The 144,179-nt window shown below is 47.9% G+C and overlaps 1 protein-coding gene and 1 pseudogene across 1 annotated transcript; both read left to right on the top strand.

Annotated features, from left to right (window-relative positions):
- Positions 1-35,005: 35,005 nt before the first annotated feature.
- Positions 35,006-42,375, top strand: LOC140719467 (perforin-1 pseudogene; annotated as a pseudogene).
- A 27,153-nt stretch (positions 42,376-69,528) lies between these two features.
- LOC140719443 (perforin-1-like) lies at positions 69,529-112,503 on the top strand. The gene is made up of 2 exons (XM_073034116.1): positions 69,529-69,631; positions 109,809-112,503. Exon 2 carries the CDS (start codon positions 109,854-109,856, stop codon positions 111,576-111,578), a length of 1,725 nt encoding a protein of 574 aa, XP_072890217.1. The 5' UTR covers positions 69,529-69,631; positions 109,809-109,853; the 3' UTR covers positions 111,579-112,503.
- The last annotated feature ends 31,676 nt before the right edge of the window (positions 112,504-144,179 follow it).

The following is a 144,179-nucleotide window of genomic DNA, read 5'->3' as shown; positions in this document are numbered from 1 at the left end:
AGAGGATTGGGAAGCTGTTCAAACCAACAGGAAACAACTGAAAAGTAATAAGGAGAGAAAAGGCGAATTATAAAGAAAAGTCAGAAAATAATAGACACTATGAGGATTACAAACATTTTGTTCAGATACGTAGAGAGTAAAAGAGAGGCAAGAGTGGACATTGGACCACTGGAGAGGGAGAGGTAGCAATGAGGGAGAAAGAAATGGTGAATATACTTAAGTAATCTGCGTCTCTCTGCACTGTGGAAGACACCAGTAGTATGTCAAAAAGGCCACAGGACTGTTTCTAAGGAGAAGGTGCCTCAGAAGCTGAAAGATCTAAATATAGACAAGTCACCTGGACCAGATGGACTACACTCCAGGCTTCTGAAAGAGGTGGCTGAGGAGATTGTGGGGGCATTAGCAGCGATCTTCCAAGAATCACTGGACTCTGGAGTGGTTCTGCAGGACTGGAAAATCACAAATGTCACTCCACTCTTTGAGACCTGGCAAGAGCTTTGTAAATTTTCTCTGTTCTCTTTCAACCTTATTTACATCTTCTCCATAGACAGGTGACCAAAACTGTACACAATACTCCAAATTAGGCCTCACCAACATCTTATGCAACTTTAACATAACATCCCATCTCCTGTCCTCAAAACATTGATTTATGAAGGCCAATCTGCCAAAAGCTTTCTTTATGACCCTATCTTCCTGTGATGCCACGGTGACTCAACATGTTCAGATTCATTGTATAACTTAAAAGGGAAGTTAATTTCCACAGTGAAATAAAACTTTCACACTGAACAAGGGTCAAAGGTCAAAAGCAGGTAAAGCCTCCACAACTCATCCTGCCCTCATGAGTTTCGGTTGATTTATGAAGCCACTTTCTGGATTTTATTGTGTTTCACACATTGACACGGTGTCCTCGTCTGGATATTGAATGAGAGAGACGGCCACTGGTACCTGGCCAGACACTAACAATCCGGCGATCTCTTGCAGATACAAATTAAAAACTCAACGTACTGAGCTGTGGGTTGGGTCGTCTGAAGTTTTAGGGTTGTGAGAGTGAAAAAATAGAGCCCGAGGAGAAACAAGACACTACAGATGCTGGAATTTGAACCAACTGGCCCCGATGGAGGGTTTCAACTCCAAACCTCTACGCAGGTGAGCCACGAGTTCCTCCAGCACATTGTCGGTGTAATTTACGTGACTCCTTCCCTTGTCCCTAGTCCTGACGAAGGGTCACGGCCCGAAGCGTTGACTGCTCGTTTCCACGGATGCTGCCCGACCTGCTGAGTTCTTCCAGCGTGTTCTGCGTACTGCTTTGACCCCAGCATCTGCAGTGTACTTTGTGTTCCTTCCCTTGTCCAGTTCCTGCAGTAGCAGCCGGCCAACAGCAGGGGGCGGAAGGAAACACGGCCGGTGTGGCCGCAGCTCTGGGATTTGTGGACAATACTCCCACCCGGTGGTGTCCTGCCGCAATGACAGGGTCGATGATTTCTTCCCCTATCGGTGGATGTTGCCTGGCTTGCTGAGTTTCTCCAGCAGGGTGTGTGTGTGTGTGTGTGTGTGTGTGTGTGTGTGTGTGTGTGTGTGTGTGTGTGTGTGTGTGTGTGTGTGTGTGTGTGTGTGTGTGTGTGTGTGTGTGTGTGTGTGTGTGTGTGTGTGTGTGTGTGTTGCTCAAGATTTCGAGCATCTGAGGCCTCCCTCGGTCAGATTTGATCACGGATATGGCGTCCTACCTGTCTAGATACGCAAGCCTGTGCAGGAGGATATGGAGAGCAAGCTGTTGTCCATGTAGTAAGCTCCCCCTCTCCACTCATCTGATGAACCCAAAGGAACGGCAGAGACCGATGCAGTTTGGAATCAGCAGTGTCACAGGAGTTGCCAGTCAGCGTTCAACTCAATGTAGGACTGCCTTAGGGACACCCCTTCGGATTTTTCCCTCCGGGTTTACTCCCAGAACCTTCCCCATTAGTGGGTACAGCCAGAAGGCAGCAGAGATTTAAGATCAGAGTTTTCCCTCTGCTAGATGAGCTGCCAACCACAGCTGACGAGCCGCATTTGCCCGAAGCGACTGGTTTTAGGGTGCCAGTAACCCGCCTTTGCCCCTTCTGTCAGTAGAAACGGTTCCTCCAGGATTAGTAGCTAAGCCACACATGAAGGCCAGGAACTGAATTTGGTTGTCAGAGGCAATTTGAGGCGCACGCAATTGGGAGGATTTAATAGGTAGTGGGAGCTTATCCCCGTTACCACCCCTGGCTATTTCCAGATATTTTATTTTGAGGATAAAACTCCCACTCTGTGGTCATTTGCCACAAGAAAAGGGTCTTCGCAAACACGAGGAAATCTGCAGATGCTGGAAATGCAAGCAACACACACAAAATGCTGGTGGAACGCAGTCCTGACGAAGGGTCTCGGCCCGAAACGTCGACTGAGCTTCTTCCTGGCCTGCTGCGTTCCACCAGCATTTTGTGTGTGTTGCAAGAAAAGGGTCTGAGTGTTTCTTTTTGTGGAAATACTCCCACCTACTGGTGTATTTCTGCAATGACAGGTCCCTCTAATTTTGTGGACAACCCTGTCACCTGCTGGTCACTTGCTGGATGACAGATCATTTTGATGTCGTACTCAGAATATTCCGCTTTTCATACCTCGTGAGAAATAAAATGTTTTAAAAGACGGCAGTCTCTGGGGGAAAACCTCATGCCCCAACAGCCTTGTATACAAATTAGATGAAATGGTGTACATTTTAAATTAGGATCATAGTGGGCCGACGATTTCTCTCACTCTCCTGCGCGCACTCTCAAGACAATTCCCCGACCTTGAACTTCTCACACCACCTTGATCTTGCCTCTCTCTCTCTCCCTCTCTCTCTCTCCCTCTCCCTCTCTCCCGCTCCCTCTCCCTCTCCCTCTCCCTCTCTCTCTTTCTCCCTCTCCCTCTCTCTTTCTCTCTTTCTCCCTCTCCCTCCCTCTTCCTCTTTCTCTCTCTCTCTCACTCTGTCTCTCCACCCCTCCCCTCCCTCCCTGTGGTGAACTACATATACCTGTCTGGACACGCCCCCCCGCTGACTGCTCCTGTTGCTCCTCCCACAGACCCTGGTATAAAGGCGATTGAGGCCTGAGCCCTGCCCTCAGTCTCCAGGATGTAGCATGGTGGTCAATTACTGCTTGTTCTTTCTTCCAGTCAATAAAAGCCAATATCTCGCCTCACGTCTTGGAGAGTTATTGATGGTGCATCACTCCCCAACCCACAGACCTTGAACCTTCTCAGTTCCATCACCCTTGCCTGTTGGAGTAATGTGGGGACTCACAGAATTCCCGGTGGGAATGGGCGTGAGGAACAGATGCCAAAACCAGACTGGACGGTTGGGGTGTGGGGGAGGAGAGGAGTTATTTGGGGCCTAGGAGACACACCCTTCTCTAGAACCTTGTAATTGTCACGTCACCCTCTGTCCAATCCAGGGGCCCAGGGGCCACCCTTGTCCCAACCATGACCCCTATCTAAGGGGAAATTGCCAAACTATCCTCAGACTTCAGTGCTGGCTGACAACACCAGATTGGACCTGGGTGAGGTAGTAGCCGTCAAAGGCCTAAAACTCATCCTGAAGTCTACGATGAAGATAATGTCAGGAACAAGCTGCTGGAGACCTGTGCGATGCCCCTGAACTCCAGCTCCACGGATCACAACTGCTTCTGCCAGCCTCTCACTGAAGACTTATGGAAGCTGTTGCTGTGGTTCAGGGATGAGGCTTTCTTCTTGCACCAGTTGTACCAGCCGGAGGCCACCACGACTCCACACTCAGCCTTTCACATCCTCGGCAGTGACACCTCCTGAGGCAGCCTGGCCAGTGCCGATGGCCGCCACGTCTTTGACGGAGCCGCCCAGCCCCAGTTCCGAAAGTCTGTACAAGTCAGCGGTAGTGGTCATCCGGTCCAAATGGGCAGAGAACAGGGGAGCCGGGGGTGGGGGAGAATCCTTCAGATGGCAGCGAAACCCGTGGCCGATGACGGTCTGTGGGTGGCGAAGGTCACGACCTTGGATCCAAATGTGAACTCTGCTGACTGCATGGGAGCCTTAGGGCCAACACTCCGGCTGTTATCCACACTGGAGCTGACCGACCTGCTGAACTCGGAGACGGCCCAGCCAGTCCACCATGGCCAGGGGGAGGCTCTTTCATGCACCCCTATCAGTGAGTTCCTGCAGAGAGAGCAGTTCCCAAACGGACACTCCCAACGTTCCACGTCCACCACCTTGCATGCCAACATCCTTTAAGATGGTGTATGGAGTACTGGCCTTCATCAATCGTGAAATTGAATTTAGGAGCCGAGAGGTAATGTTGCATCTGTATAGGACCCTGGTCAGACACCACTTGGAGTACTGTGCTCAGTTGTGGTCACCTCACTACAGGAAGGATGTGGAAGCCATAGAAAGGGTGCAGAGGAGATTTACAAGGATGTTGCCTGGATTGGGGAGCATGCCTTATGAGAACAGGCTGAGTGAACTCGGCCGTTTCTCCTTGGAGCGACGGAGCATGAGAGGTGACCTGATAGAGGTGTATTAGATACTGAGAGGCATTGATCGTGTGGATAGTCAGAGGCTTTTTCCCAGGGCTGAAATGGTTGCCACAAGAGGACACAGGTTAAGGTGCTGGGGAGTAGGTACAGAGGAGATGTCAGGGGTAAGTTTTTTACTCAGAGAGTGGTGAGTGCGTGGAATGGGCTGCTAGCGATGGTGGTGGAGGCAGATACGATAGGGTCTTTTAAGAGACTCCTGGACAGGTACATGGAGCTTAGAAAAATAGAGGGCTATGGGTAAGCCCAGTAATTTCTAAAGTAGGGACATGTTCGGCACAACTTTGTGGGCCGAAGGGCCTGTATTGTGCTGTAGGTTTTCTATGTTTCTAACACCCCATCAAAACTCCAGCCAAACTGCTCCCTGGTCCTTGGCGCTCACTAGCACTGCCTGACTGGGTGCTGGCCGGGAACAACATTCCCACTTTCCATCCCATCCCGGCTCTACCACAGTGGCAACAGGACCCCCCTTGGTCACACGGTGTTGAGTCTGTGTGTAAGGAGAATTATATGGAGGTAGACCCTCTGAATGTGGAGCCTCTACCTGGCTGACCTCCTCAGCTCAGTATCACAAGCCCTTCACACTCACCACCATCACCGTCTCCTTGTCACCACACCCTCCACCGCCTTCCACATCACCCTCCTCTTCACAAGGGTCTCCGTCACCCTCCGCGTCACCGTGTTCCCCATGGGGGTACCCCATTTACGGGTCATGCTAACTGGCCTATAATTTTCTGTCTTCTGCCTCTCTCCATTTTTAAGGAGTGGAGTGACATTTGCAATTTTCCTGTCCTGCAGAACCATTCCAGAATCCAGTGGTTTCTGAAAGATTAATGCCACCTCAATCCTTTCAGGCCCTGGGATGTAACCAGTCTGGACCAGGTGACTTGTCTACCCTCAGATTTTTCAGCTTCCCAAGCACCTTCTCCTCAGTAATAGCAATGACACTCACGTCTGTCCCCGATGCTCATGCATTTCTTGCATACTATGGGTGTCTTCCACAGTGAAAACTGATGCCAAATACTTAACTACGTCCACCATTTATTTGTCCCCATTATTACCTCTCCAGCATTATTTTCCAGCGGTCTGATAGCCAATCTCATCTCTCTTCTACCCTTTGTATATTTGAAAAAAACTTTTGGTGTCCTCTTTGATATTACTGGCTATGTTAACGTTCATCATTCATCTTTTCGCTCCTTATTACTTTTTTAGTTGTTTTCTGTTGGTTTTAAAAGCTTCCCAATCCTCTAACTTTCCACTTCTTTTGTTATATTGTATGCCCTCTCTTTGATACCCCTTGTCAACCACAGTTGCCTCATTCTCCCTTTGGAACGTTTCTATCTGGTGCCTTCTGAATTGGTCCCAGAAACACCACCCATTGCTGCTTTGCCTCCATCCGTGCTATTGTCCCTTCCAATCAACTTTGGCCAGATCCTGTCTCATGCCTCTGTAATTCCCTTTACTCCACCATAATGCTGATGCACAAGACTTTATCTCTTCCCTCTTAAACTGCAGGGTGAATTCTATTATATTATGATCACTGACTCCTCAGGGTTCCTTTACCTTAAACTCCCTAATCAAATCTAGGCCATTGCCCAATAGCCAATCTAGATTCTCTTTTTCCTAGTGGGCTCAACCATAAAAAGCCATCTTGTAGGCATTCTACAAATTCCTTCTTTGTGATACAACACCAAACTGATTTTCCAAATCTATCTGCACATTGAAACTTTGACTGTGTGGCTAGGCATAGCTCAAATTCCATCTATAAATTTGCTGATGATACAACCATTGTTGGTAGAATCTAGATGGAGACAAGTGGGCATACAGGAGCAAGATATACCAACTAGTGGAGTGGTGTTGCAGCAACAATCTTGCACTCAGCATCAGTAAGACGAAAGAGCTGATTGCAGGTTTCAAGAAGGGTAAGATGAAGGAACACATACCAATCCTCATAGAGGGATCAGAAGTGGAGAGAGTGAGCAACTTCAAGTTTCTGGGTGTCAAGATCTCTGAAGACCTAAGCAGGTCCCGACATATCGATGCAGCTGTAAAGAAGGCAAGACAACAAATACACTCAAAAACTTCTATAGATGTACCATGGAGAGCATTCTGACAGGCTGCATCACTGTCTGGTTTGGAGCGGCTACTGCACAAGACTGAAAGAAGCTGCAGAGGGTTGTAAATTTATCCATTCCATCTTGGATACTAGCCTACAAAGTACCCAGGACATCTTCAGGGAGCAGTGTCTCAGAAAGGCAGCGTCCATTACTAAGGACCTCCAACACCCAGGGCATGCCCTTTTCTCACTGTTACCATCAGGTAGGAGGTACAGAAGCCTGAAGGCACACACTCAGCGATTCAGGAACAGCTTCTTCCTCTCTGCCATTCGATTCTAAGTGGACATTGAACCCATGAACACTTTTACAATACAGTATATATTATTTCTGTTTCTGCACTATGTTTAATCTATTCAAATATGTATACTATAATTGGTTTATTTATTTGTTCATTTATTTATTTTCTCGCTGCTAGATCGTGTATTGCATTGAACTGCTGCTGCTAAGTTAAAAAATTTCACGTCACATGCCGGTGATAATAAACCTGATTCTGATTCTGAAAAGTCCCCGATGACCATTGTAACATTGCCCTTTTGACACGCCTTTTCTTTCTCCCGTTATAATTTGTAGCCCACACCCTGGCTACTGTTCAGAGACCTGCATAAGGGTCAGTTTCGTAACTCCACACTGATCCCAGAATCAGACAGCTCAGAGTTGAGTCCTTTAACCCAGTGAGACTGTACAGCCCAGCAAGCAACCATCTACCCCAGGGGTTCCCGACCCTTTCTGTGCCACAGACCCCCACCATTATCTGAGAAGTCTGGGAATCTACACTGACTCAACCCATTCCCATCAGCTTCCCCTCCCCCACCCCAAGGGGTCTACCCTCACTGACTTAACCAATGGGCTGGGTTTCGTGGGGGTGGGAGGAAACCGATTCATTGCTGTTTAATTTCTCTCCACCCTTCACCGGGTGCCAATGCTCCCTCACTTTCCCATCATGTCTCACCTCCGGAAACACCCTGTGAGACTGGAGATACAGCTTGGGGGTGGGAAATTACCTTGGCCCAGAACCAGCCATAACCCATTACCTAGGCCCAGAACCAGCCATCACCCATTACCTTGGCCCAGAACCAGCCATAACCCGTTAACTAGGCCAGAACCAGCCATTACCCATTACCTAGGCCCAGAATCAGCCTGGCACTGGTGTTCGACTTAAAACGAAGCTCAAATTAGAACTGACTTGTGCAGCCTCAAATTAAATTCTACCAGTATCCGTGGCCATTGGGACACGACTGAAGCCTCAGTGTGAGATTGTCTGGTAATAGCTCAGAGGTGGTGGTCAGCAAGACTGGAGTCACAACAATGCAAAGTGACACCAGGAGGGTGATAAATACCACAGGCTGTGAAGGGAGCAGAAGGTGCGAGGCAAAGAATCCCTGACTACAACACTCCTTACTGCACAAAAAGGTCAAAATGACCGACGGCAGAGAAACACAAACACCAGTGAGTGTTCAGATCTGCCCCGACTCAGAGAGACGGGGAGGCACCGGTCTGTGTACAGATCTCCCCCGAGTCAGAGAGACGGGGAGACACCGGTCAGTGTACAGATCTCCCCTGAGAGACAGGGACTGAGAGACACCGGTCAGTGTACAGATTTCCCCTGTGAGAGAGGGACTGAGAGACACCGATCAGTGTACAGATCTCCCCTGAGAGAGAGGGACTGAGAGACACTGGTCAGTGTACAGGTCTCACCAGAGAGAGAGGGAATGGGAGACACCGGTCAGTGTACAGATCTGTCCCTCAGAGAGAGGGACTGAGAGACACCGGTCAGTGTACAGATCTCCCCCTCACAGAGAGGGACTGAGAGACACCGGTCAGTGTACAGATCTCCCCCTGACAGAGAGGGACTGAGAGACACCGGTCAGTGTACAGATCTCCCCCTGACAGAGAGGGACTGAGAGACACCGGTCAGTGTACAGATATCCCCCTGACAGAGAGGGACTGAGAGACACCAGTCAGTGTACAGATCTCCCCCTGAGAGAGAGGGACTGAGAGACACCGGTCAATGTACAAATCTCCCATGAAACTCAGGGACTTGGAGACACCGGTCAGTGTACAGATCTCCCCTGAGAGAGAGGGACTGAGAGACACCGGTCAGTGTGTAAATCTGTCCCTGAGAGAGAGGGACTGAGAGACACTGGTCAGTGTACAGATCTCACCCTGAGAGAGAGGGACTGAGAGACACCGGTCAGTGTACAGATCTGTCCCTCAGAGAGAGAGACTGAGTACATTGATGTGTGTGTTTTTTGTTTTTGAGAAACCAGACAGTTTTGGGTCCAGGCATGTGTGATATCTCATCACAATCTCCATCACACTCTGCCTGTAGATCGACACTGTTCTTGGAACCAGGAGCACACTTATTACCTACAATGGTTTCTAAAAGTGAGCGGTCCAATGGGAGGAGGGGCTGCACTGGGCCTGGTGTTGGGTAATCAGCCTGGCCGGACGACTGACCTTTCAGTGGGTGGTCAGTTAGGGAACAGTGACCACAACTCCTTCACTTTCAGGATAGCTACAAATAAGGATAAGTATGGTTCTTGTGGGAGAATCTTAAATTGGAGTTGGGCAAATTACGAGGGCATTTGGCAGAAACTATACGTGTTAATTGGGAACACCTTTTATCTGGCAAGTCCACTTCATACAAGTGGAGGGTGTTTAAAGATCAATTGCACAGAGTACAGGAAAGGAATGTTCCTGTTAGAAGGAAGGATGGGAATGGTAAGATTAGAGAACCTTGTTCATCCAGAGGGGTGATGAATTCTGTCAAGAAGAAAAAGGAAAATACGTAAAGCTTCGGAAGTTTGGATCAAATCGAGCACATGAGGGTTACAAAGAAGCCAGAAAAGAACTCGAGAAGGGAACTGGAAAAGCCAGGAGGAAACATGGGAAGTCCTTGGCAAGTAGGATTAAGGTGAATCGGAAGGCATTCTATACAAACATCAAGAGCAAGAGGATAACTAGGGAGAGGGTAGGACCACGCAAGGATAAAGGGAGGAACATTTGTTTGGATGCAGACAATGTGAGTGAGGTATTAATGAGTTCTTTGCTTTAGTTTTTACCAAGGAAAAGGACATGGAGGACCAGGAGATCAGTGCTGAGTGTATAAATACGTTAGGGTGTTTAGAGGTCAAGGAGGAGGAAAGGTTGGGCCTCCTAATGAGTATTAAGGTGGATAAGAGCCCTGATGAGATTTACCCCAGTTATTGAAGGAGGCAAGTGCTGAGATTGTTGGGACCTTGGCTGATATCTTTGTGTCACAGGCAAGGTCTGGAGGGCAGGCGAGGGGCAAACGTCCTGCTTCTATTTAAGAAGGTGTTCTAATTGTACAAGACGTTGATTAGGTTGCACTTGGAGAATTGAGTATAGTTCCAGTCTCCACACTACTGCAAGGAAAGATTCACAAGAACACAGTAGGGCCTTACCATTTACTGTGTGAGTCCTGCTCTGGTTTAACTCATCAGAGTGCAACACCTCACACGTGTGAACTCACCAGCCCATCTCCCTTTTATTCAAAATTGTTTCTATATATTTCAAACATCTGCAGATATCCCTGTGGAAAACCATCGATCACAGACCAACAGCCAGAATAAACACTTTCCAATTGTATCATTTACCTTCTAGGGGCAAGCTAATGCTGAATCCAAATGACCAAGTTTACTGTGGAGTCTTTACAACTTCATTTCATGGATCTGCCCATCTTGAGGGATCTTGAGAAATACTGAAGTCAATTTTGACAACATCCACTGTCCCAGCCTCAACAATCATCGTTGCAACCACCTCAAAAATCTCAGTCAATTGACCATTTCTCGTGACTTTTTGAAAACTTAAGAGCTGTGATCACTGTTCCCAAAATCCTCTCCCACTGAAACTCCAGTCACCTGGCCGGGCTCAGCTCCCAGTACAAGATCGAGTCTGGTCTGAACTCCAGCTCGAACATTCACACACTGTTTCAACAAACTTTCTGAGTGAACAGAGAGAAATTCATGTAAGTTCCTCTTTGATACTTTTCATGCTCCATTAGAGCATCTCCTGTTTCTCAGTTTTTCAAACCTACTGTCCAGCCCTCGATATCACTGACATCCAGTGATTTTTGCTCCACTGACTGGTGTCTCACGCCTCGCTTCCCTGCAGTTGATGTTTTGATCTTGCTGTGCACTGACGTGTTGGTGGCCGGCACGGTCAGTTTATGTTCTCCTGCTCAACTCTCTTTGCAAAGGCTGGGGCTCATGATTCATCGAACTGTGTTCAGACTCTCACCAGCAATCTCACCCCCAGTGTGGAATCTGTCCGTGATTTGTCCAGACGTTGATGAACTTACTGTGTATCCCTCTGAGTGACTGACATTGACTTGTGGACCCCTGGGTAACAGGGGTCCTGTCCCTGTTGAAGAAGATCAAGCCTACCTGGGTAGGCCTTAGCCTATTTTTGCCATTTCAGCAGGATGTCTGCTCTGTCTCCTGGCCAAGCTCAGCTGGTTTAGTGGTCACCATCCACCAGGACGGTGTGAGTCAGGGTGTGAGATTCTCAGTGGGAGAGTGTCAAGGTTGGTTTCTGATGATGATAGTTCTCTGACCCGAGGTTGTTGTGTCTCACGTAAACAAGCTGTTTCTGACTTTGAGACATGATGGAGGGGGACAGATGACCGGTGAGAGATGGACTGAAAGAGAAGGGTCACTGTAAAGATCTCCCCTGAGAAGAGGGACTGAGAGACTCCAGTCAGTGTAGAGATCTCCCCAGAGAGAGAGGGACTGAGAGACACCAGTCAGTGTACAGATCTCCCCTGAGAGAGAGGAACTGGGAGACACCGGTCAGTGTACAGATCTCCCCCTGACAGAGAGGGACTGAGAGACACCGGTCAGTGTACAGATATCCCCCTGACAGAGAGGGACTGAGAGACACCAGTCAGTGTACAGATCTCCCATGAAACTCAGGGACTGAGAGACACCGGTCAGTGTACAGATCTCCCATGAAACTCAGGGACTTGGAGACACCGGTCAGTGTACAGATCTCCCCTGAGAGAGAGGGACTGAGAGACACCGGTCAGTGTGTAAATCTGTATCTGAGAGAGAGGGACTGAGAGACACCGGTCAGTGTGTAAATCTGTCCCTGAGAGAGAGGGACTGAGAGACACCGGTCAGTGTACAGATCTCCCCCTGAGAGAGAGGGACTGAGAGACACCGGTCAGTGTACAGATCTCCCCCTGAGAGAGAGGGACTGAGAGACACCGGTCAGTGTACAGCTCTCCCCCTGAGAGAGAGGGACTGAGAGACACTGGTCAGTGTACAGATCTCACCCTGAGAGAGAGGGACTGAGAGACACCGGTCAGTGTACAGATCTGTCCCTCAGAGAGAGAGACTGAGTACATTGATGTGTGTGTTTTTTGTTTTTGAGAAACCAGACAGTTTTGGGTCCAGGCATGTGTGATATCTCATCACAATCTCCATCACACTCTGCCTGTAGATCGACACTGTTCTTGGAACCAGGAGCACACTTATTACCTACAATGGTTTCTAGAAGTGAGCAGTCCAATGGGAGGAGGGGCTGCACTGGGCCTGGTTTTGGGTAATCAGCCTGGCCGGACGACTGACCTTTCAGTGGGTGGTCAGTTAGGGAACAGTGACCACAACTCCTTCACTTTCAGGATAGCTACAGATAAGGATAAGTATGGTTCTTGTGGGAGAATCTTAAATTGGAGTAGGGCAAATTACGAGGGCATTTGGCTGAAACTATACGTGTTAATTGGGAACACCTTTTATCTGGCAAGTCCACTTCATACAAGTGGAGGGTGTTTAAAGATCAATTGCACAGAGTACAGGAAAGGAATGTTCCTGTTAGAAGGAAGGATGGGAATGGAAAGATTAGAGAACCTTGTTCATCCAGAGGGGTGATGAATTCAGTCAAGAAGAAAAAGGAAAATACGTAAAGCTTCGGAAGTTTGGATCAAATGGAGCACATGAGGATTACAAAGAAGCCAGAAAAGAACTCGAGAAGGGAATTGGGAAAGCCAGGAGGAAACATGGGAAGTCCTTGGCAAGTAGGATTAAGGTGAATCGGAAGGCATTCTATACAAACATCAAGAGCAAGAGGATAACTAGGGAGAGGGTAGGACCATGCAAGGATAAAGGGAGGAACATTTGTTTGGATGCAGACAATATGAGTGAGGTATTAATGAGTTCTTTGCTTTAGTTTTTACCAAGGAAAAGGACATGGAGGACCAGGAGATCAGTGCTGAGTGTATAAATACGTTAGGGTGTTTAGAGGTCAAGGAGGAGGAAAGGTTGGGCCTCCTAATGAGTATTAAGGTGGATAAGAGCCCTGATGAGACTTACCCCAGTTATTGAAGGAGGCAAGTTCTGAGATTGTTGGGACCTTGGCTGATATCTTTGTGTCACAGGCAAGGTCTGGAGGGCAGGCGAGGGGCAATCATTCTGCCTCTATTTAAGAAGGTGTTCTAATTGTACAAGACGTTGATTAGGTTGCACTTGGAGAATTGAGTATAGTTCCAGTCTCCACACTACTGCAAGGAAAGATTCACAAGAACACAGTAGGGCCTTACCATTTACTGTGTGAGTCCTGCTCTGGTTTAACTCATCAGAGTGCAACACCTCACACGTGTAAATTCACCAGCCCATCTCCCTTTTATTCAGAATCGTTTCTATATATTTCAAACATCTGCAGATATCCCTGTGGAAAACCATCGATCACAGACCAACAGCCAGAATAAACACTTTCCAATTGTATCATTTACCTTCTAGGGGCAAGCTAATCCTGAATCCAAATGACCAAGTTTACTGTGGAGTCTTTACAACTTCATTTCATGGATCTGCCCATCTTGAGGGATCTTGAGAAATACTGAAGTCAATTTTGACAACATCCACTGTCCCAGCCTCAACAATCATCGGTGCAACCACCTCAAAAATCTCAGTCAATTGACCATTTCTCGTGACTTTTTGAAAACCTAAGAGCTGTGATCACTGTTCCCAAAATCCTCTCCCACTGAAACTCCAGTCACCTGGCCGGGCTCAGCTCCCAGTACAAGATCCAGTCTGGTCTGAACTCCAGCTCGAACATTCACACACTGTTTCTTTCTTTCTTTTTTTTTCTTTTTTTTTAAATAAATTATTTTTATTAGTTTTTCTATACATTTTACAAATTAAAAACCCCAAATCGCAATGTGGAACATTAATACAGTGCAAAATTAAGCATACAATGACAATATGCTACAAAGGAAGAGAATTTGACAAAAAAGCACCTAAATTGAAGACAAGTAAACTTAGTATCCTCCCCAAGCCCCACAACACAAAAAAAAACAACTCCAGACCAACCACAACACAATATAGAGAGTATAAATCAGGACAATCAAACTCCCAGACTGTGAATACACTTAGCAACAGAGGATAATAATGCCTACTACCAGAAAAAAAAAGGGAGCTGAAAGCAAGGGACCGAAAAGAAAAAAAAACCTAGTCAAGAGGAAGGTTATGAAAGTACTCGATAAAAGGTCCCCAGACCTTATGGAACTTTAGATCCGAATTGAGAACTGAATAATGAATTTTTTCGAGGTTCAAGCAGGCCATGATGTCGTTAAGCCATTGAGCATGAGTGGGCGGGGTGACATCGCTCCATCTAAGGAGGATCAAGCGTCTAGCCAGGAGAGAGGCAAAGGATAATATTCGGCATTTGGTTGGACTCAGACGTAGATCTGTCTTGCCCCAGAAACCGAATAAAGCAATTAAGGGGTTTGGTTCTAGGTGCTGATTCAGAATACACGATAACGTAGTGAAGACATCTTTCCAAAATTTCTCCAAGCTAGGACAGAACCAGTACATATGGATGAGAGAGGCCACGCCCCTCTTGCATTTATCACAGAGTGGACTAATGTTAGGGTAGAATCGAGATAGTTTAGATTTAGACATATGGGCTCTATGAACAATCTTAAACTGTAAAAGGCAATGGTGAGCACAAATAGAGGTTGAGTTAACCGATTTGAGAATCGAGTCCCAGCTCTCATCGGATAAGGAGGTATTTAAATCCTGCTCCCAGGCCATTTTAATTTTATCCACAGGGGCCTGTCGTAAGGCTGCTAATTTATCTCGAATAATTGATATTAAACCTTTACCTAGTGGATTAATGGAAAGAAATAAGTCCATAGCATTTTTCGCAGGCATTTCAGGGAAGTTAGGAATTAAAGGAGCAATAAAGTGTCTAATTTGGAGATATCTAAAAAAATGAGCATTGGGCAGATTGAACTTAACAGAGAGCTGCTGAAAAGAAGCGAAGCGATTATCAATGAAAAGATCTTCAAAATGTCTAATGCCCTTGCTATACCAAACATGGAATGCTGAATCGTACGTAGAAGGTAAAAAAAGGTGATTATGTATGACAGGGCTGGAAACGGAAAAACCATGGAAACCATAGCATTTCCTAAACTGAGCCCATATACGCAAAGTGTGTCTAACAAGAGGATTAGCTATTAATCTGAACAGACTACTAGGGAGTGCAGAGCCAAGAAGTGCAGAGATAGATAATTCTTTAGTGGAGCTCAACTCCATTGCCACCCAATTAGGGCACACGGGTTGGCCGTGGAAGAAAGACCAAAAGGTAGCACAACGTATATTAGCTGCCCAATAATATAAACGAAAGTTAGGTAAAGCCATGCCACCCTCTTTTTTAGATTTTTGGAGATGGATTTTATTAATTCTAGAGCGCTTATTCTTCCACAGATATGACAAAATAATAGAGTCTAAGGAATCAAAAAAAGATTTAGGAATAAAAATTGGGATAGATTGAAATAAGTATAAAAATTTGGGGAGAACATACATTTTAACAACATTAATACGACCTACCAAAGACATAGATAGAGGTGACCATTGTACCAGACTCTGTTTTATAGTATATGAAAGATTGGCAAAGTTTTCACGAAAGAGATCTTTAAACTTCCTTGTGACTGTAATTCCAAGATAAGTAAATTGATTATGGACTACTTTAAAAGGGAGATCACAAAATGTTAGTTCTTGTGCTTCTTTATTAATTGGGAAAAGTTCACTCTTATGTAAATTAAGTTTATAGCCAGAGATCTGGCTAAACTGGTCAAGAAGTGAAAACATTAGAGGTAAGGATGTAGACGGATTTGAGAGAAAGAGTAATAAGTCATCAGCATAAAGAGAAACTTTATGCTCAACACCCCCTCTCCAAATCCCGGTCAATTCAGGACAATTTCGAAATGCTATCGCCAAAGGTTCTATAGCCAAATCAAAGAGAAAGGGACTTAAGGGGCATCCCTGACGGGTGCCACGTTTGAGATTAAATACCTGGGATTTCTGAAAATTAGTTAAAACAGAAGCAGTAGGACACAGGTACAGCAATTTGATCCAAGAGATGAAACTTTGACCGAGGTCAAATTTTTCTAAGGCTGCAAAAAGGTAGTTCCACTCTATACGATCAAATGCTTTCTCCACATCGAGGGAAATAAAACATTCAGGAATCCCAGTTGGAGGTGAGTATAAGATATTGAATAAATGCCGAATGTTAAAAAAAGGGAGACGGTTTTTAATAAAACCTGATTGGTCATCAGAGATAACGGAGGGAATAACGGTTTCTAATCTATGAGCCAAAACTTTAGCTAAGATCTTTACATCAACATTGAGCAAAGAAATCGGCCTATACGAGAAACACTCTGTTGGGTCTTTGCCCTTTTTTAAAAGAAGAATAATAGATGCCTCATTGAAAGAGGGTGGCAATTTGCCGTAATTAAACGAGTCAGATAATACTGAAAGTAACTGAGGAGAAAGAAGTGAAGAGAATGATTTATAAAATTCTACAGGGAACCCATCAGGTCCAGGAGATTTCCCTGAGGACAGTGCAGAAATTGCAAAAGATATTTCTTCTGATGATATAGGTGCGTTAAGTTTGGCTTTAAAATCAGATGAAAGTGAGGGAATGCTCAGATTCTTTAAAAATTGATCAACAGAGATATTGTCATTCAAAGATTCAGAGGAATAAAGCCGAGAATAAAAAATTTTAAATGCGTCATTAATTTCTAAATGATCCGATGTAAGGTCTCCGTTCTCCTTCCGGATCTTTGTAATATGTTGTTTGGCTTTGGAACACCTCAGCTGATTGGCTAGAAATTTACCAGACTTATCCCCATGAATGTAAAAGCGACTCTTGCTTTCGAGAAGTTGGCGTTCGACAGGTTGAGTAGACAGAAGATTAAATTTAGTTTGGAGTTCAACGCGCTTCTTGTATAGTTCAGGGTTCTTAGTTTGAGCATATAGTTGATCCAATTCTTTAATCTGGTTAATGAGGTCTAATCGATCTGCACAGGATCTTCTGTTGAGATTTGCTGTGTAAGAGATTATTTGACCCCTCAGATATGCTTTCATGGCGTCCCAGACAATCTGGGATGGCACTTCAGGTGATGTATTAGTGTTAAAATAAAAGGTTATCTGATCCTTAATAAATTTTTAAAAATCATCATCCGATAATAAAGTTGAATCAAACCGGCAGTGTTTATTCCTCTGAGGGAGACCAGGAAAGTTCAGAGAGAGAGTAATTGGGGCATGGTCAGAAATCAGTATACTCTGATAGTCACAAGAGTGGGCAAATGGAATAAGTTGGTTATCAAGTAAGAAATAGTCAATTCTAGTGAAGGTATGGTGAACATGTGAGAAAAAAGAATAATCTCTCTCAGTTGGATGAAGGAAACGCCATATATCAGAGATACCAAAATTAGAGAGAAACGATTGGATAGCTAAGGCAGATTTAGTAGGTGATCTGGTAACAGAGGACGATCGATCCAGTTTTGGATCTAACCAACAGTTGAAGTCACCACCCAGTATAACAGAGTATGAGTTTAAGTCTGGTAGTGAGGAAAAAAAACGTTCAAAAAAGTTAACATCATCAAAGTTGGGGACATACAGGTTTGCTAGTGCAACTTTAGTGTTATATAGTTTACCAGAAACAATAATAAAACGGCCATTTGTATCAGATATTTTATTATGGAGTTCAAAAGGAATATTTGAGTTAATAAGAATGGAGACTCCCCTAGCTTTAGCGGCAAAGGATGAATGAAAATGCTGACCCGCCCACTTTGACAGAAGCCGGGAGTTATCAAAACAACAAATATGAGTTTCTTGAAGGAAAGCAATGTCAGCTTTGAGTTGTTTAATATGTGAGAATACCTTCCTCCTTTTAACAGGGTGATTCAATCCCTTTACATTCCAGCTCACGAATTTAAGTGCACTAGCCATTATCAATTACTAATGCATAAAAGGCAGCAGGCATATAAAAAGTCAAGCAATACAATAGCAGTCTGGGAGCAGGAATGTAAACATAGATTTGTAAAATCAAAACATAAACATGTCCTGAGCAATAAAGAAAAACAATAAATACAGTGAGTGATGTTGGAACTGGAAACTGCACCCCACCCACACAACCCAAAACTAGACGGCTACCAAAAAAAGCAGCTAGCTCTACCAAAAAAATTAACCCAAATACAACTTCCAGATCTGTGTCATTAACAGCAGTTCCGTATAAATACTATAGCAAATAGTAACTAGTTTATGCACTAGAAAACATAACTACAAATTGGAACATCTTCTGCAGAAATATAAGACTTAATACAGAAAAAATCGGAAGAAAACCAAAACTAACCTACCCACAAAAAATTATAGAATAATAAAGTAAGAGAAAGGGAAAAAAAGGGGGAGGAAGGGGAAAACTATAAATTCAAGAAGAGTACTTATCAACCATTTACAGAGAGGAGAAAAAAAAATCAGAGACTAAAAAAAAGTGAAGGGGAAAAAATAAATAAATAAATAAATAAATAAATAAATAAATAAATAAATAAATAAATAAAAGAAAAAATAAATCAGCAATTAAACTGTGAACCAACAAACAGGGAGGCCTTCACTAAAGACTTCAAACCTCCAAAACAAGTTAGAGTCAGTTGTAGAACTCTATAGATAAAGTCATACAAGAATAAAATAGATTACACAAGTACTATTTAAACGTCCATAGGGAAACATTAAGCACAGAATGTCTATTTAAAAAAGACACACCAAATCCAGGGAGAGATTGTCAACAACCCTTAGAGTTTCAATGAATAATGTCTGAGTGATTCAAGTAAAGTCTGGGTCCAGAAAAAGTAATTTTACTACGAGAAGTACTTATCCACCATTTTAGGAGGTCCGATCGGGTTCCAAAGATGACTGGATATCCGGGAGACTTGCCACAAATGCTTCAGCCTCCTTCACTGACTTAAACCACTTATATTTTCCAGTATTAAGCTTGATTCGTAAATCGGCAGGAGTGCGGAGAGAGTGTTTAAAACCACGATCAAAAATCACTTTCATTACGCCTTTAAGCTCAGCGCGCATCTTTAAGGTCTGGGGTGCAAAATCTTCCACAAAGCGAATGATTGTATTTTGGAAAATAAAAGTACCTCTGCGACATGCCTCCATAATCAGATGGTGTTTTACCTGGTATTGATGAAAGCACAAAATTACCGGTCGCGGGCGGGAGCCCAGAATTCCGGGGGGAACGTAGACCGTGTGCCCTTTCGAGCTCAGGCGGGTTCAGAAGCAAATCTTTCCCGAATATCTCACAGAGAAACTCGGCGAAAAACTTCACGGTTGATCCCTGTTCGGTGGCCTCTGGCAACCCAAGAATTCAAAGATTACAGCGTCTGCTGCGATTTTCGAGATCCACCATTTTGGAAAGGAGTTTGTTACATTTTTCCTCTAGGCTGGAACAGAGAGTCTCCAAGTATCGAACACGACTTTCTAAATCTTCAGAAGTCGAATCGATGCGAGATACGTGTTCAGCATGTTCGTCCACTCTATCGTTGATCCGATCCAGTTTGGCTTCCAGCTGTTTGAAAGCGGTTCTAAATTCCTTTAAAATTTCGTCTCGGAGCTGTTCGAGCGCAGCCAGGGTCTCAGCCGAGAGAGCCCGAACTTCCTTTCTCCCGGATTTAGAACTCTTGCTAGACATTGTAAGGTAGATGTGCTCACAGGCAAGTAAAAGAAACTGAAAAAGTTCCTAACTAAGGTTTAAAAAATGGAGACATTTAGTGCAAAGATAGCGACAGTAACGGAACAAAAGTTCGGAGCAGCTAAGCAATCGCCATCTTACCGGAAGTCCTCCATTCACACACTGTTTCAAGAAACTCTCTGAGCGAACAGAGAGAAATTCATGTGAGTTCCTCTTTGATACTTTTCATGCTCCATTAGAGCATCTCCTGTTTCTCAGTTTTTCAAACCTACTGTCCAGCCCTCGATATCACTGACATCCAGTGATTTTCGCTCCACTGACTGGTGTCTCACGCCTCGCTTCCTTGCAGTTGATGTTTTGATCTTGCTGTGCACTGACGTGTTGGTGGCCGGCACGGTCAGTTTATGTTCTCCTGCTCAACTCTCTTTGCAAAGGCTGGGGCTCATGATTCATCGAACTGTGTTCAGACTCTCACCCCCAGTGTGGAATCTGTCCGTGATTTGTCCAGACGTTGATGAACTTACTGTGTATCCCTCTGAGTGACTGACATTGACTTGTGGACCCCTGGGTAACAGGGGTCCTGTCCCTGTTGAAGAAGATCAAGCCTACCTGGGTAGGCCTTAGCCTATTTTTGCCATTTCAGCAGGATGTCTGCTCTGTCTCCTGGCCAAGCTCAGCTGGTTTAGTGGTCACCGTCCACCAGGACGGTGTGAGTCAGGGTGTGAGATTCTCAGTGGGAGAGTGTCAAGGTTGGTTTCTGATGATGATAGTTCTCTGACCCGAGGTTTTTGTGTCTCACGTAAACAAGCTGTTTCTGACTTTGAGACATGATGGAGGGGACAGATGACCGGTGAGAGATGGACTGAAAGAGAACGGTCACTGTAAAGATCTCCCCTGAGAAGAGGGACTGAGAGACTCCAATCAGTGTAGAGATCTCCCCTGAGAGGCAGGGACTGAGAGACACTGGTCAGTGTACAGATCTCCCTCCCCCTGAGAGAGAAGGACTGAGAGACACCGGTCAGTGTACAGATCTCCCCTGAGATAGAGGGACTGAGAGACACTGGTCAGTGTACAGATCTCCCCCTGAGAGAGAGGGACTGAGAGACACTGGTCAGTGTACAGATCTCCCCCTGAGAGAGAGGGACTGAGAGACACTGGTCAGTGTACAGATCTCACCCTGAGAGAGAGGGACTGAGAGACACTGGTCAGTGTACAGATCTGTCCCTCAGAGAGAGAGACTGAGTACATTGATGTGTGTTTTTTGTTTTTGAGAAACCAGACAGTTTTGGGTCCAGGCATGTGTGATATCTCATCACAATCTCCATCACACTCTGCCTGTAGATCGACACTCTTCTTGGAACCAGTAGCACACTTATTACCTACAATGGTTTCTAGAAGTGAGCGGTCCAATGGGAGGAGGAGCTGCACTGGGCCTGGTGTTGGGTAATCAGCCTGGCCGGACGACTGACCTTTCAGTGGGTGGTCAGTTAGGGAACAGTGACCACAACTCCTTCACTTTCAGGATAGCTACAGATAAGGATAAGTATGGTTCTTGTGGGAGAATCTTAAATTGGAGTTGGGCAAATTACGAGGGCATTTAGCAGAAACTATACGTGTTAATTGGGAACAACTTTTATCTGGCAAGTCCACTTCATAAAAGCAGAGGGTGTTCAAAAATCAATTGCACAGAGTACAGGAAAGGAATGTTCCTGTTAGAAGGAAGGATGGGAATGGAAAGATTAGAGAACCTTGTTCATCCAGAGGGGTGATGAATTCAGTCAAGAAGAAAAAGGAAAATACGTAAAGCTTCGGAAGTTTGGATCAAATGGAGCACATGAGGGTTACAAAGAAGCCAGAAAAGAACTCGAGAAGGGAACTGGAAAAGCCAGGAGGAAACATGGGAAGTCCTTGGCAAGTAGGATTAAGGTGAATAGGAAGGCATTCTATACAAACATCAAGAGCAAGAGGATAACTAGGGAGAGGGTAGGACCACGCAAGGATAAAGGGAGGAACACTTGTTTGGATGCAGACAATATGAGTGAGGTATTAATGAGTTCTTTGCTTTAGTTTTTACCAAGGAAAAGGACATGGAGGACCAGGAGATCAGTGCTGAGTGTATAAATACGTTAGGGTGTTTAGAGGTCAAGGAGGAGGAAAGGTTGGGCCTCCTAATGAGTATTAAGGTGGATAAGAGCCCTGATGAGATTTACTCCAGTTATTGAAGGAGGCAAGAGCTGAGATTGTTGGGACCTTAGCTCGTATCTTTGTGTCACAGGCAAGGTCTGGAGGGCAGGCGAGGGGCAATCATTCTGCCTCTATTTAAGAAGGTGTTCTAATTGTACAAGACGTTGATTCGGTTGCACTTGGAGAATTGAGTATAGTTCCAGTCTCCACACTACTGCAAGGAAAGATTCACAAGAACACAGTAGGGCCTTACCATTTACTGTGTGAGTCCTGCTCTGGTTTAACTCATCAGAGTGCAACACCTCACACGTGTAAATTCACCAGCCCATCTCCCTTTTATTCAAAATTGTTTCTATATATTTCAAACATCTGCAGATATCCCTGTGGAAAACCATCGATCACAGACCAACAGCCAGAATAAACACTTTCCAATTGTATCATTTACCTTCTAGGGGCAAGCTAATGCTGAATCCAAATGACCAAGTTTACTGTGGAGTCTTTGCAACTTCATTTCATGGATCTGCCCGTCTTGAGGGATCTTGAGAAATACTGAAGTCAATTTTGACAACATCCACTGTCCCAGCCTCAACAATCATCGTTGCAACCACCTCAAAAATCTCAGTCAATTGACCATTTCTCGTGACTTTTTGAAAACTTAAGAGCTGTGATCACTGTTCCCAAAATCCTCTCCCACTGAAACTCCAGTCACCTGGCCGGGCTCAGCTCCCAGTACAAGATCGAGTCTGGTCTGAACTCCAGCTCGAACATTCACACACTGTTTCAACAAACTTTCTGAGCGAACAGAGAGAAATTCATGTAAGTTCCTCTTTGATACTTTTCATGCTCCATTAGAGCATCTCCTGTTTCTCAGTTTTTCAAACCTACTGTCCAGCCCTCGATATCACTGACATCCAGTGATTTTCGCTCCACTGACTGGTGTCTCACGCCTCGCTTCCTTGCAGTTGATGTTTTGATCTTGCTGTGCACTGACGTGTTGGTGGCCGGCACGGTCAGTTTATGTTCTCCTGCTCAACTCTCTTTGCAAAGGCTGGGGCTCATGATTCATCGAACTGTGTTCAGACTCTCACCAGCAATCTCACCCCCAGTGTGGAATCTGTCCGTGATTTGTCCAGACGTTGATGAACTTACTGTGTATCCCTCTGAGTGACTGATATTGACTTGTGGACCCCTGGGTAACAGGGGTCCTGTCCCTGTTGAAGAAGATCAAGCCTACCTGGGTAGGCCATAGCCTATTTTTGCCATTTCAGCAGGATGTCTGCTCTGTCTCCTAGCCAAGCTCAGCTGGTTTAGTGGTCACCGTCCACCAGGACGGTGTGAGTCAGGGTGTGAGATTCTCAGTGGGAGTGATGATGATAGTTCTCTGACCCGAGGTTGTTGTGTCTCACGTAAACAAGCTGTTTCTGACTTTGAGACATGATGGAGGGGGACAGATGACCGGTGAGAGATGGACTGAAAGAGAAGGGTCACTGTAAAGATCTCCCCTGAGAAGAGGGACTGAGAGACTCCAGTCAGTGTAGAGATCTCCCCTGAGAGGCAGGGACTGAGAAACACTGGTCAGTGTACAGATCTCCCCCTGAGAGAGAGGGACTGAGAGACACTGGTCAGTGTACAGATCTCACCCTGAGAGAGAGGGACTGAGAGACACCGGTCAGTGTACAGATCTCCCCCTGAGAGAGAGGGACTGAGAGACACTGGTCAGTGTACAGATCTCCCCCTGAGAGAGAGGGACTGAGAGACACTGGTCAGTGTACAGATCTCCCCCTGAGAGAGAGGGACTGAGAGACACCGGTCAGTGTACAGATCTCACCCTGAGAGAGAGGGACTGAGAGACACCGGTCAGTGTACAGATCTGTCCCTCAGAGAGAGAGACTGAGTACATTGATGTGTGTGTTTTTTGTTTTTGAGAAACCAGACAGTTTTGGGTCCAGGCATGTGTGATATCTCATCACAATCTCCATCACACTCTGCCTGTAGATCGACACTGTTCTTGGAACCAGTAGCACACTTATTACCTACAATGGTTTCTAGAAGTGAGCGGTCCAATGGGAGGAGGGGCTGCACTGGGCCTGGTGTTGGGTAATCAGCCTGGCCGGACGACTGACCTTTCAGTGGGTGGTCAGTTAGGGAACAGTGACCACAACTCCTTCACTTTCAGGATAGCTACAGATAAGGATAAGTATGGTTCTTGTGGGAGAATCTTAAATTGGAGTAGGGCAAATTACGAGGGCATTTGGCAGAAACTATACGTGTTAATTGGGAACACCTTTTATCTGGCAAGTCCACTTCATAAAAGCAGAGGGTGTTCAAAAATCAATTGCACAGAGTACAGGAAAGGAATGTTCCTGTTAGAAGGAAGGATGGGAATGGAAAGATTAGAGAACCTTGTTCATCCAGAGGGGTGATGAATTCAGTCAAGAAGAAAAAGGAAAATACGTAAAGCTTCGGAAGTTTGGATCAAATGGAGCACATGAGGGTTACAAAGAAGCCAGAAAAGAACTCGAGAAGGGAACTGGAAAAGCCAGGAGGAAACATGGGAAGTCCTTGGCAAGTAGGATTAAGGTGAATAGGAAGGCATTCTATACAAACATCAAGAGCAAGAGGATAACTAGGGAGAGGGTAGGACCACGCAAGGATAAAGGGAGGAACACTTGTTTGGATGCAGACAATATGAGTGAGGTATTAATGAGTTCTTTGCTTTAGTTTTTACCAAGGAAAAGGACATGGAGGACCAGGAGATCAGTGCTGAGTGTATAAATACGTTAGGGTGTTTAGAGGTCAAGGAGGAGGAAAGGTTGGGCCTCCTAATGAGTATTAAGGTGGATAAGAGCCCTGATGAGATTTACTCCAGTTATTGAAGGAGGCAAGAGCTGAGATTGTTGGGACCTTAGCTCGTATCTTTGTGTCACAGGCAAGGTCTGGAGGGCAGGCGAGGGGCAATCATTCTGCCTCTATTTAAGAAGGTGTTCTAATTGTACAAGACGTTGATTCGGTTGCACTTGGAGAATTGAGTATAGTTCCAGTCTCCACACTACTGCAAGGAAAGATTCACAAGAACACAGTAGGGCCTTACCATTTACTGTGTGAGTCCTGCTCTGGTTTAACTCATCAGAGTGCAACACCTCACACGTGTAAATTCACCAGCCCATCTCCCTTTTATTCAAAATTGTTTCTATATATTTCAAACATCTGCAGATATCCCTGTGGAAAACCATCGATCACAGACCAACAGCCAGAATAAACACTTTCCAATTGTATCATTTACCTTCTAGGGGCAAGCTAATGCTGAATCCAAATGACCAAGTTTACTGTGGAGTCTTTGCAACTTCATTTCATGGATCTGCCCGTCTTGAGGGATCTTGAGAAATACTGAAGTCAATTTTGACAACATCCACTGTCCCAGCCTCAACAATCATCGTTGCAACCACCTCAAAAATCTCAGTCAATTGACCATTTCTCGTGACTTTTTGAAAACTTAAGAGCTGTGATCACTGTTCCCAAAATCCTCTCCCACTGAAACTCCAGTCACCTGGCCGGGCTCAGCTCCCAGTACAAGATCGAGTCTGGTCTGAACTCCAGCTCGAACATTCACACACTGTTTCAACAAACTTTCTGAGCGAACAGAGAGAAATTCATGTAAGTTCCTCTTTGATACTTTTCATGCTCCATTAGAGCATCTCCTGTTTCTCAGTTTTTCAAACCTACTGTCCAGCCCTCGATATCACTGACATCCAGTGATTTTCGCTCCACTGTCTGGTGTCTCACGCCTCGCTTCCTTGCAGTTGATGTTTTGATCTTGCTGTGCACTGACGTGTGGGTGGCCGGCACGGTCTGTTTCTGTTCTCCTGCTCAACTCTCTTTGCAAAGGCTGGGGCTCATGATTCATCGAACTGTGTTCAGACTCTCACCAGCAATCTCACCCCCAGTGTGGAATCTGTCCGTGATTTGTCCAGACGTTGATGAACTTACTGTGTATCCCTCTGAGTGACTGACATTGACTTGTGGACCCCTGGGTAACAGGGGTCCTGTCCCTGTTGAAGAAGATCAAGCCTACCTGGGTAGGCCTTAGCCTATTTTTGCCATTTCAGCAGGATGTCTGCTCTGTCTCCTGGCCAAGCTCAGCTGGTTTAGTGGTCACCGTCCACCAGGACGGTGTGAGTCAGGGTGTGAGATTCTCAGTGGGAGTGATGATGATAGTTCTCTGACCCGAGGTTGTTGTGTCTCACGTAAACAAGCTGTTTCTGACTTTGAGACATGATGGAGGGGGACAGATGACCGGTGAGAGATGGACTGAAAGAGAAGGGTCACTGTAAAGATCTCCCCTGAGAAGAGGGACTGAGAGACTCCAGTCAGTGTAGAGATCTCCCCTGAGAGGCAGGGACTGAGAAACACTGGTCAGTGTACAGATCTCCCCTGAGAGAGAGGGACAGAGAGACACTGGTCAGTGTACAGATCTCCCCCTGAGAGAGAGGGACTGAGAGACACTGGTCAGTGTACAGATCTCCCCCTGAGAGAGAGGGACTGAGAGACACTGGTCAGTGTACAGATCTCCCCCTGAGAGAGAGGGACTGAGAGACACTGGTCAGTGTACAGATCTCACCCTGAGAGAGAGGGACTGAGAGACACCGGTCAGTGTACAGATCTGTCCCTCAGAGAGAGAGACTGAGTACATTGATGTGTGTGTTTTTTGTTTTTGAGAAACCAGACAGTTTTGGGTCCAGGCATGTGTGATATCTCATCACAATCTCCATCACACTCTGCCTGTAGATCGACACTGTTCTTGGAACCAGTAGCACACTTATTACCTACAATGGTTTCTAGAAGTGAGCGGTCCAATGGGAGGAGGGGCTGCACTGGGCCTGGTGTTGGGTAATCAGCCTGGCCGGACGACTGACCTTTCAGTGGGTGGTCAGTTAGGGAACAGTGACCACAACTCCTTCACTTTCAGGATAGCTACAGATAAGGATAAGTATGGTTCTTGTGGGAGAATCTTAAATTGGAGTAGGGCAAATTACGAGGGCATTTGGCAGAAACTATACGTGTTAATTGGGAACACCTTTTATCTGGCAAGTCCACTTCATAAAAGCAGAGGGTGTTCAAAAATCAATTGCACAGAGTACAGGAAAGGAATGTTCCTGTTAGAAGGAAGGATGGGAATGGAAAGATTAGAGAACCTTGTTCATCCAGAGGGGTGATGAATTCAGTCAAGAAGAAAAAGGAAAATACGTAAAGCTTCGGAAGTTTGGATCAAATGGAGCACATGAGGGTTACAAAGAAGCCAGAAAAGAACTCGAGAAGGGAACTGGAAAAGCCAGGAGGAAACATGGGAAGTCCTTGGCAAGTAGGATTAAGGTGAATAGGAAGGCATTCTATACAAACATCAAGAGCAAGAGGATAACTAGGGAGAGGGTAGGACCACGCAAGGATAAAGGGAGGAACACTTGTTTGGATGCAGACAATATGAGTGAGGTATTAATGAGTTCTTTGCTTTAGTTTTTACCAAGGAAAAGGACATGGAGGACCAGGAGATCAGTGCTGAGTGTATAAATACGTTAGGGTGTTTAGAGGTCAAGGAGGAGGAAAGGTTGGGCCTCCTAATGAGTATTAAGGTGGATAAGAGCCCTGATGAGATTTACTCCAGTTATTGAAGGAGGCAAGAGCTGAGATTGTTGGGACCTTAGCTCGTATCTTTGTGTCACAGGCAAGGTCTGGAGGGCAGGCGAGGGGCAATCATTCTGCCTCTATTTAAGAAGGTGTTCTAATTGTACAAGACGTTGATTCGGTTGCACTTGGAGAATTGAGTATAGTTCCAGTCTCCACACTACTGCAAGGAAAGATTCACAAGAACACAGTAGGGCCTTACCATTTACTGTGTGAGTCCTGCTCTGGTTTAACTCATCAGAGTGCAACACCTCACACGTGTAAATTCACCAGCCCATCTCCCTTTTATTCAAAATTGTTTCTATATATTTCAAACATCTGCAGATATCCCTGTGGAAAACCATCGATCACAGACCAACAGCCAGAATAAACACTTTCCAATTGTATCATTTACCTTCTAGGGGCAAGCTAATGCTGAATCCAAATGACCAAGTTTACTGTGGAGTCTTTGCAACTTCATTTCATGGATCTGCCCGTCTTGAGGGATCTTGAGAAATACTGAAGTCAATTTTGACAACATCCACTGTCCCAGCCTCAACAATCATCGTTGCAACCACCTCAAAAATCTCAGTCAATTGACCATTTCTCGTGACTTTTTGAAAACTTAAGAGCTGTGATCACTGTTCCCAAAATCCTCTCCCACTGAAACTCCAGTCACCTGGCCGGGCTCAGCTCCCAGTACAAGATCGAGTCTGGTCTGAACTCCAGCTCGAACATTCACACACAGTTTCAACAAACTTTCTGAGCGAACAGAGAGAAATTCATGTAAGTTCCTCTTTGATACTTTTCATGCTCCATTAGAGCATCTCCTGTTTCTCAGTTTTTCAAACCTACTGTCCAGCCCTCGATATAACTGACATCCAGTGATTTTCGCTCCACTGACTGGTGTCTCACGCCTCGCTTCCTTGCAGTTGATGTTTTGATCTTGCTGTGCACTGACGTGTGGGTGGCCGGCACGGTCTGTTTCTGTTCTCCTGCTCAACTCTCTTTGCAAAGGCTGGGGCTCATGATTCATCGAACTGTGTTCAGACTCTCACCAGCAATCTCACCCCCAGTGTGGAATCTGTCCGTGATTTGTCCAGACGTTGATGAACTTACTGTGTATCCCTCTGAGTGACTGACATTGACTTGTGGACCCCTGGGTAACAGGGGTCCTGTCCCTGTTGAAGAAGATCAAGCCTACCTGGGTAGGCCTTAGCCTATTTTTGCCATTTCAGCAGGATGTCTGCTCTGTCTCCTGGCCAAGCTCAGCTGGTTTAGTGGTCACCGTCCACCAGGACGGTGTGAGTCAGGGTGTGAGATTCTCAGTGGGAGTGATGATGATAGTTCTCTGACCCGAGGTTGTTGTGTCTCACGTAAACAAGCTGTTTCTGACTTTGAGACATGATGGAAGGGGACAGATGACCGGTGAGAGATGGACTGAAAGAGAAGGGTCACTGTAAAGATCTCCCCTGAGAAGAGGGACTGAGAGACTCCAGTCAGTGTAGAGATCTCCCCTGAGAGGCAGGGACTGAGAAACACTGGTCAGTGTACAGATCTCCCCTGAGAGAGAGGGACAGAGAGACACTGGTCAGTGTACAGATCTCCCCCTGAGAGAGAGGGACTGAGAGACACTGGTCAGTGTACAGATCTCCCCCTGAGAGAGAGGGACTGAGAGACACTGGTCAGTGTACAGATCTCCCCCTGAGAGAGAGGAACTGAGAGACACTGGTCAGTGTACAGATCTCCCCCTGAGAGAGAGGGACTGAGAGACACCGGTCAGTGTACAGATCTGTCCCTCAGAGAGAGAGACTGAGTACATTGATGTGTGTGTTTTTTGTTTTTGAGAAACCAGACAGTTTTGGGTCCAGGCATGTGTGATATCTCATCACAATCTCCATCACACTCTGCCTGTAGATCGACACTGTTCTTGGAACCAGTAGCACACTTATTACCTACAATGGTTTCTAGAAGTGAGCGGTCCAATGGGAGGAGGGGCTGCACTGGGCCTGGTGTTGGGTAATCAGCCTGGCCGGACGACTGACCTTTCAGTGGGTGGTCAGTTAGGGAACAGTGACCACAACTCCTTCACTTTCAGGATAGCTACAGATAAGGATAAGTATGGTTCTTGTGGGAGAATCTTAAATTGGAGTAGGGCAAATTACGAGGGCATTTGGCAGAAACTATACGTGTTAATTGGGAACACCTTTTATCTGGCAAGTCCACTTCATAAAAGCAGAGGGTGTTCAAAAATCAATTGCACAGAGTACAGGAAAGGAATGTTCCTGTTAGAAGGAAGGATGGGAATGGAAAGATTAGAGAACCTTGTTCATCCAGAGGGGTGATGAATTCAGTCAAGAAGAAAAAGGAAAATACGTAAAGCTTCGGAAGTTTGGATCAAATGGAGCACATGAGGGTTACAAAGAAGCCAGAAAAGAACTCGAGAAGGGAACTGGAAAAGCCAGGAGGAAACATGGGAAGTCCTTGGCAAGTAGGATTAAGGTGAATAGGAAGGCATTCTATACAAACATCAAGAGCAAGAGGATAACTAGGGAGAGGGTAGGACCACGCAAGGATAAAGGGAGGAACACTTGTTTGGATGCAGACAATATGAGTGAGGTATTATTGAGTTCTTTGCTTTAGTTTTTACCAAGGAAAAGGACATGGAGGACAAGGAGATCAGTGCTGAGTGTATAAATACGTTAGGGTGTTTAGAGGTCAAGGAGGAGGAAAGGTTGGGCCTCCTAATGAGTATTAAGGTGGATAAGAGCCCTGTTGAGATTTACTCCAGTTATTGAAGAAGGCAAGAGCTGAGATTGTTGGGACCTTAGCTCGTATCTTTGTGTCACAGGCAAGGTCTGGAGGGCAGGCGAGGGGCAATCATTCTGCCTCTATTTAAGAAGGTGTTCTAATTGTACAAGACGTTGATTCGGTTGCACTTGGAGAATTGAGTATAGTTCCAGTCTCCACACTACTGCAAGGAAAGATTCACAAGAACACAGTAGGGCCTTACCATTTACTGTGTGAGTCCTGCTCTGGTTTAACTCATCAGAGTGCAACACCTCACACGTGTAAATTCACCAGCCCATCTCCCTTTTATTCAAAATTGTTTCTATATATTTCAAACATCTGCAGATATCCCTGTGGAAAACCATCGATCACAGACCAACAGCCAGAATAAACACTTTCCAATTGTATCATTTACCTTCTAGGGGCAAGCTAATGCTGAATCCAAATGACCAAGTTTACTGTGGAGTCTTTGCAACTTCATTTCATGGATCTGCCCGTCTTGAGGGATCTTGAGAAATACTGAAGTCAATTTTGACAACATCCACTGTCCCAGCCGCAACAATCATCGTTGCAACCACCTCAAAAATCTCAGTCAATTGACCATTTCTCGTGACTTTTTGAAAACTTAAGAGCTGTGATCACTGTTCCCAAAATCCTCTCCCACTAAAACTCCAGTCACCTGGCCGGGCTAGGCTCCCAGTACAAGATCGAGTCTGGTCTGAACTCCAGCTCGAACATTCACACACAGTTTCAACAAACTTTCTGAGCGAACAGAGAGAAATTCATGTAAGTTCCTCTTTGATACTTTTCATGCTCCATTAGAGCATCTCCTGTTTCTCAGTTTTTCAAACCTACTGTCCAGCCCTCGATATCACTGACATCCAGTGATTTTCGCTCCACTGACTGGTGTCTCACGCCTCGCTTCCTTGCAGTTGATGTTTTGATCTTGCTGTGCACTGACGTGTGGGTGGCCGGCACGGTCTGTTTCTGTTCTCCTGCTCAACTCTCTTTGCAAAGGCTGGGGCTCATGATTCATCGAACTGTGTTCAAACTCTCACCAGCAATCTCACCCCCAGTGTGGAATCTGTCCGTGATTTGTCCAGACGTTGATGAACTTACTGTGTATCCCTCTGAGTGACTGACATTGACTTGTGGACCCCTGGGTAACAGGGGTCCTGTCCCTGTTGAAGAAGATCAAGCCTACCTGGGTAGGCCTTAGCCTATTTTTGCCATTTCAGCAGGATGTCTGCTCTGTCTCCTGGCCAAGCTCAGCTGGTTTAGTGGTCACCGTCCACCAGGACGGTGTGAGTCAGGGTGTGAGATTCTCAGTGGGAGTGATGATGATAGTTCTCTGACCCGAGGTTGTTGTGTCTCACGTAAACAAGCTGTTTCTGACTTTGAGACATGATGGAGGGGGACAGATGACCGGTGAGAGATGGACTGAAAGAGAAGGGTCACTGTAAAGATCTCCCCTGAGAAGAGGGACTGAGAGACTCCAGTCAGTGCAGAGATCTCCCCAGAGAGAGAGGGACTGAGAGACACCGGTCAGTGTACAGATCTCCCCTGAGAGAGAGGGACTGAGAGACACCAGTCAGTGTACAGATCTCCCCTGAGAGAGAGGGACTGAGAGACACTGGTCAGTGTACAGATTTCCCCTGAGAGAGAGGGACTGAGAGACACCGGTCAGTGTACAGATCTCACCCTGAGAGAGAGGGACTGAGAGACACTGGTCAGTGTACAGATCTCCCCTGAGAGAGAGGGACTGAGAGACACTGGTCAGTGTACAGATCTCACCCTGAGAGAGAGGGACTGAGAGACACTGGTCAGTGTACAGATCTCACCCTGAGAGAGAGGGACTGAGAGACACTGGTCAGTGTACAGATCTCACCCTGAGAGAGAGGGACTGAGAGACACTGGTCAGTGTACAGATCTCACCCTGAGAGAGAGGGACTGAGAGACACTGGTCAGTGTACAGATCTCACCCTGAGAGAGAGGGACTGAGAGACACTGGTCAGTGTACAGATCTCACCCTGAGAGAGAGGGACTGAGAAACACTGGTCAGTGTACAGATCTCACCCTGAGAGAGAGGGACTGAGAGACACTGGTCAGTGTACAGATCTCACCCTGAGAGAGAGGGACTGAGAGACACTGGTCAGTGTACAGATCTGTCCCTCAGAGAGAGAGACTGAGTACATTGATGTGTGTGTTTTTTGTTTTTGAGAAACCAGACAGTTTTGGGTCCAGGCATGTGTGATATCTCATCACAATCTCCATCACACTCTGCCTGTAGATCGACACTGTTCTTGGAACCAGTAGCACACTTATTACCTACAATGGTTTCTAGAAGTGAGCGGTCCAATGGGAGGAGGAGCTGCACTGGGCCTGGTGTTGGGTAATCAGCCTGGCCGGACGACTGACCTTTCAGTGGGTGGTCAGTTAGGGAACAGTGACCACAACTCCTTCACTTTCAGGCTAGCTACAGATAAGGATAAGTATGGTTCTTGTGGGAGAATCTTAAATTGGAGTAGGGCAAATTACGAGGGCATTTGGCAGAAACTATACGTGTTAATTGGGAACAACTTTTATCTGGTAAGTCCACTTCATAAAAGCAGAGGGTGTTCAAAAATCAATTGCACAGAGTACAGGAAAGGAATGTTCCTGTTAGAAGGAAGGATGGGAATGGAAAGATTAGAGAACCTTGTTCATCCAGAGGGGTGATGAATTCAGTCAAGAAGAAAAAGGAAAATACGTAAAGCTTCGGAGGTTTGGATCAAATGGAGCACATGAGGGTTACAAAGAAGCCAGAAAAGAACTCGAGAAGGGAACTGGAAAAGCCAGGAGGAAACATGGGAAGTCCTTGGCAAGTAGGATTAAGGTGAATAGGAAGGCATTCTATACAAACATCAAGAGCAAGAGGATAACTAGGGAGAGGGTAGGACCACGCAAGGATAAAGGGAGGAACATTTGTTTGGATGCAGACAATGTGAGTGAGGTATTAATGAGTTCTTTGCTTTAGTTTTTACCAAGGAAAAGGACGTGGAGGACCAGGAGATCAGTGCTGAGAGTATAAATATGTTAGCGTGTTTAGAGGTCAAGGAGGAGGAAAGGTTGGGCCTCCTAATGAGTAATAAGGTGGATAAGAGCCCTGATGAGATTTACCCCAGTTATTGAAGGAGGCAAGAGCTGAGATTGTTGGGATCTTGGCTGGTATCTTTGTGTCACAGGCAAGGTCTGGAGGGCAGGTGAGGGGCAAACGTCCTGCCTCTATTTAAGAAGGTGTTCTAATTGTACAAGACGTTGATTAGGTTGCACTTGGAGAATTGAGTATAGTTCCAGTCTCCACACTACTGCAGGGAAAGATTCACAAGAACACAGTAGGGCCTTACCGTTTACTGTGTGAGTCCTGCTCTGGTTTAACTCATCAGAGTGCAATACCTCACACGTGTAAATTCACCAGCCCATCTCCCTTTTATTCAAAATCATTTCTATATATTTCAAACAACTGCAGATATCCCTGTGGAAAACCATTGATCACAAACCGACGGCCAGAATAAACACTTTGCAATTGTATCATTTACCTTCTAGGGGCAAGCTAATCCTGAATCCAAATTTACTGGTAGGCCTCGGCCTACTCTTGCCTTTTCAACAGGATGTCTGCACTGTTTCCTGTCCATGCTCAGCTGGTTTAGTGGCCACGGTCCCACAGGATGGTGTGAGTCAGGGTGTGAGATTCTCAGTGGGAGAGTGTCACGGTTGGTTTTTGATGGTGATAATTCTCTGAACCCAGGTTTTTGTGTCTCACGTATACAAGCTGTTTCTGGATTTGTGACACGATGGAGGAGAGGGTCAGAGAGGTTTGTCACCAGGTAGTGATGTAGCATTCAAGATTTTTGCAGTTCATGGAGTGATGGGTGTCTGGTGAGAAACTAAGGCACCGTTCCCCTCTCAGAATCCAGGCGAATATCGGTCTCTGTATTGGGCCCCGATGTGTAGGCAATCTGTCCATTATCCCTCCCCTCCCTCTCCATCCACCACCCTCCACTCCTCAACTTACCACCAACACCATCCATTCCTTGTGCCACCCTCCGATCTTCAACCCCTCCCTCCTACTCAACATCCAGATACTCCTCACTCCCCCTCACATATGTGATCTCTGTCTCTCTCTCCCTCCTCCCTCATTGACTGCCCCTCAACATCTAGACACTCCTCCCTCCCCCTCATTGTGTGATCTCTCTCTCTCTCTATTTCTCTCCCTCCTCCCTCTCTGACTGTTTCGTTCTCCCTTGTCTCTTCTTCTCTTTCTCTAGCTCTTTCAATCTACTTCATTTCTTTGTCTATCCATCACTCTCCCTCCCTCTCTCTCACTATCTCTATCTATCTTTCCATCTCTTCCACCCCGTATTCCATCCATTTGATAAAATGGCTGTTTGTAACCAACAACTCTGATCCGACAAACTCCCTCATCTCACCTCCCCCATAATCTGTTTCCCTCCCCTCCAAACCCTTTCCTATCCACAGTAGGAGGGAGGGAAGAGTCTCCATAAGGGCAGGCCTCATCTTGAAGCCTCCCATTGTTACTTCTCGTTTCCATAACTGAGGCAGCCCACAAGTGTGAGTTCCTCAAGACAGCCCCTCCCCTCCTGACGACATGTTCTGAACCTTAATATGGTCCGTGACTCTCTCAGTAGCTCAGAACCTGGAGTCAGGGCTGAGACAGACCTCAGCCACAAAGGGGCAGTGGGAGGCGCGAAGACAGGCCCCTGCTGGAGCAGATCTGGGAGAAGCTCAAAGTTCCTGGAAGAACAGTGACAGGTAGGCTCACTTCTCTATCTCAGGGGTAGGAGGGTGTCTATTTGGCAATGCTACCCCTTCTTGTGTGGTCCAATCCTCTTTCTTCCTTTCTCTCCATCTCTCAACATCTCTCTCCCCTTCTCTCCATCTCTCAACCTCTCTCTCCCCTTCTCTCAATCTCTCAACCTCTCTCTCCCCGTCTCTCCATCTCTCAACCTCTCTCCCCTTTTCTCCATCTCTCAACCTCTCTCCCCTTCTCTCCCTCAACCTCTCTCTCCCCTTCTCTCCATCTCTCAACCTCTCTCTCCCCTTCTCTCCATCTCTCAACCTCTCTCCCCTTCTCTCCATCTCTCAACCTCTCTCTCCACTCTCTGATAATTTCCCTTCAACATCTTCCTCAACTCTGCCCAGAGTCCATCCTATAAATTCTGGCATCCGGTGAGTGAGGTTCTAGAAATTTCTATTGCCTCACTGACTCCCACCCAACTCTCCCTCTCTTGTGATCAATATGTTTTCCATTCTCTCCCTCACTCTCCCTTTCTCTCATTCTCTGCTTCCCCCTTTCTCTCTCTGCCTCCCTTTCCCTCACTACCAAAGTATCCCTCCCTCTCTCCCACTACCAATACCTCCCTTCTCTCTCCCTCTGCACCTTTCACTCATATTCTCCCTTTGTCCATCTCTATCTGATTATACATTCTCTCTCTCTGTTATTCTCTCTCCCCATTGCTCACACTCTCTGACTTGCTTTCTCTGTCTCCCAGACACAACCCTTGCATTCATTTCTTTCTCAATCTCGTACTCTCTCTCCATCTCTCCAGTGCTGTTTTTCATCTTTCTTCTTTTCACTCTCCCCCCCTTCTCAACTATTCTCTCTCATTGGCACTATCACCCCATCTTATTTTCTCCCCCTCTCTTCATTTCTGTATGAATTGCTCGCTAGTTCCCAACCTCTCCTTCTCCTCATCCCTCTCATTCTATCTCTCCCCCCCTCACTCTCCCTCTCCCTTCCTCATTATTTGCATTCCAATCCGTCCTTCAGCCTTTACCATTTCCTCTGTGTGATGGGGTCAGTGAGAGAACTGCCGTTAGGCAATTGTGCATTCACAGAGATGTCCCACACTGAAACAAGGCCTTCCACACAACTCATCCAAACCGACCAATCTCCCTTGTTGAGCTGATTCTGTTTGCTTGCGTTAGCTCCCATATCCCTGTAAACACTATCTATCCATCACGGTCTAAATGCCTCCTAAACATCGTAATTGTAGCTGCCTCGACCACTTGTTCTGTCCTGCCGTGATTTAACTTTCTAAATTCACCTCAAACTTGTCTGACTTAAATTTCATCTGCCATTCCTTTGACAGACAGTCTGAAATAAGGATTCACCAGTAGAGCCATTACATCTTTGCTCCATCCTGTTATAACCTTACACCAACCTTCTTTACTGCCCACCACAACACCAATTTTTGTGTCATCCACTAATTTATTAATCATGCACCTCCATTCTCAACCAAGCTGATTGTACAAATGACAAGCAACACTGACCCCTGACCCCCGGAGCACACCACTGACCACAGGCCTCTGATCCTTCCATCTCCCATTTTAGATCCAAGTAGCTCGCTCACCCTAGTTCCCATGTGATCACACCTTCCCAAGCATACAATGAACCATTGCCCTCTGCGAATATGTGGTTCCTCTGCAGACAGAGTTAAGTGCACTAGGTTCCTGGGAGTTCACATCACAGGTGACCTCACCTGGTTCCTTCATATCACCTCCCTGAACAAGAAGGCTCTCCAGCGCCTCCACTTCCTAAGAAAACTGAGGCAAGAAAGGCTCCCTCTCCCCTCCACCTCCCCATCTTAACTGAATTTTACAGGAGCACCATCCTGACAAGCTGCCTCTCCATCTGGTATGGGAACAGCAGAGCATCGGACCGGAAGTTCCTACAAAGGGCTATGAGAACGGCCGGGAGGATCATAGAGGTCTCCCGAACACTCAACGGGGACATTTATCAGGACAGCTGTGTACGCAGGGCCCTTAGTATTATCAATGATCCCACCCATCCATCCAGCATCCTCTTTGACTTTCTACCATCAGGCAGGAGACTCCGATGCATAAAGACAACAACGGTCGGGATGCGAAACAGTTTCTTCTCTCAGGCCATTAGGCTTCTGAACTCCTGAATTCTGAACAGAATACAACTGTTGCATTGTATTCGAAGTGTCACTGGTTAATCTGTTTCACACCTTACAATATTTGATATTAATGCACTTCAGCTTGTTATTATGTGTGATTCATCTGTAGATTTTATTCTTACCTTCATAAGTTACCGTGTTATGTGTACTACTGTGTTTCACTTTCTGGTTCAAGGAAACATCTCATTTCTATATACATTATATGGTTACATATCTTATATACATGTATATAGTTAACTGACAATAAATTTGACTTGACTGGGACTGCGCAGGACTTGGTAAACCCGTCCACCACTCTGCCATCATCAGTTCCCTTGGCCATCTCTTTTAAACACTAAGACTAATTGATGAGACCTGTGCAAAGCCATGCTGACTTTCCCAAATCAGTCCTTTCCTTTCCAAATGCAGGTAGACTCCTGTCTCTCAACCCCTGATGCCAGGCTCACCCACCTATCCCTGCAGACTTTCTCAAACAAAATCACAACATTAGCCCCTTTCAGTCTGTCCTTCCCTCAACTGGGACGAAGGAAAATACAATTTCCTCCCTTGCTTCCTACAGTCTCTTAGGATGCACTTGGTCCGATCCCAGGTATTGATTCACCTTTATATGTTTCAACACACCCAACATCTCCCCCTCCCTTCCTAATATCAATATCGTTTCAGCACTGTTCTCTTCCCTGAACTCACTGCCTTCCAGGAGTATCCCCACAGTAAACACTGACAAGAGAATTCACATCAGACCTCAAGTATTTATGAAGTGTCCATTAAGATCACTTGATAACAGACTTATTTGCAGTTCATGGAATGACTCATTTTCTTGTAGACATACTCAGCAGATCTTTAGAATAGTAACTCTAAGAAGATCAATGAAAGATCAACCAGAGTGCAAAAGACAACAAACTGTGCAAATGCAAATATAAATAAATAGCAATAAATAACGAGAACATGAGATAATGAGTTAAAGAGACCTTAAAGTGAGATCATTGGTTGTGGCAACATCTCAATGGATGGGCAAGTAAGGGTAGTCATCCCCTTTTGTTCAAGAGCCTGATGGTTGAGGGGTAGTAACTGTTCTTAAAGCTGGTGGTGTGAGTCCTGAGGCTCTTGTTCCTTCTACATGTCCTTTCTTTGTTTCGTGACTATCTGGAGAATACTAATTTCAGAGTTGTATATGGATACATGCTTTGATAATAAATGAACCTTTGAGAGGAGCAGCGAGAGACAGCGAGCCTGTGGGATGTCGAACTGATGGGATGGACTGTAGTTTTTGATGAGTTCTCGATCTTGGTCTCTTTGGGGGCTTGCATGGTGGGCAATGGAGGGCAGGCCCTCTCTGCTGGAACAAGTGGGAGGAGGTGGGAGGCTGGAGGGTCGATCCTTTTGCTGCTGCAGTGCATGGGAGGGGAACGGGGGCTTTGGGGTTCTAACATTTCCCTGTCCGTAATTCTTTGGGGTTTTTCTTCTGTTTCATGGGTGTCTGTGCAGAGTAAGAATTTCAGGTTGTATACATTCTCAGATATTAAATCAAACCTTTCGATGAAGAACCTTTGAAAGCGAGATCATTCGTTGTGGGAACATTTCAAAGTTGTGACAAGTGAAGCTGAATGAAGTTATCCCCTTTTATTCAAGAGCCTGATGGCTGAGGGGTAGCAACTGTTCTTGAACCTGGTGGTGTGAGTCCTAAGGCTCTTCTCTGTATTATTACCAGTTTAATGACATTTTTCCTAAAACAGGGCAAATAAAACTGTTTAATGCTGAGTAATGTGAAGAATGGTGGGAAGAATGAGATTAGGAAATCAAAAGAATAGAAGGACAAGAGAAGCAAGGACAGAGCAATCTGGGGGTACAGGTCAGAAGTTCCACCCAACATGGTGGAAAAGTGATCTGAAATCTTGGACCACCAGACAAGGAGGGAGGTTTGGCTTTGTAGAGGGTCCGGGAGAGATGTACCTGAGTCACTCCAGTCAACAGGGAGAGACAGTGGAGGAGCTGGGGGAGTCTACAAGCAGATCCTACACAGGTTGACCCATCAGTAGAAAGGTCTCACGTGGGGCTTTATTGTGTCTTCTTTTACCTGATTTGACCAAAACCATCCCTGAGCAAGACCAGATCACAAAATGTCGTTTGTGGGACATTCACAAAATGGTTGCCACCATTCCTCCCATCACATAGCAAGGGCAAAGACAGTGTTCTTGACTCATTCTAGTTCAAATACTTTTCTTATTTTAATTCCTTCAGATCCAACAGAGGGACCCTCTATGAAGGGGTAGGTCATGGGAGGGTCCCTTTCTGATGGCACGGATGGTGGGGAGGGGTGAATGTGTGATGCTATCCATTGTTGACCCCATCTCCCATTCTCATTACAGATTGACCGCCCTCCGTTGATCGAGGGAAGACCAGTCAACATTGCGATGGATGCTGGGAAGGGATGGAAAATGGGAACGTTGCTCTGGGCTCTCCTGTTCCTGGGGGGTGTGGGGGCTATCTGCCAGATAGGCAGGTCCAGACAATGCCGCCGTGCGTCCCCAGTACCAGGGAGCAGTCTGGCTGGGAAGGGTTTTGATGTGGTAACGTTGGACCGCAAGGGGGCGTACGTGGTGGACGTGGAGAGCTGGAGACGTCCAGATGGGGCCTGCAAGCTCTGCAGGAATACTCTGATGGGGGGTAGATGGCAGCGTCTCCCCCTGGCCGTGGTGGATTGGCGACCCCAACGTAGATGCCACCGGGCTGTAAAAAGCAGGCTCTTCCACTCAGCCTCTGACTTCAGCAGTTCGGTCAGCTCCAGTGTGGATAAAAGCTGGAGTGTTGGCCTGGGGATATCCAAATACTCAGTGTCATCTGGTGTAACAGTGGCTGGCTCCAAATCTCGGGCCATGTCCTTTGCCAACCGTAAAGCCCAATCAGACAACTACAGCTTTTCCAGCCAGAAGTTCCATTGCCGCCTTTACCGTTACCGTCTGAGGAACCCACCCCCTCTGGCATCTGAGTTCTCCAACCAGCTCAAACAAATCACCAGCAGCTCCTATGCGGGAGCCCGGAACCAGTATCGCCAACTAGTGCAGACTTTTGGGACACATTACATCCGGTCAGTGGAGGTGGGTGGTTCCTACAAGGACGTGACAGCCATCCGCACCGGTAAGGCCATTTCTCAGGGCCTCACTGCTACTCAGGTGAAGAACTGCCTCAATGTGGAGGCCAGTGTTAGCGTGTTAGGATTTGGCCGTACATCAGCTCAAGCAGATTACTGCAAGAAGCAGGCCTCGTCCCATAGCCATGCCCACAGCTTCCACCAGGCCTTCAGCGAGAGGCTGACAGAAGTCTCAGGAGGCCATAGTAATGGGCACACAGACATCCTCTTCTCCAATCCTCGGGCCTTCACCAGCTGGATGAACAGTCTGACAGCCTCACCAGGCATCATACACTACCGGCTGGCCCCCCTCCATTTCCTGCTGCCCAGAACCAACATTCGCCGGGCACATCTGAGGCGCTACCTCAGAGAGTACATTTTGGCCAACGCCATGAAACGGGACTGCTCCAGAACCACCTGCCCCGCTCCTGGGAGGAAAAGCCGCTTCGATCGCTGTTCCTGCCGATATCCGGAGAACTCCTTGATGGTCCGTCATCTCTGTGCCAAGCAGAACGGTGTGGGGCACCTGGTTGTCACTGTATATAATGGCTCCGGTCTCTGGGGTGACCATCTCTCTGGCACTGATGGTTTTGTGGTGGTCTCTTATGGTAGCATCAAAAATCAGACCCAGGTAGTGGACAACAACAACAACCCTACCTGGAACGCCACACTGGACCTGGGGGATGTGGTTGCCCACAACTACATGAAACTCACCCTGAAGGTCTATGATAAAGATGTCTGGTCGAATGACCATCTGGGGACCTGCCAGGTGCCTCTGATCTCTGGTGTCACCGATCACATCTGCCACCTTAATCATGGCAAGATCACCTACCAAATGTCCTTCAACTGTAGCCTCCACTTGCAGGGTCGCACCTACCGCCAGTATGCCCCGAGTCCAGGGGCCCATGAGTTCACCGGGCTTCTGTGGACCAACCAGTCCTTCCTCTCGTCTGACTCCCCCACCGCCCTTCCTTCAGGGAATTCCCTCCTCAAAGTTATCTACCCCTGACCTTTGACCTCTCACCAACCTCACTCCCAGGCCCAACGCTGCTTCCTATTGCCACACTACTGCTATCATACCACCCCTCCCCTCTTTCCCTCTCCCCCATTCATCATTCTCATTGCCCAGATATTTGCCCTCTATTCTCCATGACCCTGTACCCATCATCCTCGGTGTCTCATCAGTCCCATTGCCCTGAACTTTCCCCTCTCACCCCCTCTGGCCCCAAGGAACAATTCTCTCCAGGACTCCTTCCTCACATCCATGCCCATGATCCTCCATTACCGAGGTCACATTGTCTTCAGTCCAATCTCCCGACCTTTGCACTATCACCCTTAATAGTCCAGGTCACAATATCTCACACTCCCACCAGTATCAGCCTCTGAGAGAGAGACCCCACATATCACTCACACCTCACCAATTCCTCAGATTATCTAGGCACTAGGAATTCCCAGTGGGAATGGGATCCCGGCTTGCCTGACTGCACCAAGCTTTCAGGCACTGGTGTTTGAGGGTACAGGATGGGAAGGCCATTGAGGATACAACCTCTCTGTATCTGCCATATTGCCACTGTATCACCCCAGCAGAAACCCCTCACCCCAACAAAGACCTGTATTGGAGGGAAGGTGCCCCAATAGGCTTGCCAAACTGCAGGCAGCTTAATGGCTTGAGCGTAACGTCATTTACAGATCCGCTAGACCCGTGCAGGAGGTGACTGAGAGCAGGCTCCATTTCCCATAATCCTGTTGCTGACAGGGGACCAACTGGAGAGTCTCCGGCTGACCTGTGTCCCAGGACGGGTGGCATGTCGGAGCAGGACCATCATCACAGGAACGTCGTACACCTCCCTGTGCACGAGAAGCTTTGCAAAGAGATGCTTTGGAGACAGAAGAGATTGTCTGATTGCCTCTTGCCTTCTTTGTACAACTTGTGTTTTTGCAATAAACATCACTGAGCATCATTTAGCGTTTGGGTGTGAATGGTTACCATGGTGATGTGGGATGTGGAGTTCCGGGGTGGTGAGGACAGGAACGTGGGATAGGGAGGGGGAGGTGAGGAAGGGTATTGTCCCCAGTGGGGTTTGATGGGAGGAACACGGGAGATTGGAGAAGCCAGAATCGGCAGGGACAGAGATCAGCATCACAACACGCACCACGGAGACCGTCCAGGAGAGACACCGTCTTTATCAGGGGTCTGTGAATGGGAGAGATTTACTCTTTAAAAGCGATCTGAGATGATAAAGAGAATCCCTCTCTGATGGGAGACGGTCACTTTCCACCAACCATTCCTGCTCTTCACCTCAGATCTCCACCTTTACAAGTTCACATTTTCCTCTCTCTCTCTCTCCCTCTTTCTCTCCCTTTCCTTCTCCCTCACTCTCTCCCTCTCCTCCCCCCTGTCCCTGCCCTTTCCTCCTCTCTCTCACCCCCTCTCCCTCTCCGCCTACCTCTCCCCCACACCCTCTCTTCTCCATCTCCGCATCTTCCACTCACTGTTCTTCCCTCTCTCCCTCTCCCCTCCCTCTCCCTCCCCCTCCCTCCCATTCTCCCCTCCCCCTCTCCATATCCCCCTCTCCCTCACCTCCCCTCTCCCCTCTCTCTCCCCCTCCCTCTCCCCATCTCCCTCTCCCCTCCCTCACCCTCCCCCTCCCTCCCATTCTCCCCTCCCCCTCTCCGTATCCCCCTCTCCCTCACCTCCCCCTCTCCCCTCTCTCTCCCCCTCCCTCTCCCCATCTCTCTCTCCCCTCCCCCCCTCTCCCTCTTCCCCTCTCTTGTTCCTCTCCCTCTCCCTGGTCACAAACAGATCATAACGATACACAAGTCACAATTCCTATGCAGGCCTGTCATTCCTGTCACCACCTGTACAACCACACTGAAAGGCCACACAGAGTTGGTGTTTGAGATAACGGGTGATTTATTCAAAAGCTGATGTGCACCAGGAGACCAGACAAAGCTCATCTACTGAGCATGAATTTGGTATGGCTTTTACACTCCTGAAAAACTACATTTTGATAACAGAACGGTGGCTACAGAGAGACTAAGTGTCTAAGTCCTGATTACAGAATAAATTACAGGCATAGAGTCATAGAAAAGTACAGCACAGATTCAGGCCCTTCAGCCCATCTTGTCCGTTCCAAAAACATTTAAACTGCCATCACCCAACAACCTACACCGGGACCAGAGCCCTCCATACCCCTCCCATTCACGTACCTATCCAAACCTCCCTTAAACGTTGAAATCATTCTCACATGCACCACTTGCGCTGGCAGCTCGTTCCACACTCTCACGTCCCTCTGAGTGAAGAAGTTTCCCCTCATGTTTTCCTTAAACTTTTCATCTTTCAACATTAACCTATGATCCCCTATTTTGGTGTTATAAATTGGAGAAGTGGGCTGAGTAACTTTTGGTACCGAGGAAACAGTAGAATCCATGTTTTAAATTGTTGGCCTGTGATCAACATAGTTCCGTTAATGTTTGTGCAGGGACGATAAAGTGTGAGCTTCAACTCATTGAGAGTTGTGTCATGAATTGCCAAACCTAGACCAGTTTATGATTGGTCAACAAACTCTTGCTCTGTTCCTTCCCTCCACTGTTTGTTGCAGCTACCTTCTCCCTATCTTTCCATCCCGATGAAGGCTCTCTGCCTAAAACGTCTACTGTCCAATTCCTTCCACAGATGCTGCCTGACCCATTGAGTTCTTCCAGCTTTTTCACTTGCACCCTGTGGGGTTTTGCCACAATGACAAGCCGTTTCATTTTGCAGGCAACACTGCCACTCAGTGGTGACATGCTTGAATGGCAGGTCCCTTTCCGAGTGAGATGGGACTGCCTCCAGTTCGGCTACTCCCTTCCGCTGGGGAAAAAGCCCTCAGGCTGCCCAATGACCAGAGGGAGAAACAGATGGAACCACAACATGGAAGGACAAAATAAAGACTGAGGGGAGATTTTAAATGGATTTTTGCATCTGTATTTACTCAAGAGGTGGACACAGAGTTTACAGAACTGAGACAAAACACTAGTGGGGTCACGGACCACATATAGGATACAGAGGAGGAGGTGCTTATTGTTTTGAGGTAAATGAGGGTGGATAAATCTCCAGGACCTGGCCAGGTTTCCCTCGGACCATGTGGGAGGCAAGTGCAGAAATTACGGAGGACTTAGAAGAGGTTTTTAAAGCATCATTAGTTAGGGGTGAGATACCAGAGGCTTAGAGGATAGATAATGGTGATTCACTGATTAAGAAAGGTTGTGAGAATAAGACACAAAGTTGTAAGTGTTACATCAGCAGTGCACAAGTTATTGGAAGGTATTCTGATACCAGTGCAGTACAGTAGCATAGTGGTTAGCACAGCAGTTTGCTCTACCAGAGAAGGTTCAATTCCTGCTGCCGTCTGTAAGGAGATCTGCCCATGACTGTGTGGGTCCCTCTGGGTGCTCCAGTTTCCTCTCACAGTCCAAAGACTTACCGGTAAGTAGGCTAATTGGGTGTAATTGGGCAGTGCGGATTCAATGGGCTGGCCATTAGCAAACAACACACACGTAATGCTGGTGGAACACAGCAGGCCAGGCAGCATCTATAAGGAGAAGCACTGTCGATGTTTCGGGCCGAGACCCTTCGTCAGGACTAACTGAAAGGAAAGATACTAAGAGATTTGAAAGTAGGAGGATAGGAGAAGACCGGAAGGGGTGGGATGAATTTAAGAGCTGGAAAGGTGATTGGCAAAAGTGATACAGAGCTGGCGAAGGGAAAGGATCATGGGACGGGAGGCCTAGGGAGAAAGAAAGGAGGAGGGGAGCATCAGAGGGAGATGGAGAACAGGCAGAGTGATGGACAGAGAGAGAGAAAAAAAGAAACAACTAAATATGTCAGGGATGGGGTAAGAAGGGGAGGAGGGGCATTAACAGAAGTTAGAGAAGTCAATATTCATGCCATCAGGTTGGAGGCTACCCAGCCGGTATATAAGGTGTTGTTCCTCCAACCTGAATGTGGCTTCATCTTGACAGTAGAGGAGGGTCTCGGCCCGAAACGTCGACAGTTCTTCTTCCTATAGATGCTGCCTGGCCTGCTGTGTTCCACCAGCATTTTGTGGGTGTTGTTTGAATTTCCAGCATCTGCAGATTTCCTCGTGTTTCCTCCTTATCACTGTTGTAAAGAGATGTCCATCAATTCTGCTGCTGTGCCCTCTGATCCTAGACTCTCCCACTGGAGAAAACATCTTCTCCACATCCACTCTGTCTAAGCCTTTCAATATTCAATAGGTTTCAATGAGATCTCCTCTCATTATTCTAAACTCCAACAAGTACAAACCCAGAGGCAACAAACGTTCCTCATACATTAACCCTTTCATTCCCAGAAACATTCTCAACAACCTCTTTCAGACTCTCTGCAATGCATTTTCTCAAATAAGGAGCCCAAAAAATGCTCACAATACTCCAAGTATGATCTGACCAATGTCTTATAAAGGCTCAGCACTACATCCTGCTTTTATATACTAATTCTCTTGAAATGACAGACAGACATACTTTATTGATCCTGAGGGAAATTGGGTTTCATTACAGCCGCACCAAGAATAGTGAAGAAATATAGCAATATAAAACCATAAATAATTAAATAATAATAAGTTAATCATCCCAAGTGGAAATAAGTCCAGGACCAGCCTATTGGCTCAGGGTGTCTGACACTCCAAGGGAGGAGTTGTAAAGTTTGATGGCCACAGGCAGGAGTAACTTCCTATGCCGCTCAGTGTTACATCTCAGTGGAATGAGTCTCTGGCTGAATGTACTCCTGTACCTGCCTAACCAGTACATTATGGAGTGGATGGGAGACATTGTCCAAGATGGCATGCAACTTGGACAGCATCTTCTTTTCAGACACCACTGTCAGAGAGTCCAGTTCCACCCCCACAACATCACTGACCGTACGAATGAGTTTGTTGATTCTGTTGGTGTCAGCTACCCTCAGCCCGCTGCCCCAGCACACAGCAGCAAACATGATAGCACTGGCCACCACAGCCTCGTAGAACATCCTCAGCATCATCCGGCAGATGTTAAAGGACCTGAGTCTCCTCAGGAAATAGAGACGGCTCTGACCCATTCTTGTAGACAGCCTCAGTGTTCATTAACCAGTCCAGTTTATTGTCAATTCTTATCCCCAAGTATTTGTAATCCTCCACCATGTCCACACTGACCCCCTTGGATGGAAACAGGGGTCACCGGTGCCTTAACCCTCCTCAGGTCCACCACCAGCTCCTTAGTCTTTTTCACATTAAGCTGCAGATGATTCTGCTCGGACCATGCGACAAAGTTGCCCACCGTAGCCCTGTACTCAGCCTCATCTCCCTTGCTGATGCATCCAACTATGGCAGAGTCATCAGAAAACTTCTGAAGAAGGCATCTTCTGAAATGCTAACATCGCATTTGCCTTCCTTACTACAGACTCAATCTGCAAGTTCACCTTTAGGGGATTCTACGTGAGAACTCCCAAATCCCTTTGCACCTCAGATTTACAAACACATCCCCTGTTTAGAAAAAATGCCTTTACTCCTTCCAGCTCTTTCTAACTCTCCTTCAACCTCTTGACTTTCTTTCTATCGCTCGCTCTTTCTTTCTTACTGTTTTTCCCTCTCTCATTCTTTTTATCTGTCACCTTCTGTCTCTTCCTCTCTCTTTCTGTCCCTTTCTGTCACCCTCTCTTTCTTTCGAGTTTGCTCTCTCAGATTCTCTTCCTCTCTCCCTCCCTCTCTCTCTCTCTCTCTCACTCACTTTCTCACTCACACTTTCTGGCTGACTCCCATTTCCCTTCAGTTTTTCTCTCCCTTTCTTTCTTTCAGCCTCTCTATGTTTCTGTCACTCTCCCTTTCTCTCTCTCTCTCTCTCTTTCCCTTTGCCTCTCTATTTCTATTCTTCTATCTCTCTCTTTTTGTGTACCTCACTCTTTTATTGGCTCTCTGTCTCTGTCCCTCCATCTAACATTTCTTTCTCGTTCTCTCTTTCTGTTTCTCTCTTCCTAGCTGTTGGTCTCTCTCTCTCTGTCTCTCACTCCCTTTACCTTTTCTTCCTCTCTCTCTCTCTCTCTCTCTCTCTCTCTCTCTCTCTCTCTCTCTCTCTCTCTCTCTCTCTCTCTATGTCTCTCACTGACTTTCTCCACTTCACATTTTATGTCTTTCTCACTCTCTCTTTTTGGCCCTCTCTCTTTATGTATATCTCTTTCTTTCTGTCTCTTCATCTCCCTCTTTATGTCTCTCTCTTTCCCTCTCTCATTCTCTCACTCTTTCTGGCTCTCTCTCTCTCCAGCTCTTTCTGTCCCTCTGATTAAACGTAGAGCATAGAACACAGCTACTACAGCACAGAAACAGGCCACTTGGCCCGCATTTGTGCACAACCAGCCTAAAGGTAATTTAAAACAAACTCCAAAATGAATCCCTCCTATCTACACTGTCTATATCCACCCATCTTCCTCACATCCATGTGCCTCTCGAAACGCCTCTTAAAAGCCTCTAAAATGTATTTGCCTCTACCACCATACCAGGCATCCACCACTCTCTGAGTAAAAAACTTACCCCTCACATCCCTTTTGAACCTATCCCAAGACCATAAGACATAGGAGTGGATTTAGGCCATTCAGCCCAATGGTAACTATTCTGTAGATTTGCTGAGTATGCCCGCAGGAAAATGAAACTCAGGGTTGTATGTGCTGACCTGTATATACTCTGACAATAAAATTCACTTTCAACTTTGACGATAACAAGAAATATTGCTAGATGGGATACCCGGCACCTTTTCCACAGTGGTAACAGCAAGTATAAGACTCACTTTTAGTGTGATTGAAGGAAAGTATAGGGGGTTGTCAGAGATAAATTTTTGACACAAAGAATGTTAAGTGCCTGGGACCCACTGTGGGTGTGGTTGGAGAGACAGATTCATTTGAAGGGTTGTAATGCGCCGTGTCGCATGACGTGAGCAATCATGGCCTTCCCACCATCATGATTATTCCGCATAAATTTTACTGCAGAAGCGGTTTGCCATTGCCTTCTTCTGGGCAGTGTCTGTACAAAACGGGTGACCCCAGTCGTTATCAATACTCTTCAGAGATTGTTTGCCTGGAGTCAGTGGTCGCATAACCAGGACTTGTGATATGCACCGGCTATTCATTCGGCCATGGGTTCTTGTGACAAATATCTTCGAAATCCTGAAAGAAATAATGGAAGTCCAGAAAGATATAAAGCAGCAGCTCCGTGGTATTAAGTCAGAGCTCGCCAGCGACAATCAAAAAATAGCGATGGCAGACTCGAATTGAGAAGGTGGAAGATCGCGTTCAAAACATGGAATGGATACTAAGTAAGACAATAAAAATAATACATCACCAAGAAGGTAAACTGCTTGACCTGGAGGGAAGATCATGGCAGAAAAATATCAGAATCTACAACGTTCCCGAAGGAGCGGAGGGCTCGTCTATGACAGAGTTTGTCGGAAAGTTACTGCGGGACGCGCTGGATCTCCCCCCGGCTATGGAGCTGGAAGTCAAAAGAGCCCACCACGCATAAGTCCCAAAACCTACTCAGGATAGAAAGCCACACTGAATAATAATTAAATTCCTTCGGTACCAAGGCGGAGATTCTACAAAGGGCCTGGGGTAAGAAGAGCGTGTTTTTAGAGGATAAATTAATATATTTCGACCAAGATTACCCCCCCCCCCCGCGGTCCTCCAGAAATGCAAAGAATACTCCGAAGTAAAGTGAGTACTAAAGCAAAATAAGATTAGATTTCAAACTCTGTACCCTGCTAAACTTCGAGTGTTCTATGACAACAGGAGGCAGTTGTACCAGACAGTGGAAGAGGCGACTACAGATATGAAGGCCAGAGGGTTGCCCGTCAGCACGACCAAAATGAAGGAAAGCCTGGCTGAGGAATTACCTCGCTCCGCTTGGGAAATAGTGCGAGAATCGAGAAGGCAGGAGACGGGAGGAGGCTGAGAGAAATATATCATGAAGATACCGGGAGTTTCCCAAAAACAGTCCTCACCCCCTTCAGAAGAGCCATAAGGTTTGGCTAACATTAAAAATGTTGAGAAGCTAAACGGAAGAAAAAGTACACGGTGATATACATATCTCGAGAAATACTTATTATAATGTGGATTTTATATTACTTAGTTGTTATTCTTTATTCGCTCACTTACTCCTTTTCCCCACCAAAATGAGAATATATATATGTGTGCATATAGGTGTATGTATGTAGTGTGTGTGTGTGTGTGTGTGTGTGTGTGTGTGTGTGTGTGTGTATATAGAGGAGTACACAGGGAAATCTTTTCTGACTTTTATGAATACTGAAATGGGGGCCCTCAACTCACAAGTAGGAGGGGTTATCCCCCACAGCTAGACATTTCCTCTAGCTCAACGCAGGGTCATCTACTAGAGACCTCAGCCTTGGAATCACACGTTTGTTGCTATTTTTGTTACCATTTCATTTCTCGGCTCTTATTTGTTCAGGGAGTAGATTGATTAAGTTTTATTCTAATTTCAATGATACATTGACAAATAAATACAGATGGCTAAGGACAAGGTAAAATTCATTTCTTTTAATGTCAACGGGCTATTAAATCCAATCAAACGTAAGAGAATTTTATCCAAAATGAAAAAAGAACAAGCCCATGTAGTATATTTACAGGAAACTCATTTAGGTGATAATGAGCATAAAAAACTAAAGAGAATGGGCTTCACTAATCTGTTTTTCTCCTCATATAAATCAGGACATAGGAGAGGAGTTACTATTCTTATCTCAAGTAAGCTAAATTTTGAAAAAAATATTTAAAATGGGAGATAAAGAAGGCAGATATATTCTGGTAAGGGGGAATATAGATGGCAATTCAGTTACTCTATTGAATATATACGCACCTCCAGGAAGTGATATTGGTTTCTTTCAGAAAATTACTGATATTGTGGTAACTGAAACAGAAGGTTTCCTGATATGTGGGGGAGACTTAAATTTACAATTACAACCAAACTTAGACTCTTCCAATAGAAAAACCTATGAAACAAAATCTTTACATAAGAAAGTTAATACACTTTTTGAGGATTTTGGTTTAATTGATATATGGAGGGACCTTTTCCCTGACAGAAGGGATTACACTCATTATTCTGCTCCACATTCTGCATATACAAGAATAGACTATTTCATAACATTTGGAAAAGACAAAGACAAAATAAACACCTGTGGAATTGGGACAATAGATGTAAGTGACCATGCACATATATATCTATCTGTTGATTTTGACCTACAACCAAAGAATACTATTTGGAAACTAAATTCAAGTCTACTCAACGATCCGTTCTTTAAGGAACAAATTAAAAAAGAAATTGGTCTCTACTTAGAATTTAATGATAATGGAGAGGTTTCACCTCCCATCTTATGGGATACTCTGAAGGCGGTCTTAAGAGGGAAAATTATAGCGATCTCTTCATATAAGAAAAAAATAAGTAATAAAACATTAAAGGAATTACAAAATAGGCTGAAGGAACTAGAGAAAAAACACAAATTGAATTTAGCACAGGATACATTAGGGGAAATTAAAAGAATTAGGAATGAAGTAAATAGTTTGGCTACGCAAGAAATCAGGAAAAACTTTATGTTGCTGAAACAGAGACATTATGAAAGTGGATCAAAATCTATGAAAATACTGGCGTGGAAACTGAAAAAAAAATATAGCAGAAAATACAATTCATAGAATTAGGGACCCAAGAACAAAAATGATAAAAAATAAGCTAAGTGAAATTCAAGAAGCTTTTGAAGTGTTTTACAAAACTCTATATTCCACAGTTCCGGGGTGAAGCATAACCCAAATTGACACTTTCTTGAATTCTCCAGAGTTACCCACTTTAAGCGAAGAACAAAATAGAACGATGACTGCTGACATAACTGAAGTTGAATTAAAAGCTGCAATAAGTAGGCTTAAATTAAGCAAGTCACCATGATCAGATGGGTATACGACAGAGTGGTACAAAGAATTTTAAAATGAGTTAATTTCTGTTTTACTCCCCACACTGAACTGGGCTCTAACAAAGGCACAAATGCCACCCAGTTGGAAGGAAACGATAATCTCAGCTATACCGAAAGAAGGCAAGGATAAAATGGAATGCAGGTCATTTAGACCAATATCTGTTCTTAATGTAGATTATAGGTTATTTACCTCCATCATGGCCAAACAATTAGAGGAGTTTCTATCCATACTGATATGTAACGATCAGACAGGTTTTATATGACAACGCCAGACACAAGACAATATACGAAGGACACTTCACATTATGGATCATATACAAAAAAATAAAATCGAAGCAACAGTGATAAGCGTGGACGCTGAAGAAGCATTTGATTTGGTTAATTGGAATTTTCTTTACAGAGTTTTACATAGATTTGGTTCCAAGACACAATTATTAAAACTATACAGACACTATATGACAATCCTACTGCTAGGATTAAAATCAATGGATATTTATCAAATAGTCTTACCCTAGAAAGGGGCATGAGACCGGGTTGTGCATGGTCACCGCTACTCTTCGCGTTATATCTGGAACCATTAGCTCAATACATCGGACAAAATGAAGATATCAGGGGAATTACTATAAAAGGGACAGAGCATAAATTGGCTTGTTATGCGGATGACATTTTGATCTAACTAGGGCAACCAACATACTCTTTACCTAAATTGATGCAATCCTTTGAACAATACGGTCAATTATCAGGATACAAGATCAATATAGATAAAACCCAATTACTTTCATATTACTATAGCCCACCAAGAGAAATTGAAAGTAGATACCCCTGGGCATGGCACACAGAGTCTTTCAAATATTTGGGCATCATTATGCCAAAAGATTTGGCAAAATCATCAGAATGTAATTATCATCCTTTATATAAAAAAATTAAGGAAGATGTGGCAAGATGGAACCTGATTCCTTTTTTCAGTCTCAGTTCAAGGATTGAGTCTATTAAAATGAATATACTGCCCAGGCTGTTATATCTCTTTCAGACCCTATCAATAGAGATTAATCAAAATCAATTCAATGAATGGAACAAGATGTTATCAAGGTATATTTGGCAGGGTAAAAGTACTAGAGTTCATCTCAAAACTTTGCAATTAGCAAAGGAAAAGGGGGGTGGGGCCTACCTTCTCTTAGAGATTATTATTTTGCAGCACAGTTGAGAGCTGTGATATGTTGGTGCAACCCATCATAAGACGCTCAATGGAAAAACATTGAGGAGTGGGTACTTCCCATCCCCATGCAAGCAATTTTGGCTGATAACAACCTGCAAAGGTACATAAATACAATTTTGGGTGAAATTGACTCTTAAAATATGGAAAACTACTATAAAAGAATATAATCTAGAGGGAGATATTGCAATTCTTAAATGGTGTGCATATGACTCGGATTTTACACCAAATAAATTGGATGCTAGATTTAAGGACTGGACAGCTAAAGGAACAACAGTTCTTTGCAACATAATGAAAGAAGGAACATTGTTCAGTTTTGAAATGCTTAAAGAGAAACACATATTAGAAAAACAAGATTTTATCGGTATTTACAGATGCAACAATATGTTAATAAGACGTTTAAAAATGTAACCAAGGCAAGTACATGCTTGATAGAGCTATTTAGAAAAGCATATAATTCAGATAATGGTAGTAGAATCATTTCAAGCATGTATAAGGGGTTGTCAAATCTTAAAACACATTCGACTTCATACATTAAAACAAAATGGGAGAAGGAAGGAGGGATAATTATATCTGAGGAAGAATGGACAACAATATGCAGGTATCAATGGAAGTGTACCAGTTCACAGAAATGGAGGGAGTTTGGATGGAAAAACTTGATAAGATATTTTATTACACCCTCTCAGAAATCCCATTATGATAGCAACCCCCTGTTTGCTGGAGAAATTGTGGAAATCAAAATGCAAATCATTATCATATTTTTTGGGACTGCCCTGTTATCAAAAACTATTGGAGGGGGATACACAATGCCCTACAAGACATCTTTGAATGTGAAATACCCTTAGAAAGTAAGACCATATATTTTGGATACATACCTCAAGAATGGTTGAAAAGAGATAAATATTTAATGAATATACTTTTGGTGGCTGGTAAAAAGACTCTTACTAGGAAATAGTTATCACAGGAGAGACCAACTTTAAATACATGGATGGAAATTACAATGGACATTTACAAAATGGAGAAGATAACAGCATCTGTTAATCATAAGCTGGAAGAATTTGATTCACACTGGGAAAAATAGTTTAATTACATAATTCCTCATGGGCCTGATTTTATTCTCACAAATCAAAGAATATGTTGTAAAAAAAAAAGATCACTCCCTACTTGTACATAGTTCTTTCCTTTTGCTTGTTTTTTTCTTTCCACTCTTTTCTATAAGTTTATACCTCAGATAAATACTTTGTGGAGATTTGTGATATATATGATCATATGATATAAATGTACAATGTCTGAAATACATCTTATGAAAATGTTTGTTTGATGAACTTCAATAAAAAAATAAATTACCAAAAAAAAGTAAGTTAATACGAATCAGGAAACTGTTGGTAACAAGAGGCGGGATCCGGGTTTGGGGGGTTTTTACTCCCGTCATGCATTGTATACAGTTCATCCACCCATGCCGCACGAGGTACCTGAAAGCCTCTCTATTGTAAATATCATTTGCCGTCCCAGATAAAGATGTTCTTTTGGCCATAAAATTGTCACGTGGTCTTTTGTAAAGTAGAAGTTACCACAATGATTGTTCTTCGTAAATTTTACTGCCCTTCTTCTGGGCAGTGTCTTTACAAGACGGGTGACCCCAGCCATTATCAATACTCTTCAGAGATCGTTTGCCTGGAGTCAGTGGTCGCATAACCAGGATTTGTGATGTGCACCAACTGCTCATTCGACCATGGGTTCTTGTGACCCTGATCGGAGAGGGTGAGCAGATGCCGCACCTGCGTGCTAGCGGAGGGAAAGGGCGCCTTACACCTCCTTTGGTAGAAGCAAATCTTCACCCTGCCACCAGTAATATATTAGTGACACTGAAGAGACTCTTGGATATGCCCGTGGATGAAAGAGAAACGAAGAGCGATATGGGCGGGAGGGGTTAGATTGATCTTAGAGCTCGTTAAGAGGTCTGCACAACATCGTGGGCCGAAGGGCCTGTACAGGGCTGCACTGTTTTGTGTTCTGAAAGAACACTGAAGCATTGCAGGAGAGATAAACATCGAGACTGTTGTTGAAAGAAGGGGGCTTTGTGGTCCTAAAGTTTTCTATCATTCATGCTTTGGAGTTTTTTTCTGTTTCGTGGATTCTGTGAAGAGTAAGAATTTCGGGTTGTGTACCCTATACATTCTCTGTTAATAAACTGAACCATTGACACAATGAAAATTTAAAAACAGATCTGCAGATGCTGGACCTCTGAAATAAAAATGGAAAATACAGCAACTGTGTGTGTGGGCATGTAAGAGAGGCAGAACAGGGGACAGCAGGACAGAGAAGGAATAACTTATACTTTTCATCAGTCAAGGCAATGAGCAGAAATGTTGGCTGCAGAAGACCATAAGACAGTAAGATATAGGAGACGAATTAGGCCATTCAGCCCATCGAGTCTGCTCTGCCAATTCATCATGGCTGATCCATTTTCCCACTCAGCCCCAATCTGCCACCATCTCCCCATATCCATCACTCCCTGAATAATCAAGAATCTATCGATGTCTGCCTTAAATTTCCCCAATGCTTTAGCCTCTCGACTGGGAAGTGTCACTGGAGAGTGAAACAGAGGTAATGTTTCAAGCCAGGTACTGCAAAGCCTTCAACTGGGAATATTGCCTCTGTCTCTCTGAGGAGCAGCTGGACATGAGAAATTCAGTCTAGATTGCAGAATAAATGTGATGCACGAAGTGTTTGTGAGTGAAGCTCCAGCGGCCGTCTCCTGAGGTGACAGTTTCTGATGAGCTGCCTCACACGTTTCTCTGCCGGCGTCTGAGTGTGTACATCAAGGTCTCTGTGGAGTTGACAGTGTGTGAGTGGCTGTCCTTCTGGGATTGAGGGAAAATCAATTAAATTTGAACATTCAGTTCAAAGAGAATTCTAGAGAGAGATGTGCTCCAGGTCTCCAGAACAGTATCGGAACACAGCGAGTGAGCAAAGGAAATCGCAATGAGATATTACCCTTGCCTGCACTCTGTACTGACTGGGTTCACGTGACACACATCAATGTCCTCAGACCCTCTCTCGGGGGAGATCTGTACACTGACCGGTGTCTCTCAGTCCCTCTCTCTCTGGGGGAGATCTGTACACTGACCGGTGTCTCTCAGTCCCTCTCTCTCAGGGGGAGATCTGTACACTGACCGGTGTCTCTCAGTCCCTCTCTCTCAGGGGGAGATCTGTACACTGACCAGTGTCTCTCAGTCCCTCTCTCTCAGGGGAGATCTGTACACTGACCGGTGTCTCTCAGACCCTCTCTCTCAGGGGGAGATATGTACACTGACCGATGCCTCTCAGTCCCTCTCTCTCAGGGACAAATCTGTATAATGACCTGTGTCTCTCAGTCCCTGTCTCTCAGGGGAGATCTGTACACTGACTGGTGTCTCTCAATCCCTCTCTCTCAGGGGAGATCTGTACACTGACTGGTGTCTCTCAATCCCTCTCTCTCAGGGGAGATCTGTACACTGACCTGTGGCTCTCAGTCCCTCTCTGCCTCAGGGGGAGATCTGTACACTGACCGGTGTCTCACAGTCCCTCTCTCGCAGGGGGAGATCTGTACACTGACCGGTGTCTCTCAGTCCCTCTCTCTCAGGGTGAGATCTGTACACTGACCGGTGTCTCTCAGTCCCTCTCGCTCAGTGGGAGATCTGTACACTGACCGGTGTCTCTCAGTCCCTCTCTCTCAGGGCAGATCTGTCCACTGACCGGTGTCTCACAGTCCCTCTCTCTCTCAGGGAGATCTGTACACTGACCTGTGGCTCTCAGTCCCTCTCTGCCTCAGGGGGAGATCTGTACACTGACCAGTGTCTCACAGTCCCTCTCTCGCAGGGGGAGATCTGTACACTGACCGGTGTCTCTCAGTCCCTCTCTCTCAGGGTGAGATCTGTACACTGACCGGTGTCTCTCAGTCCCTCTCGCTCAGTGGGAGATCTGTACACTGACCGGTGTCTCTCAGTCCCTCTCTCTCAGGGCAGATCTGTACACTGACCGGTGTCTCACAGTCCCTCTCTCTCAGGGAGATCTGTACACTGACCGGTGTCTCTCAGTCCCTCTCTCTCAGGGGGAGATCTGTACACTGACCAGTGTCTCTCAGTCCCTCTCTCTCAGGGGAGATCTGTACACTGACCGGTGTCTCTCAGTCCCTCTTTCTCAGAGGAGATCTGTACACTGACCGGTGTCTCTCAGTCCCTCTCTCTCAGGGGGAGATCTGTACACTGACCGGTGTCTCTCAGTCCCTCTCTCTCAGGGGGAGATCTGTACACTGGCCGGTGTCTCTCAGTCCCTCTCTCTCAGGGGGAGATCTGTACACTGACCGGTGTCTCTCAGTCCCTCTCTCTCAGGGGGAGATCTGTACACTGACCGGTGTCTCTCAGTCCCTCTCTCTCAGGGGGAGATCTGTACACTGACCGGTGTCTCTCAGTCCCTCTCTCTCAGGGGAGATCTGTACACTGGCCGGTGTCTCTCAGTCCCTCTCTCTCAGGGGGAGATCTGTACACTGACCGCTGTCTCTCAGTCCGTCTCTCTCAGGGGGAGATCTGTACACTGACCGGTGTCTCTCAGTCCCTCTCTCTGGGGGAGATCTGTACACTGACCGGTGTCTCTCAGTCCCTCTCTCTCAGGGTGAGATCTGTACACTGACCGGTGTCTCTCAGTCCCTCTCGCTCAGTGGGAGATCTGTACACTGACCGGTGTCTCTCAGTCCCTCTCTCTCAGGGGAGATCTGTACACTGACTGGTGTCTCTCAATCCCTCTCTCTCAGGGGAGATCTGTACACTGACTGGTGTCTCTCAATCCCTCTCTCTCAGGGGAGATCTGTACACTGACCTGTGGCTCTCAGTCCCTCTCTGCCTCAGGGGGAGATCTGTACACTGACCGGTGTCTCACAGTCCCTCTCTCGCAGGGGGAGATCTGTACACTGACCGGTGTCTCTCAGTCCCTCTCTCTCAGGGTGAGATCTGTACACTGACCGGTGTCTCTCAGTCCCTCTCGCTCAGTGGGAGATCTGTACACTGACCGGTGTCTCTCAGTCCCTCTCTCTCAGGGCAGATCTGTACACTGACCGGTGTCTCACAGTCCCTCTCTCTCAGGGAGATCTGTACACTGACCGGTGTCTCTCAGTCCCTCTCTCTCAGGGGGAGATCTGTACACTGACCAGTGTCTCTCAGTCCCTCTCTCTCAGGGGAGATCTGTACACTGACCGGTGTCTCTCAGTCCCTCTTTCTCAGAGGAGATCTGTACACTGACCGGTGTCTCTCAGTCCCTCTCTCTCAGGGGGAGATCTGTACACTGACCGGTGTCTCTCAGTCCCTCTCTCTCAGGGGGAGATCTGTACACTGGCCGGTGTCTCTCAGTCCCTCTCTCTCAGGGGGAGATCTGTACACTGACCGGTGTCTCTCAGTCCCTCTCTCTCAGGGGGAGATCTGTACACTGACCGGTGTCTCTCAGTCCCTCTCTCTCAGGGGGAGATCTGTACACTGACCGGTGTCTCTCAGTCCCTCTCTCTCAGGGGAGATCTGTACACTGGCCGGTGTCTCTCAGTCCCTCTCTCTCAGGGGGAGATCTGTACACTGACCGCTGTCTCTCAGCCCGTCTCTCTCAGGGGGAGATCTGTACACTGACCGGTGTCTCTCAGTTCCTCTCCTGTGCCCTCAGTGCTGTCAGTTCTGCTCAGGCGTCATGTCCTCAGTGAGGGAGTGTGGGGTGGGGTCTGGGCTGTCCATTCATGCTGCTAATTTCCCACCCCCAGGCCGTTTCCCCACACTCACAGGCTGTTTCTGGAGGTGAGACACATTGGGAAAGTCAGAGTCCTCTGGCACCCAGTGGGCAATGGGTGGGGGTGGGGTTGCTCTGTTGGTAGAAAGTGAAATCAAAGCCTTAGAAAGAGGTGACATAAGTTTGGAAATTGTAGAATTGTTGTGGATAGAGTTAAGAAACTGCAACGGTGAAAAGACCCTGATGGGATTTATACAAACAGGCCTCGAACAATAGCCGGGGTGTGGTCTACAAATTACAATGGGAGATGGAATAGGCGTGTCAGTAGGGCAACATTGCGAAAGGCATGGGGGAATTCAATATGCAGGTAGACTGGGAAAATCAGGGGGGTTTGTAGAATGCCTACGAGATGACTTTTTAGAGCAGCTCATGGTTGAGCACACAGGGGAAAAGGCAATTGTTGTTATGTAATGGACCGGATTTGAGTAGGGAGCTTCAGGTAAAGAAACCCTGGGAGGCGGTGATCATAATATGAGAGAATTTACCCTGCAGCTTGAGAAGGAGAAGTTAAAATCAGATGTAACAGTACTACAGTGGAGTAAAGGGAGCTACTAGGCATGAGAGAGGAGTGGCCAAAGTTGATTGGAAGGGAACACTAGCAGGGATTTCGGCAGAACAGCAATGGCTGGAGTTTCTGGGAGCATTTTGAAAGGCTCAGGAAGATACACCTCAGGGGAGACGTATTCTAAAGGGAGGACGAAGCAATTGTGGCTGACAAGGAAAATTAAAGACAGCATAAAAGCAAAAGAAAAGGCATATAATATAGAAAAAGTAGTGGGAAGTTAGAGGATTGGGAACCTGTTCAAACCAACAGGAAACAACTGAAAAGTAATAAGGAGAGAAAAGGTGAATTATAAAGAAAAGTCAGAAAATAATAGACACTATGAGGATTGCAAACATTTTGTTCAGATACGTAGAGAGTAAAAGAGAGGCAAGAGTGGACATTGGACCACTGGAGAGGGAGATGGTAGCAATGAGGGAGAAAGAAATGGTGAATATACTTAAGTAATCTGCGTCTCTCTTCACTGTGGAAGACACCAGTAGTATGTCAAAAAGGCCACAGGACTGTTTCTAAGGAGAAGGTGCCTCAGAAGCTGAAAAGATCTAAATATAGACAAGTCACCTGGACCAGATGGACTACACTCCAGGCTTCTGAAAGAGGTGGCTGAGGAGATCGTGGGGGCATTAGCAGCGATCTTCCAAGAATCACTGGACTCTGGAGTGGTTCTGCAGGACTGGAAAATCACAAATGTCACTCCACTCTTTGAGACCTGGCAAGAGCTTTGTAATTTTCTCTGTTCTCTTTCAACCTTATTTACATCTTCTCTGTAGACAGGTGACCAAAGCTGTACACAATACTCCAGATTAGGCCTCACCAACATCTTATGCAACTTTAACATAACATCCCATCTCCTGTCCTCAAAACATTGATTTATGAAGGCCAATCTGCCAAACCTTTCTTTATGACCCTATCTTCCTGTGACGCCACGGTGACTCAACATGTTCAGATTCATTGTATAACTTAAAAGGGAAGTTAATTTTCCACAGTGAAATAAAACTTTCACACTGAACAAGGGTCAAAGGTCAAAAGCAGGTAAAGCCTCCACAACTCATCCTGCCCTCATGAGTTTCGGTTGATTTATGAAGCCACTTTCTGGATTTTATTGTGTTTCACACATTGACACGGTGTCCTCGTCTGGATATTGAATGAGAGAGACGGCCACTGGTACCTGGCCAGACACTAACAATCCGGCGATCTCACGCAGATACAAATTAAAAACTCAACGTACTGAGCTGTGGGTTGGGTCGTCTGAAGTTTTAGGGTTGTGAGAGTGAAAAAATAGAGCCCGAGGAGAAACAAGAGACTACAGATGCTGGAATTTGAAGCAACTGGCCCCGATGGAGGGTTTCAACTCCAAACCTCTACGCAGGTGAGCCACGAGTTCCTCCAGCACATTGTCAGTGTAATGTATGTGACTCCTTCCCTTGTCCCTAGTCCTGATGAAGGGTCACGGCCTGAAACGATGACTGCTCGTTTCACGGATGCTGCCCGACCTGCTGAGTTCCTCCAGCGTGTTCTGCGTGTTGCTTTGACCCCAGCATCTGCAGTGTACTTTGTGTTCCTTCCCTTGTCCAGTTCCTGCAGTAGCAGCCGGCCAACAGCAGGGGGCAGAAGGAAACTCGGCCGGTGTGGCCGCAGCTCTGGGATTTGTGGACAATACCCCCACCCGGTGGTGTCCTGCCGCAATGACAGGGTCGATGATTTCTTCCCCTATCGGTGGATGTTGCCTGGCTTGCTGAGTTTCTCCAGCAGGGGGGGGGGGGGGGGGGGGGGGGGGGGTGTGTGTGTGTGTGTGTGTGTTGCTCAAGATTTCGAGCATCTGAGGCCTCCCTCGGTCAGATTTGATCACGGATATGGCGTCCTACCTGTCTAGATACGCAAGCCTGTGCAGGAGGATATGGAGAGCAAGCTGTTTGTCCATGTAGTAAGCTCCCCCTCTCCACTCATCTGATGAACCCAAAGGAACGGCAGAGACCGATGCAGTTTGGAATCAGCAGTGTCACAGGAGTTGCCAGTCAGCGTTCAACTCAATGTAGGACTGCCTTAGGGACACCCCTTCGGATTTTTTCCCTCCGGGTTTACTCCCAGAACCTTCCCCATTGGTGGGTACAGCCAGAAGGCAGCAGAGATTTAAGATCAGAGTTTTTCCCTCTGCTAGATGAGCTGCCAACCACAGCTGATGAACCGCATTTGCCCGAAGCGACTGGTTTTAAGGTGCCAGTAACCCACCTTTGCCCCTTCTGTCAGTAGAAACGGTTCCTCCAGGATTAGTAGCTAAGCCACACATGAAGGCCAGGAACTGGATTTGGTTGTCAGAGGCAATTTGAGGCGCACGCAATTGGGAGCATTTAATAGGTAATGGGAGCTTATCCCCGTTACCACCCCTGGCTATTTCCAGATATTTTATTTTGAGGATAACACACCCACTCTGTGGTCATTTGCCACAAGAAAAGGGTCTTCGCAAACACGAGGAAATCTGCAGGTGCTGGAAATGCAAGCAACACACACAAAATGCTGGTGGAACGCAGTCCTGACGAAGGGTCTCGGCCCCGCAGTCCTGACGAAGGGTCTCGGCCCGAAACGTCGACTGAGCTTCTTCCTGGCCTGCTGGGTTCCACCAGCATTTTGTGTGTGTTGCAAGAAAAGGGGTCTGAGTGTTTCTTTTTGTGGAAATACCCCCACCTACTGGTGTATTCCTGCAATGACAGGTCCCTCTAATTTTGTGGACAACCCTGTCACCTGCTGGTCACTTGCTGGATGACAGATCATTTTGATGTCGCGCTCAGAATATTCCGCTTTTCATACCTCGTGAGAAATAAAATGTTTTAAAAGACGGCAGTCTCTGGGGGAAAACCTCATGCCCCACCAGCCTTGTGTACAAATTAGATGAAATGGTGTACATTTTAAATTAGGATCATTGTGGGCCGACGATTTCTCTCTCTGTCCTGCGCACACTCTCAAGACAATTCCCCGACCTTGAACTTCTCCTCTCTCTGTGTCTCTCTCTCCCTCCCTCCCTCGCCCTCTCCCTTTTCCTCTCTCTCTCTCTCTCTCTCTCTCTCTCTCTCTCTCTCTCTCTCTCTCCTCTGTCTCTCCACCCCTCCCCTCCCTCCCTGTGGTGAACTACATATACCTGTCTGGACATGCCCCCCCCTGCTGACTGCTCCTGTGGCTCCTCCCACTGACCATGGCTCCTCCCACAGACCCTGGTATAAAGGCGATTGAGGCCTGAGCCCTGCCCTCAGTCTCCAGGATGTAGCATGGTGGTCAATTACTGCTTGTTCTTTCTTCCAGTCAATAAAAGCCAATATCTCGCCTCACGTCTCGGAGAGTTATTGATGGTGCATCACTCCCCAACCCACAGACCTTGAACCTTCTCAGTTCCATCACCCTTGCCTGTTGGAGTAATGTGGGGACTCACAGAATTCCCGGTGGGAATGGGCGTGAGGAACAGATGCCAAAACCAGACTGGACGGTTGGGGTGTGGGGGAGGAGAGGAGTTATTTGGGGCCTAGGAGACACACCCTTCTCTAGAACCTTGTAATTGTCACATCACCCTCTGTCCAATCCAGGGGTCCAGGGACCCACCCTTGTGTCCCAACCATGACCCCTATCTAAGGGGAAATTGCCAAACTATCCTCAGACTTCAGTGCTGGCTGACAACACCAGATTGGACCTGGGTGAGGTAGTAGCCGTCAAAGGCCCTAAAACTCATCCTGAAGTCTACGATGAAGATAATGTCAGGAACAAACTGCTGGAGACCTGTGCGATGCCCCTGAACTCCAGCTCCACGGATCACAACTGCTTCTGCAGCCTCTCACTGAAGACTTATGGAAGCTGTTGCGGTGGTTCAGGGTTGAGGCTTTCTTCTTGCACCAGTTGTACCAGCCGGAGGCCACCACGACTCCACACTCAGCCTTTCACATCCTCGGCAGTGACACCTCCTGAGGCAGCCTGGCCAGTGCCGATGGCCGCCACGTCTTTGACGGAGCCGCCCAGCCCCAGTTCCGAAAGTCTGTACAAGTCAGCGGTAGTGGTCATCCGGTCCAAATGGGCAGAGAACAGGGGAGCCGGGGGTGGGGGAGGAATCCTTCAGATGGCAGCGGAACCCGTGGCCGATGACGGTCTGTGGGTGGCGAAGGTCACGACCTTGGATTTTGAGCCTGCAAATGTGAACTCCGCTGACTGCTTGGGAGCCTTAGGGCCAACACTCCGGCTTGTTATCCACACTGGAGCTGACCGACCTGCTGAACTCGGAGGACGGCTCAGCCAGTCCACCATGGCCAGGGGGAGGCTCTTTCATGCACCCCTATCAGTGAGTTCCTGCAGAGAGAGCAGTTCCCAAACGGACACATTCCCAACGTTCCACGTCCACCACCTTGCACGCCAACATCCTTTAAGATGGTGTATGGAGTACTGGCCTTCATCAATAGTGAAATTGAATTTAGGAGCCGAGAGGTAATGTTGCATCTGTATAGGACCCTGGTCAGACCCCACTTGGAGTACTGTGCTCAGTTGTGGTCACCTCACTACAGGAAGGATGTGGAAGCCATAGAAAGGGTGCAGAGATTTACAAGGAAGTTGCCTGGATTGTGGAGCATGCCTTATGAGAATAGGTTGAGTGAACTCGGCCTTTTCTCCTTGGAGCGACGGAGGATGAGAGGTGACCTGATAGAGGTGTATAAGATAATGAGAGGTATTGATCATGTGGAATGGGCTGCTAGCAACGGTGGTGGAGGCAGATACAATAGGGTTTTTTAAGAGACTCCTGGACAGGTACATGGAGATTAGAAAAATAGAGGGCTATGGGTAAGCCCAGTAATTTCTAAGGTAGGGACATGTTCCGGCACAACTTTGTGGGCCGAAGGGCCTGTATTGTGCTGTAGGTTTTCTATGTTTCTAACACCCCATCGAAACTCCAGCCAAACTGCTCCCTGGTACCTGGCGCTCACTGGCACTGCCTGACTGGGTGCTGGCCGGGAGCCAACATTCCCACTTTCCGTCCCATCCCGGCTCCACCACAGTGGCAACAGGACCCCCCTCGGTCACACGGCGTTGAGTCTGTGTGTAAGGAGAATTATATGAGGTAGAACCCTCTGAATGTGGAGCCTCTACCTGGCTGACCTCCTCAGCTCAGTGTCACAAGCCCTTCACACTCACCACCATCACCGTCTCCTTGTCACCACACCCTCCACCGCCTTCCACATCACCCTCCTCTTCACAAGGGTCTCCCTGTCACCCTCCGCGTCACCGTGTTCCCCATGGGGGCACCCCATTTACGGGTCATGCTAACTGGCCTATAATTTTCTGTCTTCTGCCTCTCTCCATTTTTAAGGAGTGGAGTGACATTTGCAATTTTCCTGTCCTGCAGAACCATTCCAGAATCCAGTGGTTTCTGAAGATTAATGCCACCTCAATCCTTTCAGGCCCTGGGATGTAACCAGTCTGGACCAGGTGACTTGTCTACCCTCAGATTTTTCAGCTTCCCAAGCACCTTCTCCTCAGTAATAGCAACGACACTCACGTCTGTCCCGATGCTCATGCATTTCCTGCATACTATGGGTGTCTTCCACAGTGAAAACTGATGCCAAATACTTAACTACGTCCACCATTTATTTGTCCCCATTATTACCTCTCCAGCATTATTTTCCAGCGGTCTGATAGCCAATCTCATCTCTCTTCTACTCTTTGTATATTTGAAAAAAACTTTTGGTGTCCTCTTTGATATGACTGGCTATGTTAACGTTCATCATTCATCTTTTCGCTCCTTATTACTTTTTTAGTTGTTTTCTGGTGGTTTTAAAAGCTTCCCAATCCTCTAACTTTCCACTTCTTTTGTTATATTGTATGCCCTCTCTTTGATACCCCTTGTCAACCACAGTTGCCTCATTCTCCCTTTGGAACGTTTCTATCTGGTGCCTTCTGAATTGGTCCCAGAAACACCACCCATTGTGCTTTGCCTCCATCCGTGCTATTGTCCCTTCCAATCAACTTCGGCCAGATCCTGTCTCATGCCTCTGTAATTCCCTTTACTCCACCATAATGCTGATGCACAAGACTTTATCTCTTCCCTCTTAAACTGCAGGGTGCATATTATGATCACTGACTCCTCAGGGTTCCTTTACCTTAAACTTCCTAATCAAATCTCGAGAGTGAGCAATTTCAAGTTTCTGGCTGTCAAGATCTCTGAAGACCTAAGCAGGTCCCAACATATCGATGCAGCTATAAAGAAGGCAAGACAGCGACTGTACTTCATTAGGAGTTTAAAGAGATTTGGTATGTCAACAAATACACTCAAAAATTTCTATAGATGTACCATGGAGAGCATTCTGACAGGCTGCATCACTGTCTGGTACGGAGGGGCGACTGCAGAGGACTGAAAGAAGCTGCAGAGGGTTGTAAATTTAGTCAGCTCCGTCTTGGATACTAGCCTACAAAGTACCCAGGACATCTTTAGGGAGCGGTGTCTCAGAAAGGCAGCGTCCATTACTAAGGACCTCCAACACTCAGGGCATACCTTTTCTCACTGTTACCATCAGGTAGGAGGTACAGAAGCCTGAAGGCACACAGCCAGCGATTCAGGAACAGCTTCTTCCTCTCTGCCATTCGATTCTAAATGGACATTGAACCCATAAACACTTTTACAATACAGTATATATTATTTCTGTTTTTTGCATGATGTTTAATCTATTCAATATATGTATACTGTAATTGGTTTATTTATTTGTTCATTTATTTATTTTCTCTCTGCTAGATTATGAAGCATTGTACTGCTGCTGCTAAGTTAACAGATTTCAGGACACATGCCGGTGATAATTAACCTGATTCTGATTCTGAAAAGTCCCCGATGACCATTGTAACATTGCCCTTTTGACACGCCTTTTCTTTCTCCCGTTATAATTTGTAGCCCACACCCTGGCTACTGTTCAGAGACCTGCATAAGGGTCAGTTTCGTAACTCCACACTGATCCCAGAATCAGACAGCTCAGAGTTGAGTCCTTTAACCCAGTGAGACTGTACGGCCCAGCAAGCAACCATCTACCCCAGAGGTTCCCGACCCTTTCTGTGCCACAGACCCCCACCATTATCTGAGGGGTCTGGGAATCTACACTGACTCAACCCATTTCCATCAGCTTCCCCTCCCCCACCCCAAGGGTTCTACCCTCACTGACTTAACCAATGGCCTGGGTTTCGTGGGGGTGGGAGGAAACCGATTCATTGCTGGGGAGTCCCACAGTCACAGGGTCAACATACAAACTCCACACAGAGAAGGCTGGAGGTGGGAGGGGGAGGTGTGAAGGGGCTGATCCACTGACTGTGCCTCCCCCAACCCTGCTACTGGTTGCTGTGATCTAAGGATGGGAGACACGAGTTAACACCTCTGGGACAGACAGTCTCCTGGATCCTGATGGAGGGGGCAGGTGTCTGGGCCCCAATTGCCCACAAATCTGAAGACAACACAGCCCATTTTCTCTCCACCCTTCACCGGGTGCCAAAGCTCCCTCACTTTCCCATCATGTCTCACTTCCGGAAACAGCCTGTGAGACTGGAGAAACGGCCTGTGGGTGGGAAATTACCTTGGCCCAAAACCAGCCATCACCTGTTACCTAGGCCCAGAACCAGCCATCACCCATTACCTAGGCCCAGAACCAGCCATTGCCTGTTACCTAGGCCAGAACCAGCCATCACCCGTTACCTAGGCCCAGAACCAGCCATCACCTGTTACCTAGGCCGAGAACCAGCCATCACCCGTTACCTAGGCCCTGAACCAGCCATCACCCGTTACCTAGGCCCAGAACCAGCCATCACCTGCTACCGAGGCCCTGAACAAGCCATCACCCATTACCTAGGCCCAGAACCAGCCATTGCCCGTTACCTAGGCCCAGAACCAGCCATCACCTGCTACCTAGGCCCAGAACCAGCCATCACCCATTACCTAGACCCAGAAATAGCCATTACCCGTTACCTAGGCCCAGAACCAGCCATCACCTGCTACCTAGGCCCAGAATCAGCATGGCATTGGTGTTTGACTTAAAACGAAGCTCAAATTAGAACTGACTTGTGCAGCCTCAAATTAAACTCTACCAGTATCCGTGGCCATTGGGACAGGACTGAAGCCTCAGTATGAGATTGTCTGGTGATAAATCAGAGATTGTCTGTGTGGAGGTGGTGGTCAGCAAGACTGGAGTCACAACAATGCAAAGTGACACCAGGAGGGTGATAAATACCATAGGCTGCGGAGGGAGCGGAAGGTGCAAGAAAAAGAAACCCTGACCACAACACTCCTTGCTGAACAAAAAGGTCAAAATGACAGATGGCAGAGAAACACAATCACCAGTAAATGTTCAGTTCTCCCCCGAGTCAGAGAGTCGGGGAGACACCGGTCAGTGTACAGATCTCCCCTGAGAGAGAGGGACTGAGACACCAGTCAGTGTACAGATCTCCCTGAGAGAGAGGGACTGAGAGACACCGGTCAGTGTACAGATCTCCCCCTGAGAGAGAGGGACTGAGAGACACTGGTCAGTGTACAGATCTGTCCCTCAGAGAGAGAGACTGAGTACATTGATGTGTTTTTGTTTTTGAGAAACCAGACAGTTTTGGGTCCAGGCATGTGTGATATCTCATCACAATCTCCATCACACTCTGCCTGTAGATCGACACTGTTCTTGGAACCAGGAGCACACTTATTACCTACAATGGTTTCTAGAAGTGAGCGGTCCAATGGGAGGAGGAGCTGCACTGGGCCTGGTGTTGGGTAATCAGCCTGGCCGGACGACTGACCTTTCAGTGGGTGGTCAGTTAGGGAACAGTGACCACAACTCCTTCACTTTCAGGATAGCTACAGATAAGGATAAGTATGGTTCTTGTGGGAGAATCTTAAATTGAAGTAGGGCAAATTACGAGGGCATTTGGCAGAAACTATACGTGTTAATTGGGAACAACTTTTATTTGGCAAGTCTACTTCATACAAGCGGAGGGTGTTCAAAGATCAATTGCACAGAGTACAGGAAAGGTATGTTCCTGTTAGAAGGAAGGATGGGAATGGAAAGATTAGAGAATCTTGGACATCCAGAGGGGTGAAGAATTCAGTCAAGAAGAAAAAGGAAAATACGTAAAGCTTCTGAAGTTTGGATCAAATGGAGCACATGAGGATTACAAAGAAGCCAGAAAAGAACTCGAGAAGGGAATTGGGAAAGCCAGGAGGAAACAGGGGAAGTCCTTGGCAAGTAGGATTAAGGAGAATCAGAAGGCATTCTATGCAAACATCAAGAGCAAGAGGATAACTAGGGAGAGGGTAGCACCACGCAAGGATAAAGGGAGGAACATTTGTTTGGATGCAGACAACATGAATGAGGTATTAATGAGTTCTTTGCCTTAGTTTTTACGAAGAAAAAGGACATGGACGACCAGGAGATCAGTGCTGAGTGTATAAATACGTTAGGGTGTTTAGAGGTCAAGGAGGAGGAAAGGTTGGGCCTCCTAATGAGTATTAAGGTGGATAAGAGCACTGATGAGATTTACCCCAGTTATTGAAGGAGGCAAGAGATGAGATTGTTGGGACCTTAGCTCGTATCTTTGTGTCACAGGCAAGGTCTGGAGGGCAGGCGAGGGGCAATCATTCTGCCTCTATTTAAGAAGGTGTTCTAATTGTACAAGACGTTGATTAGGTTGCACTTGGAGAATTGAGATTAGTTCCAGTCTCCACACTACTGCAAGGAAAGATTCACAAGAACACAGTAGGGCCTTACTGTTTACTGTGTGAGTCCTGCTCTGGTTTAACTCATCACAGTGCAACACCTCACATGTGTGAACTCACCAGCCCATCTCCCTTTTATTCAAAATTGTTTCTATATATTTCAAACAACTGCAGATATCCCTGTGGAAAACCATCGATCACAGACCAACAGCCAGAATAAACACTTTCCAATTGTATCGTTTACCTTCTAGGGGCAAGCTAATCCTGAATCCAAATTTACCGGCCTACTCTTGCCTTTCCAACAGTCTCTCCCTCCTCCTTCCTTGACTGCCCCTCAACATCTAGACACTCCTCCCTCCCCCTCATTATGTGATCTCTCCCGCTCTATTTCTCTCCCTCCTCCCTCTTTCTCTCTTGTCTCTTCTTCTTTCTCTAGCTCTTTCAATCTACTTCATTTATTTGTCTATCCATCATTCTCCCTCACTCTCTCTCTCTCTCACTATCTCTATCCATCTTTCCATCTCATCTCCCAGTAATCCATCCATTTGATAAAATGTTGCTTGTAACCAACAACTCTGATGCGACAAACTGCCTCATCTCACCTCCCCCATACTCTATGTTTCCCTCCCCGCTAAGCCCTTTCCTACCCAGAGCAGGAGGGAAGGAAGGAGTCACCAGAGAAACAAGTCCTGCGTTTAAGCCTCCCATTGTTACTTCTCGTTTCCATGACTGAGGCAGCCCATGAGTGTGTGTTCCTCAAGACAGCCCCTCCCCTCCTGACGACATGTTCTGAAACTTAATAAGGTCCGTGACTCTCTCAGTAGCTCAGAACCTGGAGTCAGGGCTGAGACAGACCTCAGCCACAAAGGGGCAGTGGGAGGCGAGAAGACAGGTCCCTGCTGGAGCAGATCTGGGAGAAGCTCAAAGTTCCTGGAAGAACAGCGACAGGTAGGCCCACTTCTCTTTGTCAGGGGTAGGAGGGTGTCCATTCGGCAAATGCTACCCCACCTTGTGTGGTCCAATCCTCCTTCTGCCCTTCTCTCCATCTCTCAAACTCTCCCTCCCCTTCTCTCCGTCTCTCAACCTCTCTCTCCCCTCCTCTCCATCTCTTCAACCTCTCTCTCCCCTCCTCTCCATCTCTCAAACTCTCTCCCCTTCTCTCCATCTCTCAACCTCTCTCTCCCCTCCTCTCCATCTCTAAAACTCTCTCTCCCCTCCTCTCCATCTCTAAAACTCTCTCTCCCCTTCTCTCCATCTCTCAAACACTCTCTCCCCTTCTCTCCATCTCTCAACCTGTCTCTCCCCTGCTCTCCATCTCACAACCTCTCTCTCCCCTTCTCTCTATCTTTCAACCTCTCTCTCCCCTTCACTCCATCTCTCAAATTCTCTCTCCCCTTCTCTCCATCTCTCAAATTCTCTCTCCTCTTCACTCCATCTCTCAACCTCAATCTCCCCTTCTCTCCATCTCTCAACCTCTCTCTCCTTCTCTCAGCGTCTCTCTCCCCTTCTCTATCTCAGAATCTGTCTCTCCCCTTCTCTCTATTTCTCAACCTCTCTCTCTCTTACTCCATCCCTTAACCTCTCTCTCCCCTTCTCTCCATCTCTCAACCTCTCTTTCCCCTTCTCTCCATCTCTCAACCTCTCTCCCCTTCTAACCACCCCTCAACCTCTCTTTCCCTTTCATCTCTTAACCTCTCTCTCCCCTCCTCTCCATCTCTCAAACTCTCTCCCCTCCTCTCCATCTCTCAACCTCTCTCTCCCCTGCTCTCAATCTTTCAACCTCTCTCTCCCCTTCACTCCATCTCTCAAATTCTCTCCGCTTCTCTCCATCTCTCAACCACTCTCCCCTTCTCCCCATCTCACAACCTCTCTCTCCCCTTCTCTCCATCTCTCAACCTCTCTCTCCCCTTCTCTACATCTCTCAAACTCCCTCTCCCTTTCATCTCTCAACCTCTCTCTACCCTTCACTCCATCTCTCAAACTCTCTCTCCCCTTCTCTCCATCTCTCAACATCTCTTTCCCATCCTCTCCATCTCTCAACCTCTCTCTCCCCTTCTCTCCATCTCTCAAACTCTCTCTCCCTCACCATCTTTCAACCTCTCTCCCCTTCTCTCCATCTCTCAACATTTCTCCCCTTCTCTCCATCTCTCAACCTCTCTCTCCATCTCTCAAACTGCCTCTCCACTTCTTTCCATCTATCAAACTCTCTCTCCCATTCATCTCTCTACCTCTCTCTCCCCTTCTCTCCATCTCTCAACCTTTCTCTCCCCTTCACCACATCTCTCAACCTCTCTCTCCCCTTCTCTCCATCTCTCAACCACTCTCACCCCTTCACTCCATCTCTCAACCTCTCTCTCGCCTTCTCTCCATCTCTCAAACTGTCTCTCCCCTCTCCATCTCTCAAACTCTCTCTCCCCTTCTCTCCATCTCTCAACCTCTATTCCCCTTCGCCGCATCTCTCAACATCTCTCTCCCCTTCTCTCCATCTCTCAAACTCTCTCTCCCCTTCTCTCCATCTCTCAAACTCTCTCTCCCTTCTCTCCATCTCTCAAACTCTCTCCCCTTCACTCCATCTCTCAACCTCTCTCTCCCCTTCGCCGCATCTCTCAACCTTCCTCTCCCCTTCGCCGCATCTCTCAACATCTCTCTCCCCTTCTCTCCATCTCTCAAACTCTCTCTCCCCTTCTCTCCATCTCTCAACCTCTATTCCCCTTCTCTCCCTCTCAAACTCTCTGTCCCCTTCTCTCCGTCTCTCAACCTCTCTCCCCTTCACTCCATCTCTCAACCTCTCTCTCCACTTATCTCCATCTCTCAACCTCTCTCTCCCCTTCGCCGCATCTCTCAACCTTCCTCTCCCCTTCGCCGCATCTCTCAACATCTCTCTCCCCTTCTCTCCATCTCTCAAACTCTCTCTCCCCTTCTCTCCATCTCTCAAACTCTCTCTCCCTTCTCTCCATCTCTCAAACTCTCTCTCCCTCACCATCTTTCAACCTCTCTCCCCTTCTCTCCATCTCTCAACATTTCTCCCCTTCTCTCCATCTCTCAACCTCTCTCTCCATCTCTCAAACTGCCTCTCCACTTCTTTCCATCTATCAAACTCTCTCTCCCATTCATCTCTCAACCTCTCTCTCCCCTTCTCTACATCTCTCAAACTCCCTCTCCATTTCATCTCTCAACCTCTCTCTACCCTTCACTCCATCTCTCAAACTCTCTCTCCCCTTCTCTCCATCTCTCAACATCTCTTTCCCATCCTCTCAATCTCTCAACCTCTCTCTCCCCTTCTCTCCATCTCTCGAACTCTCTCTCCCTCACCATCTTTCAACCTCTCTCCCCTTCTCTCCATCTCTCAACATTTCTCCCCTTCTCTCCATCTCTCAACCTCTCTCTCCATCTCTCAAACTGCCTCTCCACTTCTTTCCATCTATCAAACTCTCTCTCCCATTCATCTCTCTACCTCTCTCTCCCCTTCTCTCCATCTCTCAAACTTTCTCTCCCCTTCGCCACATCTCTCAACCTCTCTCTCCCCTTCTCTCCATCTCTCAACCACTCTCTCCCCTTCACTCCATCTCTCAACCTCTCTCTCCCCTTCTCCCTCTCTCAACCTCTATTCCCCTTCTCTCCATCTCTCAAACTCTCTGTCCCCTTCTCTCCGTCTCTCAACCTCTCTCCCCTTCTCTCCATCTCTCAAACTCTCTCTCCCTCACCATCTTTCAACCTCTCTCCCCTTCTCTCCATCTCTCAACCACTCTCTCCCCTTCTCTCCATCTCTCAAACTCTCTCTCCCCTTCTCTCCGTCTCTCAACCTCTCTCTCCCCTCCTCTCCATCTCTTCAACCTCTCTCTCCCCTCCTCTCCATCTCTCACTCTCTCCCCTTCTCTCCATCTCTCAACCTCTCTCTCCCCTCCTCTCCATCTCTAAAACTCTCTCTCCCCTCCTCTCCATCTCTAAAACTCTCTCTCCCCTTCTCTCCATCTCTCAAACACGCTCTCCCCTTCTCTCCATCTCACAACCTGTCTCTCCCCTGCTCTCCATCTCACAACCTCTCTCTCCCCTTCTCTCTATCTTTCAACCTCTCTCTCCCCTTCACTCCATCTCTCAAATTCTCTCTCCCCTTCTCTCCATCTCTCAAATTCTCTCTCCTCTTCACTCCATCTCTCAACCTCAATCTCCCCTTCTCTCCATCTCTCAACCTCTCTCTCCTTCTCTCAGCGTCTCTCTCCACTTCTCTATCTCAGAATCTGTCTCTCCCCTTCTCTCTATTTCTCAACCTCTCTCTCTCTTACTCCATCCCTTAACCTCTCTCTCCCCTTCTCTCCATCTCTCAACCTCTCTTTCCCCTTCTCTCCATCTCTCAACCTCTCTCCCCTTCTAACCACCTCTCAACCTCTCTTTCCCTTTCATCTCTTAACCTCTCTCTCCCCTCCTCTCCATCTCTCAAACTCTCTCCCCTCCTCTCCATCTCTCAACCTCTCTCTCCCCTGCTCTCAATCTCTCAAACTCTCTCCTCTCTCCATCCTTCAACCTCTCTCCGCTTCTCTCCATCTCTCAACCTCTCTCTCCCCTTCTCTCCATCTCTCAACCACTCTCCCCTTCTCCCCATCTCACAACCTCTCTCTCCCCTTCTCTCCATCTCTCAAACTCTCTCTCCCCTTCTCTCCATCTCTCAAACTCTCTCTCCCTTCTCTCCATCTCTCAAACTCTCTCTCCCTCACCATCTTTCAACCTCTCTCCCCTTCTCTCCATCTCTCAACATTTCTCCCCTTCTCTCCATCTCTCAACCTCTCTCTCCATCTCTCAAACTGCCTCTCCACTTCTTTCCATCTATCAAACTCTCTCTCCCATTCATCTCTCAACCTCTCTCTCCCCTTCTCTACATCTCTCAAACTCCCTCTCCATTTCATCTCTCAACCTCTCTCTACCCTTCACTCCATCTCTCAAACTCTCTCTCCCCTTCTCTCCATCTCTCAACATCTCTTTCCCATCCTCTCAATCTCTCAACCTCTCTCTCCCCTTCTCTCCATCTCTCGAACTCTCTCTCCCTCACCATCTTTCAACCTCTCTCCCCTTCTCTCCATCTCTCAACATTTCTCCCCTTCTCTCCATCTCTCAACCTCTCTCTCCATCTCTCAAACTGCCTCTCCACTTCTTTCCATCTATCAAACTCTCTCTCCCATTCATCTCTCTACCTCTCTCTCCCCTTCTCTCCATCTCTCAAACTTTCTCTCCCCTTCGCCACATCTCTCAACCTCTCTCTCCCCTTCTCTCCATCTCTCAACCACTCTCTCCCCTTCACTCCATCTCTCAACCTCTCTCTCCCCTTCTCCCTCTCTCAACCTCTATTCCCCTTCTCTCCATCTCTCAAACTCTCTGTCCCCTTCTCTCCGTCTCTCAACCTCTCTCCCCTTCTCTCCATCTCTCAAACTCTCTCTCCCTCACCATCTTTCAACCTCTCTCCCCTTCTCTCCATCTCTCAACCACTCTCTCCCCTTCTCTCCATCTCTCAAACTCTCTCTCCCCTTCTCTCCGTCTCTCAACCTCTCTCTCCCCTCCTCTCCATCTCTTCAACCTCTCTCTCCCCTCCTCTCCATCTCTCACTCTCTCCCCTTCTCTCCATCTCTCAACCTCTCTCTCCCCTCCTCTCCATCTCTAAAACTCTCTCTCCCCTCCTCTCCATCTCTAAAACTCTCTCTCCCCTTCTCTCCATCTCTCAAACACGCTCTCCCCTTCTCTCCATCTCACAACCTGTCTCTCCCCTGCTCTCCATCTCACAACCTCTCTCTCCCCTTCTCTCTATCTTTCAACCTCTCTCTCCCCTTCTCTCCATCTCTCAACCTCTCTCTCCATCTCTCAAACTGCCTCTCCACTTCTTTCCATCTATCAAACTCTCTCTCCCATTCATCTCTCAACCTCTCTCTCCCCTTCTCTACATCTCTCAAACTCCCTCTCCATTTCATCTCTCAACCTCTCTCTACCCTTCACTCCATCTCTCAAACTCTCTCTCCCCTTCTCTCCATCTCTCAACATCTCTTTCCCATCCTCTCAATCTCTCAACCTCTCTCTCCCCTTCTCTCCATCTCTCGAACTCTCTCTCCCTCACCATCTTTCAACCTCTCTCCCCTTCTCTCCATCTCTCAACATTTCTCCCCTTCTCTCCATCTCTCAACCTCTCTCTCCATCTCTCAAACTGCCTCTCCACTTCTTTCCATCTATCAAACTCTCTCTCCCATTCATCTCTCTACCTCTCTCTCCCCTTCTCTCCATCTCTCAAACTTTCTCTCCCCTTCGCCACATCTCTCAACCTCTCTCTCCCCTTCTCTCCATCTCTCAACCACTCTCTCCCCTTCACTCCATCTCTCAACCTCTCTCTCCCCTTCTCCCTCTCTCAACCTCTATTCCCCTTCTCTCCATCTCTCAAACTCTCTGTCCCCTTCTCTCCGTCTCTCAACCTCTCTCCCCTTCTCTCCATCTCTCAAACTCTCTCTCCCTCACCATCTTTCAACCTCTCTCCCCTTCTCTCCATCTCTCAACCACTCTCTCCCCTTCTCTCCATCTCTCAAACTCTCTCTCCCCTTCTCTCCGTCTCTCAACCTCTCTCTCCCCTCCTCTCCATCTCTTCAACCTCTCTCTCCCCTCCTCTCCATCTCTCACTCTCTCCCCTTCTCTCCATCTCTCAACCTCTCTCTCCCCTCCTCTCCATCTCTAAAACTCTCTCTCCCCTCCTCTCCATCTCTAAAACTCTCTCTCCCCTTCTCTCCATCTCTCAAACACGCTCTCCCCTTCTCTCCATCTCACAACCTGTCTCTCCCCTGCTCTCCATCTCACAACCTCTCTCTCCCCTTCTCTCTATCTTTCAACCTCTCTCTCCCCTTCACTCCATCTCTCAAATTCTCTCTCCCCTTCTCTCCATCTCTCAAATTCTCTCTCCTCTTCACTCCATCTCTCAACCTCAATCTCCCCTTCTCTCCATCTCTCAACCTCTCTCTCCTTCTCTCAGCGTCTCTCTCCACTTCTCTATCTCAGAATCTGTCTCTCCCCTTCTCTCTATTTCTCAACCTCTCTCTCTCTTACTCCATCCCTTAACCTCTCTCTCCCCTTCTCTCCATCTCTCAACCTCTCTTTCCCCTTCTCTCCATCTCTCAACCTCTCTCCCCTTCTAACCACCTCTCAACCTCTCTTTCCCTTTCATCTCTTAACCTCTCTCTCCCCTCCTCTCCATCTCTCAAACTCTCTCCCCTCCTCTCCATCTCTCAACCTCTCTCTCCCCTGCTCTCAATCTCTCAAACTCTCTCCTCTCTCCATCCTTCAACCTCTCTCCGCTTCTCTCCATCTCTCAACCTCTCTCTCCCCTTCTCTCCATCTCTCAACCACTCTCCCCTTCTCCCCATCTCACAACCTCTCTCTCCCCTTCTCTCCATCTCTCAAACTCTCTCTCCCCTTCTCTCCATCTCTCAAACTCTCTCTCCCTTCTCTCCATCTCTCAAACTCTCTCTCCCTCACCATCTTTCAACCTCTCTCCCCTTCTCTCCATCTCTCAACATTTCTCCCCTTCTCTCCATCTCTCAACCTCTCTCTCCATCTCTCAAACTGCCTCTCCACTTCTTTCCATCTATCAAACTCTCTCTCCCATTCATCTCTCAACCTCTCTCTCCCCTTCTCTACATCTCTCAAACTCCCTCTCCATTTCATCTCTCAACCTCTCTCTACCCTTCACTCCATCTCTCAAACTCTCTCTCCCCTTCTCTCCATCTCTCAACATCTCTTTCCCATCCTCTCAATCTCTCAACCTCTCTCTCCCCTTCTCTCCATCTCTCGAACTCTCTCTCCCTCACCATCTTTCAACCTCTCTCCCCTTCTCTCCATCTCTCAACATTTCTCCCCTTCTCTCCATCTCTCAACCTCTCTCTCCATCTCTCAAACTGCCTCTCCACTTCTTTCCATCTATCAAACTCTCTCTCCCATTCATCTCTCTACCTCTCTCTCCCCTTCTCTCCATCTCTCAAACTTTCTCTCCCCTTCGCCACATCTCTCAACCTCTCTCTCCCCTTCTCTCCATCTCTCAACCACTCTCTCCCCTTCACTCCATCTCTCAACCTCTCTCTCCCCTTCTCCCTCTCTCAACCTCTATTCCCCTTCTCTCCATCTCTCAAACTCTCTGTCCCCTTCTCTCCGTCTCTCAACCTCTCTCCCCTTCTCTCCATCTCTCAAACTCTCTCTCCCTCACCATCTTTCAACCTCTCTCCCCTTCTCTCCATCTCTCAACCACTCTCTCCCCTTCTCTCCATCTCTCAAACTCTCTCTCCCCTTCTCTCCGTCTCTCAACCTCTCTCTCCCCTCCTCTCCATCTCTTCAACCTCTCTCTCCCCTCCTCTCCATCTCTCACTCTCTCCCCTTCTCTCCATCTCTCAACCTCTCTCTCCCCTCCTCTCCATCTCTAAAACTCTCTCTCCCCTCCTCTCCATCTCTAAAACTCTCTCTCCCCTTCTCTCCATCTCTCAAACACGCTCTCCCCTTCTCTCCATCTCACAACCTGTCTCTCCCCTGCTCTCCATCTCACAACCTCTCTCTCCCCTTCTCTCTATCTTTCAACCTCTCTCTCCCCTTCTCTCCATCTCTCAACCTCTCTCTCCATCTCTCAAACTGCCTCTCCACTTCTTTCCATCTATCAAACTCTCTCTCCCATTCATCTCTCAACCTCTCTCTCCCCTTCTCTACATCTCTCAAACTCCCTCTCCATTTCATCTCTCAACCTCTCTCTACCCTTCACTCCATCTCTCAAACTCTCTCTCCCCTTCTCTCCATCTCTCAACATCTCTTTCCCATCCTCTCAATCTCTCAACCTCTCTCTCCCCTTCTCTCCATCTCTCGAACTCTCTCTCCCTCACCATCTTTCAACCTCTCTCCCCTTCTCTCCATCTCTCAACATTTCTCCCCTTCTCTCCATCTCTCAACCTCTCTCTCCATCTCTCAAACTGCCTCTCCACTTCTTTCCATCTATCAAACTCTCTCTCCCATTCATCTCTCTACCTCTCTCTCCCCTTCTCTCCATCTCTCAAACTTTCTCTCCCCTTCGCCACATCTCTCAACCTCTCTCTCCCCTTCTCTCCATCTCTCAACCACTCTCTCCCCTTCACTCCATCTCTCAACCTCTCTCTCCCCTTCTCCCTCTCTCAACCTCTATTCCCCTTCTCTCCATCTCTCAAACTCTCTGTCCCCTTCTCTCCGTCTCTCAACCTCTCTCCCCTTCTCTCCATCTCTCAAACTCTCTCTCCCTCACCATCTTTCAACCTCTCTCCCCTTCTCTCCATCTCTCAACCACTCTCTCCCCTTCTCTCCATCTCTCAAACTCTCTCTCCCCTTCTCTCCGTCTCTCAACCTCTCTCTCCCCTCCTCTCCATCTCTTCAACCTCTCTCTCCCCTCCTCTCCATCTCTCACTCTCTCCCCTTCTCTCCATCTCTCAACCTCTCTCTCCCCTCCTCTCCATCTCTAAAACTCTCTCTCCCCTCCTCTCCATCTCTAAAACTCTCTCTCCCCTTCTCTCCATCTCTCAAACACGCTCTCCCCTTCTCTCCATCTCACAACCTGTCTCTCCCCTGCTCTCCATCTCACAACCTCTCTCTCCCCTTCTCTCTATCTTTCAACCTCTCTCTCCCCTTCACTCCATCTCTCAAATTCTCTCTCCCCTTCTCTCCATCTCTCAAATTCTCTCTCCTCTTCACTCCATCTCTCAACCTCAATCTCCCCTTCTCTCCATCTCTCAACCTCTCTCTCCTTCTCTCAGCGTCTCTCTCCACTTCTCTATCTCAGAATCTGTCTCTCCCCTTCTCTCTATTTCTCAACCTCTCTCTCTCTTACTCCATCCCTTAACCTCTCTCTCCCCTTCTCTCCATCTCTCAACCTCTCTTTCCCCTTCTCTCCATCTCTCAACCTCTCTCCCCTTCTAACCACCTCTCAACCTCTCTTTCCCTTTCATCTCTTAACCTCTCTCTCCCCTCCTCTCCATCTCTCAAACTCTCTCCCCTCCTCTCCATCTCTCAACCTCTCTCTCCCCTGCTCTCAATCTCTCAAACTCTCTCCTCTCTCCATCCTTCAACCTCTCTCCGCTTCTCTCCATCTCTCAACCTCTCTCTCCCCTTCTCTCCATCTCTCAACCACTCTCCCCTTCTCCCCATCTCACAACCTCTCTCTCCCCTTCTCTCCATCTCTCAAACTCTCTCTCCCCTTCTCTCCATCTCTCAAACTCTCTCTCCCTTCTCTCCATCTCTCAAACTCTCTCTCCCTCACCATCTTTCAACCTCTCTCCCCTTCTCTCCATCTCTCAACATTTCTCCCCTTCTCTCCATCTCTCAACCTCTCTCTCCATCTCTCAAACTGCCTCTCCACTTCTTTCCATCTATCAAACTCTCTCTCCCATTCATCTCTCAACCTCTCTCTCCCCTTCTCTACATCTCTCAAACTCCCTCTCCATTTCATCTCTCAACCTCTCTCTACCCTTCACTCCATCTCTCAAACTCTCTCTCCCCTTCTCTCCATCTCTCAACATCTCTTTCCCATCCTCTCAATCTCTCAACCTCTCTCTCCCCTTCTCTCCATCTCTCGAACTCTCTCTCCCTCACCATCTTTCAACCTCTCTCCCCTTCTCTCCATCTCTCAACATTTCTCCCCTTCTCTCCATCTCTCAACCTCTCTCTCCATCTCTCAAACTGCCTCTCCACTTCTTTCCATCTATCAAACTCTCTCTCCCATTCATCTCTCTACCTCTCTCTCCCCTTCTCTCCATCTCTCAAACTTTCTCTCCCCTTCGCCACATCTCTCAACCTCTCTCTCCCCTTCTCTCCATCTCTCAACCACTCTCTCCCCTTCACTCCATCTCTCAACCTCTCTCTCCCCTTCTCCCTCTCTCAACCTCTATTCCCCTTCTCTCCATCTCTCAAACTCTCTGTCCCCTTCTCTCCGTCTCTCAACCTCTCTCCCCTTCTCTCCATCTCTCAAACTCTCTCTCCCTCACCATCTTTCAACCTCTCTCCCCTTCTCTCCATCTCTCAACCACTCTCTCCCCTTCTCTCCATCTCTCAAACTCTCTCTCCCCTTCTCTCCGTCTCTCAACCTCTCTCTCCCCTCCTCTCCATCTCTTCAACCTCTCTCTCCCCTCCTCTCCATCTCTCACTCTCTCCCCTTCTCTCCATCTCTCAACCTCTCTCTCCCCTCCTCTCCATCTCTAAAACTCTCTCTCCCCTCCTCTCCATCTCTAAAACTCTCTCTCCCCTTCTCTCCATCTCTCAAACACGCTCTCCCCTTCTCTCCATCTCACAACCTGTCTCTCCCCTGCTCTCCATCTCACAACCTCTCTCTCCCCTTCTCTCTATCTTTCAACCTCTCTCTCCCCTTCACTCCATCTCTCAAATTCTCTCTCCCCTTCTCTCCATCTCTCAAATTCTCTCTCCTCTTCACTCCATCTCTCAACCTCAATCTCCCCTTCTCTCCATCTCTCAACCTCTCTCTCCTTCTCTCAGCGTCTCTCTCCACTTCTCTATCTCAGAATCTGTCTCTCCCCTTCTCTCTATTTCTCAACCTCTCTCTCTCTTACTCCATCCCTTAACCTCTCTCTCCCCTTCTCTCCATCTCTCAACCTCTCTTTCCCCTTCTCTCCATCTCTCAACCTCTCTCCCCTTCTAACCACCTCTCAACCTCTCTTTCCCTTTCATCTCTTAACCTCTCTCTCCCCTCCTCTCCATCTCTCAAACTCTCTCCCCTCCTCTCCATCTCTCAACCTCTCTCTCCCCTGCTCTCAATCTCTCAAACTCTCTCCTCTCTCCATCCTTCAACCTCTCTCCGCTTCTCTCCATCTCTCAACCTCTCTCTCCCCTTCTCTCCATCTCTCAACCACTCTCCCCTTCTCCCCATCTCACAACCTCTCTCTCCCCTTCTCTCCATCTCTCAAACTCTCTCTCCCCTTCTCTCCATCTCTCAAACTCTCTCTCCCTTCTCTCCATCTCTCAAACTCTCTCTCCCTCACCATCTTTCAACCTCTCTCCCCTTCTCTCCATCTCTCAACATTTCTCCCCTTCTCTCCATCTCTCAACCTCTCTCTCCATCTCTCAAACTGCCTCTCCACTTCTTTCCATCTATCAAACTCTCTCTCCCATTCATCTCTCAACCTCTCTCTCCCCTTCTCTACATCTCTCAAACTCCCTCTCCATTTCATCTCTCAACCTCTCTCTACCCTTCACTCCATCTCTCAAACTCTCTCTCCCCTTCTCTCCATCTCTCAACATCTCTTTCCCATCCTCTCAATCTCTCAACCTCTCTCTCCCCTTCTCTCCATCTCTCGAACTCTCTCTCCCTCACCATCTTTCAACCTCTCTCCCCTTCTCTCCATCTCTCAACATTTCTCCCCTTCTCTCCATCTCTCAACCTCTCTCTCCATCTCTCAAACTGCCTCTCCACTTCTTTCCATCTATCAAACTCTCTCTCCCATTCATCTCTCTACCTCTCTCTCCCCTTCTCTCCATCTCTCAAACTTTCTCTCCCCTTCGCCACATCTCTCAACCTCTCTCTCCCCTTCTCTCCATCTCTCAACCACTCTCTCCCCTTCACTCCATCTCTCAACCTCTCTCTCCCCTTCTCCCTCTCTCAACCTCTATTCCCCTTCTCTCCATCTCTCAAACTCTCTGTCCCCTTCTCTCCGTCTCTCAACCTCTCTCCCCTTCTCTCCATCTCTCAAACTCTCTCTCCCTCACCATCTTTCAACCTCTCTCCCCTTCTCTCCATCTCTCAACCACTCTCTCCCCTTCTCTCCATCTCTCAAACTCTCTCTCCCCTTCTCTCCGTCTCTCAACCTCTCTCTCCCCTCCTCTCCATCTCTTCAACCTCTCTCTCCCCTCCTCTCCATCTCTCACTCTCTCCCCTTCTCTCCATCTCTCAACCTCTCTCTCCCCTCCTCTCCATCTCTAAAACTCTCTCTCCCCTCCTCTCCATCTCTAAAACTCTCTCTCCCCTTCTCTCCATCTCTCAAACACGCTCTCCCCTTCTCTCCATCTCACAACCTGTCTCTCCCCTGCTCTCCATCTCACAACCTCTCTCTCCCCTTCTCTCTATCTTTCAACCTCTCTCTCCCCTTCACTCCATCTCTCAAATTCTCTCTCCCCTTCTCTCCATCTCTCAAATTCTCTCTCCTCTTCACTCCATCTCTCAACCTCAATCTCCCCTTCTCTCCATCTCTCAACCTCTCTCTCCTTCTCTCAGCGTCTCTCTCCACTTCTCTATCTCAGAATCTGTCTCTCCCCTTCTCTCTATTTCTCAACCTCTCTCTCTCTTACTCCATCCCTTAACCTCTCTCTCCCCTTCTCTCCATCTCTCAACCTCTCTTTCCCCTTCTCTCCATCTCTCAACCTCTCTCCCCTTCTAACCACCTCTCAACCTCTCTTTCCCTTTCATCTCTTAACCTCTCTCTCCCCTCCTCTCCATCTCTCAAACTCTCTCCCCTCCTCTCCATCTCTCAACCTCTCTCTCCCCTGCTCTCAATCTCTCAAACTCTCTCCTCTCTCCATCCTTCAACCTCTCTCCGCTTCTCTCCATCTCTCAACCTCTCTCTCCCCTTCTCTCCATCTCTCAACCACTCTCCCCTTCTCCCCATCTCACAACCTCTCTCTCCCCTTCTCTCCATCTCTCAACCTCTCTCTCCCCTTCTCTACATCTCTCAAACTCCCTCTCCCTTTCATCTCTCAACCTCTCTCTACCCTTCACTCCATCTCTCAAACTCTCTCTCCCCTTCTCTCCATCTCTCAACATCTCTTTCCCATCCTCTCCATCTCTCAACCTCTCTCTCCCCTTCTCTCCATCTCTCAAACACTCTCTCCCTCACCATCTTTCAACCTCTCTCCCCTTCTCTCCATCTCTCAACATTTCTCCCCTTCTCTCCATCTCTCAACCTCTCTCTCCATTTCTCAAACTGCCTCTCCACTTCTTTCCATCTATCAAACTCTCTCTCCCATTCATCTCTCTACCTCTCTCTCCCCTTCTCTCCATCTCTCAACCTTTCTCTCCCCTTCGCCACATCTCTCAACCTCTCTCTCCCCTTCTCTCCATCTCTCAACCACTCTCACCCCTTCACTCCATCTCTCAACCTCTCTCTCGCCTTCTCTCCATCTCTCAAACTGTCTCTCCCCTCTCCATCTCTCAAACTCTCTCTCCCCTTCTCTCCATCTCTCAACCTCTATTCCCCTTCTCTCCCTCTCAAACTCTCTGTCCCCTTCTCTCCGTCTCTCAACCTCTCTCCCCTTCACTCCATCTCTCAACCTCTCTCTCCACTTATCTCCATCTCTCAACCTCTCTCTCCCCTTCGCCGCATCTCTCAACCTTCCTCTCCCCTTCGCCGCATCTCTCAACATCTCTCTCCCCTTCTCTCCATCTCTCAAACTCTCTCTCCCTTCTCTCCATCTCTCAAACTCTCTCTCCCTCACCATCTTTCAACATCTCTCCCCTTCTCTCCATCTCTCAACATTTCTCCCCTTCTCTCCATCTCTCAACCTCTCTCTCCATCTCTCAAACTGCCTCTCCACTTCTTTCCATCTATCAAACTCTCTCTCCCATTCATCTCTCAACCTCTCTCTACCCTTCACTCCATCTCTCAAACTCTCTCTCCCCTTCTCTCCATCTCTCAACATCTCTTTCCCATCCTCTCAATCTCTCAACCTCTCTCTCCCCTTCTCTCCATCTCTCAACCACTCTCTCCCCTTCACTCCATCTCTCAACCTCTCTCTCCCCTTCTCCCTCTCTCAACCTCTATTCCCCTTCTCTCCATCTCTCAAACTCTCTGTCCCCTTCTCTCCGTCTCTCAACCTCTCTCCCCTTCTCTCCATCTCTCAAACTCTCTCTCCCTCACCATCTTTCAACCTCTCTCCCCTTCTCTCCATCTCTCAACCACTCTCTCCCCTTCTCTCCATCTCTCAAACTCTCTCTCCCTCACCATCTTTCAACCTCTCTCCCCTTCTCTCCATCTCTCAACCACTCTCTCCCCTTCACTCCATCTCTCAACCTCTCTCTCCCCTTCTCTCCATCTCTCAACCTCTCTCTCCCCTTCTCTACATCTCTCAAACTCCCTCTCCCTTTCATCTCTCAACCTCTCTCTACCCTTCACTCCATCTCTCAACCTCTCTCTCCCCTTCTCTCCATCTCTCAAACTCTCTCTCCCTCACCATCTTTCAACATTTCCCCCTTCTCTCCATCTCTCAACCTCTATCTCCATCTCTCAAACTGCCTCTCCACTTCTTTCCATCTATCAAACTCTCTCTCCCATTCATCTCTCAACCTCTCTCTCCCCTTCTCTCCGTCTCTCAACCTCTCTCTCCCCTCCTCTCCATCTCTTCAACCTCTCTCTCCCCTCCTCTCCATCTCTCACTCTCTCCCCTTCTCTCCATCTCTCAACCTCTCTCTCCCCTCCTCTCCATCTCTAAAACTCTCTCTCCCCTCCTCTCCATCTCTAAAACTCTCTCTCCCCTTCTCTCCATCTCTCAAACACGCTCTCCCCTTCTCTCCATCTCACAACCTGTCTCTCCCCTGCTCTCCATCTCACAACCTCTCTCTCCCCTTCTCTCTATCTTTCAACCTCTCTCTCCCCTTCACTCCATCTCTCAAATTCTCTCTCCCCTTCTCTCCATCTCTCAAATTCTCTCTCCTCTTCACTCCATCTCTCAACCTCAATCTCCCCTTCTCTCCATCTCTCAACCTCTCTCTCCTTCTCTCAGCGTCTCTCTCCACTTCTCTATCTCAGAATCTGTCTCTCCCCTTCTCTCTATTTCTCAACCTCTCTCTCTCTTACTCCATCCCTTAACCTCTCTCTCCCCTTCTCTCCATCTCTCAACCTCTCTTTCCCCTTCTCTCCATCTCTCAACCTCTCTCCCCTTCTAACCACCTCTCAACCTCTCTTTCCCTTTCATCTCTTAACCTCTCTCTCCCCTCCTCTCCATCTCTCAAACTCTCTCCCCTCCTCTCCATCTCTCAACCTCTCTCTCCCCTGCTCTCAATCTCTCAAACTCTCTCCTCTCTCCATCCTTCAACCTCTCTCCGCTTCTCTCCATCTCTCAACCTCTCTCTCCCCTTCTCTCCATCTCTCAACCACTCTCCCCTTCTCCCCATCTCACAACCTCTCTCTCCCCTTCTCTCCATCTCTCAAACTCTCTCTCCCCTTCTCTCCATCTCTCAAACTCTCTCTCCCTTCTCTCCATCTCTCAAACTCTCTCTCCCTCACCATCTTTCAACCTCTCTCCCCTTCTCTCCATCTCTCAACATTTCTCCCCTTCTCTCCATCTCTCAACCTCTCTCTCCATCTCTCAAACTGCCTCTCCACTTCTTTCCATCTATCAAACTCTCTCTCCCATTCATCTCTCAACCTCTCTCTCCCCTTCTCTACATCTCTCAAACTCCCTCTCCATTTCATCTCTCAACCTCTCTCTACCCTTCACTCCATCTCTCAAACTCTCTCTCCCCTTCTCTCCATCTCTCAACATCTCTTTCCCATCCTCTCAATCTCTCAACCTCTCTCTCCCCTTCTCTCCATCTCTCGAACTCTCTCTCCCTCACCATCTTTCAACCTCTCTCCCCTTCTCTCCATCTCTCAACATTTCTCCCCTTCTCTCCATCTCTCAACCTCTCTCTCCATCTCTCAAACTGCCTCTCCACTTCTTTCCATCTATCAAACTCTCTCTCCCATTCATCTCTCTACCTCTCTCTCCCCTTCTCTCCATCTCTCAAACTTTCTCTCCCCTTCGCCACATCTCTCAACCTCTCTCTCCCCTTCTCTCCATCTCTCAACCACTCTCTCCCCTTCACTCCATCTCTCAACCTCTCTCTCCCCTTCTCCCTCTCTCAACCTCTATTCCCCTTCTCTCCATCTCTCAAACTCTCTGTCCCCTTCTCTCCGTCTCTCAACCTCTCTCCCCTTCTCTCCATCTCTCAAACTCTCTCTCCCTCACCATCTTTCAACCTCTCTCCCCTTCTCTCCATCTCTCAACCACTCTCTCCCCTTCTCTCCATCTCTCAAACTCTCTCTCCCCTTCTCTCCGTCTCTCAACCTCTCTCTCCCCTCCTCTCCATCTCTTCAACCTCTCTCTCCCCTCCTCTCCATCTCTCACTCTCTCCCCTTCTCTCCATCTCTCAACCTCTCTCTCCCCTCCTCTCCATCTCTAAAACTCTCTCTCCCCTCCTCTCCATCTCTAAAACTCTCTCTCCCCTTCTCTCCATCTCTCAAACACGCTCTCCCCTTCTCTCCATCTCACAACCTGTCTCTCCCCTGCTCTCCATCTCACAACCTCTCTCTCCCCTTCTCTCTATCTTTCAACCTCTCTCTCCCCTTCACTCCATCTCTCAAATTCTCTCTCCCCTTCTCTCCATCTCTCAAATTCTCTCTCCTCTTCACTCCATCTCTCAACCTCAATCTCCCCTTCTCTCCATCTCTCAACCTCTCTCTCCTTCTCTCAGCGTCTCTCTCCACTTCTCTATCTCAGAATCTGTCTCTCCCCTTCTCTCTATTTCTCAACCTCTCTCTCTCTTACTCCATCCCTTAACCTCTCTCTCCCCTTCTCTCCATCTCTCAACCTCTCTTTCCCCTTCTCTCCATCTCTCAACCTCTCTCCCCTTCTAACCACCTCTCAACCTCTCTTTCCCTTTCATCTCTTAACCTCTCTCTCCCCTCCTCTCCATCTCTCAAACTCTCTCCCCTCCTCTCCATCTCTCAACCTCTCTCTCCCCTGCTCTCAATCTCTCAAACTCTCTCCTCTCTCCATCCTTCAACCTCTCTCCGCTTCTCTCCATCTCTCAACCTCTCTCTCCCCTTCTCTCCATCTCTCAACCACTCTCCCCTTCTCCCCATCTCACAACCTCTCTCTCCCCTTCTCTCCATCTCTCAACCTCTCTCTCCCCTTCTCTACATCTCTCAAACTCCCTCTCCCTTTCATCTCTCAACCTCTCTCTACCCTTCACTCCATCTCTCAAACTCTCTCTCCCCTTCTCTCCATCTCTCAACATCTCTTTCCCATCCTCTCCATCTCTCAACCTCTCTCTCCCCTTCTCTCCATCTCTCAAACACTCTCTCCCTCACCATCTTTCAACCTCTCTCCCCTTCTCTCCATCTCTCAACATTTCTCCCCTTCTCTCCATCTCTCAACCTCTCTCTCCATTTCTCAAACTGCCTCTCCACTTCTTTCCATCTATCAAACTCTCTCTCCCATTCATCTCTCTACCTCTCTCTCCCCTTCTCTCCATCTCTCAACCTTTCTCTCCCCTTCGCCACATCTCTCAACCTCTCTCTCCCCTTCTCTCCATCTCTCAACCACTCTCACCCCTTCACTCCATCTCTCAACCTCTCTCTCGCCTTCTCTCCATCTCTCAAACTGTCTCTCCCCTCTCCATCTCTCAAACTCTCTCTCCCCTTCTCTCCATCTCTCAACCTCTATTCCCCTTCTCTCCCTCTCAAACTCTCTGTCCCCTTCTCTCCCTCTCCCCTTCACTCCATCTCTCAACCTCTCTCTCCACTTATCTCCATCTCTCAACCTCTCTCTCCCCTTCGCCGCATCTCTCAACCTTCCTCTCCCCTTCGCCGCATCTCTCAACATCTCTCTCCCCTTCTCTCCATCTCTCAAACTCTCTCTCCCTTCTCTCCATCTCTCAAACTCTCTCTCCCTCACCATCTTTCAACATCTCTCCCCTTCTCTCCATCTCTCAACATTTCTCCCCTTCTCTCCATCTCTCAACCTCTCTCTCCATCTCTCAAACTGCCTCTCCACTTCTTTCCATCTATCAAACTCTCTCTCCCATTCATCTCTCAACCTCTCTCTACCCTTCACTCCATCTCTCAAACTCTCTCTCCCCTTCTCTCCATCTCTCAACATCTCTTTCCCATCCTCTCAATCTCTCAACCTCTCTCTCCCCTTCTCTCCATCTCTCAACCACTCTCTCCCCTTCACTCCATCTCTCAACCTCTCTCTCCCCTTCTCCCTCTCTCAACCTCTATTCCCCTTCTCTCCATCTCTCAAACTCTCTGTCCCCTTCTCTCCGTCTCTCAACCTCTCTCCCCTTCTCTCCATCTCTCAAACTCTCTCTCCCTCACCATCTTTCAACCTCTCTCCCCTTCTCTCCATCTCTCAACCACTCTCTCCCCTTCTCTCCATCTCTCAAACTCTCTCTCCCTCACCATCTTTCAACCTCTCTCCCCTTCTCTCCATCTCTCAACCACTCTCTCCCCTTCACTCCATCTCTCAACCTCTCTCTCCCCTTCTCTCCATCTCTCAACCTCTCTCTCCCCTTCTCTACATCTCTCAAACTCCCTCTCCCTTTCATCTCTCAACCTCTCTCTACCCTTCACTCCATCTCTCAACCTCTCTCTCCCCTTCTCTCCATCTCTCAAACTCTCTCTCCCTCACCATCTTTCAACATTTCTCCCCTTCTCTCCATCTCTCAACCTCTATCTCCATCTCTCAAACTGCCTCTCCACTTCTTTCCATCTATCAAACTCTCTCTCCCATTCATCTCTCAACCTCTCTCTCCCCTTCTCTCCATCTCTCAACCTTTCTCTCCCCTTCGCCACATCTCTCAACCTCTCTCTCCCCTTCTCTACATCTCTCAAACTCCCTCTCCATTTCATCTCTCAACCTCTCTCTACCCTTCTCTCCATCTCTCAAACTCTCTCCCCCTTCTCTCCATCTCTCAAACTCTCTCTCCCCTTCTCTCCATCTCTCAAACTCTCTCTCCCTCACCATCTTTCAACCTCTCTCCCCTTCTCTCCATCTCTCAACATTTCTCCCCTTCTCTCCATCTCTCAACCTCTCTCTCCATCTCTCAAACTGCCTCTCCACTTCGTTCCATCTATCAAACTCTCTCTCCCATTCATCTCTCAACCTCTCTCTCCCCTTCTCTCCATCTCCCAACCTTTCTCTCCCCTTCGCCGCATCTCTGAACCTCTCTCTCCCCTTCTCTCCATTTCTCAACCACTCTCACCCCTTCACTCCATCTCTCAACCTCTCTCTCCCCTTCTCTCCATCTCTCAAACTGTCTCTCCCCTCTCCATCTCTCAAACTCTCTCTCCCTTTCATCTCTCAACCTCTCTTCCCCTTCTCTCCATCTCTCAAACTCTCTGTCCCCTTCTCTCCATCTCTCAACCTCTCTCCCCTTCTCTCCATCTCTCAACCTCTCTCTCCCCTTCTCCGCATCTCTCAACCTTCCTCTCCCCTTCGCCACATCTCTCAACCTCTCTCTCCCCTTCTCTCCATCTCTCAACCTCTCTCTCCCCTTCACACCATCTCTCAACCTCTTTCTCCCCTTCTCTCTAACAAACTCTCTCTCCCCTTCTCTCCATCTCTCAAACTGCCTCTCCACTTCTCTCCATCTCTCAAACTCTCTCGCCCCTTCTCTCCATCTCTCAAACTCTCTCTCCCCTTCTCTCCATCTCTCAAACTGCCTCTCCACATCTCTCCATCTATCAAACTCTCTCTCCACTCACCATCTTTCAACCTCTCTCCCCTTCTCTCCATCTCTCAACATTTCTCCCCTTCTCTCCATCTCTCAACCTCTCTCTCCATCTCTCAAACTGCCTCTCCACTTCTTTCCATCTATCAAACTCTCTCTCCCATTCATCTCTCTACCTCTCTCTCCCCTTCTCTCCATCTCTCAACCTTTCTCTCCCCTTCACCACATCTCTCAACCTCTCTCTCCCCTTCTCTCCATCTCTCAACCACTCTCTCCCCTTCACTCCATCTCTCAACCTCTCTCTCCCCTTCTCTCCATCTTTCAATCTCTCTCACCCTTTCTCCCCATCTCTCAAACCCTCTCACCTTCTCTCCATCTCTCAACCTCTCTCTCCCCTTCACTCCATCTCTCAACCTCTCTCCCCCCTTCTCTCCATCTCTCAAACTCTCTCTCCTCTCCATCTCTCAACCTGTCTCTCCGCTTCTCTCCATCTCTGAACCTCTCTTTCCCCTTCTCTCCATCTCTCAACCTCTCTTGGCCTTTCATCTCTTAACCTCTCTCTCCCCGCCTCTCCATCTCTCAACCTCTCTCCCTTTCTCTCAATCTCTCAATCTCTCTCTCCCCTTCTCTCCATCTCTCAACCTCTCTCTCCCCTTCTCTCCATCTCTCAAACTTTCTCTCCCTTTCATCTCTCAACTTTCTTGCCTCCTCTCCATCTCTCAACCACTCTCTCCTCTTCTCTTCATCTCTCAACCTCTTTCTCCCCTTCTCGCCATCTCTCAACCTCTCTCTCCCCTTCTCTCCATCTCTCAACCTATCTCTCCCCTTCCCTCCATCTCTCAGCCTCTCTCTCCCTTTCTCCATCCCTTAACCTTTCTCTACCCTTATCTCCGTCTCTCAACTTCTCTCCCCTTCACTCCACCTCTCAACCTCTCTCTCCCCTTCTCTCCATCTTTCAATCTCTCTCACCCTTTCTCCCCATCTCTCAAACCCTCTCACCTTCTCTCCATCTCTCAACCTCTCTCTCCCTTTCTCTCTATCTCTCAAGCTCTCTCTCCCCTTCTCTCCATCTCTTTACCTCTCTCCCCTTTTCTCCAACTCTCAAACTCTTTCTCCTCTTCTCTCCATCTCAACCTGTATCTCCTCTTCTTCCCTCTGAACCTCTCTTTCCCCTTCTCTCCATCTCTCAACCTCTCCCTCCCCTTCTATCCATCTCTCAAACTCTCTCTCCCTTTCATCTCTCAACATCTCTCTTCCATTCTCTCCCCTTCTCTCCATCGTTCAACCTCTTTCTCCCCTTCTCTCCATCTCTCAACCTGTCTCTCCCCTTCTCTCCATCTCTCAACCTCTTTCCCCTTCTCTCCATCTCTCAACCTCTCTCCTCTCCATCTCTCAACCTCTCTTTCCCTTTCATCTCTTAACCTCTCTCTCCCCTCCTCTCCATCTCACAGCCTCTCTCTCCCCTGCTCTCCATCTCTCAAACTCTCTCTCCCCTTCTCTCCATCTCTCAACCTCTCTTCCCCATCCTCTCCATCTCTCAACCTCTCTCTCCCCTTCTCTCCATCTCTCAAACTCTCTCTCCCTCACCATCTTTCAACCTCTCTCCCCTTCTCTCCATCTCTCAACATTTCTCCCCTTCTCTCCATCTCTCAACCTCTCTCTCCATCTCTCAAACTGCCTCTCCACCTCTCCATCTATCAAACTCTCTCTCCCATTGATCTCTCAACCTCTGTCTCCCCTTCTCTCCATCTCTCAACCTTTCTCTCCCCTTTGCCGCATCTCTCAACCTCTCTCCCCTTCTCACCATCTTTCAACCTCTCTCCCCTTCTCTCCATCTCTCAACCACTCTCTCCCCTTCTCTCCATCTCTCAAACTCTCTCTCCCTCACCATCTTTCAACATTTCTCCCCTTCTCTCCATCTCTCAACCTCTATCTCCATCTCTCAAACTGCCTCTCCACTTCTTTCCATCTATCAAACTCTCTCTCCCATTCATCTCTCAACCTCTCTCTCCCCTTCTCTCCATCTCTCAACCTTTCTCTCCCCTTCGCCACATCTCTCAACCTCTCTCTCCCCTTCTCTACATCTCTCAAACTCCCTCTCCATTTCATCTCTCAACCTCTCTCTACCCTTCTCTCCATCTCTCAAACTCTCTCCCCCTTCTCTCCATCTCTCAAACTCTCTCTCCCCTTCTCTCCATCTCTCAAACTCTCTCTCCCTCACCATCTTTCAACCTCTCTCCCCTTCTCTCCATCTCTCAACATTTCTCCCCTTCTCTCCATCTCTCAACCTCTCTCTCCATCTCTCAAACTGCCTCTCCACTTCGTTCCATCTATCAAACTCTCTCTCCCATTCATCTCTCAACCTCTCTCTCCCCTTCTCTCCATCTCCCAACCTTTCTCTCCCCTTCGCCGCATCTCTGAACCTCTCTCTCCCCTTCTCTCCATTTCTCAACCACTCTCACCCCTTCACTCCATCTCTCAACCTCTCTCTCCCCTTCTCTCCATCTCTCAAACTGTCTCTCCCCTCTCCATCTCTCAAACTCTCTCTCCCTTTCATCTCTCAACCTCTCTTCCCCTTCTCTCCATCTCTCAAACTCTCTGTCCCCTTCTCTCCATCTCTCAACCTCTCTCCCCTTCTCTCCATCTCTCAACCTCTCTCTCCCCTTCTCCGCATCTCTCAACCTTCCTCTCCCCTTCGCCACATCTCTCAACCTCTCTCTCCCCTTCTCTCCATCTCTCAACCTCTCTCTCCCCTTCACACCATCTCTCAACCTCTTTCTCCCCTTCTCTCTAACAAACTCTCTCTCCCCTTCTCTCCATCTCTCAAACTGCCTCTCCACTTCTCTCCATCTCTCAAACTCTCTCGCCCCTTCTCTCCATCTCTCAAACTCTCTCTCCCCTTCTCTCCATCTCTCAAACTGCCTCTCCACATCTCTCCATCTATCAAACTCTCTCTCCACTCACCATCTTTCAACCTCTCTCCCCTTCTCTCCATCTCTCAACATTTCTCCCCTTCTCTCCATCTCTCAACCTCTCTCTCCATCTCTCAAACTGCCTCTCCACTTCTTTCCATCTATCAAACTCTCTCTCCCATTCATCTCTCTACCTCTCTCTCCCCTTCTCTCCATCTCTCAACCTTTCTCTCCCCTTCACCACATCTCTCAACCTCTCTCTCCCCTTCTCTCCATCTCTCAACCACTCTCTCCCCTTCACTCCATCTCTCAACCTCTCTCTCCCCTTCTCTCCATCTTTCAATCTCTCTCACCCTTTCTCCCCATCTCTCAAACCCTCTCACCTTCTCTCCATCTCTCAACCTCTCTCTCCCCTTCACTCCATCTCTCAACCTCTCTCCCCCCTTCTCTCCATCTCTCAAACTCTCTCTCCTCTCCATCTCTCAACCTGTCTCTCCGCTTCTCTCCATCTCTGAACCTCTCTTTCCCCTTCTCTCCATCTCTCAACCTCTCTTGGCCTTTCATCTCTTAACCTCTCTCTCCCCGCCTCTCCATCTCTCAACCTCTCTCCCTTTCTCTCAATCTCTCAATCTCTCTCTCCCCTTCTCTCCATCTCTCAACCTCTCTCTCCCCTTCTCTCCATCTCTCAAACTTTCTCTCCCTTTCATCTCTCAACTTTCTTGCCTCCTCTCCATCTCTCAACCACTCTCTCCTCTTCTCTTCATCTCTCAACCTCTTTCTCCCCTTCTCGCCATCTCTCAACCTCTCTCTCCCCTTCTCTCCATCTCTCAACCTATCTCTCCCCTTCCCTCCATCTCTCAGCCTCTCTCTCCCTTTCTCCATCCCTTAACCTTTCTCTACCCTTATCTCCGTCTCTCAACTTCTCTCCCCTTCACTCCACCTCTCAACCTCTCTCTCCCCTTCTCTCCATCTTTCAATCTCTCTCACCCTTTCTCCCCATCTCTCAAACCCTCTCACCTTCTCTCCATCTCTCAACCTCTCTCTCCCTTTCTCTCTATCTCTCAAGCTCTCTCTCCCCTTCTCTCCATCTCTTTACCTCTCTCCCCTTTTCTCCAACTCTCAAACTCTTTCTCCTCTTCTCTCCATCTCAACCTGTATCTCCTCTTCTTCCCTCTGAACCTCTCTTTCCCCTTCTCTCCATCTCTCAACCTCTCCCTCCCCTTCTATCCATCTCTCAAACTCTCTCTCCCTTTCATCTCTCAACATCTCTCTTCCATTCTCTCCCCTTCTCTCCATCGTTCAACCTCTTTCTCCCCTTCTCTCCATCTCTCAACCTGTCTCTCCCCTTCTCTCCATCTCTCAACCTCTTTCCCCTTCTCTCCATCTCTCAACCTCTCTCCTCTCCATCTCTCAACCTCTCTTTCCCTTTCATCTCTTAACCTCTCTCTCCCCTCCTCTCCATCTCACAGCCTCTCTCTCCCCTGCTCTCCATCTCTCAAACTCTCTCTCCCCTTCTCTCCATCTCTCAACCTCTCTTCCCCATCCTCTCCATCTCTCAACCTCTCTCTCCCCTTCTCTCCATCTCTCAAACTCTCTCTCCCTCACCATCTTTCAACCTCTCTCCCCTTCTCTCCATCTCTCAACATTTCTCCCCTTCTCTCCATCTCTCAACCTCTCTCTCCATCTCTCAAACTGCCTCTCCACCTCTCCATCTATCAAACTCTCTCTCCCATTGATCTCTCAACCTCTGTCTCCCCTTCTCTCCATCTCTCAACCTTTCTCTCCCCTTTGCCGCATCTCTCAACCTCTCTCCCCTTCTCTCCATCTCTCAACCTCTCTCTCCCCTTCACTCCATCTCTCAACCTCTCTCTCCCCTTCTCTCCATCTCTCAAACTGTCTCTCCCCTCTCCATTTCTCAAACTCTCTCTTCCTTTCATCTCTCAACCTCTCTCTCCCCTCCTCTCAATCTCTCAACCTCTCTCTCCCTTTCTCTCCATCTCTCAACCTCTCTCTCCATCTCTCAAACTGCCTCTCCACTTCTCTCCATCTATCAAACTCTCTCTCCCATTCATCTCTCAACCTCTGTCTCCCCTTCTCTCCATCTCTCAACCTTTCTCTCCCCTTCTCTCTATCTCTCAAACTGTCTCTCCCCTCTCCATCTCTCAACCTCTCTCCCCTTCTCTCCATCTCTCAACCTCTCTCTCCCCTTCACTCCATCTCTCAACCTCTCTCTCCCCTTCTCTCCATCTCTCAAACTGTCTCTCCCCTCTCCATCTCTCAAACTCTCTCTTCCTTTCATTTCTCAACCTCTCTCTCCCCTCCTCTCAATCTCTCAACCTCTCTCTCCCTTTCTCTCCATCTCTCAACCTCTCTCTTCCCTTCACCCCATATATCAACCTCTTTCTCCCCTTCTCTCTATCAAACTCTCTCTCCCCTTCTCTCCATCTCTCAACCTCTCTCTCCCCTTCACTCCATCTCTCAACCTCTCTCTCCCCTTCTCTCCATCTCTCAAACTGTCTCTCCCCTCTCCATCTCTCAAACTCTCTCTTCCTTTCATCTCTCAACCTCTCTCTACCCTTCTCTCCATCTCTCAAACTCTCTCCCCCTTCTCTCCATCTCTCAAACTCTCTCTCCCCTTCTCTCCATCTCTCAAACTCTCTCTCCCTCACCATCTTTCAACCTCTCTCCCCTTCTCTCCATCTCTCAACATTTCTCCCCTTCTCTCCATCTCTCAACCTCTCTCTCCATCTCTCAAACTGCCTCTCCACTTCATTCCATCTATCAAACTCTCTCTCCCATTCATCTCTCAACCTCTCTCTCCCCTTCTCTCCATCTCCCAACCTTTCTCTCCCCTTCGCCGCATCTCTGAACCTCTCTCTCCCCTTCTCTCCATTTCTCAACCACTCTCACCCCTTCACTCCATCTCTCAACCTCTCTCTCCCCTTCTCTCCATCTCTCAAACTGTCTCTCCCCTCTCCATCTCTCAAACTCTCTCTCCCTTTCATCTCACAACCTCTCTTCCCCTTCTCTCCATCTCTCAAACTCTCTGTCCCCTTCTCTCCATCTCTCAACCTCTCTCCCCTTCTCTCCATCTCTCAACCTCTCTCTCCCCTTCTCCGCATCTCTCAACCTTCCTCTCCCCTTCGCCACATCTCTCAACCTCTCTCTCCCCTTCTCTCCATCTCTCAACCTCTCTCTCCCCTTCACACCATCTCTCAACCTCTTTCTCCCCTTCTCTCTAACAAACTCTCTCTCCCCTTCTCTCCATCTCTCAAACTGCCTCTCCACTTCTCTCCATCTCTCAAACTCTCTCGCCCCTTCTCTCCATCTCTCAAACTCTCTCTCCCCTTCTCTCCATCTCTCAAACTGCCTCTCCACATCTCTCCATCTATCAAACTCTCTCTCCACTCACCATCTTTCAACCTCTCTCCCCTTCTCTCCATCTCTCAACATTTCTCCCCTTCTCTCCATCTCTCAACCTCTCTCTCCATCTCTCAAACTGCCTCTCCACTTCTTTCCATCTATCAAACTCTCTCTCCCATTCATCTCTCTACCTCTCTCTCCCCTTCTCTCCATCTCTCAACCTTTCTCTCCCCTTCACCACATCTCTCAACCTCTCTCTCCCCTTCTCTCCATCTCTCAACACTCTCTCCCCTTCACTCCATCTCTCAACCTCTCTCTCCCCTTCTCTCCATCTTTCAATCTCTCTCACCCTTTCTCCCCATCTCTCAAACCCTCTCACCTTCTCTCCATCTCTCAACCTCTCTCTCCCCTTCACTCCATCTCTCAACCTCTCTCCCCCCTTCTCTCCATCTCTCAAACTCTCTCTCCTCTCCATCTCTCAACCTGTCTCTCCGCTTCTCTCCATCTCTGAACCTCTCTTTCCCCTTCTCTCCATCTCTCAACCTCTCTTGGCCTTTCATCTCTTAACCTCTCTCTCCCCGCCTCTCCATCTCTCAACCTCTCTCCCTTTCTCTCAATCTCTCAATCTCTCTCTCCCCTTCTCTCCATCTCTCAACCTCTCTCTCCCCTTCTCTCCATCTCTCAAACTTTCTCTCCCTTTCATCTCTCAACTTTCTTGCCTCCTCTCCATCTCTCAACCACTCTCTCCTCTTCTCTTCATCTCTCAACCTCTTTCTCCCCTTCTCGCCATCTCTCAACCTCTCTCTCCCCTTCTCTCCATCTCTCAACCTATCTCTCCCCTTCCCTCCATCTCTCAGCCTCTCTCTCCCTTTCTCCATCCCTTAACCTTTCTCTACCCTTATCTCCGTCTCTCAACTTCTCTCCCCTTCACTCCACCTCTCAACTCTCTCTCCCCTTCTCTCCATCTTTCAATCTCTCTCACCCTTTCTCCCCATCTCTCAAACCCTCTCACCTTCTCTCCATCTCTCAACCTCTCTCTCCCTTTCTCTCTATCTCTCAAGCTCTCTCTCCCCTTCTCTCCATCTCTTTACCTCTCTCCCCTTTTCTCCAACTCTCAAACTCTTTCTCCTCTTCTCTCCATCTCAACCTGTATCTCCTCTTCTTCCCTCTGAACCTCTCTTTCCCCTTCTCTCCATCTCTCAACCTCTCCCTCCCCTTCTATCCATCTCTCAAACTCTCTCTCCCTTTCATCTCTCAACATCTCTCTTCCATTCTCTCCCCTTCTCTCCATCGTTCAACCTCTTTCTCCCCTTCTCTCCATCTCTCAACCTGTCTCTCCCCTTCTCTCCATCTCTCAACCTCTTTCCCCTTCTCTCCATCTCTCAACCTCTCTCCTCTCCATCTCTCAACCTCTCTTTCCCTTTCATCTCTTAACCTCTCTCTCCCCTCCTCTCCATCTCACAGCCTCTCTCTCCCCTGCTCTCCATCTCTCAAACTCTCTCTCCCCTTCTCTCCATCTCTCAACCTCTCTTCCCCATCCTCTCCATCTCTCAACCTCTCTCTCCCCTTCTCTCCATCTCTCAAACTCTCTCTCCCTCACCATCTTTCAACCTCTCTCCCCTTCTCTCCATCTCTCAACATTTCTCCCCTTCTCTCCATCTCTCAACCTCTCTCTCCATCTCTCAAACTGCCTCTCCACCTCTCCATCTATCAAACTCTCTCTCCCATTGATCTCTCAACCTCTGTCTCCCCTTCTCTCCATCTCTCAACCTTTCTCTCCCCTTTGCCGCATCTCTCAACCTCTCTCCCCTTCTCTCCATCTCTCAACCTCTCTCTCCCCTTCACTCCATCTCTCAACCTCTCTCTCCCCTTCTCTCCATCTCTCAAACTGTCTCTCCCCTCTCCATTTCTCAAACTCTCTCTTCCTTTCATCTCTCAACCTCTCTCTCCCCTCCTCTCAATCTCTCAACCTCTCTCTCCCTTTCTCTCCATCTCTCAACCTCTCTCTCCATCTCTCAAACTGCCTCTCCACTTCTCTCCATCTATCAAACTCTCTCTCCCATTCATCTCTCAACCTCTGTCTCCCCTTCTCTCCATCTCTCAACCTTTCTCTCCCCTTCTCTCTATCTCTCAAACTGTCTCTCCCCTCTCCATCTCTCAACCTCTCTCCCCTTCTCTCCATCTCTCAACCTCTCTCTCCCCTTCACTCCATCTCTCAACCTCTCTCTCCCCTTCTCTCCATCTCTCAAACTGTCTCTCCCCTCTCCATCTCTCAAACTCTCTCTTCCTTTCATTTCTCAACCTCTCTCTCCCCTCCTCTCAATCTCTCAACCTCTCTCTCCCTTTCTCTCCATCTCTCAACCTCTCTCTTCCCTTCACCCCATATATCAACCTCTTTCTCCCCTTCTCTCTATCAAACTCTCTCTCCCCTTCTCTCCATCTCTCAACCTCTCTCTCCCCTTCTCTCCATCTCTCAAACTCTCTCTCCCTCACCATCTTTCAACCTCTCTCCCCTTCTCTCCATCTCTCAACATTTCTCCCCTTCTCTCCATCTCTCAACCTCTCTCTCCATCTCTCAAACTGCCTCTCCACTTCTCTCCATCTATCAAACTCTCTCTCCCATTCATCTCTCAACCTCTGTCTCCCCTTCTCTCCATCTCTCAACCTTTCTCTATCCTTATCTCCATCTCTCAACCTGTCTCCCCTTCTCTCCATCTCTCAACCTCTCTCCCCTTTTCTCCAACTCTCAAACTCTCTCTCTCCTCTTCTCTCCATCTCAACCTGTATCTCCTCTTCTCTCCCTCTCAACCTCTCTTTCCCCTTCTCTCCATCTCTCAACCTCTCTCTGCCCTTCTATCCATCTCTCAAACTCTCTCTCCCTTTCATCTCTCAACATCTCTCTTCCATTCTCTCCCCTTCTCTCCATCGTTCAACCTCTTTCTCCCCTTCACTCCATCTCTCAACCTCTCGCTCCCCTTCTCTCCCTCTCAACCTCTCTTTCCCCTTCTCTCCATCTCTCAACCTCTCTCTCCCCTTCTATCCATCTCTCAAACTCTCTCTCCCTTTCATCTCTCAACATATCTCTTCCATTCTCTCCCCTTCTCTCCATCGTTCAACCTCTTTCTCCCCTTCTCTCCATCTCTCAACCTGTCTCTCCCCTTCTCTCCATCTCTCAACCTCTTTCCCCTTCTCTCCATCTCTCAACCTCTCTTTCCCTTTCATCTCTTAACTCTCTCTCCCCTCCTCTCCATCTCACAACCTCTCTCTCCCCTGCTCTCCATCTCTCAAACTCTCTCTCCCCTTCCCTCCATCTCTCAACCTCTCTCTCACTTTCTCCATCCCTTAACCTCTCTCTACCCTTATCTCCATCTCTCAACCTCTCTCCCCTTCTCTCCATCTCTCAACCTCTCTCCCCTTTTCTCCAACTCTCAAACTCTCTCTCCTCCTCTCCATCTCTCAACCTGTATCTCCTCTTCTCTCCCTCTCAACCTCTCTTTCCCCTTCTCTCCATCTCTCAACCTCTCTCTCCCCTTCTATCCATCTCTCAAACTCTCTCTCCCTTTCCTCTCTCAACATCTTTCTTCCATTCTCTCCCCTTCTCTCCATCGTTCAACCTCTTTCTCCCCTTCACTCCATCTCTCAACCTCTCGCTCCCCTTCTCTCCCTCTCAACCTCTCTTTCCCCTTCTCTCCATCTCTCAACCTCTCTCCTATCCATCTCTCACTCTCTCCCTTTCCTCTCTCAACATCTCTCTTCCATTCTCTCCCCTTTTCTCCAACTCTCAAACTCTCTCTCCTCTTCTCTCCATCTCTCAACCTGTATCTCCTCTTCTCTCCCTCTCAACCTCTCTTTCCCCTTCTCTCCATCTCTCAACCTCTCTCTCCCCTTCTATCCATCTCTCAAACTCTCTCTCCCTTTCATCTCTCAACATCTCTCTTCCATTCTCTCCCCTTCTCTCCATCGTTTAACCTCTTTCTCCCCTTCTCTCCATCTCTCAACCTGTCTCTCCCCTTCTCTCCATCTCTCAACCTCTTTCCCCTTCTCTCCATCTCTCAACCTCTCTTTCCCTTTCATCTCTTAACCTCTCTCTCCCCTCCTCTCCATCTCACAACCTCTCTCTCCCCTGCTCTCCATCTCTCAAACTCTCTCTCCCCTTCTCTCCATCTCTCAACCTCTTTCCCCTTCTCTCCATCTCTCAACCTCTCTTTCCCTTTCATCTCTTAACCTCTCTCTCCCCTCCTCTCCATCTCACAACCTCTCTCTCCCCTGCTCTCCATCTCTCAAACTCTCTCTCCCCTTCTCTCCATCTCTCAACCTCTCTTTCCCATCCTCTCCATCTCTCAACCTCTCTCTCCCCTTCTCTCCATCTCTCAAACTCTCTCTCCCTCACCATCTTTCAACCTCTCCCCTTCTCTCCATCTCTCAACATTTCTCCCCTTCTCTCCATCTCTCAACCTCTCTCTCCATCTCTCAAACTGCCTCTCCACTTCTCTCCATCTATCAAACTCTCTCTCCCATTCATCTCTCAACCTCTGTCTCCCCTTCTCTCCATCTCTCAACCTTTCTCTCCCCTTTACCGCATCTCTCAACCTCTCTCCCCTTCTCTCCATCTCTCAACCTCTCTCTCCCCTTCACTCCACCTCTCAACCTCTCTCTCCCCTTCTCTCCATTTTTCAAGCTGTCTCTCCCCTCTCCATCTCTCAAACTCTCTCTTCCTTTCATCTCTCAACCTCTCTCTCCCCTCCTCTCAATCTCTCAACCTCTCTCTCCCTTTCTCTCCATCTCTCAACCTCTCTCTTCCCTTCACTCCATATATCAACCTCTTTCTCCCCTTCTCTCTATCAAACTCTCTCTCCCCTTCTCTCCATCTCTCAACCTCTCTTCCCCTTCTCTCCATCTCTCAACCTCTCTCTCCCCTTCTCTCCATCTCTCAACCTCTCTCTTCCCTTCACTCCATCTCTGAACCTCTCTCTCCCCTTCTCTCCATCTCTCAATCTCTCTCTCCCCTTCTCTCCATCTCTCAACCTCTCTCTCCCCTTCTCTCCATCTCTCAAACTCTCTCTCCCTGACCATCTTTCAACCTCTCTCCCCTTCTCTCCATCTCTCACCTTTCTCCACTTCTCTCCATCTCTCAAACTCTCTCTCCCTTTCATCTCTCAACCTCTCTCTCCCCTTCTCTCCATCTCTCAACCTCTCTCTCCCCTTCGCCATATCTCTCAACCTCTCTCTCCCCTTATCTCCATCTCTCAACCTCTCTCTCCCCTTCTCTCCATCTTTCAATCTCTCTCACCCTTTCTCCCCATCTCTCAACCTCTCTCACCTTCTCTCCATCTCTCAACCTCTCTCTCCCCTTCTCTCCATCTCTCAACCTCTCTTGGCCTTTCATCTCTTAACCTCTCTCTCCCCTTCTCTCCATCTCTCAACCTCTTTCTCCTCTCCATCTCTCAACCTCTCCATCCCCTTCTCTCCATCTCTCAACATCTCTCTCCCCTTCTCTCCATCTCTCAACCTCTTTCTCCTCTCCATCTCTCAACCTCTCCATCCCCTTCTCTCCATCTCTCAACATCTCTCTCCCCTTCTCTCCATCTCTCAACCTCTTTCTCCTCTCCATCTCTCAACCTCTCCATCCCCTTCTCTCCTTCTCTCAACCTCTCTCTCCCCTTCTCTATCCCTTAACCTCTCTCCCCTTCTCTCCATCTCTCAACATCTCTCTCCCCTTCTCTCCTTCTCTCAACCTCTCTCTCCCCTTCTCTCCATCTCTCAACATCTCTCTCCCCTTCTCTCCTTCTCTCAACCTCTCTCTCCCCTTCTCTATCCCTTAACCTCTCTCCCCTTCTCTCCATCTCTCAACCTCTCTCCCCTTCTCTCCATCTCTCAACCTCTGTCCCTTTCTCTGCATCTCAACCTCTCTCTCCCCTTCTCTCCATCTCTCAACCTATCTCTCCCCTTCCCTCCATCTCTCAACCTCTCTCCCCTTCTCTCCATCTCTCAACCTCTGTCCCTTTCTCTGCATCTCAACCTCTCTCTCCCCTTCTCTCCATCTCTCAACCTATCTCTCCCCTTCCCTCCATCTCTCAACCTCTCTCTCCCTTTCTCCATCCCTTAACCTCTCTCTACCCTTATCTCCATCTCTCAACCTCTCTCTCCCCTTCTCTCCATCTTTCAATCTCTCTCACCCTCTCTCCCCATCTCTCAACCTCTCTCACCTCTCCATCTCTGAACCTCTCTCTCCCCTTCTCTCTATCTCTCAAGCTCTCTCTCCCCTTCTCTCCATCTCTCAACCTCTCTCCCCTTTTCTCCAACTCTCAAACTCTCTCTCCTCTTCTCTCCATCTCTCAACCAGTATCTCCTCTTCTCTCCCTCTCAACCTCTCTTTCCCCTTCTCTCCATCTCTCAACCTCTCTCTCCCCTTCTATCCATCTCTCAAACTCTCTCTCCCTTTCATCTCTCAACATCTCTATTCCATTCTCTCCCCTTCTCTCCATCGTTCAACCTCTTTCTCCCCTTCACTCCATCTCTCAACCTCTCGCTCCCCTTCTCTCCCTCTCAACCTCTCTCCCCTTCACTCCATCTCTCAACCTCTCTCTCCGCTTCTCTCCATCTTTCAATCTCTCTCACCCTTTCTCCCTATCTCTCAACCTCTCTCACCTTCTCTCCATCTCTCAACCTCTCTTGGCCTTTCATCTCTTAACCTCTCTCTCCCCTCCTCTCCATCTCTCAACCTCTCTCCCTTTCTCTCAATCTCTCAAGCTCTCTCTCCCCTTCTCTCCATCTCTCAACCTCTTTCTCCTCTCCATCTCTCAACCTCTCCATCCCCTTCTCTCCATCTCTCAACATCTCTCTCCCCTTCTCTCCATCTCTCAACCTCTTTCTCCTCTCCATCTCTCAACCTCTCCATCCCCTTCTCTCCATCTCTCAACATCTCTCTCCGCTTCTCTCCATCTTTCAATCTCTCTCACCCTTTCTCCCTATCTCTCAACCTCTCTCACCTTCTCTCCATCTCTCAACCTCTCTTGGCCTTTCATCTCTTAACCTCTCTCTCCCCTCCTCTCCATCTCTCAACCTCTCTCCCTTTCTCTCAATCTCTCAAGCTCTCTCTCCCCTTCTCTCCATCTCTCAACCTCTTTCTCCTCTCCATCTCTCAACCTCTCCATCCCCTTCTCTCCATCTCTCAACCTCTTTCTCCCCTTCTCTCTATCAAACTCTCTCTCCCCTTCTCTCCATCTCTCAACCTCTCTTCCCCTTCTCTCCATCTCTCAACCTCTCTCTCCCCTTCTCTCCATCTCTCAACCTCTCTCTTCCCTTCACTCCATCTCTGAACCTCTCTCTCCCCTTCTCTCCATCTCTCAATCTCTCTCTCCCCTTCTCTCCATCTCTCAACCTCTCTCTCCCCTTCTCTCCATCTCTCAAACTCTCTCTCCCTGACCATCTTTCAACCTCTCTCCCCTTCTCTCCATCTCTCACCTTTCTCCACTTCTCTCCATCTCTCAAACTCTCTCTCCCTTTCATCTCTCAACCTCTCTCTCCCCTTCTCTCCATCTCTCAACCTCTCTCTCCCCTTCGCCATATCTCTCAACCTCTCTCTCCCCTTATCTCCATCTCTCAACCTCTCTCTCCCCTTCTCTCCATCTTTCAATCTCTCTCACCCTTTCTCCCCATCTCTCAACCTCTCTCACCTTCTCTCCATCTCTCAACCTCTCTCTCCCCTTCTCTCCATCTCTCAACCTCTCTTGGCCTTTCATCTCTTAACCTCTCTCTCCCCTTCTCTCCATCTCTCAACCTCTTTCTCCTCTCCATCTCTCAACCTCTCCATCCCCTTCTCTCCATCTCTCAACATCTCTCTCCCCTTCTCTCCATCTCTCAACCTCTTTCTCCTCTCCATCTCTCAACCTCTCCATCCCCTTCTCTCCATCTCTCAACATCTCTCTCCCCTTCTCTCCATCTCTCAACCTCTTTCTCCTCTCCATCTCTCAACCTCTCCATCCCCTTCTCTCCATCTCTCAACATCTCTCTCCCCTTCTCTCCTTCTCTCAACCTCTCTCTCCCCTTCTCTATCCCTTAACCTCTCTCCCCTTCTCTCCATCTCTCAACATCTCTCTCCCCTTCTCTCCTTCTCTCAACCTCTCTCTCCCCTTCTCTATCCCTTAACCTCTCTCCCCTTCTCTCCATCTCTCAACCTCTCTCCCCTTCTCTCCATCTCTCAACCTCTGTCCCTTTCTCTGCATCTCAACCTCTCTCTCCCCTTCTCTCCATCTCTCAACCTATCTCTCCCCTTCCCTCCATCTCTCAACCTCTCTCCCCTTCTCTCCATCTCTCAACCTCTGTCCCTTTCTCTGCATCTCAACCTCTCTCTCCCCTTCTCTCCATCTCTCAACCTATCTCTCCCCTTCCCTCCATCTCTCAACCTCTCTCTCCCTTTCTCCATCCCTTAACCTCTCTCTACCCTTATCTCCATCTCTCAACCTCTCTCCCCTTCACTCCATCTCTCAACCTCTCTCTCCCCTTCTCTCCATCTTTCAATCTCTCTCACCCTCTCTCCCCATCTCTCAACCTCTCTCACCTCTCCATCTCTGAACCTCTCTCTCCCCTTCTCTCTATCTCTCAAGCTCTCTCTCCCCTTCTCTCCATCTCTCAACCTCTCTCCCCTTTTCTCCAACTCTCAAACTCTCTCTCCTCTTCTCTCCATCTCTCAACCAGTATCTCCTCTTCTCTCCCTCTCAACCTCTCTTTCCCCTTCTCTCCATCTCTCAACCTCTCTCTCCCCTTCTATCCATCTCTCAAACTCTCTCTCCCTTTCATCTCTCAACATCTCTATTCCATTCTCTCCCCTTCTCTCCATCGTTCAACCTCTTTCTCCCCTTCACTCCATCTCTCAACCTCTCGCTCCCCTTCTCTCCCTCTCAACCTCTCTCCCCTTCACTCCATCTCTCAACCTCTCTCTCCGCTTCTCTCCATCTTTCAATCTCTCTCACCCTTTCTCCCTATCTCTCAACCTCTCTCACCTTCTCTCCATCTCTCAACCTCTCTTGGCCTTTCATCTCTTAACCTCTCTCTCCCCTCCTCTCCATCTCTCAACCTCTCTCCCTTTCTCTCAATCTCTCAAGCTCTCTCTCCCCTTCTCTCCATCTCTCAACCTCTTTCTCCTCTCCATCTCTCAACCTCTCCATCCCCTTCTCTCCATCTCTCAACATCTCTCTCCCCTTCTCTCCATCTCTCAACCTCTTTCTCCTCTCCATCTCTCAACCTCTCCATCCCCTTCTCTCCATCTCTCAACATCTCTCTCCGCTTCCCTCCATCTTTCAATCTCTCTCACCCTTTCTCCCTATCTCTCAACCTCTCTCACCTTCTCTCCATCTCTCAACCTCTCTTGGCCTTTCATCTCTTAACCTCTCTCTCCCCTCCTCTCCATCTCTCAACCTCTCTCCCTTTCTCTCAATCTCTCAAGCTCTCTCTCCCCTTCTCTCCATCTCTCAACCTCTTTCTCCTCTCCATCTCTCAACCTCTCCATCCCCTTCTCTCCATCTCTCAACATCTCTCTCCCCTTCTCTCCATCTCTCAACCTCTTTCTCCTCTCCATCTCTCAACCTCTCCATCCCCTTCTCTCCATCTCTCAACATCTCTCTCCCCTTCTCTATCCCTTAACCTCTCTCCCCTTCACTCCATCTCTCACCCTCTCGCTCCCCTTCTCTCCATCTCTCAACCTCTCTCTCCGCTCTCTGATAATTTCCCTCCAACATTTTCCTCAACACGGCCCAGAGTCCATGCTGTAAATTCTGGCATAGGGTGAGGTTCTAGTAATTTCTATTGCCTCACTGACTCCCACCCAACTCTCCCTTTCTTGTGATCAATATGTTTTTCATTCTCTTCCTCTTTCTCTCCCTCACTCCCTTTCTCTCATTCTCTGCCTCCCCTTTCACTCTCTGCCTCCCTTTCCCTCACTACCAAAGTACCCCTCGCTCTCTCCCACTACCAATACCTCCCTTCTCTCTCCCTCTGCACCTTTCTCTCATATTCTCCCTTTGTCCCTCTATCTGATTATACATTCTCTCTCTGTGTTATTCTCTCTCTCTCCATTGCTCGCACTCTCTGACTTGCTTTCTCTGTCTCCCAGACACAACCCTTCCATTCATTTCTTTCTCAATCTCGTACTCTCTCTCTCCATCTCTCCAGTGCTGTTTTTAATCTTTCTTCTTTTCACTCTCCCCCCTTCTCAACTATTCTCTCTCATTGGCACTATCACCCCATCTTATTTTCTCCCCCTCTCTTCATTTCTGTATGTCCTTCTCTCTCGTTCCCAACCTCTCCTTCCCTCTTATCCCTCTCATTCTATCTCTCCCACCCTCACTCTCCCTATCCTCCTCCCTCCCTCTCCCTCTCCCTTCCTCATTATTTGCATTCCAATCCGTCCTTCAGCCTTTACCATTTCCTCTGTGTGATGGGGACAGTGAGAGAACTACCGTTAGACAATTGTACATTCACAGAGATGTCCCACACTGGAACAAGGCCTTCCACACAACTCATCCAAACCGACCAATCTCCCTTGTTGAGCTTATCCTGTTTGCCTGCGTTAGCTCCCATATCCCTGTAAACGCTATCTATCCATCACGGTCTAAATGCCTCCTAAACATCGTAATTGTAGCTGCCTCGACCACTTGTACTGTCCTGCCGTGATTTAACTTTCCAAATTCACCTCGAAATTGTCTGACTTAAATTTCATCTGCCATTCCTTTGACAGACAGTCTGAAATAAGGACACACCAGTAGAGCCATTACATCTTTGCTCCATCCTGTTATAACCTTACACCAACCTTCTTTACTGCCCACCACACCACCCATTTTTGTGTCAACCACTAATTTATTAATCATGCACCTCCATTCTCATCCAAGCTGATTGTACAAATGACAAGCAACACTGACCCCTGACCCCCAGAGCACACCACTGACCACAGGCCTCTGATCCTTCCATCTCCCATTTTAGATCCAAGTAGCTCGCTCACCCTAGTTCCCATGTGATCACACCTTCCCAAGCATACAATGAACCATCACCCTCTGCGAATATGTGGTTCCTCTGCAGACAGAGTTAAGTGCACTAAGTTCCTGGGAGTTCACATCACAGGTGACCTCACCTGGTTCCTTCATATCACCTCCCTGAACAAGAAGGCTCTCCAGCACCTCCACTTCCTAAGAAAACTGAGGCAAGAAAGGCTCCCTCTCCCCTCCACCTCCCCATCTTAACTGAATTTTACAGGAGCACCATCCTGACAAGCTGCCTCTCCATCTGGTATGGGAACAGCAGAGCATCGGACCGGAAGTTCCTACAAAGGGCTATGAGAACGGCCGAGAGGATCATAGAGGTCTCCCGAACACTCAAGGGGGACATTTATCAGGAGAGCTGTGTACACAGGGCCCTTAGTATTATCAACGATCCCACCCATCCATCCAGCATCCTCTTTGACTTTCTACCATCAGGCAGGAGACTCTGATGCATAAAGACAACAACGGTCAGGATGTGAAACAGTTTCTTCTCTCAGGCCATTAGGCTTCTGAACTCCTGAATTCTGAACAGAATACAACTGTTGCATTGTATTCGAAGTGTCACTGGTTAATCTGTTTCACACCTTACAATATTTGATATTAATGCACTTCAGCTTGTTATTATGTGTGATTCATCTGTAGATTTTATTCTTACCTTCATAAGTTAGCGTTTTATGTGTACTACTGTGCTTCACTTTCTAGTTCAAGTAAATATCTCATTTCTATATACATTATATGGTTACATATCTTATATACATGTATATAGTTAACTGACAATAAATTTGACTTGACTGGGACTGCACATGACTTGGTAAACCCGTCCACCACTCTGCCATCATCAGTTCTCTTGGCCATCTCTTTTAAACACTAAGACTAATTGATGAGACCTGTGCAAAGCCATGCTGACTTTCCCAAATCAGTCCTTGCCTTTCCAACTGCAGGTAGACTCCTGTCTCTCAACCCCTGATGCCAGGCTCACCCACCTATCCCTGCAGACTTTCTCAAACAAAATCACAACATTAGCCCCTTTCAGTCTGTCCTTCCCTCAACTGGGACGAAGGAAAATTCAATTTCCTCCCTTGCTTCCTACAGTCTCTTAGGATGCACTTGGTCCGATCCCAGGTATTGATTCACCTTTATATGTTTCAAGACACCCAACATCTCCCCCTCCCTTCCTAATATCAATATCGTTTCAGCACTGTTCTCTTCCCTGAACTCACTGCCTTCCAGGAGTATCCCCACAGTAAACACTGACAAGAGAATTCACATCAGACCTCAAGTATTTATGAAGTGTCCATTAAGATCACTTGACAACAGACTTATTTGCAGTTCATGGAATGAAAGAGTCTGTGGCAGCGTGCAGGGGAAAATGGTTTAGTAATGGGAAACGGAGAGCGGTGGCAAAAGATTGAAGTTCGGACTGGAGGGCGATGGGCAGTGGAGTTCCCTGGGTCAGACTCTGGTCCGGTGCTTTGTTAATAAAGTCATTGTTAATCAGCACAGAAACAGGTCCTTTGGCCAAAGTTGTCCTTGGTCCCATTCTACATTTAGTCCATATCTTTCTCAGCCTTTCCTACCCACATCCATATACTTATCCAAATGCCTTTTAAGTGCTATTATTGTACCTGCCTCAACCACGTTCTCTGGCAGCCATATACATACAACCCTCCGGAATAAAGTCCAATCTGGCTGAACCAGTCCCTATAACTCAGGCCCTCCAGTCCTGACAACCACCTCATTCATCTTCTTAAAGTTCAAAGTTCAAACCAAATTTTATTATCAAAGTACAGTTATGTCACCATAGACAATCCTGAGACTCATTTTCTTGTAGACATACTCAGCAGATCTATAGAATAGTAACTCTAAGAAGATCAATGAAAGATCAACCAGAGTGCAAAAGACAACAAACTGTGCAAATGCAAATATAAATAAATAGCAATAAACAACGAGAACATGAGATAATGAGTTAAAGAGACCTTGAAGTGAGATCATTGGTTGTGGGAACATCTCAATGGATAGGCAAGTGAGGGTAGTCATCCCCTTTTGTTCAAGAGCCTGATGGTTGAGGGGTAGTAACTGTTCTTAAAGCTGGTGGTGCGAGTCCTGAGGCCCTTGTTCCTTCTACATGTCCTTTCTTTGTTTCGTGACTATCTGGACAATACTAATTTCAGAGTTGTATATGGATACATGCTTTGATAATAAATGAACCTTTGAGAGGAGCAGCGAGAGACAGCGAGCCTGTGGGATGTCGAACTGATGGGATGGACTGTAGTTTTTGATGAGCTCTTGATCTTGGTCTCTTTGGGGGCTTGCATGGTGGGCAATGGAGGGCAGGCCCTCTCCGCTGGAACAAGTGGGAGGAGGTGAGAGGCTGGAGGGTTGATCCTTTTGCTGCTGCTGTGCATGGGAGGGGGAACGGGGGCTTTGGGGTTCTAATATTTCCCTGTCCTTAATTCTTTGGGGTTTTTCTTCTGTTTCATGGGTGTCTGTGCAGAGTAGGAATTTCAGGTTGTATACATTCTCAGATATTGAATCAAACCTTTCGATGAAGAACCCATGGAAGCGAGATCGTTCGTTGTGGGAACATTTCAAAGTTGTGACACGTGAAGTTGAATGAAGTTATCCCCTTTTATTCAAGAGGGTTAGCAACTGTTCTTGAACCTGGTGGTGTGAGTCCTAAGGCTCTTCTCTGTATTATTACCAGTTTAATGACGTTTTTCCTAAAACAGGGCAAATAAAACTGTTTAATGCTGAGTAATGTGAAGAATGGTGGGAAGAATGAGATTAGGAAATCAAAAGAATAGAAGGACAAGAGAAGCAAGGACAGAGCGATCTGGGGGTACAGGTCAAAATTTCCACCCAACATGGTGGAAAAGTGATCTGAAATCTTGGACCACCAGACAAGGAGGGAGGTTTGGCTTTGTAGAGGGTCCGGGAGAGATGTACCTGAGTCACTCCAGTCAACAGGGAGAGAGAGTGCAGGAGCTGGGGGAGTCTACAAGGAGATCCTACACAGGTTGACCCATCAGCAGAAAGGTCTCACGTGGGGCTTTATTGTGTCTTCTTTTACCTTTGACCAAAACCATCCCTGAGCAAGACCAGATCACAAAATGTCGGTTGTGGGACATTCACAAAATGGTTGCCACCATTCCTCCCATCACATAGGAAGGGCAAACACAATGTTCTTGACTCATTCTAGTTCAAATACTTTTCTTATTTTAACTCCTTCAGGTTCAACAGAGGGACCCTCTATGAAGGGGTAAGTCATGGGAGGGTCCCTTTCTGATGGCACGGATGGTGGGAGGGGTGAATGTGTGATGCTATCCATTGGTGAACCCCATCTCCCATTCTCATTACAGATTGACCGCCCTCCATTGATCGAGGGAAGACCTGTCAACATTGCGATGGATGCTGGGAAGGGATGGAAAATGGGAACGTTGCTCTGGGCTCTCCTGTTCCTGGGGGGTGTGGGGGCTATCTGCCAGATAGGCAGGTCCAGACAATGCCGCCGTGCGTCCCCAGTACCAGGGAGCAGTCTGGCTGGGGAGGGTTTTGATGTGGTAACGTTGGACCGCAAGGGGGCGTACGTGGTGGACGTGGAGAGCTGGAGTCATCCAGGGGGGGCCTGCAAGCTCTGCAGGAATACTCTGATGGGGGGTAGATGGCAGCATCTCCCCCTGGCCGTGGTGGATTGGCGAGCCCAACGTAGATGCCACCGGTCTGTAAAAAGCAGGCTTTTCCACTCAGCCTCTGACTTCAGCAGTTCGGTCAGCTCCAGTGTGGATAAAAGCTGGAGTGTTGGCCTGGGGATATCCAAATACTCAGTGTCATCTGGTGTAACAGTGGCTGGCTCCAAATCTCGGGCCATGTCCTTTGCCAACCGTAAAGCCCAATCAGACAACTACAGCTTTTCCAGCCAGAAGTTCCATTGCCGCCTTTACCGTTACCGTCTGAGGAACCCACCCCCTCTGGCATCTGAGTTCTCCAACCAGCTCAAACAAATCACCAACAGCTCCTATGCGGGAGCCCGGCACCAGTATCGCCAAATAGTGCAGACTTTTGGGACACATTACATCCGATCAGTGGAGGTGGGTGGTTCCTACCAGGACGTGACGGCCATCCGCACCGGTAAGGCCGTTTCTCAGGGCTTCACTGCTACTCAGGTGGAGAACTGCCTCAATGTGGAGGCTAGTGTTAGCGTGTTAGGATTTGGCCATACATCAGCTCAAGCAGATTACTGCAAGAAGCAGGCCTCGTCCCATAGCCATGCCCACAGCTTCCACCAGGCCTTCAGCGAGAGGCTGACAGAAGTCTCAGGAGGCCATAGTACTGGGCACACAGACATCCTCTTCTCCAATCCTCGGGCCTTCACCAGCTGGCTGAACAGTCTGACGGCCTCTCCAGGCATCATACACTACCGGCTGGCCCCCCTCCATTTCCTGCTGCCCAGAACCAACATTCGCCGGGCACATCTGAGGCGCTACCTCAGAGAATACATTTTGGCCAACGCCATGAAACGGGACTGCTCCAGAACCACCTGCCTTGCTCCTGGGAGCAAAAGCCGCTCCGATCGCTGTTCCTGCCGATATCCAGAGAACTCCTTGATGGACCGTCAGCCCTGTGCCAGGCAGAACGGTGTGGGGCACCTGGTTGTCACTGTAATTAGTGGCTACGGTCTCTGGGGCGACTATCTCTCTGGCACTGATGGTTTTGTGGTGGTCTATTATGGTAGCGCCAAAGGTCGGACCAGGGTGGTGAACAACAACAACTACCCTACCTGGAACGCCAGACTGGACCTGGGGTATGTGGTTGCCCGCAGCTACAAGAAACTCATTGTGCAGGTCTATGATCAAGATCTCTTCTGGAATGAGCATCTGGGGACCTGCAAGGTGCGTCTGATCGCTGGTGTGACCTATCACACCTGCCACCTTAAGCATGGCAAGGTCAGCTACCGAATATCCTTCAAATGTGGCCACCACTTGCAGGGTCGCACCTACCGCCAGTATGCCCCGAGTGCAGGGGCCCATGAGTTCACCGGGCTCCTGTGGACCAACCAGTCCTTCCACTTGTCTGACTCCCCCACCGCCCTTTCCTCAGGGAATGCCCTCCTCAAAGTTATCTACCCCTGACCTTTGACCTCTCACCAACCTCACTCCCAGGCCCAATGCTGCTTCCTATTGCCACAGTACTGCTATCATACCACCCCTCCCCTCTTTGCCCAGATATTTGCCCTCTATTCTCCATGACCCTGTACCCATCATCCTCGGTGTCTCATCAGTCCCATTGCCCTGACCTTTCCCCTCTCACCCCCTCTGGCCCCAAGGAACAATTCTCTCCAGGACTTCTTCCTCACATCCATGCCCATGATCCTCCATTACCAAGGTCACATTGTCTTCAGTCCAATCTCCCGACCTTTGCACTATCACCCTTAATAGTCCAGGTCACAATATCTCACACTCACACCAGTCTCAGCCTCTGAGAGAGAGACCCCACATATCACTCACACCTCACCAATTCCTCAGATTCTCTGGGCACTAGGAATTCCCAGTGGGAATGGGATCCCGGCTTGCCTGACTGCACCAAGCTTTCAGGCACTGGTGTTTGAGGGTACAGGGTGGGAAGGCTATTGAGGATACAACCTCTCTGCATCTGTCATATTGCCACTGTATCACCCCAGCAGAAACCCCTCACCCCAACAAAGACCTGTATTGGAGGGAAGGTGCCCCAACCAGCTTGTCAAATCGCAGGCAGCTTAATGGCTTGAGCGTAACGTCATTTACAGATCCACTTGGCCCGTGCAGGAGGTGACTGAGAGCAGGCTCCATTTCCCATAATCCTGTTGCTGACAGAGGACCAACTGGAGAGTCTCCAGCTGACCTGTGTCCCAGGACGGGTGGCATGTCAAACCAGGACCATCATCACAGGAACATCGTACACCTCCCTGTGCACGAGAAGCTTTGCAAAGCGATGCTTTGGAGACAGAAGAGATTGTCTGATTGCCTCTTGCCTTCTTTGTACAACTTGTGTTTTTGCAATAAACATCACTGAGCATCATTTAGCGTTTGGGTGTGAATGGTTACCATGGTGATGTGGGATGTGGAGTTTCGGGGTGGTGAGGACAGGAACGTGGGATAGGGAGGGGGAGGTGAGGAAGGGTATTGTCCCCAGTGGGGTTTGATGGGAGGAACACGGGAGATTGGAGAAGCAGGAATCGGCAGGGACAGAGATCAGCATCACAACACGCACCACGGAGACCGTCCAGGAGAGACACCGTCTTTACCAGGGGTCTGTGAGTGGGAGAGATTTACTCTTTAAAAGCGATCTGAGATGATAAAGAGAATCCCTCTCTGATGGGAGACGGTCACTTTCCACCAACCATTCCTGCTCTTCACCTCAGATCTCCACCTTTACAAGTTCACATTTTCCTCTCTATTTCCCTCTCCACTTCTCCCTCTCCCCGCCTCTCCTTCTTCTCTCTCCCTCCCCTCTCCCTCACCCCTCTGTCTCCTCTTCTCCCTCTCCCTCTCCTCCCCTCTTCATCTCCCCCTCTCCCCCCTTCCCTGTTCCCCTCCCCTTGTTCCTCTCCCTCTCCCTCTCCCCCTCTCCCTCTCCCTGGTCACAAACAGATCATAATGATACACAAGTCACAATTCCTATGCGGCCTGTCATTCCTGTCACCACCTGTACAACCACACTGAAAGGCCACACAGAGTTGGTGTTTGAGATAACGGGCGATTTATTCAAAAGCTGGTGTGCACCAGGAGACCAGTCAAAGCTCATCGACTGAGCATGAATTTGGTATGGCTTTTACACCCCTGAAAAACTACATTTTGATAACAGAATGCTGGCTACAGAGAGACTAAGTGTCTAAGTCCTGATTACAGAATAAATTAGAGGCATAGAGTCATAGAAAAGTACAGCATAGAATCAGGCCATTCAGCCCATCTTGTCTGTGTCGAAATCATTTAAACTGCCATCACCCATCGACCTACACCGGGACCAGAGCCCTCCATACCCCTCCCATCCACGTACCTATCCAAACCTCCCTTAAACGTTGAAATCAATCTCACATGCACCACTTGCGCTGGCAGCTCGTTCCACACTCTCACGTCCCTCTGAGTGAAGAAATTTCCCCTCATGTTTTCCTTAAACTTTTCATCTTTCAACATTAACCTATGATCCCCTATTTTGGTGTTATAAATTGGAGAAGTGGGCTGAGTAACTTTTGGTACCGAGGGAACAGTAGAATCCATGTTTTAAGTTGTTGGTCTGTGATCAACATAGTTCTGTTAATGTTTGTGCAGGGACGATAAAGTGTGAGCTTCAATTCATTGAGAGTTGTGTCATGAATTGCCAAACCTAGACCAGTTGAAGATTGGTCAACAAACTCTTGCTCTGTTCCTTCCCTCCACTGTTGGTTGCAGCTACCTTCTCCCTATCTTTCCGTCCCGATGCAGGGTCTCTGCCTAAAGCTTGAATGGCAGGTCCCTTTCTGAGTGAGATGGGGCTGCCTCCAGTTCGGCTACTCCCTTCCGCCGGGGAAAAAGCCCTCCAGCTGCCCAATGACCATAGGGAGAAACAGATGGAACCACAACATGGAAGGGCAAAATAAAGACTGAGGGGAGATTTTTTTTTGGTAATTTTTTTTATTGAAGTTCATCAAACATTTCCATAAGATGTATTTTAGACATTGTACATATATATCATATAATCATATATATCACAAAATCTCCACAAAGTATTTATCTGGGGTATACACCTATAGAAACGAGTGGAAAGAAAAAACAAGCAAAAGGAAAGAACTATGTACAAGAAGGGAGTGATTTTTTTTTAACAACAGATTCATTGATTTGTGAGAATAAAATCAGGCCTATGAGGCATTATGTAGTTAAACCATTTTTCCCAGTATGAATCATATTGCTCCAGCTTATGATTAACAGATGCTATTTAAATGGATTTTTGCATCTGTATTTACTGAAGAGGCGGACACAGAGTTTACAGAACTGAGACAAAACACTAGTGGGGTCATGGATCACATACAGAATACAGAGGAGGAGGTGCTTATTGTTTTGAGGTAAATGAGGGTGGATAAATCTCCAGGACCTGGCCAGGTTTCCCTCAGACCATGTGGGAAGCAAGTGCAGAAATTACAGGGGACTTAGAAGAGGTTTTTAAAGCATCATTAGTTAGGGGTGAGATACCACAGGCTTAGAGGATAGATAATGGTGTTTCATTGATTAAGAAAGGTTGTGAGAATAAGACACAAAGTTGTAAGTGTTACATCAGCAGTGCACAAGTTATTGGAAGGTATTCTGATACCAGTGCAGTACAGTAGCGTAGTGGTTAGCACAGCAGTTTGCTCTACCAGAGAAGGTTCAATTCCCGCTGCCGTCTGTAAGAAGTTCTGGCCATGACTGTGTGGGTCCCTCTGGGTGCTCCAGTTTCCTCCCACAGTCCAAAGACTTACCAGTAAGTAGGTTAATTGGGTGTAATTGGGTGGTGCAGATTCAATGGGCTGGCCATTAGCAAGCCCTGTTTTCCAGCCTGGACTTCAGGGTCCCATCATCAGTTAGTCTGGTGCTTGTTAAGCTTAAAGCTTAAAAGTTGAGAAGTCAAAGTCCGGTGGCTGAAGCTAAAATCAGACGTATCAGTATCACAGTGGAGTGAAGGGAATTACCGAGGCATGAGAGAGGAGTTGCCCTCGGTTAGACCATCAGACACACAGTAGGAGCAGAATTAGGCCTTTCAGCCCATCAAGTCTGTGCAATGGCCAATTTATTACCCCTCTCAACCTTGTTCTCCTGCCATCTCGCCCTTACTAATCAAAAACCTATCAACCTCTGCTTTAAAAATACCCAGAGGCATGGCCTCCACAGCTGTCTGTGGCAAAGAATTCTACAAATTCACCATTTTCTGGCTAAAAACAATACCTCCTTATCACTGTTGTAAAGAGATGTCCATCAATTCTGCCCTCTGATCCTAGACTCTCCCACTGGAGAAAACATCTTCTCCACATCCACTCTGTCTAAGCCTTTCAATATTCGATAGGTTTCAATGAGATCTCCTCTCATTATTCTAAACTCCAACAAGTACAAGCCCAGAGGCAACAAACGTTCCTCATACATTAACCCTTTCATTCCCAGAAACATTCTAAACAACCTCCTTTGGACTCTCTCCAATGCATGTTTTCAAATAAGGAGCCCAAAAATGCTCACAATACTTCAAGTATGATCTGATCAATGTCTTATAAAGGCTCAGCATTACATACTGCTTTTATATTCTCGTTCTCTCAAAATGAATGCTAACTTCGCATTTGCCTTCCTTACCACAGACTCAATCTGAAAGTTCACTTTTAGGGAATTCTACGTGAGAACTCCCAAATCCCTTTGCACCTCAAATTTACAAACACATCCCCGTTTAGAAAAAATGCCTTTACTCCTTCCAGCTCTTTCTAACTCTCCTTCGACCTCTTGACTTTCTTTCTACCGCTCGCTTTTTCTTTCTTACTGTCTTTCCCTCTGTCATTCTTTTTGTCTGTCACTTTCTGTCTCTTCCTCTCCCTTTCTCTCCCTTTCTGTCACTCTCTCTTTTTTTCTAGTTTGCTCTCTCTAATTCTCTCTCTGTCTCTCTCTCTCTCTCTCTCTCTCTCTCTCCCTCGCACTTTCTGGCTGACTCCCATTTCCCCTCAGTTTTTCTCCCTCTTTCTTTCTTTCAGCCTCTCTATGTTTCCGTCACTCTCCCTTTCTCTCTCTCTTTCCCTTTGCCTCTATTTCTATTCTTCTATCTCTCTCTTTTTGTGTCTCTCACTCTTTTTATTGGCTCTCTGCCTCTGTCCATCCATCTAACATTTCTTTCTCTTTCTCTGTTTCTCTCTTCCTAGCTGTTGGTCTCTCTCTTTGTCTCTCCCTCCCTTTACTTTTTCTTCCTCTCCCTCTCTCTCTCTCTCTCTCTCTCTCTCTCTCTCTCTCACTCACTGACTTTCTCCACTTCACATTTTATGTCTTTCTCACTCTCTGTTTTTGGCCCTCTCTCTTTATGTATATCTCTTCCTTTCTGTCTCTTCATCTCTCTCTTTATGTCTCTCTCTTTCCCTCTCTCATTCTCTCAGTCTTTCTGGCTCACTCTCTCTTCATCTCTTTCTGTCTCTCTGATTAAACGTAGAGCATAGAACACAGCCACTACAGCACAGAAACAGGCCACTCGGCAAACAACCTGACAAACAGTTATCCACCACTTCTATCTGGCATCTCTCACCCAGCCACTGTTGAATCCATTTTACTACTTCAATATTAATACCTAATGATTGAACCTTCCTAACTAACCTTCCTTGTGGAACCTTGTCAAAGGCCTTACTGAAGTCCATATAGACTACATCCACTGCTTTGCCCTCGTCAACTTTCCTCGTAACCTCTTCAAAAAATTCAATGATTTGTCAAACATGACCTTCCACACACAAATCCATGTTGACTGTTCCTAATCAGACCCTGTCTATCCAGATAATTATATATACCATCTCTAAGAATACTTTTCATTAACTTACCCATCACTGAAGTCAAACTGACAGACCTATAATTGCTAAGTTTACTCTTAGAACCCTTTTTAAACAATGGAACCACATGAGCAATATGCCAATCCTCCGTCACCATCCCCATATCTAATGACATTTGAAACATTTCTGTCAGAGCACCTGCTATTTCTACACTAACTTCCCTCAAGTTCCTAGGGAATATCCCGTCAGGATCTGGAGATTTATCCACTTTTATATTCCTTAAAAGCGCCAGTACTTCCTCCTCCTTAATCGTCATAGTTTCCATAACTTCCCTACTTGTTTCCCTTACCTTACACAATTCAATATCCTTCTCCTTAGTGAATACCGAAGAAAAGAAATTGTTCAAAATCTCCCCCATCTCTTTCGGCTCCACACATAGCTGTCCACTCTGATTCTCTAAGGGACCAATTTTATCCCTCACTATCCTTTTGCTATTAATATAACTGTAGAAACCCTTTGGATTTATTTTGACCTTACTTGCCAAAGCAACCTCATATCTTCTTTTAGCTTTTCTAATTTCTTTCTTAAGATTCTTCTTACACCCTTTATATTCCTCGAGCACCTCATTTACTCCATGCTGCCTATATCTATTGTAGATCTCTCTCTTTTTCCGAACCAAGTTTCCAATATCCCTTGAAAACCATGGATCTCTCAAACTTTTAACCTTTCCTTTCAACCTAACAGGAACATAAAGATTCTGTACTCTCAAATGTTCACCTTTAAATGACCTCCATTTTTCTATTACATCCTTCCCATAAAACAAATTGTCCCAATCCTCTCCTTCTAAATCCTTTCGCATCACCTCAGAATTAGCCTTTCTCCAATCAAAAATCTCGACCCTGGGTCCAGTCCTATCCTTTTCCATAACTATATTGAAACTAATGGCATTGTGATCAATGGACCCGAAGTGCTCCCCAACACATACCTCCGTCATCTGACCTATTTCATTCCCTGACAGAAGATCCAACACTGCCCCTTCTCTAGTTGGTACCTCTATGTATTGCTGCAAAAAACTATCCTGCACACATTTTACAAACTCCAAACCATCCATCCCTTTTACAGTATGGGCTTCCCAGTCTATGTGTGGAAAATTAAAATCTCCCACAATCACAACCCTGTGCTTACTACAAATATCTGCTATCTCTTTGCAAATTTGCTCCTCCAATTCTCGCTCCCCATTAGGTGGTCTATAATACACCCCTATATGTGTTACTACACCTTTCCCATTCCTCAATTCCACCCAAGTAACTTCCCTAGATGGGCCCTCTACTCTATCCTGCCAGAGCACCGCTGTAAGGTGTCCGCAGGGGTCGGTGTTGGGACCCCAACTCTTTACAATCTATATTAATGATTTGGAGAAAGGGACTCAGTGCAACGTATCGAAGTTTGCTGATGACACAAAGATGGGAGGGAGTGTAATGAGTGCGGAGGACATTGAAACCCTGCAGGGGGACATAGATAGGCTGAGTGATTGGGCAGACATTTGGCAGATGAAATATAATACTGACAAGTGTGAGGTCTTGCACTTTCGCAGGAAAAATAATAGAGCAAGTTATTATCTAAATGGAGAGAAACTGTAAAGTGCTTCTGTGCAAAGGGATCTGGGGGTCCTGGTGCATGAAACACAAAAAGTTAGTATGCAAGTGCAGCAGGTGGTCAAGAAGGCCAATGGAATGCTGGCTTTTATTGCTAGGGGGATGGAGTATAAGAACAGGGAGGTCTTACTGCAGTTGTACCGGGTATTGGTGAGACCACACCTGGAGTACTGCGTGCAGTTCTGGTGTCCATATTTAAGAAAGGACATACTGGCTCTCGAGGCAGTGCAGAGAAGGTTCACTGGGTTAATTCCGGGGATGGGTGGGTTGATGTATGATGAGAGGTTGAGTAGATTGGGACTCTACTCATTGGAGTTCCAAAGAATGAGAGGCGATCTTATTGAAACGTATAAGATTGTGAAGGGGCTTGATCGGGTGGATGCGGGGACAATGTTCCAAATGATGGGTGAAACTAGGACTAGGGGGCATAATCTTAAAATAAGGGGATGCCGTTCCAGGACTGAGATGCGGAGAAATTTCTTCACTCAGAGGGTAGTGAGGCTGTGGAATTTACTGCCCCAGAGAGCTGTGGAAGCTACTACACTCAATAAATTCAAAACAGAGATAGACATTTCCCTGGATAAAAATGGCATTGGGGATACAGTGAGCGAGCAGGTAAGTGGACATGAGGCTAAGTTTAGATCAGCCATGTGATCTCCTGGACCAGTTTTCGATAGCCTGGATGGGTCGGAGAGGAATTTTCCAGATTTTTTCTCCTCAATTGGCAAATCGTTTTTTTTTCCCGGGTGATCACATGGGTTTGGGCGGGATGAATAATAAAATAAAATGGGCGGCATGGTGTCCTGTTGGTTGGCACTGTTGCCTTGTGGGATTCGGTGAAAACTAGAGTTAAGATTGGATCAGCCATGATCTTGTTGAATGGCGGAGCAGGCTTGAGGGGCCGATTGGCCTACTCCTGCTCCTATCTCTTATGTTCTTATGTTCTTATGTAATATTTACTCTGACACGCAATGCAACACCTCGCCCTCTTGTCCCTCCGATTCTATCACACCTGAAGCAACGAAATCCAGGAATTGAGCTGCCAATCATACCCCTCCTGCAACCATGTTTCACTAATAGCTACATCATCATATTTCCAGGTATCAATCTATGCCCTAAGCTCATCCACCTTTCTTACAATGCTCCTAGATTTAAAATAAATGCATTTAAGAAATTCTCCACCTCTTCCTCTCTGTTTATCTCTAACACTACAAAAAACTTTACTGTCTTCTTTTTCTTCCTTCTCCAATACATCTGTTCCTACACTCTGGTTCCCCTCTCCCCCCCCCCCCCCCCGTATCTAGGTTAAACCACTGCAGCCTCTTTAGCAAAACTACCTGCAAGAATATTTGTCCCCCTCCAGTTCAGATGTAAACCATCCCGCCAGAACAGGTCCAACCTTCCCTGGAAAACTGCCCAATTATCCATAAATCTGAAGCCCTCCCTCCTGCACCATGTCTTCAGCCACGTGTTGATCTGCACTATCTTACTATTTCTAAACCCACCTGCACGTGGCACTGGTAGCAATCCTGAGATTGCTATCCTGAGGGTCCTGTCCTTTAACTTGGCACCTAGCTCCCTAAGCTCACCTTTCAGGACCTCCTCACTCTTCCTACCCACATCATTGGTCCCTACATGGACCATGGACCACGACATCCGGCTGCTCACCCTCCTTCTTGAGAATACTGAGAACTCGATCCGAGATATCGCGGACCCTGGCACCAGGAAAGGAACAGACCATCCGGGATTCTCGATCTCTTCCACAGAACCTCCTATCTGCCCCCCTAACTATCAAATCCCCTATCACTACTGCTCTCCTCTTTTCCCTCCTTCCCTTCTGAGCTGAGGGTCCAGTCTCTGTGCCAGAGTCACAACCACTGCAACTTGTCCCTGGTAGGTCGTCCCCACCAACAGTATCCAAAACGGTATACTTATTGATGATGGGAATGGCCACAGAGTTGCTCTGCTCTTCCTGTCTACTCCCCTTCCCTCTCCTGACAGTCACCCAACTACCTGTCTCCTGACTCCTAGGGGTGACTATCTCCCTGAAACTCCTGTCTATTTCTGCCTCTGCCTCCCGAATGATCTGAAGTTCATCCAGTTCCAGCTCCAGTTCCCTAACTCAGCTTGTCAGGAGCTGCAGCTGGATGCACCTTTTGCAGGTGTAGTCATCAGGGACAGCTGTGCTCGCCCTGACTTCCCACATACTGCAAACGGAGCACTCAACTGCCCTAACTGCTGCCTCCATTACCCACTCCTAAGCTAATTAGATTAATTAAAGGCCTTATCTCACCTGGAGTGAAGTTCGTACTCAGCTTCTGCTCGTTATTTAAATTCTCCTGCTGCCTCAGAGGCCGACTTCCACGCGCTTGCGCAGTCGTGCCCCTATCAAACCTTGCCTCTGCCTGTTCTCGCCGAAGCCTGATTGAGCCAAAGCCGTCCCACTCTGCCTCAGTCCACTCCGATGATGGCCGCTGTATATGGCGGTGTTTCTTTTTAAACCTTTGGCGCGCTACGGCACGCGCCTGCGCAGTCTAGCCTCTTTGCCGCGATCAGTTACAGGAGCAGAATTAAGCCATTCAGTCCATTGAGTCTGCTCTGCCATTTCATCATGGCTGATCCATTTTCCCTCTCAGCCCCAATCTGCCACCATCTCCCCAAATCCATCACTCCCTAAATAATCAAGAATCTATCAATGCCTTAAATTTCCCCAATGCTTTGGCCTCTCGACTGGGAAGTGTCACTGGAGAGTGAAACAGAGGTAATGTTTCAAGCCAGGTACTGCAAAGCCTTCAACTGGGAATATTGCCTCTGTCTCTCTGAGGAGCAGCTGGACATGAGAAATTCAGTCTAGATTGCAGAATAAATGTGATGCACGGAGTGTTTGTGAGTGAAGCTCCAGCGGCCGTCTCCTGAGGTGACAGTTTCTGATGAGCTGCCTCACACGTTTCTCTGCCGGCGTCTGAGTGTGTACGTCAAGGTCTCTGTGGAGTTGACAGTGTGTGAGTGGCTGTCCTTCTGGGATTGAGGGAAAATCAATTAAATTTGAACATTCAATTCAAAGAGAATTCTAGAGAGAGATGTGCTCCAGGTCTCCAGAACAGTGTCAGAACACAGCGAGTGAGCAAAGAAGATTGCAATGAGATATTACGCTTGCCTGCACTCTGTACTGACTGGGTTCTCGTAACACACATCAATGTCCTCAGACCCTCTCTCAGGGTGATCTGTATACTGACCGGTGTCTCTCAGTCCTTCTCTCTCGGGGGGAGATCTGTACACTGACCTATGTTTCTCAGTCCCTGCCTCTCAGGGGAGATCTGTACACTGACCGGTGTCTCTCAGTCCCTTTCGCTCAATGATAGATCTGTACACTGACCTGTATCTCTCAGTCCCTCTCTCTCAGTGGGAGATCTGTACACTGACCTGTGTCTCTCAGTCCCTGTCTCTCAGGGGGAGATCTGTACACTGACCTGTGTCTCTCAGTCCCTGTCTCTCAGGGGGAGATCTGTACACTGACCGGTGTCTCTCAGTCCCTTTTGCTCAATGATAGATCTGTACACTGACCGGTGTCTCTCAGTCCCTCTCTCTCAGTGGGAGATCTGTACACTGACCTGTGTCTCTCAGTCCCTGTCTCTCAGGGGGAGATCTGTACACTGACCGGTGTCTCTCAGTCCCTCTCTCTCAGTGGGAGATCTGTACACTGACCTGTGTCTCTCAGTCCCTGTCTCTCAGGGGGAGATCTGTACACTGACCAGTGTCTCTCAGTCCCTCTCTCTCAGGGGGAGATCTGTACACTGACCAGTGTCTCTCAGTCCCTCTCTGTCTCAGGGGGAGACCTGTGCCCTCACTGCTGTCTGTGTTTCTCTGCAGTGGCTATTTGATCTTTCTGTGCACTTGTCACTGTTGTAGCCAGGGCTCTTCATCCCCACACTATCTCCTCTCCCCTCTTGCTCATTTTTGTTTATTTATAACTTTTCTGGTGTCGCGTTGTGGTATTTGTGACTTCAGACCCGCTAACCACTGCCTCTGAATTATCGCGCCCCTCATCACTTCCCCGGATGCTGGTAGAGTTTAGTTTGAGGCTGTGCAAATAACTTGCTTTATTTTGAAGCCAAACGCTGACCATAAGCTAGTTCTGGGCCCAGGTCACAGGCTTCGGCCTTCTTTACTGCTCATTCTCTGCACCCAAGTACACCAGTTGGCAGAACGATATCCCCTTGAGACTGCTCAGAGCCCTTGTTCTACTCTCAGCCTGACAATCTCCAACATAATCACCTCTATTTAGTCTCCTGTCTGGGCTCACAGCCATTGTTCTACCCTGAGGCTCACTGTCTCCACCTCAGTCCAAGTGCTGTTGGGCTGCTGTACCCAGCTCTCAGTTTTCACTTCACTCGCTCAGAACCCAAAACCTGGATTGGCCGCTGTCGTCTCTGCTGGCCTCGGGTCACAGGACTGAGAGCTCCAGTACTGATCTCTGGGTTGATCCCCAGTTTGGTCGTCAGCCAGGTTTGGGCCTAGAGTCCAACATGAGAATTCAGGCCCAGGTCACCTTCAGCCAGGTGTCCTGTTTCCAGGCTGAGCTGAGCCCACTTGCTCAGGCGTCAAGTCCTCAGTGAGAGAATGTGGGGTGGGGTCTGGGCTGTCCATTCATGGTGCTAATTTCCCACCCCCAGGCCGTTTCCCCACACTCACAGGTTGTTTCTGGAGGTGAGACGCATTGGGGAAAGTCAGAGTCCTCTGGCACACAGTGGGCAACGGGTGGGGGTGGGGTTGCTCTGTTGGTAGAAAGTGAAATCAAAGCCTTTGAAAGAGGTGACATAAGACCGGAAGATGTAGAATCGTTGTGGGTAGAGCTGAGAAACTGCAACGGCAAAAAGACCCTGATGGGATTTATACATACAGGCCTCAAACAATAGGCAGGTTGTGGGATATAAAATTCAACAGGAAATAGAAAAGGCTTTTAATAGTGACATGAGGGAGGAGTTGGCCAAAGTTGACTGGAAGGAGACAGTAGCAGGGATGAGGCCAGAACAACAATGTCTGGAGTTTCTGGGGGCAATTCAGAAGCAGTAGATCAATCACAAAGATGAAGAAGTATTCTAAACGGAAGATAATGCAACCATGGTTGACAAGGGAAGCCAAAGCCAACACAAAAGCCAAAACAGAACATATAATATAACAAAAAATAGTGGGAAGCTTTTCTGAAGACTTGGAAGCTTTTAAAATTAACAGGAGACTAGTAGTCTCTTAAACTTCACTAGTGTATCTGCTTCCACCACTGACTCAGGCAGTGCATTCCACGCACCAACCACTCTCTGAGTGAAAAACCTTCCTCTAATATCCCCCCTGAACTTCCCTTCCCTTACCTTAAAGCCATGTCCTCTTGTACTGAGCAGTGGTGCCCTGGGGAAGAGGCACTGGCTGTCCACTCTGTCTATTCCTCTTAATATATTGAACACCTCTATCATGTCTCCTCTCATCCTCCTTCTCTCCAAAGAGTAAAGCCCTAGCTCCCTTAATCTCTGATCATAATCCATACTCTCTAAACCAGCAGCATCCTGGTAAATCTCCTCTGTACCCTTTCCAATGCTTCCACATCCTTCCTATAGTGAGGTGACCAGAACTGGACATAGTACTCCAAGTGTGGCCTAACTAGAGTTTTACAGAGCTGCATCATTACATCGTGTTTCTTAAACTCTATCCCTCGACTTATGAAAGCTAACACCCCATAAGCTTTCTTAACTACCCTATCTTCCTGTGAGGCAACTTTCAGGGATCTGTGGACATATACCCCTAGATCCCTCTGCTCCTCCACACTACCAAGTATCCTGCCATTTACTTTGTACTTTGCCTTGGAGTTTGTCCTTCCAAAGTGTACCACCTCACACTTCTCCGGGTTGAATTCCATCTGCCACGTCTCAGCCCACTTCTGCATCCTATCAATGTCTCTCTGCAATCTTCGACAGTCCTCTACACTATCTACAACACCACCAAACTTTGTGTCATCTAAAAAACTTGCCAACCCACCCTTCTACCCCCACATCCAGGTCGTTAATAAAAATTACAAAAAGTAGAGTTCCCAGAACAGATCCTTGTGGGACACCACTAGTCACATCCTTCCAATTTGAATGTACTCCCTCCACCACGACCCTCTGCAGGCAAGCCAATTCTGAATCCACCTGGCCAAACTTCCCTGGATCCCATGCCTTCTTACTTTCTAAATAAGCCTACCGTGTGGAACCATGGCTGACAAGGGAAGCCAAAGCCAACATAAAAGCCAAAAACAGGACATATAATATAACAAAAAATAGCGGGAAGCTTTTCTGAGGATTTGGAAGCTTTAAAAACCAACAGAAGGCATATATATAATGAGAGAGCGAGAGCGAGAGGGGGAGAGGGGGAGGGGGAGGGGGAGGGAGAGGGAGAGGGAGAGGGAGAAATATTAAAGCAAGCTCAGCAATAACATCTTGAGAGTGATTGGGAAGCTGAAAATTCTGAAGGTAGATAAGTCACCAGGACCAGATGGACTTCATCCCAGGATTATGAAAGAATTTAGTGACAAGATTGTGGCAGCATTAGTAATGATTTTTCAAGAACCACGAGAATCTGACATGGTTCTGGAGGACAGGAAAATTGCAAATGTCACTCTACACTTTAAGAAGGGAGAGAGGCAGAAGAAAGGAAATTATAGGCCTGTTAGCCTGACTTCAATGGTGGGTAAGATATTTGAGTCTATTATTAAGGGCTGGGTTTCGAGCTACTTGGAGGCACATGATAAAATAGGCCAAAGAATCCATGGTTTCCTTAAGGGGAAATCTTGTCTGACAATTCCATTAGAATTCCTTCAGGAAGGATAGACAAAGGAAAATCAGGTATATGTCATGAAATTTGTTAACTTAGCAGCAGCAGTACAATGCAATGCATGATAATACAGAGATAAAATAAGTACATCAATGACAGTAAGGATATAGATGTATATTAAACAGTTAAATTTAAAATAGTGCAAAATCAGAAATAACATATATTTTAAAGAGCAAGGTATTGTTCAATGGTTCAATGTCCATTTAGGAATCAGATAGCAGAGGGGAAGAAGTTGCCCTTGAAATGCTAAGTCTCTGCCTTCAGGCTTCTGTACCTCCTTCCTGACAGTAACAATGAGAAGAGGAAATGTGTTGGGTGCTGGGATCCTTAATAATGGGCACCGCTTCTTGAAACCACAGAGGCCTGTATCCCAGGTTCCACATGAGGCTACTTAACAAGGTAAGAGCCCATGGTATTGCAGGAAAGATATGAGCATGGATACAAGATTGACTGCCTGGCAAGAGTTAGAATAAAAGGAGGCTTTTCTGGTTGGTTGCTGGTAACTGGTGCTGTTCCACAGGGCTCAGTGTTGGGACAGCTTCTTTCCACATGTTATGGCAATGATTTGGATGAAGGAATTGACGACTTTGTAGCCCAGTCTGCAGACAATATGAAGACAGGTGGAAGGGCAAGTGGTGTGAAGGAAGCAGGTATCTGAAAAAGGTCCTAGACTGATTGGGAGAATGGGCAAAGAACTGGCAGATGGAATATAATACAACCCTAAGATATAGGAGCAGAATTAGGCCATTTGGCCTATTGAGTCGACTCTATCATTTCATCATGGCTGATCCATTTTTCCTCTCAGCCCCAATCTCCTGACTTCACCCCATATCAATTCATGCCCTGACCAATCAGGACTCTGACAACCTCTGCCTTAAATATACGAGGGATGATTCATAAGTTTGTGGCCTAAGGTAGAATGATATGAATTATTAACTTCAAACTTTCTGCATGTAACGATTACGCAACGGGCTGGTATATGTCTAGGGGGAAAATTCCAGCCACACACCAACTCCCATATACACAGATGCGGTGGAAAACAAGTTAATGCAGCGTTGCACAATAATATCAAGCTCACACCAGATACAGTTACAGAATATACTTTAAGCATTTACTAGAACTAAGTGATTACTAATAATACAGTATATATGAAGGAAAAGAAAATAAAGAAAAAGGAACCAAAACTTATCAGAGTTCAGTCAAATTAGTGCACATCATTGGAGCTCAACCATTGAACCGTTCGACCCACCTTCGCTCTCCTCCGACTTCCACGACCTCGCACCTGGGACCACCCGAAGTGGTCAATCGAGCAGTGCGGCACACGTCCACCTTCTTCGGCGTCTTCTTCCCGACTCCCGAAAAGACCGCAAAATCCCAGCTCCCAGACCCACAAGAAAAAAATAACATCCAACCCCATCAGTTAACAAATGAATACAATCCCCATTATCAGCAATTCTAAACCTAAACAGGCTGCGAGAAACTTCGAGAATGCTCTGCAAGACAACACTCTCTCACCAGTTAGCATACCAAAGAAGCAGTTTTACTTTTAACAAACAAAGAAGCCATTTTGATTAATATACGCAGTACATTCTCAGCCCACAACAAAAGTAATGCCCACACGTCTGAATCGTCGTCTTCCCGAATCGGTATCTCTTCCCGGGGTAAGGACCGGCCCCGTCTCTTCCGCAGCGGCCTCTTCCCTCGCCCCGCGCCCTTGCAGAGTCCTCGTATTAGGCGTAACCTCCCACTCTGGCTCTTTATCCACCTGCACCGCTTGACCCAGGGGCAGCAGGTGATTCCGATGGAGTACCTTGACAGGCCCCTTCCCATCCTCGGGTTTTACCCGGTAAGCTGGTAGATTTGGCATCTGGCTCTCTATCACATAGGGGGTGGCCGCCCATCGATCTGCCAACGTGTGCTTACCGGGGAGTCCCAAATTCCGTAGATGGACCCGGTTGCCCGGCAACAATTGAGCGAATTTCACTTTCTGATCATGTCTCCTCTTATTCCTCTGATTCTGTTTGGTAGCCACCGCCTCGGCCAACTCCTACACCCTTTACAACTCTCTCCTCATATCGGACACATACTTTAGATAGGGCTTCCCGGGTAATTCACCCGCCTCAGCCCCAATACACAAGTCAATGGGCAACCTCGCTTCCCGCCCAAACATCAGATAATAGGGCGAGTACCCTGTAGCATCATTGCAAGTACAATTGTAACAGTGGACCAATTGTCCAATATGACGACTCCACTTACTTTTCTGGCCAATCTCCAGCGTCCCGAGCATATCCAACAGGGTCCTGTTAAACCTCTCGGGCTGAGGATCACCCTGTGGGTGATAAGGGGTAGTCCTGGATTTCTCAACCCCCAAGCATAGTCGGTAATTCATGGATAAGGCGGCTCTCAAAGTCCCGCCCCTGATCACTATGGATTCGCCTGGGAAGTCCGTAATGAACAAAATACTTCTCCCATAACACCTTCGCCACTGTCGTCACCTTCTGATCCTTAGTGGGAAATGCCTGAGCATAGCGAGTGTAGTGATCCGTGATGACTAAGATATTCGCGGTGTTGCTGGTGTCTGGCTCAATCGACAGGAAATCCATACACACCAGGTCCAGGGGTCCCGCACTCTGCAAGTGCGACAGTGGAGCCGCCAACGCTGGCAGGGTCTTCCTCCGGATGCAACGACTGCATCCCCTACAGTATTCTTCAACCTCCCCACTCATCTGGGGCCAGTAAAACCGGTCTTTGAGTAATCCATAGGTCTTTTCCACCCCCAAGTGTCCAGAATCATCATGCAGTGCCTGGAGTACAGTCTACCAATATTTCTCCGGCATGACCAGTTGCCAACGCCGGGGTCGGTCTGGAGGTGCCGTGACCCGATACAAGACTTGGTTCTTCAACTTTAACCGAGGCCATTCCTTCAATAACAGAGGCACGGACGCGTGTTTCGCCTTCTCTGCCCTCGTCACATCCCCCTTCTCTACCGCCCTCCACACACTGCCAATGCCCGGGTCATTTTGCTGCGCAGCTGCCACTTCCCCCGGACTCAGTTCCGGCAACTGTTTAGTCTGCAGTGCGGTCAGGTCACAGTAAGCTTGGGGCAGGGCGTCATCAAAAGCCCTCAGAAGGTCCACGGCTTGCTCCAGACTTCCCCTTCCCTCAGCCTTCACAGTGATAGCAAACTGAGACATGGCTTTCACTCCAGGGGCAGGGATACTCTCCCACTCCTCGTCCTTCTTTTCCTGTGGTGAACTACATATACCTGTCTGGACACGCCTCTCTGCTGACTGCTCCTGTGGCTCCTCCCACAGGCCCCTGTAAAAAGGCGATTGGATGCACTGCTCCTCCCTCAGTCTCCAGGATGTTGTGTGGCAGTCTCTTGCAGCTAATAAAAACCTATCGTTCGCCTCCCATCTCGGAGAGTTATTGATGGTGCATCAGTTCCCCAGGCTCCCGACGTAACAAAGCATCGCATCGACATTCTTGCTTCCCGGCCGGTACCTCAGGCTGAACTCATATACCGACAAGGCCGCCAACCACCGATGTCCTGTAGCATCCAGTTTTAGATAGATAGATAGATAGATAGATAGATAGATAGATAGATAGATAGATAGATAGATAGATAGATAGATAGATAGATACTTTATTCATCCCCATGGGGAAATTCAACATTTTTTCCAATGTCCCATACACTTGTTGTAGCAAAAACTCATTACATACAATACTTAACTCAGTAATAATATGATATGCATCTAAATCACTAACTCAAAAAGCATTAATAATAGCTTTAAAAAAAAGTTCTTAAGTCCTGGCAGTTGAATTGTAAAGCCTAATGGCATTGGGGAGTATTGACCTCTTCATCCTGTCTGAGGAGCATTGCATCGACAGTAACCTGTCGCTGAAACTGCTTCTCTGTCTCTGGATGGTGCTATGTAGAGGATGTTCAGGGTTTTCCATAATTGACCGTAGCCTACTCAGCGCCCTTCGCTCAGCTACTGATGTTAAACTCTCCAGTACTTTGCCCACGACAGAGCCCGCCTTCCTTATCAGCTTATTAAGACGTGAGGCGTCCTTCTTCTTAATGCTTCCTCCCCAACACGCCACCACAAAGAAGAGGGCGCTCTCAACAACTGACCTATAGAACATCTTCAGCATCTCACTGCAGATATTGAATGACGCCAACCTTCTAAGGAAGTACAGTCGACTCTGTGCCTTCCTGCACAAGGCATCTGTGTTGGCAGTCCAGTCTAGCTTCTCGTCCAACTGTACTCCCAGATACTTGTAGGTCTTAACCTGCTCCACACATTCTCCATTAATGATCACTGGCTCCATATGAGGCCTAGATCTCCTAAAGTCCACCACCATCTCCTTGGTCTTGGTGACATTGAGACGCAGGTAGTTTGAGTTGCACCATATCACAAAGTCCTGTATCAGTTTCCTATACTCCTCCTCCTGTCCATTCCTGACACACCCCACTATGGCCGTGTCATCAGCGAACTTCTGCACATGGCAGGACTCCGAGTTATATTGGAAGTCAGATGTGTACAGGGTGAACAGGACCGGAGAGAGTACGGTTCCCTGTGGAGCTCCTGTGCTGCTGACCACCGTGTCAGACCTACAGTCTCCCAACCGCACATACTGAGGTCTATCTGTCAAGTAGTCCACTATCCAATCCACCATGTGAGAGTCTACTCCCATCTCCGTTAGTTTGTGCTTTAAGATCTTGGGCTGGATGGTGTTAAAGGCACTAGAGAAGTCAAGGAATGTAATCCTCACAGCACAACTGACCCCATCTAGGTGAGAGAGTGATTTGTGCAGCAAATACGTGATAGCATCCTCCACTCCCACCTTCTCCTTATACACAAACTGAAGCGGATCCCGGGCGTGCCTGGTTTGTGGCCTCAGATTCTGTATTATCAGCCGCTCCATGGTCTTCATCACGTGCGACGTCAAGGCAACAGGTCTGAAGTCATTCAACTCCTTTGGTTGTGGTTTCTTCGGTACCGGGACAATACAGGATGTTTTCCACTGTCTGGGTACTCTTCTCTGATCTAGACTCATGTTGAAGATGCGCTGTAGTGGTTCTCCCAGTTCAGTCGCACAGGCCCTCAGTAATCGTGGGGAAACTCCATCCGGTCCAGCCGCCTTGCTGGTACAGATCTTCCTCAGTTGACCTTCCACCTGTGCAGCCGTAAACCTGGGCGTGGGCCAGGTCTCCTGTGAGTGGCTATTTTCCTGTGAGGGAAGTAAGCCTGGTGTGGAGTTCTGCAGTGAGGGTGAGATTGTGCTGTCGAACCTATTGAAGAAGTTGTTCAGCTGGTTCGCTTTCTCCACATCTCCACTTATGTTTGCCCCCCACTTTGCACCACATCCGGTGATGATCTTCATCCCATCCCACACCTCCTTCATGCTTTTTTTGCCGAAGTCAGGATATAAGTGAGAGGATTGTTATCCGTTCTCACCTCAAACTTGGCTCCGTACAGGTAATCGCTCAACTTGTCCACCACCGCCCACTTCAGCGCCAGGAACTCCAACTTGTGAGTGGGATAGTTTCTCTAAGATGGCGACAAGCTTCGGCTGATGAACGCCACCGGTCTCAATGCTTTGCCCTTCTCCTGGTACAGGACAGCCCTAGATCCTCTCGGCTGGCATCCGTGTGCAGCACATATGGCTTCTGGGGATCGGCAAAAGCCAACACCAGGGCCTGGGTCAGCGCCCTCTTCAGGGACTGGAATGCCTCTTCACATTTATCATCCCATCTCGAGCCAAAGGGCTCCGCCAGGTTCCAGTATCCTCCAGCGTCTTGTCCCCGGTCCCTCTTCCTCTTCTTTCCCACCGGGGGGGGGGGGGGGTATCCACACAACAGTTGAGTCAACGAGTGACACATTTTAGTGTTCCCCATCACGAATTGGCGGTAATACCCACAGAACCCCAAAAACGAGCGAAGAGCGCTCACCTTCTGGGGTCTCGGCCAGGTGGTCATGGCCTCGATCTTAGTTGGATCAGTAGCCACTCCCTCTCGCGAAATGATGTGGCCAACATAGCTGACCGACGACTTGCAGAACTGGCATTTGTCCAGGGAGAGTTTCAGCCCTTCCTCCGGTTTCAGCCAGTTTAAAACTTTTAACAGCCTCTCCTCATGTCCAAATTAGATAGATAGATAGATAGATAGATAGATACTTTATTCATCCCCATGGGGAAATTCAACATTTTTTCCAATGTCCCATACACTTGTTGTAGCAAAAACTCATTACATACAATACTTAACTCAGTAATAATATGATATGCATCTAAATCACTAACTCAAAAAGCATTAATAATAGCTTTAAAAAAGTTCTTAAGTCCTGGCAGTTGAATTGTAAAGCCTAATGGCATTGGGGAGTATTGACCTCTTCATCCTGTCTGAGGAGCATTGCATCGACAGTAACCTGTCGCTGAAACTGCTTCTCTGTCTCTGGATGGTGCTATGTAGAGGATCCAAACACTATCAGATCGTCCAGATACACCAGCACCTCAAGCAGGTTCATATCTCCCACAGTCCTCTCCGTGAGCCTCTGGAAGGTAGCTGGGGTCACCGATATGCCTTGGGGCATTCGTTCGAACTGAAAGAACCCCAACAGGCAGAGGTAGGCTGTCTTCTCTTTAACGCCCTAACTCATAGGAATCTGGTAATACCCACTTCTTAAGTCCAGCACACTGAACCACTTCGCTCCACTCAGGCAGGCCAACGCGTCTCCGACCCTTGGGACGGGACAGTTCGCTGATTCAAAGTCCTATAGTTAACCCACAGGCGCAACCCCCCATTCTTCTTCCATGCCACCACTACTGGGGCTTCGGGACTCAGCTATGATCCCACCTTCCTTCAACCTGCACAAGTGCTGCCGCACGTCTTCAACGTGACATCTCTCTGAACGGGGTGTCCTCCGTCACTCGAATGGTGTGGCAGGTGCTTTTGGAGCAGCCCACATCAAACTCGCCCCGAGAGAAGACATCTTCCAACTTCAACATCTTCTCCACTTGCCTGCGTTTCCACTCTGATGGCACAGGAGAATCCCCAAAGTTAAAAGCCTCAGCGGTCAGCTTTTCTCGGTTTTCCAATCCTTCCCCTTTAGTGGCACTCACTGGTGCGCTAGGCATTACCGTCACCGGGAACAAATGTGCCAGCCGCATCCCTCCATTAAAGGTGATTTCTCTGGCCGTAGTGTTCCTGACACTTACCGCTATCCGCCTTGCATGTACCACCGCTGGCCTCTGCACTTCGGGCCTCACCAGCGCCCCCACCGGAAATCGTGTCTCCCCCTCAAGATCGTCTGGGGCATCTACTAACAGTGATTCGCCGACCGGCACTCCGGGGAATCTGGGGGTCCCCATCACGAGTGCTACCTCCCCTGGTCGGATCAGCTTAGGCCTCGCCTGCATACACAACACCATTCCTCATTTACACTCCGGGTCCAGCCCTTTGGGGGCAACACCTTCTTCGAATACTGCCCAAAACACTGGATGTACCGAGAGGATCTCCAGAAAGTTCTCCACACACCGTTCTCTTTACAAACTCCCAGGAGCCGTCGCACAACAGGGGAGTTAGTCTCGGGGGAGGGTGGCAGCACCACCGGTTTCCACCGGGTCCGGACACACCAACACCAACGTCTCAATGACTTCGGACACTCCCACATTGCCCTCCAAGAACTCCAATCTCACTGACAGGTACCCATCGTACGGATAATCACTCTCACTCACGCTCCAACTCTGCAGTGCGTCAAATGGGGTTACGGGCAAGTGCTTTAGATATTTGTTGTTGAATGACCGGTACAGTAAGGTCACCTGCGATCCCCAATCGAGAACGGCTTTTATGTAAACTCCCTCGATCCGTAGACACACACTGGAACGAGGTCGTACCAGCCCCTCCGGAATAAAGCCTTGGGCTCTCAGTGGTCTCCTGGCTGATTTCTGGGAACGTGTTCCTCCAGAGGCTTCAGTCCGTTCCCTCACTGAGCCTCTCCTGTTTCCCAACACATCTCCCTTCTTAGTTGCCCTCCGCGGTACGCCTTGTCTCTCACAATCCTCCCCCAGAACGCTGACTGCCGCTGGCAGCTCCAACGTCATGACTTCAGCACTCGTACGAACCAACACCCAGCTAGACTCCACCTCTTTACCACACCTTCTAGCTACCAGTTCTACCTGCCCCATACCTTTGACCAAACTCAACCCCCGCACGAACGCATCTCCCAAAACCCGAAAATCCACCCGACTCACCACACACACATAATGCACAGGTACATCTTCTAAATCACATCAGCTTACAATCTGTCCATCTCTGTCCATCACCGCACGACTGGCCTGCGCGATTCCACAGCTACTGAAAATCCAACCCCGGACGAGCCCCCACAAATGTGATGCTTATGCGATGGGCTGGTATATGTCTAGGGGGAAAATTCCAGCCACTCGCCAACCCCTCCTCCCGTATACACAGATGCTGTGGAAAACAAGTTAACACTGCATCACACAATAATATCAAGCTCACACCAGGTACAGTTACAGAATATACTTTAAGCATTTAGTAGAACTACGTGATGACTAATAATACAGTATATATGAAGGAAAAGAAAATAAAGAAAAAGGAACCAAAACTTATCAGAGTTCAGTCAAATTAGTGCACATCGTTGGAGCTCAACCATCGAACCGTTCGACCCACCTTCGCTCTCCTCCGACCTCCACGACCTCGCACATGGGACCACCCGAAGTGGTCAACCGAGCAGTGCAGCACACGTCCACCTTCTTCGGCGTCTTCTTCCCGACTCCCAAAAAGACCGCGAAATCCCAGCTCCCAGACCCACAAGAAAAAAATAACATTGATTAACAAATGAATATAATCCCCGTAATCAGCAATTCTAAACCTAAACAGGCTGCGAGAAGCTTCGAGAATGCTCTGCAAGACAACACTCTCTCACCAGTTAGCATACCAAAGAAGCAGTTTTACTTTTAACAAACAAAGAAGCCATTTTGATTAACATATGCAGTACATGCATAATCACTCAATGAGTTGAACTGCATGTGCATGTAACGAGAGCTGTATAACTCATCTTCTTTTACCTTAGGCCACAAACTTATCAATCACCCATCTGTGGACACTTTCTGGAAGTCCAACATCCATCTGCTCAACGACCGCTGGACTAAATGTGTAAATGTAGGAGGGGACTACTTTGAAAAATAAATGTGCTAGGTTTTCTAAAATTGAATCACATCAGAAGCTACCCCGATTAAAGACGGGAACTCTCATTAACAGAGACCACAATTACAGAGACGCCTCCCCACATTAAGAACCCTGATGAAAGAAGTCATTGCTCTATCTGGGACTCCTACAGGATCCATCTCTCCCCATCCAGAAACTGTTAACCTGTTTTAAAGATGAAATGTCTCCCCATGAGGCACCAAATTTAAAGCCAAAGACCTTCCAAAATGAAAAGTAACGGAGAAATCCCAACGGCGACTGGTAGCACTTAGACTACCAAACATTCACCGGTGTCTCTCAGTCCCTCTCTCTCAGGGGGAGATCTGTACACTGACCGGTGTCTCTCAGTCCCACTCTCTCAGGGGGAGATCTGTACACTGACTGGTGTCTCTCAGTCCCTCTCTCTCAGGGGGAGATCTGTACACTGACCGGTGTCTCTCAGTCCCTCTCTGAGGGGAGATCTGTACACAGACCGGTGTCTCTCAAACCCTCTCTCTCAGGGGGAGATCTGTACACTGACTGGTGTCTCTCAGTCCCTCTCTCTCAGGGGAGATCTGTACAATGACCGGTGTCTCTCAAAACCTCTCTCTCAGGGGGAGATCTGTACACTGACTGGTGTCTCTCAGTCCCTCTCTCTCAGAGGGAGATCTGTACACTGACCGATGTCTCTCAGTCCCTCTCTGAGGGGGAGATCTGTACACTGACCAGTGTTCTCAGTCCCTCTCTCTCAGGGGAGATCTGTACACTGACAGGTGTCTCACAGTCCCTCTCTGAGAGAAGGGAGACCTGTATGCTGATCGGTGTCTCCCAGTCCCTCTCTCTCAGGGGAGATCTGTACACTGACCGCTGTCTCTCAGTCCCTCTCTCTCAGGGGGAGATCTGTACACTGACCGGTGTCTCTAAGTCCCTCTCTCAGGGGGAGATCTGTACACTGACCGGTGTCTCTCGCTCCCTCTCTCTCAGGGGGAAATCTGTACACTGACCGGTGTCTCTCAGTCCCTCTCTCTCAGGGGAAATCTGTACACTGACCGGTGTCTCTCAGTCCCTCTCTCTCAGGAGGATATCTGTACACTGACCAGTGTCTCTCAGTCCCTCTCTCTCAGGAGGAGATCTGTACAGTGACCGGTGTCTCTCAGTCCCTCTCTCTCAGGGGGAGATGTACACAGACCGGTGTCTCTCAGTCCCTCTCTCTCAGGGGAGATCTGTACACTGACCGGTGTCTCTCAGTCCCTCTCTCTCAGGAGGAGATCTGTACACTGACCAGTGTCTCTCAGTCCCTCTCTCTCAGGAGGAGATCTGTACAGTGACCGGTGTCTCTCAGTCCCTCTCTCTCAGGGGGAGATGTACACAGACCGGTGTCTCTCAGTCCCTTTCTCTCAGGGGAGATCTGTACACTGACCGGTGTCTCTCAGTCCCTCTCTCTCAGGGGAGATCTGTACACTGACCAGTGTATCTCAGTCCCTCTCCGCCTCAGGGGGAGATCTGTACACTGACCGATGTCTCTCAGTCCCTCTCTCTCAGGGGGAGATCTGTACACTGACCAGTGTCTCTCAGTCCCTCTCTGCCTCAGGGTGAGACCTGTGCCCTCACTGCTGTCTCTGTTACTCTGCAGTGGCTATTTGATCTTTCTGTGCACTGATTACGGTTGTGGCCAGGGCTGTTTCGCCCCACACTATCTCCTCTCCCCTCCTTCTCGGTTTTGTTTATTTCTAACTTTTCTGGTGTCGCGTTGTGGTATTTGTGACTTCAGACCCGCTAACCACAGCCTCTGAATTATCGTGCCCGTCATCACTTCCACGGATGCTGGTAGAGTTTAGTTTCTGGCTGTGCAAATAACTTGCTTTATTTTGAATTTTCTTTGAAGTCAAACGCTGACTATAAGCTGGTTCTGAGCCCAGGTCACAGGCTTCGGCCTTCTTTACTGCACATTCTCTGCACCCAAGTACACCAGTTGCCAGAACCATATCCCCTTGAGACTGCTCAGAGCTCTTGTTCTACTCTCAGCCTGACAACCTCCAACATAATCACCTCTATTTAGTCTCCTGTCTGGGCTCACAGCCATTGTTCTACCCTGAGGCTCACTGTCTCCACCTCAGTCCAAGTGCTGTTGGGCTGCTGTACCCAGCTCTCAGTTTTCACTTCACTCGCTCAGAACCCAAAACCTGGATTGGCCGTTGTCGTCTCTGCTGGCCTCGGGTCACAGGACTGAGAGCTCCAGCACTGATCTCTGGGTTGATCCTCAGTTTGGTTGTCAGCCAGGTTTGGGCCTAGAGTCCAACATGAGACCTCAGGCCAAGGTCACCTTCAGCCAGTTGTCCTGTTTCAATAGACAATAGACAACAAACAAATGGTGCAGGAGTAGGCCATTCGGCCCTTCGAGCCAGCACCGCCACTCAATGTGATCATGGCTGTTCATCAACAATCAGTACCCCGTTCCTGCCCTCTCCCCATAGCCGTTGACTCAGCTATTTTTAATAGCTCTATCTAACTCTTTCTTGAAAGCATCCAGAGAATTGGCCTCTACTGCCTTCTGACGCAGAGTATTACATAAATCCACAACTCTCTGTGCGAAAAAGTATCCAGGCCGAGCAGAGCCTACCTGCTCAGGCGTCAAGTCCTCAGTGAGGGAGTGTGGGGTGGGGTCTGGGCTGTCAATTCATGGTGCTAATTTCCCACCCCCAGGCCATTTCCCCACACTCACAGGCTGTTTCTGGAGGTGAGACACATTGGGAAAGTCAGAGTCCTCAGGCACCCAATGGGCAATGGGTGGGGGTGGGGTTGCTCTGTTGGTAGAAAATGAAATCAAAGCCTTAGAAAGAGGTGACATAAGCTCGGAAGATGTAGAATAGTTGTGGATAGAGTTAAGAAACTGCAACGGCGAAAAGACCCTGATGGGATTTATACATACAGGCCTCAAACAATAGGCAGGTTGTGGGATATAAAATTCAACAGGAAATAGAAAAGGCTTTTAATAGTTCCATGAGGGAGGAGTTGGCCAAAGTTGACTGGAAGGGGACATTAGCAGGGATGAGGCCAGAACAACAATGTCTGGAGTTTCGGGGGGCAATTCAGAAGCAGCAGATCAATCACAAAGATGAAGAAGTATTCTAAACGGAAGATAATGCAACCATGGTTGACAATGGAAGCCAAAGCCAACACAAAAGCCAAAAACAGAACATATAATATAACAAAAAATAGTGGGAAGCTTTACTGAGGATTTGGAAGCTTTTAAAACCAACAGAAGCAATTAAATATGTGTATATATATGGAGCAAAAGGATTAAATATGAAAGCAAGCTGGGCAATAACGTCAAAGAGGGTACAAAGATTTTTCACACATACAAAGACTAAAAGAGTGGATATTAGACCACTGGAAAATAATGCTGGAGAAGTGGTAATGAGAGACAAAGAAATGGCGGACGAACTTAATAAATATTTTGCATCAGTCTTCACTGTGGAAAACACTAACAGAATGCCAAAAATGCAAGTGTCAAGGGGCAGAAGAGAGTGACTGGGAAGCTGAAAATTCTGAAGGTAGATAAGTCACCAAGACAAGATGGACTTCATCCCAGGATTATGAAAGAATTCAGTGACAGGATTGTGGTGGTATTAGTACTGATCTTTCAAGAACCACTAGAATCTGGCTTAGTTCCGGAGGACAGGAAAATTGCAACTGTCACTCCACATTTTAAGAAGGAAGAGAGGCAGAAGAAAGGAAATTATAGGCCTGTTAGCCTGACTTCAGTGGTTAGTAAGATAGCTGACTCTATTATAAAGGGCTAGGTTTCGAGTTACTTGGAGGCATGTGATAGAATAGGCCAAAGAATCCATGGTTTCCTTAAGGGGAAATCTTGTCTGACAATTCCATTCGAATTTCTTCAGGAAGGATAGACAAAGGAGAATCAGGTATATGTCATGAAATTTTGGATAGGGTGCTGAAGAGGTTCCCCAGAATGCAGCCTGGATTGGCGGATCAGGTAAAAGGCGAGGCTAGACAAACTTGGGTTATTTTCTCCAGAGTGTCAGAGGCTGACAGGTGACCTGATAGAAATATATAAAATCATCAGAAGAATAGCTAGAGTACATGGTCAGAGTCTTTCTTACTGCCTGTTACACCACTCGTGTTTCAGGCAACAACGAAGGTCCTCCATCTCTGGTGGTGTTCAGGGCTTCCTTCATCTTGTCAGTAGCTTCCTCTGGGTTTTCACTACTGTCAGTGTTGCAAGTCTCGGGATGGAGACTCAGGAACATCATCGCACTCAGATGTAGAAAGGCTCTTCATTGCTGTTTCTGTAACAGTTCTGTTTGATCAGCCAGGTTTGTTAGCAAACCAGGAGTAACGGTGGACCACTCTTAGTCTGGCCTCTACCCTTTGATCTGTTTGCTATGGGTGACCCTACCAAGAGCCAAAACATAAAGCCCTGACTCCAGCCAACATAGCTCTCTGGGTCATTGAGGCACACAAGCGGCCAAAACCTTCGACAGGGTTGTGGTCCACTTGGAGGAGAGTCTTTCTTCCCCTTGATGGAAATGTCAGGTACTAGAGGACATAGGTCTAGGGTGAGCAGGCAAAGCTGATGTTTCAGAGCACTTGTTCCTTCTGTATTTTAAAAACTCTCTCAGTTGGGTGAGTGGAACAGAGGTAATGTTTCAGACCAGCTACTGAAGAGCCTTTAACTGGTAATATTACTTCTGTTACTTTGATGGGGGCACTGGACTTGAGAAATTCAGTCTAAATTGCAGAGTAAATATAATGCACAGAGTGTTGATGAGGACGTGATAACAGCAGCCGTCACAGCCCAGAGGTGTAATTTGTGATGAGCTGCCTCACATCACCTTCACTGTGTGTGTGTGTGTGTGTGTGTGTGTGTGTGTGTGTGTGTGTGTGTGTGTGTGTGTGTGTGTGTGTGTGTGTGTGTGTGTGTGTGTGTGTGTGTGTGAACATCTACACACATTTCTGTGCCAATGTTTGAGTGTGTACACCCAGGTGTCTCTGGAGCTCTCAGTCTGAGTGTCTGTGTACATTTCGGGTCCTTCTGGGTCCTTATGAAAATTATATTTCAATGCTCAATTAAAAGAACATTCTAAAGTGCTCCTGGTACCAAGAACAGCGTTACACCACAGGGAGTGAGCGATGGAGATGGTGATGAGATATCACACTTGCCTGGACTCTGTACAGACTGGGGACTCGTAACACTCAAAGTATCACACATCAGTGTCCCGGCTGAAAGATCAGAAAACTCTTCATGGAACCAATCTCCCCATCAAACCCTTTGTACAGAGGTTTACCCTCAGTAACAAACCCTTTTTAAGCGGGGCTTCACATCAGAAGCTATCCCGATTAAAGTCAGGAACTCTCATTAACAGAGACCATAATTAAAGAGACGCCTCCCCACATTAAGAACCCCGATGAAAGAAGGCATTGCTCTATCTGGGACTCCTACAGAATCCATCTCTCCCCATCCTGAAACTGTTAACCTGTTTTAAAGATAAAAAGTCTCCCCATGAGGCACCAAATTTAAAGCCAAATAAGGAAAAGTGCCGGAGAAATCCCAGCGGCGACTGGTAGCACTTCGACTACCAAACATTCACCGGTGTCTCTCAGTCTCACTCTCTCTCAGGGGAGATCTGTACACTGACCGGTGTCTCTCAGTCCCTCTCTCTCAGGGGAGATCTGTACACTGACCGGTGTCTCTCAGTCCCTCTCTCTCAGGGGGAGATCTGTACAATGACCGGTGTCTCTCAGTCCCTCTCTCTCAGGGGAGATCTGTACACTGACCGGTGTCTCTCAGTCCCTCTCTCTCAGGAGAGATCTGTACACTGACCGGTGTCTCTCAGTCCCTCTCTCTCAGGGGGAGATCTGTACACTGACCGGTGTCTCTCAGTCCCTCTCTCTCAGGGGGAGATCTGTACACTGACCGGTGTCTCTCAGTCCCTCTCTCTCAGGGGGAGATCTGTACACTGACCGGTGTCTCTCAGTCCCTCTCTCTCAGGGGAGATCTGTACACTGACCGGTGTCTCTCAGTCCCTCTCTCTCAGGAGGAGGGAGATCTGTACACTGACCGGTGTCTCTCAGTCCCTCTCTCTCAGGAGAGATCTGTACACTGACCGGTGTCTCTCAGTCCCTCTCTCACAGGGGGAGATCTGTACACTGACCGGTGTCTCTCAGTCCCTCTCTCTCAGGGGGAGATCTGTACACGGACCGGTGTCTCTCAGTCTCTCTCACTCAGGGGAGATCTGTACACTCACCAGTGTCCCTCAATCTCTCTCACTCAGGGGAGATCTGTACACTGACCGGTGTCTCTCAGCCCCTCTCTCTCAGGGGAGATCTGTACACTGACCGGTGTCTCTCAGTCCCTCTCTCTCAGGGTGATCTGTACACTGACCGGTGTCTCTCAGTCCCTCTCTGCCTCAGGGGGAGACCTGTGCCCTCACTGCTGTCTGTGTTACTCTGCAGTGGCTATTTGATCTTTCTGTGCATTGGTTACTGTTGTGGCCAGGGCTGTTCCTCCCCACATTATCTCCTCTCCCCTCTTGCTCATTTTTGTTTATTTATAACTTTTCTGGTGTCGCATTGTGGTATTTGTGACTTCAGACCCGCTAACCACAGCCTCTGAATTATCACGCCCCTCGTCACTTCCACTGATAGTGGTAGAGTTTAGTTTGAGGCTGTGCAAATAACTTACTTTATTTTGAGTTTTGTTTTAAGAAAAACACTGACCACAAGCTGGTTCTGAGCCCAGGTCACAGGCTTCGGCCTTCTTTACTGCTCATTCTCTGCACCCAAGTACACCAGTTGGCAGAACCATATCCCCTTGAGACTGCTCAGAGCTCTTGTTCTACTCTCAGCCTGACAATCTCCAACATAATCTCCTCTATTTAGTCTCTTGTCTGGGCTCACAGCCATTGTTCTACCCTGAGGCTCACTGTCTCCACCTCAGTCCAAGTGCTGTTGGGCTGCTGTACCCAGCTCTCAGTTTTCACTTCATTCGCACAGAACCCAAAACCTGGATTGGCCGTTGTCGTCTCTGCTGGCCTCGGGTCACACATCGTCCAACTTCAACATCTTCTCCACTAGCTTGAGTTTCCACTCTGACGGCACAGGAGAATCCACAAAGTTAAAAGCCTCAGCAGTTAGCTCCCCTCAGTTTTCCAATCCTTCCCCATTAGTGGCCCTCACTGGTGCGCTAGGCATTACCGTCACCGGGAACAAATGTGCCAGCCACATCCCTCCCTTAAAGGTGATTTCTCGGGCCGTAGTGTTCCTGACACTACCACTATCCACCTTGCATGTACCACCGCTGGCCTCTGCACTTCGGGCCTCACCAGCGCCCCCGCCGGAAATCGTGTCTCCCCCTCAAGATCGTCCGGGGCATCTACTAACTGTGCTTGGCTAGCCAGCACTCCGGGGAATCTGGGGGTCTCCATCACGAGTGCTACCTCCCCTGGTCAGATCAGCTTAGGCCTCGCATGCGTACATCACACCGTCCCTTGTTTATACGCCGGTTCCAGCCCTTTGGGGGCACCCCCTTCTTCAAATACCGCCCGAAACACTGGATGTACCGAGAGGATCTCCAGAAAGTTCTCCACACCCCCTTCTCTTTACAGGCTCCCAGGAGCCGTCGCACAACAGGGGAGTTAGACTCGGGGGAGGATGTCAGCACCATCGGTTTCCACCGGGTCAGGACACACCAACAGCAACGTCTCAATGACTTCGGACACTCCCACATTGCCCTCCAAGAACTCCAATCTCACTGACAGGTACCCATTGTACGGATAATCACACTCACTCACGCTCCAACTCTGCAGTGCGTCAAATGGGGTTACGGGCAAGTGCTTTAGATATTTGTTGTTGAACGACCGGTACAGTAAGGTCACCTGCGATCCCCAATCGAGAACGGCTTTTGTGTAAACTCCCTCGATCTGTAGACACACACTGGAACGAGGTCGTACCAGCCCCTCCGAAATAAAGCCTTGGGCTCTCAGTAGTCTCCTGGCTGATTCTGGGAACGTGTTCCTCCAGAGGCTCCAGTCCGTTCCCTCACTGAGCCGCTCCTGTTTCCCAACACCTCTCCCTTCTTAGTCGCCGGAGGGCTTGCCCTCCGCGGGACACCTTGTCTTTCACAATCCTACCGAAAGTGTCCCTCCTCCCTACAGCTGTAGCACACCCCTGGCCACTCACTGTCCTGCCAGAAATGCCCCTCTTTCCCACAGATAAAGCACACGCTGCCCGCCGCCCCTTCTCTCCCATGACAGCCGCCACTCCCAGCCCATTGCGCGGGCCGCCCCCTGGAGTGGATACTTTCCCTGTCCTTCCCCTCAAGCGGGGGTGGTCCCTACTCCCCTGGGACTCCTTGGGTTTATCGATCCTCCACCCGGCCACCACTTCTTGTATCATTGAGGATCACTCCCGGTGGCCTGAGCCCCTTTTCCGCCCCAACGCTTTCTCTTCCTCCCGCACCTCTCTAAGCAGATGCCCAAATGATGCAGGGGGCCCTTTCTATAAGACTGCCGGATTCTCCACGCTACCTTGTCCTCCTCCAGAGAGCCACTGAATATCTGACTCATCCTCACTCTAGCCATGTCAGGCGCCTTCACTACCCACCGGTGCCGCAACCCCGTAAGCATTCCCTCCATCCGAAATATGTACTCGGAGAGCTTTTCTCCTCTCCGTTGTTCCATGTGTTCAAACTCTGCTAAAAGCAGCCAGGGTTCCCCTAACAACACAAACACTCCCTCCAAAACTTCTATACACTCCTCCACTGAAGCACCGGGCTTTTCAACTTTCAACTCCCAAATGCTTTAGCCGCCCACCCCTCAAACGTCCCACCAATTGCTGTCTCTTCTCCTCATCTGAGGCTGGTCACTCCTCTAACATCAGAGACGTATGCTCGATCCAGGTTTCATGGTAAACCTCCCACATCCGGAGTAGGCTTGGCTCCTGAGAACACCCCCAGCTTCAGCTGTGGCCTCTAGGCCACTCCCACCAGGGAGTGAAGTACGGCTGTGAGCCCAGGGGCCTCCACCCTACCTGAGGGCAGGGCCTAGCCACGCCTTCCCCCTCCGACCACGCATTACTAGTGATGGCCCCCTCCCCGGGGGTCAACTCTAGCTCTAGCTCCTCATCCAGTGTCTCATCACCCTCATCCTCCGAGAGAGTGTGGAGGCACCAGGGTTCCGCCTCCCCCAGAACACTGACTGTCGCTGGCAGCTCCAACGTCATGACTTCAGCACTCGTACGAACCAACACCCAGCTAGACTCCACCTCTTTACCACACCTTCTAGCTACCAGTTCTACCTGCCCCATACCTTTGACCAAACTCAACCCCCGCACTAACGCATCTCCCAAAACCCGAAAATCCACCCGACTAACCACACACACATAATGCACGGGTACATATTCTAAATCACATCAGCTTACAATCTGTCCATCTCTGTCCATCTCTGCACTACTGGCCTGCGCGATTCCACAGCTACTGAAAATCCAGCCCCGG

Source organism: Hemitrygon akajei, chromosome 31 (assembly GCF_048418815.1).
Source record: "Hemitrygon akajei chromosome 31, sHemAka1.3, whole genome shotgun sequence".
NCBI classification, from domain to species: domain Eukaryota; kingdom Metazoa; phylum Chordata; class Chondrichthyes; order Myliobatiformes; family Dasyatidae; genus Hemitrygon; species Hemitrygon akajei.
This window is presented reverse-complemented; position numbering and strand designations above follow the sequence as displayed.

What these genes read in the sequence shown, in the direction of transcription:
- LOC140719443 (XM_073034116.1), top strand. Translation starts at nt 109,854, where the DNA reads ATGGATGCTGGGAAGGGATGGAAAATGGGAACGTTGCTCTGGGCTCTC.